Source organism: Hirundo rustica, chromosome 10 (genome assembly GCF_015227805.2).
Source record: "Hirundo rustica isolate bHirRus1 chromosome 10, bHirRus1.pri.v3, whole genome shotgun sequence".
In the NCBI taxonomy this organism is placed as follows: Eukaryota; Metazoa; Chordata; class Aves; order Passeriformes; family Hirundinidae; genus Hirundo; species Hirundo rustica.
Genome location: NC_053459.1, coordinates 24,611,089 through 24,752,170, shown reverse-complemented (window position 1 = coordinate 24,752,170; position 141,082 = coordinate 24,611,089). Strand labels below are relative to the sequence as shown.

The 141,082-nt window shown below is 50.1% G+C and overlaps 3 protein-coding genes across 15 annotated transcripts in view; 1 reads left to right on the top strand and 2 right to left on the bottom strand.

The window, feature by feature from the left end:
- LEKR1 (leucine, glutamate and lysine rich 1) overlaps window positions 1-14,219 on the top strand; it is a 27,842-nt gene extending 13,623 nt beyond the window's left edge. Inside the window, exons 5-9 of one of the 2 annotated variants that reach the window (XM_040073741.1) lie at window positions 1,644-1,829; window positions 10,452-10,533; window positions 12,015-12,092; window positions 12,329-12,532; window positions 13,542-14,219. In XM_040073741.1, the coding sequence (XP_039929675.1) occupies window positions 1,644-1,829; window positions 10,452-10,533; window positions 12,015-12,092; window positions 12,329-12,532; window positions 13,542-13,809 (818 nt within the window). In that variant the 3' untranslated portion in view covers window positions 13,810-14,219. Of the gene's footprint in view, window positions 1-1,643; window positions 1,830-6,194; window positions 6,441-10,451; window positions 10,534-12,014; window positions 12,093-12,328; window positions 12,533-13,541 lie in introns of those variants that run through there. The other variant, XM_040073742.2, reaches the window with a different exon arrangement.
- Window positions 14,220-28,074: 13,855 nt separating this feature from the next.
- CCNL1 (cyclin L1) lies at window positions 28,075-40,520 on the bottom strand. The gene is made up of 11 exons (XM_040073740.1): window positions 40,251-40,520; window positions 39,987-40,061; window positions 39,716-39,825; window positions 33,629-33,749; window positions 33,145-33,209; window positions 31,781-31,880; window positions 31,562-31,666; window positions 31,171-31,312; window positions 29,985-30,096; window positions 29,789-29,887; window positions 28,075-29,039 (listed from the first exon to the last, which is right to left on the bottom strand). The coding sequence occupies exons 1-11, from the start codon at window positions 40,503-40,505 to the stop codon at window positions 28,688-28,690; spliced, it is 1,536 nt and encodes a 511-aa protein (XP_039929674.1). The 5' UTR covers window positions 40,506-40,520; the 3' UTR covers window positions 28,075-28,687.
- Window positions 40,521-54,363: 13,843 nt separating this feature from the next.
- VEPH1 (ventricular zone expressed PH domain containing 1) lies at window positions 54,364-114,869 on the bottom strand. 12 transcript variants are annotated; one of them, XM_058421941.1, is made up of 16 exons: window positions 114,763-114,869; window positions 108,701-108,770; window positions 105,110-105,214; window positions 104,565-104,792; window positions 103,916-104,131; window positions 100,898-101,072; window positions 87,868-88,034; window positions 86,548-86,757; window positions 82,583-82,803; window positions 77,699-77,908; window positions 76,312-76,697; window positions 67,048-67,187; window positions 64,879-65,013; window positions 61,702-61,819; window positions 56,543-56,679; window positions 54,364-55,749 (listed from the first exon to the last, which is right to left on the bottom strand). In XM_058421941.1, the coding sequence occupies exons 3-16, from the start codon at window positions 105,185-105,187 to the stop codon at window positions 55,513-55,515; spliced, it is 2,658 nt and encodes an 885-aa protein (XP_058277924.1). In that variant the 5' UTR covers window positions 105,188-105,214; window positions 108,701-108,770; window positions 114,763-114,869; the 3' UTR covers window positions 54,364-55,512. The 12 variants fall into 12 exon arrangements, with proteins under 12 accessions (XP_058277924.1, XP_058277920.1, XP_039930205.1 ...); XM_058421938.1 differs by lacking the exons at window positions 54,364-55,749; window positions 56,543-56,679; window positions 61,702-61,819; window positions 64,879-65,013; window positions 67,048-67,187 and adding exons at window positions 69,674-69,966; window positions 111,180-111,333 and having other exon boundaries at window positions 114,763-114,827; XM_040074270.2 differs by lacking the exons at window positions 54,364-55,749; window positions 56,543-56,679; window positions 61,702-61,819; window positions 64,879-65,013; window positions 67,048-67,187 and adding an exon at window positions 69,674-69,966 and having other exon boundaries at window positions 104,565-104,844.
- Window positions 114,870-141,082: the final 26,213 nt, after the last annotated feature.

The window sequence follows — 141,082 nt, the reverse complement described above, 5'->3', positions numbered from 1 at the left end:
GAAAAAAGGATCCTCCAGGGTGATGGTGCAGCGTCCCTGTGGGAGCTGCTGGGGTGTCCTGCAGTGCTGTCCCCAAAACCTGGAGAGGTGCAGCCCTTCCCTTGGAGCCATCCCAGCCCAACGCCAGCAGCGCTCCCCATCCCATTCTGGGTGAGAACAAACTCTGCCAAGTGCAGCCTTCCTTCTCTGGGGGGTCCTTGGGCCTGGGAGGGGCTCGGAGCAGCCCTGGCCTGGGGATAATTCATTCCCTTGGGCTTCAGAATCCCTGCTCCAGCCAGGGCAATTCCATTGGGCTTCAGAATCCCTGCTACAGCCAGGGCAATTCCCTTGGGCTTCAGAATCCCTGCTACAGCCAGGGCGATTCCATTGGGCTTCAGAATCCCTGCTACAGCCAGGGCGATTCCCTTGGGCCCCAGGGAATCCCTGCTCCAGCCAGGGCAAATCCCTTAGCACTTAGAGAATCCCTGCTCCTGCCAGGGCAATTCCCTTGGGCACCAGGGAATCCCTGCTCCAGCCAGGGCAATTCCCTTGGGCACCAGAGAATCCCTGCTCCAGCCAGGGCAATTCCATTGGGCACCAGGGAATCCCTGCTCCAGCCAGGGCAAATCCCTGCTCCAGCCAGGGCAATTCCCTTAGCCCCAGGGAATCCCCGCTCCAGCCAGGGCAAATCCCTGCTCCAGCCAGGGCAATTCCCTTGGGCACCAGAGAATCCCTGCTCCAGCCAGGGCAATTCCCTTGGCTCTCAGAGAATCCCTGCTCTGGCCAGGGCAATTCCCTTGGGCACCAGGGAATCCCTGCTCCAGCCAGGGCAATTCCATTGGGCTTCAGAATCCCTGCTCCAGCCAGGGCAATTCCCTTGGGCACCAGGGAATCCCTGCTCCAGCCAGGGCAATTCCCTTGGCTCTCAGAGATTCCCTGCTCCAGCCAGGGAAATTCCCTTGGCTCTCAGAGAATCCCTGCTCCAGCCAGGGCAATTCCCTTGGCTCTCAGAGAATCTCTGCTCCAGCCAGGGCAATTCCCTTGGGCACCAGGGAATCCCTGCTCCAGCCAGGGCAATTCCCTTGGGCCCCAGGGAATCCCTGCTCCAGCCAGGGCAATTCCCTTGGCTCTCAGAGAATCTCTGCTCCAGCCAGGGCAATTCCCTTGGCTCTCAGAGAATCCCTGCTCCAGCCAGGGCAATTCCCTTGGCTCTCAGGGAATTCCTGCTCCAGCCAGGGCAATTCCCTTGGCTCTCAGAGAATCCCTGCTCCAGCCAGGGCAATTCCCTTGGCTCTCAGGGAATTCCTGCTCCAGCCAGGGCAAGAAGGGAATGGCAGCCCGTGTCCCTGCACTCATCTTCAACCTCAGAGGGATCCATATATTTCCAGGCTTCTTTTCTGGAGTATTCCTTGTTCTGTTTGCTGTAGTGCTCCAAATATACAGAGGATCTGTGTGGAAGCAGGAGTGGAGACTTTCTTACACATCCAACATTTCCCACTTCAGGCCAGTGCCACGCCAGGAATATCACACCCACCCTCAAATCCAAACAATTTAGCCCCAGTTATTTTTGTTGGCCTGTGAACGGCATTTAAAAGCCTCGATGTTCTTGTTCATAATTAACATCAAATAACAACAGTCTACACGGATTTGTTTTGCCTCCTCAGAAATACCCAAACTGAACCAAAGGTTGGCAAAATCCCAGCGGGAGAACGAGTGTCTGCAGGAGAAAGTCAAACACCTCACCGAGGTGGCTGACACAGTTGAGCTGAAAACTCAGCAGCTCCAAACTTCCCTTCAGCAGGGGAACGAGCTCCAGAGCCGGTGCCGAGAGCTGCAGAAGGAAACTCTGGGTAAGAGAAGTTTTTATCCTTTCCAACAAAAATCCAAGGGGAAAAAAAGAGATGTTTTTAAAAGCACCAAAGTTGTTGTTAGTGTGGAAAGACTCAACAGGCCTGAATAAAAGGTGGGTGTTGTGCAGCAGGGAGGGAACGTCATTCCAAGGAGTCTGGAACCCTGCTGGGGCCGCTGACTGGGAGGGCGAGAAAGTGAAGAACAAGAGAATAATGAAGTGGTGGAATAAAGTCCTGCTGTTAATTGTCCATCTTAAGTAGGACGTCAGGCTCTGAGGGTAAAATTCGAAGAATTGGTCTCATTTTGAGTACAAGACCAGGAAGGACTTCTCAGAACAGGACTGAAAAGCAGGCCAGGCCCTTTTCTCTGAGTCATTAATCAGGAGGCTCTAATGATCCGCCCTTGATTGTGTCTCAGGAAGCAGAGAATGCTCTTGAAAAGGGTGAGAGCAGTGACAGCACTTGAAATGACACCCCGGCAGCTCTGTGCAGACAAAAACTCGCTGCAGGAGGATTATTTCTGTTGCTATCTCTTGGATCTCTTTTCTCTCGCATTCACAGCTCTGGCTCAGAGGTTCTTTAAGACCTTGGGAACACATCTGAGGTTGAGCAGTTCCCCATCTGCCTTGTGCTCAGCCTGGGGACACACTGAAAGCAGGAGGTCACAGCTGGGGAGCCTCACTGCTCCTTCAGTACCTGTGAAAACGCCAAATGTGAGCTCCCATCCCTGAGTTACCAACCCCGGGTGCTGGGGATGGGCTCTATCACTCCTCATTGCATCGTAACCATATAATAATGGCCTATATTGGAATATTGAATTGGTTTATTTTTATAACAGCGCCGTTAAAAAGCTCCAGCAAAGACATCTCCTGTCTTTGTAGAAATAATGAGGAGCAGCGGACATAAAATCTCATCAGATGCTCTCTCACACTCTGAAGTACATGGGTTAGCATCCGAACATCAAGCAGCTGTGTTGTTGTATTTATGCTGATAGGAAAGCTGCCCTCAGCTGAGCTCCCTTTCCCCCTCAGTTTCCTCCAGAGGTTGCTGCAAACAGAGAATTCAGGGTTCCTTCATGCACATGGCAAACAAACACTTTCATCTTCAGCTTTGCCCCCCTTTAACTCCCTGCAGAATTGCCTTGTTCTTATCTTAAAAGAGAGGGTTTTGCAGTCGCTATTTTATTATATTTTTTAAAGGTTGCTCAATGTGTTCTCTATTTCTGGGGGGCCTGCATGGCTTCTTGGATCCTCTCAAAACCTGAATTTTGCATGTTACATCCGCCCATTGCAATTAATTATCACAGAATCCTGGAATGGTTTGGTTTGGGTTGGGAGGGACCTTAAAGCCCATCTCATTCCATGCCATGGGCAGAGACACCTTCCACTACCCCAGGGTGAAACTTTGCAGTGAAATATAAAACAACAGAGATTTTATGGAGAAAACACAGCTAAAACATCGTATATGGAATTCATACAGAATATTAGGACCCTACAAAATCTTAATGATGAGTAAAAATACCATTTAAGCTGGTTGATGTTTTATGTGAGCCATTTTAAATTTTATTAATAAAAATGTAGCAGTCACTTGCTAATAAATGAGTGATTAAGAAGCAGTAAAACCTTTGATGTGGGTATCCAGAAGGAGGTTTCAAGGCAGGAAAGCTGCTGGCTCAGGCATTTGGATTCCCCCCTTCCTGAATGGATCAGTAAAACACAACTCCAGGAGGATTTGAAGGGCTCTGGCTCTAGGGAACACGTTGCTGGATCGGGGTAATAAACCCACTTAATGCACTGCTGATAAAAATGGTTCTCTTTGAAATACCAAACAGGATTCTTTTTTCATGAAACAAACATTAAATATGAAATGAGTCTGCCATTGTATTAAAATAAATGAGTGGGAACAAACAACATCTCACTGGAAATCAGTTCCAGGGAGTGGATTTGCCCTGTCCAAAGTCGGGGTGTACAGATCAGCCACATCCTGAGCATCCATACTTTGGGGGGAGCTTGGGGTTTTGCCTTATTTTGCTTTTTTTCATCCCACAAACTACTCCAAAGTCCCTCTTTGAAATAACCTGACACTCTAGAAATAATAAAAACTACCAGGATTTGGGTTTTCCGTGTTTTTAAAGGATTTTCCTTTCTGCAGCCAATGTTTTGAGGATTCTCCTGTTGCATATTTCTCATAGAATTGTAAAGTTGTGATTATGTCACATCACAGCGGGCATTTGCTAGAGCAGGAAGCGAGCAGTTGTTTCTGCTGTTGGTTTTTGTTCTCATGCTTGTTGTGACCTCCTGAAGATTCCCTTTGTAGGGGATTTGTGGGATCAGTTGGAGGCTGGATTTTCAGCCTCACAGAGCATCACCCAGCTGGAGAGAGGTGGCAGGTCTTGACAGGCGCTCAGCACAGGGCAAGGTCTGCTGGATAATTGTCTAATCAGACTCCCCAAATCAAAAATCAATAACGGTGATAACATGTCTGTGTTCTCAGTGCTGGGAGCACCAGTGCTGCAGTAGCACGGGCTCCTAAGAGATTTCTGCTTTCCTTTTAGTACCCTTTAATCCTTTAGTTAATCACAGATAAAGAATCCCTTTTCTTCCCAAAGTCCTCGTGGTTTTTCTTTAGCTCACGACAGCTCTGGCCTTGCTCCAGATGGGTTGAAATTGCTGGCAATGCTCCCAAAATCTGAATTTTCGGTTTTTTACTGCTGCTGCTGCTCCATAGGACACTTCAGCTCCAAATACAAACTCGGTGGTCTGCTGCCGTGATGAGGCTGGTGAGAGATGATGGAAAACTGCAGGAGAGGGAATGGTAGCACTCATGGGAAGGAGAAGGGAATGGTAGCACTCCTCATGGGAAGGAGAAGGGAATGGTAGCACTCCTCATGGGAAGAAGGGAATGGTAGCACGCCTCATGGAAAGAAGGGAATGGTAGCACTCCTCATGGGAAGGAGAAGGGAATGGTAGCACTCCTCATGGGAAGGAGAAGGGAATGGTAGCACTCCTCATGGGAAGGAGAAGGGAATGGTAGCACTCCTCATGGGAAGGAGAAGGGAATGGTAGCACTCCTCATGGGAAGGAGAAGGGAATGGTAGCACTCCTCATGGGAAGGAGAAGGGAATGGTAGCACTCCTCATGGGAAGAAGGGAATGGTAGCACTCCTCATGGGAAGGAGGTGTTTTCATCTCCTGGAGTGTCTTTAATAGCACTTTAAAGACCATTTTTAAGAGCTTTGAAAATGCAAAGAGGGAATAGTTTCCTGCAGTTTTAGGTAGGCTGCAGTTCAAACAGCCTCTATTCCTCTACGAGTGCTGTTGAAATGTATTTTTTTATGAATTCCAGCTGCGGTGAGAAGGCTTGGGAGGGTGAGAGCTGGGGAATGCGGGGCTGCTGCTGGAGCAGAGTGTGACGAGGCGATGGCTCATTAGAGCTTTTCAGCAGCCTGAGTGCAAGAGGAGGCACAGGAATATGTGGAAAACAGCCCCAGTTCCTGCCAGGAGGAGCTGAGATCAGGCTGCTGCAGAGTGTGACTGAGAGAGGAGCCACACTTTGCTTCTTGAGGAAAAGCAGGAGTGCAGGTTCTCCTGTGGAGCCAGGCTGGGAGAGGAAAAGGCTCCAGGGAGAGCTCAGAGATAATTCCAGGGAATAAAGAGGCTCCAGGAGAGCTGGGGAGGGACTGGGAACAAGGGATGGAGGGACAGGACACAGGGAATGGCCTCACATGGCCAGAGGGCAGGGCTGGATGGGATTTTGGGAAGGAATCCCTGGCTGGGAGGGACGGTGGGCAGGGGCTGGGATGGAATTCCAGAGCAGCTGTGGCTGCCCCTGGATCCCTGGCAGTGCCCAAGGCCACGTTGGACATTGGGGATTGGGGCACCCAGGGACAGTGGGAGGTGTCCCTGCCATGGCAGGGGTGGCACTGGGTGGCATTTATGTCCCTTCCAACCCAAACCATAATTCTGTGTTTAAAGGACGTGTGTTTATTGTATTTTGTTCTGTCTGCTCGGCTTAAACACTGAGGGTAAAAAATTATCCCCAAGGAGAATTAAAGTCAGAATCTCATTTTTTTTCCTGTTCAGTTTTCCCAGCCAAAAAGTAAGGCCAGTACTTCAAACCAATTTTCATGTGGTGGGGAAGCAGGTCTGTAGGAATCTTGACATATCCCAATTAGCTTGGCTTCAAACAGGCAGGAATGCAGGCAGAAAATTCAGGCTTTAGACCCAGTCCTTTGATGCTGGATGTGAACTCTGGCCATGGATGAGCAAATCCAATCCTTGTGAGTGCAGGCGTGCTTGTGACGTGTCACTGGGGGAGCGGGAGGGGAGCAGGCTTTGCCAAAATAACATTTTTCCCCTGTTTACAGATTTTTGAGGTCTCGGAGGTTGTCGCGTTTGCACGGTTGCAGTTGTTGGTTTATTCCGTTGAGGGCACCGAGGCTGCCCTTGGTTTGTCCCTTTTTCTGCTTTTTCTCTGCTGGTTTTCTACACGAAGGCGAAAGAACAAAGCAGAGGCCCAGTCTGGCAGTGGTCAGCGACATATGCTGGGGGAGATAAGCCCCAGTCACTCCTCTCCTGGCACATCCTCCCAGTTCCTGGCAGCTTTGAGTGATTTGGACACTTCCTGATGGCACTGCGGAGGTCTCCAAAAAGGCTCGAAATCTGGAGGCCATCCCTGGGCTCCTTCCAGACTTTTGTGAGTCACAAATTAAAAGAAGGACTTTCTTGTGTAGACCAAAAAAAAAAATACAAATATTATCTTAGAGAACACAGCTATTATAAATACAAATAATTCTGTTCTGTGCAGGGACTTGGGGTGTTACTTCACTTCTTTGGTCTCCTTAGAAACACGTGGTGAGGCAACGCTTTCCTGCCCTGACACAGTCATTTTTTGTGGATGTATTTCATATTTCTCTCCGATTGTCTGCCGTGCTCTTTGAATAAATGTACTGCAAACTATCCTGTGTTAAGTGTACATCTGAATTTGCCTGGAATTGGTGTTCTGAGAAAAATTAAATATTTAAATTAAATACTAATATTAATATTGGCTACTATTAAATATTAGCTTTGACAAGCTGATTGACCAAATTCAGGGCCCGTACAAGGGGTAGTTATTGAGTAAGTTTTAGATAATTGCTACAACCTCCCATTTCCCAGAATAGAAGAGAAATGCAGCAAGAGGGGCTGGGTTCCAGTCTGCCTTGGCCAGGGGTCTGTGTGCTCCTTATCCCAACCCCTTGATCTTCCAGCTCTGAGCCCCCGGTGCGTTCCGGGCTGGTCCCTGACGGCTCAGAGAGGACACAGAGTTCTGCAGGGGAGAGGAAGGTGAGCACCCAAACCCTCCTTTGGCTCTGAGCCTCAAGCTGTGGCTGCTCCGTCCCTGGCAGTGTCCAGGGCCAGGCTGGAGCAGCGTGGGACAGTGGGAGGTGTCCCTGACATGGGATTTAAGGTCCCTTCCAACCCAAACCATCCTGGGATTCTGGGATTCCATGATCTACTTGAGCTGTGCTTATGAACCTCCCCATAAAGTCTTAACTACAGGGAAATAATCTCTTTTTTTTTTTGTGCACATGTATGGAACATTGAGCTTTTATGCAGATTACCTCCAAATTGTCGGGAATTACATTGGATTGGATTTTGTAGGTTTTGCAGGAAAAGCAGAAAATGACACAGCTCTACCACGTGTGCCTCTGATCCGGCCTCACTGGGAATCTGTTAGGAATTAGCTGTGGAGTTGATGGCTTCCAGAGTGGCTGCTCACTCAATGTGCTGCTTTTTACTTTTATTTTTCGCTGAAAACTCCACCACTTGTTGCTGTTTCCAGGCAGGGGCTGGGGCACCGTGCCCTTGGATGCAAGCTGGGTGGTTAAATTCCTGAAAGCCAGCTCTGGGCAGGCTCTGCTGGGCGTTTTGCACACACCAGGGGCTGCAGTGATGCAATTTGCCCGAGGAAGAGGAAACAGCCCCCAGCTTTGTTCTGTTTCTGTGGTTCATCAGCTCCTCGTGCACGCTCGGGCTGCGCCCCTCGCTCTCCGTCCTCGTCACGGCACGGGCCCACCAAAAGGTTACTGGAAGGTTTGTGACTGTGGTGAGAGGCATTCTGAGTCACAAAAATAAGTAAAATTAAACATGAATGAAACTGAGATGGATTTGGGCTGCTGAGTCTTTGAGCTGTGGTTCTTCTGGCAGCACTGGGCCCAGTATCAGTATTACACAGCGTGAGTTCTTTCTGTTGGCTTTGCATGTTTTGCAATTGGCTTTATTTTCATTACCGGAGAACATTTTTACATAAGCATTTGAATACATTTTCCTCTATTCAGCAAGTTTTCAGCACAAGTTTCCATTTGTATTGCCATTCTCCTTATTAGTTGCCTCATTTTTACCGTGGTTTTCATTGAAATCTGCCTCCACGAGTGTGGGACTTTCTGCTCACCAGCTCTCATTGACTTTGGTGGGAATTCTCTCTAGAGAAGACTTGCAGAAACCATTTGTATAATTAAATCCATCTATTCCCTCATGAAAAACTCCTGTCCGTGCTCAGTGAGCGTGAAAACTTCTGAAAACAAATGGAGTGAAAGAGGAAACAGCGTTGAGAGAGACCACCCAAAGTGCAGAACCAAAGCAAGCATCATCCCTCTCCTTTTCCTTTATTCCAGAACTTGTGTCCACACTCCCACTTGGAGGGAGGAGGAAAAACACCACAGTTATTAATTATTGGCAGAGATATTTTAAAATAACAATTAAAAAAGGGTCAGGAAGAGCTGTTTGGGAAAATCATCTCCGCAGCAGCCTGTGAGGATGGGCAGAGGGTTCTGCTCTTCCTGGTGTCCAGCCACGCTAATCTGGGCTTAATCAGTTCTCACAGAGTCACGTTCCTGCTGTCAGGGCTGGCTGGTTCCCAGTGCTGTGCCTCACATCTGCTGGGCAGCTGAAGCCAAAGCTTCTCCCTTTTCCGTAGGAATTGTGCCAGGCACTGCCAGGAGATGGGAGCTGGAGTCTCCAGCTTTGGGAAAGCGCAGGACAATGCATGGCTGAGGAACGCCCAGTGCAGGCACCAGCGGGGACTGCAGGTGGCCTGAAGTGTCCAGAGGGTGCCACTGCTGGCTCAGAGACAAGGGAAAGTGCCACCAAGTGTCCCGGCGTGGAGCTGTGCTGCCCTGGGGCACCTCCCACCCATGGCAGTGCCACCTGAGGGTTGGCACCACAGGTGCTCACACCAAAAGGGGTTTGGTTGCTTCTGGCAGGTGGTGGAGAAGGTGCAATTAACTTCCATGGTTGTTCCAAGGGGTTAGTCAAGTCCAAGGGATTTTGCTTTTCACTTCAAAAAGCTCTTTATAAATGCTGGTAGTTTGGGAATGGAGCCGACAGGTCCTGTGCGTTTTACCCTACATAATTCTCTCCCTGTTTGTTTTTTTTTTTTTTTCTTTTTTTTTCGGTTTTCTGGTTTTCTGGTTTGTTGTTGTTGTCTAATGAACAACTTTCCTTTTCCCTTTACTGAAAAGAGGGGACTCTTCCAATTGCAGGATTTACCAAGGTGAGGAGTGACTGGCAGGAAATCCCACACTGGGACCATCCAGCATCGTTGCTGGAAATGACTGAAAGAGATTACAGAAATTCAGGGGATTGGGGTGAAATGATCAATTTAAGAGCAGGAATGACAGATTTGGCTTCTGGGAAGATACGTCAGAGAACTTTGAAGGACTGTCTTGGGAGCTGTTCCCTTCAGAGACAGATCACCTCACTTTGGTTGCTGTTGCTTTCTGAGGAATAATCTCGGTTTTTCTTTTACTTCCAGATCCGTGGCAAAGATTTGTCATTGGATTTTTTTTTTCCATGTAGTTTGTGGTGCTGTCCTTCTGGTAGAAACTTTGATTTCAAATCATTCTTAGGCTTTCTGGAGGGGCAGTTCTTGTTCCTGAACATGTTTAGAGATGCCCAAGTGGCTGCCCATCACTGCCCCAGGCCAGTGGAAGGGAATTGGGACTGGCTGGGCTTTAAGGTCCCCCCAACCCAAACCATTCCATGATTCTGTGATGTGTTCATGGAGATAAAAATCAGATTAAGCCATCTGCTGGTGCTTCAGTTTAAAGGGCTTCACCTCTGCAAGTGATGGCTGTTCTCAGGATTTAAAAGCACAAAAAAGGATGTTATTAATGCACACAAAACCAGATGAGATAATTTAACTAAAAACCCAGGGGTTGTACTGGGAAGAAGGCAGTGGGTGAAGGAGCTGAGGTGATGTGTTCTGAAAGATAACATTTAGAGGATAAGACAAGTACACAGCACCATTAAACCTCTGCCAGGCTTTCAGATGAAGAAAATTCCGGGTGAGTTTTGGGTTCAGCTTCCTGCACGGGTTTGCTCTCAGCTTCAAGTACAAACAATCTGATTTAAAGCATTTCACGTTTCAGCGCAGTTGAATTTGGTGTTTTCTGGTGGGATAAAAACCCCCAGGCAGCCAAACAGACCCAGGATTTTGCTGTGGAGACACTCTGCTCGTGTGCACTGCTCTGCCTGAGGTGGGAGCCAGGAGCTGCAGGTCCCACCTGAAACAAGCCAGTTTGTGGAGTGGAGTGAATTAATTTAACATTAACAGACACACAACCTCGTATTTTTGCTTCCAGATCTAACAAACCAGGTGGAGACAGCTGGCCTGAAGCTGCAGAAGGTGACAGCAGAGATGGACCACTACAAGAAGCTGTTACTGTAAGATTCCCATTCCTTCGTTGCTTCCCACTGCCCATAAAGAACATAAACAGCTTTTTATTCCCAGCAAGTGCTGCTCTGAGGTTTTCACCAACAGAGGAACTATTTTATCTTCATATGATTGTTTCCAAGCACCTCCCTGGCTGTGGGAGCAGGGCTTCCTTCCTCCAGCAGGGGTTCATGGAACTCACAGGAGGGATAATGAGCCTACACACGGGTGTAGGATGCATTTTGGGAAATCCACGGAGCTTTGGGACTAAAAATATGTGTGGGGAGGAATAGAAAGTGATAGAGCAAGGGGGAATGGCTTCCCACTGCCAGAGGGCAGGGTTAGCTGGGATATTGGACAGGAATTGCTCCTGGGAGGCTGGGGAGACCCTGGCACAGGTTTTTCAGGGAATTTGTGGCTGCCCCTGGATCCCTGGCAGTGCCCACGGCCAGGTTGGACACTGGGGCTTGGAACCACCTGGGATAATGGAAAGTGTGGCTGGAACAAGATGGGCTTGAGGGTCCCTTCCAACCCAAAGCATCCCAGGATTTTCTCCCATTCCCAGAGCACTCCCCAGCCACTCTGAACACTCCCACAGCAGGAGCCTGACGCCCCAACACCACCCAAACACTCCAAATTCCACAGCCGAGCGCTGAAAACCTCCGTGGGCACTGCAGCAGCCTGGGGCCATCATCTCCAGGAGAATTCAGAGGGAGGTAGGGCCAGCAGGATGCTGAAAAGGCACAAATTGTGTCTGCGAAGCTCCGAAAGCGAAGCTCAGGAGGCAGGAGCTGGCACTGCCAGGCTCATGACCATCCATCATCACTCTTCCCCCATTTTTCCCTGGCATCTGAGCGAAGGATCTGCGCTGCTCTGCACTCTGTGGTTTCAGTTCCTTTATTCAGGGGGTCTGACCAGAGCCCAGCTGCAAATATTTGGGATGCTTAGCAACCAAGTACTTCAGTGATAATGTAAGGATTGAGTGGGGAACAAAGATGTCATGAACACAGTTAAATAAACACTGAGGGCTGTCCAAGAGTAAATCAACATTTCAGTGCAATATGGGCACAATTTAATGAAACAACATGTTCTATATCTGTTTAAATGTAAATATGAACCTTAACCATGGTTATTAATTGGTGCAGCGGTGACGTAATGACACGAAGCCTGCAAAGTTTCCAGCCCTTTTACCTACGAAATTGGGATTTGTTCCGTTTTATTCATTTATTACTCAAAACTGGCATCGGTGTTGCGAGATCTCGCTTCTTTGTTTGCAGCATTTGTGCGCCAGGCCAGGCTGAGGTGGCACTGGAGTGTAACTCCCAATTATTAACAACCTCTGCTGGAGCTGACAGAGCTTTCTGTTTGTGGCCTTTTACCTGAGATGGCAAATGCAAGGAGGAAAATACACCCAGAAGCGATGTCCAGGCTGCTGCAGGAGCAAAGGCTCATTTCATTGGATAATAACCTTTTTTCTCCCAATGTTTTTTAGGGTGAAGTCAACAGAACTTGATGTCTGTCAAAATGAACTGAAGAAGATCAAATATGAAAATGGAATTGCTGAGTCCAGGTAAATGCTGAAATGATATTTCATTTTTTTGAGCAACGACAGCAAGCATTTTATTATTTTAATGAAGTTTTTATGCAATACATTTTAAATTTTTTATTCTGTCAAGTCAGTAGGTTTACCTTCATAAAGAACACATGGAGTTTTGACCAATATTTGATTTTCCAGGCATTGTTATTTCTGTCTATAAATAAGAATATTGTAACTACAATGCTGCTACTTCTTTATTTCATCTGTAGACTTACAAAAGAGCTGAAGGAAAAGGAGGAATCCCTTCTCATTTGCCAACAAGTCTGCAAACATTTACAGGAGGAAGTGGCTGAGAAAGAAAGGAAAGAAGAAGATCTGAAAAGAAGAACTGGGAGATCAGAGAGTGAGCTGGAAGCCCTTAAAGCTCTCCTGAGCCAAACGGAGCAGGAGGTGCTGATGCTGAAGCAGGAAAGGTAAAGGGAGCTGAGCTGGCCTCAGGCGCTCCTCAGAATTCTGGACAATTTGGAGGTCACTGCATTGGATTTTTAAATTCTCATGGGATAAACAAAACATGGGTGGAAGAGAAAAAAAGTTCTATTAAAAAATAGGAGTAGAAAAGTTCTGCTTGGACTGCAGGGCTTCAGCTGGAGTTTGATCTGAGCCCAATCCCATTTTTGCAGCTGCTCTTTGTGCTAAAGGTGCAGGGAATATCCAAACCCCTGCAACGCAGAACTACTGGTGCCTCCTGGCACTTTTAAATGCTGAGAACAGGCCTGTGGCAGTCAGGGGTAAAGCTGGAGATGGAGATTCTCCTGCAGGTAATTAAAAAACCACGGATTCAGGTCGGTGAGTCCAAAGCAAAGGCACTCACACTTGATCCCCTTCCAGGGAAAACAGCCCTCAGAAGGCCGGTGCTTTATTTTCCACATCTCAAAAGCAATGCCAGGGACAAGGGAGCTTTGTTCACAGGCTGAACTGGTGGGAAGTCGCTCTCACACCTCCCCAAGTACCAGATCCTGTCCAGGACCCCGGCTGAGGGAATGCTGAGGCATTTTTGAGGTGGACAAGTTGTTAACAACATCAATGACAGGAATTCGACCTCTCCAGCCTTGCCCTACCAGCCCCACTAACAAACGGTACCTGGAACGACAGAGAGCACACAGTGCTTTTCATTCCAAACCCACTGCAATTATTAAATTAATGATCCTAATAGTCCAAGTTCATGAAGTACAGGTTCTGGTTGGAATATTTTAAGTTTCTCCCTGTTCTTTGAAATTTGTCTTGGAAATACCAAAGAAGCACTAAAATACCCTTTGCAGTGGAAGATCAATACTGCATTTTCTTTAAACAGGAAATTCAGAGGCGAGGGCGCGGTGCAGACTCGAGCTGTGATTCCTGGGGCAGGGATGAGCAGATTTCATTGCAAGGAGAGGGGCTTGCAGCAGGGGGGCAGAAGCTGGCATGGAATCTCTGTGTTTTCAGGGAGGTGCTGCTGGTGTCCCAGCAGAGCAGGACGGAGCAGCTGCAGCAGGCGCTGAGGCAGAAGGTGAGGAGCGAGGACTCCTGGAGGGACAAGGTGACTCTGGGGGCTCTGCCTGGGCGGGTTCAGTTTCACCCAGGGCACAGGAAAGCGGGGAATGCTCTCCTCCAGTGCCACACCTGCTGGAGTCATGGCATCATACACAGGCTGCTTTGGCAGCGGCTCCGCCAAAAATTCTGTCAGGAACGCACAAACCTTGTTTGCCTTTGACCTCTGGGTCTGCTGGGGCCTCAGACTCCTAAACTCACAGGGAAGGGTTTGTTTTGGGGAGCATCCTACTTCCAAAGGCACATTTAATGTTCCCGGAAGTTCGTGGAATCACAGCATCCCAGACTGGTTTGGGTCGGAGGGACCTTAAATCCCACCCAGTGCCACCCGTGCCATGGCAGGGACACCTCCCCCTGTGCCAGGGTGCCCCAAACCTGCCCAGCCTGGCCTGGGGCACTGCAGGGATCCAGGGACAGCCACAGCCCGTCCATAACATCCTCTGTCCAAGGAGTTCTCCTGCCAGCCTCTCCCAGTGGGATTTGGGAAGCTGTTTCCCATAAACGACTGTCACCATGTCGACCGTGTGTCCATCTGCAGCTTTTCCCCCTGGGCACCCAAAAAAATACCCCTGAACTGAGTAAAAAGTAAAAATGCATTCATATATTAAAAAGAATAAGAAATAAAAAATATATTTATCTATTAAAAAGAATAAATATATATATATTAAAAAGAAAAAGAAGATAAGTGTGTGTATCTGTGAAGGAGAATTTAAAATCGGAGTTGAACAATAACTGTGACTTGTCTGATTTAAGCCTCACATAATTGGTGACTGAAATTACTGTGGCTTTTGTTTCAGTGCCTGAAAGCTTTCTTCAGTCCCAGGAAAACTTGGGGACTGGTAGCAATTAGGATCAGTTCCATTTCCTTGGAAACCCCTTCCCGCCCCTGGCACAGGATATCATTTGGGAATGGGATCACACTGGCTCCATAATCACAGAGTGTTTTCAGCCTGACATGAGAACAAGATAAAGGTTGGTGGGAGGCAGAGGGAGCAATTTCAGCTCTGCTGTCACAGACATTAACATGCAGCCACAGCAAGGCCCCAAATCTCAGCTCAGCAGCCCAAAAAAATCCCAAAAAAATCCCCAAAGTGACAAAGTGACAACGCTGCCTTTGGTTTGTGCCACTGCAGAGCACCAGAGGGTCAAGTTTTCTGTTTAAAATACATATAAACCTGAAATTGTTTTAGTGGAGAAAAAAAAAAAAAAATCCCTTTTAGGAAGTAATTTAAGAAATAACTCAGTTGGAACACATATTTATGGAATCCCAGGATTACTGAGGTTGGAAAAGTCCCCCAAGATCACCGAGTCCAACCTGTGAGTGCCCAAACACCAGCAGAGTGCCACGTCCAGTCACTCCTGAAGCCCAGAAATTGCTCCTGGAAAGATGGATGCACACACTCACCTTCTGCATTTCTCAAATATTAATTAATGAGGGGTGTGCAAATGGGTGAAATCAATTAGTGGCCATCATGCTCTCTAGGAACATCAACCTCCACTTTATTTCCTCTTCTGGTGCTCAGCTTTATCAATTTCAGATATTAAATGTGAAATGTTTTGTACGGATGAGCTCAGGTTTTTATTTGTTCAGTCTTTGGAGTCAAGGAGCCTCCAACAAGTGATCAGGATCTCTAATAACAGGTAGAGTTAATAAATTTGGGGATTTATGTTCAGAATCCCAACTCCCACCTAAGAATATAGAAAAAAAAAAAATAGTAATAGGAAGGAGAAGAAGAAGTAGCAAGAGAAAAAAATTAATAATAATAATAATAATAATAATAGTCTACTTTTATCATCTTACAAATACAGTAATTTTTAAGCTATAACTTAGTGGGGGATTTGCACCTCTCCCACACCCAGAACTGGGTCTATTTTGGTTTAAAAAATAACAAAAATATTTCCAGTTTCTCTTTTCCCCCCAAAGACATCAGGGAGATTTATTATAGTTCTGCTCATAATAATGTGTGGAATTAGATAATTGTAATTAAGCTCATTGTGGGTTTTTGTGCTTTTAATCATTTGAAGCAATGAGGTTTGTGTTGTGCATTTAATGTGCTCTCAATTAAATCCACCAGAATCAGCTGCACAAAGGGACCAGGAACATCCTGGGTTAGGAAGAATATTCTCCTGAATGCAGCCTTCAGGGTTTCCTCTAGAATCCAGAACCTTCCATTGGGGAGATTATGGCTGAATTTTCACATTTGAATCTGTAATGTGAATTATTGGAGAGGCTGTAAGGACTGGGAAATTCCCCCCAAATTCCCAGCCTGGGGAAGGGTCTGGGATGAGCTCAGTGTGACCTTCCAGGGCTTCCATTATCCCATTATCCCGTTATCCCAGATCCCAGTGTGACAGTGCCACTGACCTCCTCTTGTCCCCCAGCTGGAAATGGACCTGGCCAAGGGGGAGGCTCGGCACAAAGAGGCGATTCTGAAAGTCAGGGAAGAGGCCAGGGTGGAACTGGACCTGGAGAGACAAAAGCAGCAGGAGCTGATCACAAAATTCCAGAGAGAACACGAGGAGCTCCAGCAGAAGGTGTGCAATGCTCGAGAGAAAACTTGTGGCAGAAGATCACAGAAACCTGGAAAAACTGGGAGTGTGAAGGAGTAAAACCCCTGTGTGTGCCGTCCTCTCTCTGGATGCTCCAGGGCTTTTCCCCAGCCTTAGTATATTTAATTATTTTTTACGGAACAGGCTGAAAATAATTACTGCAGTTCAAGTTAATTGGTGTGGAAGTTCTTCCTCATCTCAGATTTTCACCGCCAAAACTCCATCTATGTGCCCAGAGTTGCTAACTTTATTTAATCTGACATCATCATTTTTAAGAAGCTTGGGCCTGTTTCAGGCTATGGCGAGGTGCCACAATCCCATCCATGTTTTTTTCCCTTCCCAAGGGAAGCCAGCAGCTCCAGGGTGAGTGCCCAGTGAAAGCCTGCTGGGCTGGGCTGGTGCTGGCACCACAGAGGGCTGGGAGCTCCAAATCCCCCTCAGATTTTATACAGAAATTGAGAAATTGTACCTGTAAGCTGAGTTTTCAACAGGTCTGACGCAATTCCTGAGAAAATCGGAGAAATCTGGAAAAATAAAACAGAATGTGATGAGGTTGTATTGTTATTTAAAATCTGGGACGTTGTGATTTGGAGCTGAATGTAAATTTGGCTTTGTTCACTTGGCAAATATTTAACCACCGCCTTTAAACCCTGAGGAAACACCGACTGCAGTAAATTTAACTTGAAGTTAAACTTTCCCTTTTTTACCTCAATATCTCTCTTTGATCTTGAACACACTAATTAGTCTCCGTGTTCTCAGCGAGTGGTGATTAATTTACAGCTCTCTGGTGTCCTCTGAGGGAATTATGTAAATTCAGAGATTTTTTTTTTTTCCTCTCTTTCTGAGGACCTGCAAGTTCAAATTTGTCATTATTTTTTCCCTCAAGTCCCCATTTGTCTGCTATTAATTCCCCGTATTTAGAGGTACTGAGCGGAGATTAATTCCTGTCTGATCTCACCCAGATCCCAGGTCTGATATCCAGTGCCACCAAGAGCTTGAGGATGGAGACGGAAATTCTGGAGAAGAAGCTCCAAGATGCCCAAATGAAACTGGCAGAGAAGGATGGAAACAAGGAAAAAGAAATCCAGAGCCTCAAAAGGCTCATCAGTGAACTTGAATTCCAGCTGACCATGGAGAAGAGCAACAATGAATCATTCCTGGATAAGCTGAGGAAAGAAATGAAGCACAAGTCAGATGAACTGGAAAAATTAACCCAGGAGAAGACACAGCTGATTCACAGTTTGAGTCAAGTTCAAGAGGAGGTAGGAACAGGACCCAGGAAATGCCTGGGTATTTTTATTTGGAGACATGTGATTTCTAAAATCAGTGAAAAGTCTGTGTTTCGGACCAGAAGATCCACTGAAATGCAAAGATTTCTCACACAAATCCATCATCATTTCCTAAATATGGTAGATCACGAAAGACGTGAAGTTTTAATTCAGCAAATGCTTAAATTAGTATTTTATAGGAATATTTATCTATTTTTCAGGTCCTGCAAGGCCTTTCTTAGTCTGTAGCCTCATGTCCCACTGCCCAAACATGAGTAAACAAAAATAATTCCCAGTTTTTAGAGTAGAAGACATGGATGTTTCTCATTCCTTGAGCTGGTGTCCAGCTCCCACCAGTGCAGCCACGTTCCCTAGCTCAGGAATGCATAAAAATGAATTAAGCACAAAGAGAAATTCAACTGATGGATATTCTGACCACAAACATCTGCTGAATGCTTGGAATATGATGGGAAGGGAGGAGAGAGCTGCTCCATGGGAAATGTGGAATCAGGGACTGCAGATAAGATTAGGCTGGAATGTCCAAAGCAATTCAGTGGCAGGAAAAAGAATTGGTCAACGGGAAAAGTAAAACTCTTCCAAGTGAGTTAGTGCTGGGGTTGGTACTGATTTATTCCTTGGAAGGGTTGGGAAAGGTGGAGTGGAATTCCAGTGAGGCTGTGCCCCATCTGTGCCCAAGGATGGGACACGGCACAGAGGGGCCTTGGCAGCGCTGGGACAACAGGGGCACTCCATGGCCTTCCACGAGTGATTCCATGATTCCATGTGTCCATACCTGGTTCTATACCCGATTCCAGACCTGGTTCCACACCTGGTTCCATACTTGATTCCGTACCTGGTTCCATATTTGATTCCACACCTGGTTCCATATTTGATTCCACACCTGGTTCCATACTTGATTCCGTACCTGGTTCCATATTTGAGTCCGTACCTGGTTCCATCCCCGTTTCCAGCCCTGTTTCCATCCCCATTTCCATCCCCATTCCCATCCCTGTTTCCATCTCCGTTCCCAGCCCCGGTTCCCAGCCCCATTTCCATCCCTGTTTCCATCCCCGTTTCCATCCCCATTTTCAGCCCTGTTCCCAGCCCCGTTTCCAGCCCCGTTTCCAGCCCCGTTTCCATCCCTGTTTCCAGCCCCATTTCCATCCCCATTTCCATCCCCGTTCCCAGCCCCGGTTCCCAGCCCCATTTCCATCCCTGTTCCCATCCCCGTTCCCAGCCCCGTTCCCAGTCCCGTTCCCAGCCCCGGTTCCCTGACCCCACGCAGGCTGTGCTCTCCCTCTGCACAGGGTCACAGGGACAAGCAGCACTGACCCCCCTTGGTGTCACCACCTCTGTCCATTGCTGCCTTTCCTTCCCAGGAGCAGCATTCCCAGTTCTCCCAGCTGGGCAGGAGAGCAGGGAAACCTGAGCGCTTCCCTGGGATTTCCCACTGGGAGCAGGACGATGCAGGGCGAGTCCCTGTCCCAGGAGTGTCCCAGCTGTGATGGATGGGTTATTCCCGGTGTTTCCTTTACAGAATTCCCTGCTGCAGGGACAGTGTCCAGGGACAGTGTCCAGCTGTGATGGATGGGTTATTCCCGGTGTTTCCTTTGCAGAATTCCCTGCTGCAGGGACAGTGTCCAGCTGTGATGGATGCTCTATTCCCGGTGTTTCCTTTGCAGAATTCCCTGCTGCAGGGACAGTGTCCAGGGACAGTGTCCAGCTGTGATGGATGGGTTATTCCCGGTGTTTCCTTTGCAGAATTCCCTGCTGCAGGGACAGTGTCCAGCTGTGATGGATGCTCTGTTCCCGGTGTTTCCTTTACAGAATTCCCTGCTGCAGGGACAGTGTCCAGGGACAGTGTCCAGCTGTGATGGATGCTCTATTCCCGGTGTTTCTCGTTGCAGAATTCCCTGCTGCAGGGACAGTGTCCAGGGACAGTGTCCAGCTGTGATGGATGCTCTATTCCCGGTGTTTCCTTTACAGAATTCCCTGCTGCAGGACACGGTTCGCCGGGAGTGCGAGGAGCGTTTCGAGCTGACGGCGGCGCTGGGCCGCGCCCGGGAGCAGGTGCTGGAGCTGCGGAGGCTCAGCGGGACCCTCCCGGCCTCGCCCTCCGGGGCCCCGCGGCTCTCCGGGCACCCGGGAGCGGGCAGCGCTGCCCGCAGCCCCGGCTCGGGCCGGCCCGGCGGCTCCGCATCCCTGGATGCCGTCGCTCCCAAGGGAAGAGCGGCCGCGCTCGGCCGCGTCCCCGCCGGGATGAGGCGCCGGCCGAGCCAGCTGTGAGCGCTCCGCCGGGAAACCATTCCAGCCTCCAAGGGAACCCCCGGCTCGCCCATTCCTGCTGTTTACAGTCCGGTTACGTGTTTGTTTCTTTTTGACGCCATCACTTTTTATCCGTCCGTTAATTTATTCGTGGTGGAATTAAACGCTGGGCGCGTTTCAAGACGAGAAAAGTTGAAAGAGTCTCTCCGAGAGGAGCACAAAGAGCAGCACATCTTCGGTGAGTGGGATTGAAACCAGAGAATCCCTGGATCCCAGAAGGTCTGGGTTGGAAGGGACCTTAAAGTTCACCCTGTTCCAACGCCCTGGGCAGGGAATAAAGGCCCAGCCTCAGGATCCGGGATGGATGGGGCTTGGAGCAGCCTGGGACGGCGAAAGTGGAACTGGATGAGCTTTGAGGTCCCTTCCAACCCAAACCAGTCTGTGATCCCATGATTCCATCATTTCAAATCTGGGCTCTTCTCCCCGTCTGTGTCCTGGAGCAGCAGCTGGAGTAAAGGGGGAACGTGGCCAGGGAGAAACAGCACAAAAAAATAACGGGAGCAGGACCGGGATCATGGATCTGGCATGAGGGAGTGGCCAGGTCCTGGATCCAAACCAAGTCCAGAACAAATATTTCCCTTCTCCCCCTCCCTCCCAGAACCCGGAGCTCCTGCTGCTAAGCAATAAACAAAAGATGGAAATGTCAGGGACCCTTTTTTTTTACTGGCTTTGAAAACATTTTAATGAATCTCACCATGTCAAGGAAAGTTCCCGAGTGTTTTCCATGGTGGGATGAAAGGCAGCAGCACAAAGTGCCACGGAGGACATGGACACCTCATTAGAGCCCTGGAATTTTAGGAAATCCAACTTCCCGCAGGAAGTTCTCGTAGGAGCGGTGTCAGGGACCTTGCACTCCAGGACTCGCGGCACGAGGCAAAGCCAAACACAGCTTGGAACAAACCCGGCCCTGTGGGCCCGCAGCATTCCAGCCCTTCCCTGGCAGGAAACATCCCACGGCGCTGGGCTTTGTCCTTCCCCGCTGGAAAGGCTCCGATTGCCCCGGGCAGAGCTGGGGCGGTGCCTGCTCAGCCCTGAGCCTTCCCAGAGAGGATCGATCCCCTGTAGGCAGGGAAATGGGGCCGGTGCTCTGTGAGCCCCAGCCACGATCCCAAACCCCTCCTCACCCACCCTGCTCCAGGTGACGAGGGACAGCACGAGAGGGAGCCACGGAATCCGTCAGTGCCTCAGTGCAGCTCATCCTTCTCCCACCCGAAGCTGCCCAAAATGTAACGTTCTCCGCGGATAACAGGATGGAGATCCAGCCCCAGCCTGGTCCTGCTGCTCCTTCAGCAGGAGGTGGGATCAGCGCCGGCCGCGCGCAGCTTGCCATGGATGTCACTGCATTCCCGCTGGGATGTCACAGACCAAAGCTGGGATGATCGCCACACCTTGCTCCGAGAGGTGTGCAGGATCTGGGATCCCGACTGTGCCTTGCAGATGGAGTTTTTCTGCAAAAGAAGAAATTGGACTGCAGGAAAAAAGCATCTTCGTTCCTAAGCGGTGTTAAAAGTGCATGGAAATAAAAACTGATGCCGCAGATCATTAAAAAGTATTAATCGGAATAAAAACCTGACTGTCCTTCTTTGTGCCGTGCATTTTCAATACCAGAATAAGAGTAAGATAACGGAACTAGGGTAAATTCCTTTCTCAGATAACCCCCACAGCTGTATTTTTAGTTATTTAAAACAGGCCCTTATTTCCATCACGAAGATGGATGTTGGATTTTGTCCTTGGTGGTCACAGGGGGTTGAGAGTGTCCTGCTGAAGGAAGAACAAACCCCAAAGAGCTGTGATGGTGTGAAACACTAATCCAGGGCCTTCAGCCTCACAGCACAGGACAGAATTCATCTGGGTGGGAAAATAGAAAGGGCACTGCCTGAGATGAATGTTGAGGGCATTTTAATATAATTTAATAATCTTAATAAATTATAATTAATAGCATTTTAACATAAAGAAATATAATTTGTGTGGAGCGTCTGGCACTGCCCTGGGAGCTGTTCCAGGCCATGGCCAGCTCCCTTGGATTGTTCTCCTTGGTTCTCCAGGCTCTGGGGGATCTGCTCCTTCCCAGGGGAAGGGCACAGCTGCCACCAGAGCCCTCAGGGGGATGGACCCGCTCCACTGAGGGGGGTTTGCCCAGGGTGACTCTGAGGCCGCTTTCCCACTTTTCCAGGCCCCTCCCTTCTGTTCCTACAGCGGGATGTGACTGGGATCAGCAGGACTCGGGCACTGGTGCCAGGCACGGAATGAGCACGGCCTGGGAAATGTCAGGGAAAGGGGGAATAACCCAGGGGGTCCAGATGGGAGGAAAGGGCTGACATCTGGGAAAGGGAAATCTCAGTGAGAGAGAGGAAAATGCCCTCCCCTGGAGCTGTGCAGCCAGGGAGGACCCTGTGCTTGAGTCATTCAAAGTGGGTGGGAAAAATCCATGGAAAATCTCCTGTCAGGAGCAGCCCTGCGCTGCAGGAGCGGCTGAACCGAGTGCCCCAAAGAGGATTTTCCATCTCCTGATTTATGGGATGTGGAAAGTGGTTTGGTTTGGTTTGGCCTGGCACCACTCCAGGGGGTAAAGCCCAGCTGGCAGTACCTGCTTTGAACTCCGGGGAAAGAGTCCTGGAAGAAATCAGGTGGGCACAGAGGAAAGGAGCCTGGAGAGCCACGGAATGCGGCAGGTTCTTCTGGCTGGAGGGTCACACTCTGTCCTGCCCAAATGTCCTTCACCATCATCATCATCACAGGCTGGGTTGAATTGGGAGGATCTCAAAGCCCATCCAGTGCCACCCTGCCATGGCAGGGACACCTTCCAACACCTTCCACTGTCCCAGGGTGCTCCAAGCCCTGTCCAACCTGGACTTGGACACTGCCAGGGATCCAGGGGCCTCCCCACCCTCCCAGGGAAAAATTCCTTCCCAAAATCCCATCCATCCATCCATCCATCCAGCCCTGCCCTCTGGCAGCAGGAAGCCATTCCCTGTGTCCTCTCCTGACATCCTTCCCCACGTCCAGCATTTCACTGGCAGCAGGAATTGGGGATGCAGCATTCCCCCAGGCTGGGTTTTGGGAGTTCCCCCTGCTCTGCTCCACGGCTGGAATTGGGGAGTGAGGGCGGGGCTGGCTCGGGAATCCTCTCGGTCGGAGGAAGCTCCTCAGGAGCCCGAGGCTGACCCTGCTCACTGACCATTTCCATGAATCATTGGCTTTTCTGGAAATCCGTTCCAGCATCCTCTCCCCAGCTGTTTCCTGTGCACTGTGCTGGCTGCAGGCCTTCTTTTAACTTACCAGGACCGTGTGGTCATTTTAATCACCGTAAAGTTCTTGGACAAAGAACCACATGTGCCTTTGGGGGAAAGAACCCAAGAAAGGATCCTGGGGAACAGCTGGGAGGCGTCCGGGAGGGCTCAGGCGTGGAGCAGCATTTACAGAGCCCTGGGTGTAACCAAGCATGGCCTCGGTGGCTGCCAGCTCCAGTCCGTTTGCTGCTCTCTGGTTTGGGGGGATGCTTTTGTAGACTCCTTCTAAAAATAACCCCAGCATCTCCTTGGAGGGTGATGGAAGCAGTAGCTGGATTTGGGTGAGGCACAAATTCACCTGCTCAAGCTGGACACAGGGAGAATTTGGATTTCTGCTCTCTGGATGAAAGGCTGGTTCTGGAGACCAGGATTTTCTGTAATTTTCAGGATTTTCTCTGTTCATAGAAATCCATAGAAATCCTTTCCTCTGGCTGGCTCTGGGTAAGGATGTTCCAAACCTGCTGAAGATCCGACAGGGAAACGGCCCCTAGTCCATCGGGAGAGGATCTGTGTGTGCCTGACCCCAGCAGCGACAGAGACCTGGGGAATCCATGGCTGGGCAGGCGGGCCGTGGAACATCCCCTCCCCAGGATCTGTGGAACATCGCCTGCCCAGGATCTGTGGAACATCGTCTGCCCAGGGTCTGTGGAACATCCCCTCCCCAGGGTCTGTGGAACATCGTCTGCCCAGGGTCTGTGGAATATCCTCTGCCCGGGATCTGTGGAACATCCCCTCCCCAGGATCACAGCACAGCTCAGGGTTCGTATCACGAGCATTTAATCCAAAGCCAGTGCCTGAAATAACAGGGGAGCAAAAAATCCTGGGCAGGCTCCTGGCACTCAGCAGGGTGTGTGGAGGAGATGCACAGATCCCAGAAGGAAAAACACTCTGGAGATCCCTCAGCCTGACCCAGGGAAATGATTCCAGGACCTTAAACCTCCTGATCACCGTAACCCTGAGAGCACAAGCAGGACACCCAGGGCTCGGGGCGTCCCTGGCAGTGTCCCAGGCCAGGCTGGACAGGGCTTGGAGCAGCTTGGGACACCGGGAGGTGTCCCTGCCATGGCAGGAGTGGCACTGGATGGGATTAAAATCTCTCACCTGGGGGTAGAGAGGGCGGGTGAGGACACCTTGCTGCTCTCTGGCCGTGCCGAGGTCACCGCTGGCTCTGCTCCGTGGCTGCTGACGGGAGCAGGGCAGGGGGAAGGGTGGCACTGCTGCCTTTGTGTCCCGAGCTCTGGGATCCCAGTGCTCCCTTTGTGTCCCGAGCCCCGGGATCCCAGTGCTCCCTTTGTGTCCCCAGCCCTGGGATCCCAGTGCTCCCTTTGTGTCTCCAGCTCTGGGATCCCAGTGCTCCCTTTGTGTCCCCAGCCCTGGGATCCCTGTGCTGCCTTTGTGTCCCCAGCCCTGGGATCCCTGTGCTCCCTTTGTGTCCCCAGCCCTGGGATCCCAGCCCTGCCTTTGTGTCCCCAGCTCTGGGATCCCAGCACTGCCTTTGTGTCCCCAGCTCTGGGATCCCAGTGCTGCCTTTGTGTCCCCAGCCCTGGGATCCCTGTGTTTGTGTCCAAAAAGCAGCCCTGGGGCTGTCCCGTGTCTGTTCAGGAAGGCAGACAGAGCTCCCTGATCAGAGCCAGATGTCAGAGATAACATCTCTGGTTGTTCTTGCGGTTTCCTTGATGGCAGAGCACCTCCTGAGCTCTCGACCCTGCCTGGCCACGGGCTCGGAGCATCGGGGGGGATAAAAACGGGGAATTCTGGAGGGCTGGTGTGGCTGGGCTGGCCCAAGGGGATCCCAGGGGATGCTGAGGAGGGAGGAAGGAGGGATGGAAGGAGTGGAGGGAGGGAAAGGAGGTGAAGGTAAGTAGGGAGGAAGGAAAATTGTAGTCGGCCTGTATTCATTACGGCTTCTTTCTCTTTGTCTTTGCTTCATTCTTTCTTCCTGCTATTTCATTCCTTCAAGTACTGATTTAGGAAATGGAGGTTCAATGGAGTTGCTCTCTGCCCCTTGCAGTGAATGTTTTATTCCCTTGGAAGGGACAGGGTGACAGCTCCAGCCTCTCCCCTGCACTGTTTCAGTCACTGTCACCCCACCTGTGTCCTCAGACCAGGTGTCTCCTCAGCACCGGGAGCAAACTGAACCATCTCCAACCGGCAGGAAGATGCTCAAAGCGTTTCCTTTTTTAGAGGTTTGAGGCATAGAAAGTCTTCAGGCTTTGACTAAAACCTCAGCCTCTCACCCTCTAAACCACTTTAAAATGGGACCTCAGGCATTTGAGTCTCAGCTCCTGATCTCTCCATACAAATCTGGGATCCTAAGTGAGGGAATTTTGGGAAGCTGCACCACTCCCTGAACATGGGGAATTAAATCTGTGAGGGCCTTTCAGGAGAGTGGCAGAGAACCCAGAACGGCAGAGAGAAACCAGAACCACAGAGGGAACCCAGAGCCACAGAGAGAACCCAGAACAGCAGAGAGAAACCAGAACCACAGAGGGAACCCACAACCATGGAGGGAACCCAGAACAGCAGCGGGCCCGGGAGTGACCAGGATGGAATCCATGGGAGTGAGGGGGACACAGAATCCATGGGAGAGATGGGGATGGAACCCATGGGAATGACGGGGGTGGAACCCCGGGAATGAGAGGGGATACAGAACACCTGGGAACGATGGATGCACAACATTCAGGGAATGAGGGGGGCACAGAATCCCGGGAATGAGAGGAGGACAGAATCCTGGGAATGATGGAGACACAGAACCCCTGTGAACGACAGGGACACAGACTCCATGGGAATGATGAGGGTACAGCACCCCTGGAGCCCCAGGGGATTGGGGAGCTGGAATGTGTCTGCAGGGTGGGGTACGAGCCCCTTGCCTGTCCAGCAAACACATCCAGAGGGATTCTCCATCCTGGGACAAAAACGGTCACTTTTTGCTGAGGTTTTGTTTGTTTGTTTGGGTGGGGGGTTTTTTTGTTGATGTTGTTGGTTTTTTTCCCTTTTTTTTTTTTTTTTTTTTTTTTTATTTTTCTTTTTTTCTTTCCACTGGAATATAAAGACTTTTCTTCATGCCAGCTTTACTAATTTTACCTTTGTTTGAATGGCCCTGCGGGGCTGTGGCCAGGCAGGAGGAGGGGATGGAAAGCTGTTTCCTTTGCAGGAGCGCTTTTTTCCAAAGGGATGCGATTGCCAGCCTGGCCAGGAGGGTTTGCTTCCTGCCCCAAGGAGCTTGGAAGCAACAAGGAGCATGCCCAGGACTGACGTGAAAACTTCATGAGCGTTTCCTGGCAGGAGCAGCAACCAGGGCAAGATTTCCTGGAAAAGGGGCCCTTATCACCTCACCTGCTGCCACTCACCTGTGGGTTTGGGGGTGACTGAAGCCTTGAGAGGGACCTGTTGGGCAATTTCCATCTAAAATATTCTCCGATTGTTCATTTCTTCTCTTCCCAAACCATCCAAAGCTCCTGGTCCACGCTCATCCTTCCAGTAACAAACCTGAAAGTGAAGGACAGGCAGAACAGTTTGCATGAAATGCCTCGAAACATTTGCTTTTTGTTGTTGTTGAGAATTAGTCAAAAATTTTTAACAAAATCCTTTTTTTTTTCCAGAGAAAAAGCAACTCTGAGGGTGAGACCCACCCAGGCAAAGCCCTGGGACATTTCCCTGTCCCTGTGGGTCTCATGTTCAGAGCCCAGTAGCAGCTCCTGATTTCCAGCAGCATGGCAGAGGCTGCAGCACCACCCAGGGCAGGAATCCTGCGATTTCCCTGGAAAACTGTCTCAGCTACTGAGATATGAGCAGAGCGCAGCCACAGCTGGCTCCTGGAGGTCAACACGGGTGCTTGAAGTCCATCAAGCAACCATGATTCATTTCTGTGGCTCAGAGTTCCAGGGAAACAGGGAAACTGTAAAACTCAGGGATTGTTCCAAGTCTTAGAGAGACAGGAGCGGTGGTGCAGGGACCCTGCAGCTCCTCCTGCAGGGCTTGGGGCACTCAGGGCTGTCACCTGTCCCTCCAGGCCCTGCTGAACACCCCAGAGGCAGCACCTCCTGCACATCCCAGCCCCCTGGGGAGGTTTTCCAGCCCTGCTGGGGAGTTTTCCCCGCCAGGAACAAACCCCGAGCTCCCTGGGCTGCCCGGGGGAGCAGGAGCTGTCCTGCTGCCCCACAGCTCCAGCTGCACAGGGAGGGGCAGCTCTGGAAGCACACAGGGGTCGGCTGTGCTCACACCAGGCCAGGGCTGGGCCCTCCACGGGTCACTCCCACACCAATCCCAAATCCAAGGCAGGCAGTGGTGCTGCTCCTCCAAACCCGGGGTTTTCCCTCTGCTCCGGACTATCCAAGCGTTTGTATCTGGGGGAAAAGCTCCTTCAATTTCCATAGCAACAAACATTTTCCTGAACACAGCACACACACACACGAGTTGTTACACAGACTGAAAAACAGCGGTAACCAAGAAACAGAGACATTTTATCTTTTCCTCCTCCAAAATATACATTGACTTTCTGCGTTTCCAGGGGGCTGGGACGTTCCAACCACGGAGCTCCTGCTCAGGTTTCCTCTCCTGAGGGGTGCAGAACATCTGCCCAGGAGCCTGGCACTGCCCCTGGGACAGGGGAACGGCGCAGCAATGGGGAGAGCAGCACAGCAAACACCTCTCACCTGCAGGCTCCAGCGGCACCCGAGCAGCAGCTCAAGAATCGGATTGCTCCTGTCCCCTCGCAGCTCTCGTGTCCCACGGCAGACACAGCTCCAGCAGTGTCCCAGCAGCTCCTGCCATCACAGGGGACACCAGCAGCCCGTCCCTCTGAACTGCAGACAGGCCCACCAACATTTACCCAACGGCTGCAGCCCCAGGAGGACAAAAATATCCACACCCCCCTGTCCCACTGAGGCACGAGGGTCAAAGCCGTGGTGTGTAACAAAACCAAGTTTAGTTTGCACACGTTTGGCATCCAACAGGCAGTAAAAAAAAAAAAAAAAAAAAAAAAAAAAAAAAGCTTCATATTTTATTTCTTGTAAAAATCTTTTGAACACATGCAGACTAAAACCAGTGTAAGAAAGTCTCCACCATGTTTAAACAAATAACTATACTTAAATATAAGCGTCTGCAATTGACTGGTATAAAAATAAGGTACGTTTTGCCTTTTTACAGAAATCCTTTCTCCAGTTCTCAGCTCAATAAACAATACACAACTCTAATACATACAGTGAACCTGATCGATTTGCCACCTCTGGGATACTGCTAAGGTATTATGTGCAAAAGTTGGTAACAGTTTCTTTCCCAAAAGAAAAACAAAAACAAAAAACCAACCCAAAAAAAAAGTCTTCTACACCTTTTAGAAAAGGAGACGGGGGTTGAAGCTGCAGCAAGCCCTGCAGTCCGAGGGCTGGGTGCTGGGCGCAGTCCAGGGCTGGGTTCCAGGATGGGATCCTGGGGCTGGGCACAATCCGAGGCTGGATCCCGGGGCTGGATCCCAAGGGCTGGGCACAGTCCGAGGCTGGACACAGTCCGACGCTGGATCCCGGGGCCGGGCACAGCCCGAGGCTCGGTCCCAGGGCCGGGCACAGCCCGAGGCTCGGTCCCAGGGCCGGGCACAGCCCGAGGCTCAGGCTCAGCGGCGGTGCCGACCGTGCCCCGAGCGGCCGCTGCCGTGGTGTTTGCCGCCCTTGTGGGAGCGCTCGAAGGAGCGCGAGCGCTCGCGCCGCTCCCGGTGGTGGCCGCGCTCGTGCCGGTGCTTCTTGGCCGCCTCCGAGTGCTCCCGGGATTTGCTCTGCGAGCGGGAGCGAGACTTTTTCCGCTTGTGGCCGTGTCTGCCGGCGCCCTTGAGCTCCTCGCGGCCGTGCTTGGCCTTGGCGTGGGGAGAGCCGTGGTTGTGGTGCCGCCGGGGGCTGCCGCTGTGGCTGCGCGAGCGGCTGCGCGAGCGGGAGCTGTAGGTGCCCGACAGGCTCCGCCGGTTGTTGTAGCTGGGGAAAGCAAAGGGGAAATCGGCGCTTAGAGCTCCCGAGTCACTGCAAGAAATCGGGGCTTGGCCCTCGGGGATAAGTGAGGGAGGACGGGGAATGTCTGGGGTCTGGGATTTAAGATCCTTCCAACCCCAAGCGCTCTTGTGAGTCTTTTAGTTGAGCTCATTTGAAAATAAACAGCTCAAACTAAAAACAGAATGCAGCATCTTTTGTAGGCCTTGTCAACACCAGATCAATGTTTGGGTGCTGCGTATTTCCTTCAGTGACTTCCCTGAGACCCAAGTTGCTAACTTAGATGTGAGCCTGAGGATTGTTAGAATCCCCCTGCCTAAAGCCAGCAGCCCTCAGTGCATGCTCCTCTCCCATAGCACGGGAGGGGCAGAGCCCTGAGGAGCCAGGCACCGCACCAGGGAGCGCTGACACGAGGAGGCTGCACACGGGGCACTTCTCTTCCCTTCCAAGGGCACTGCTCCCACTGGTAACGGGATCCTCGGGAAGACTTAAGGCCAGCCCAGCACAGACTCCTCAGGCACAGTGCAGCTAGGACAGGCTCACATTTTACAGCCTCAACTCTTAAGAGCAGCTCCACACCCAGCACCGAGCCTGAAGCGAAGCCAAGCCTCGCCGTTTTGCCGCCCCTGGCCGTGGGCAGTGCAAAGCCCTGCTGCAACGCCCTCTTTTCATCCCAGCACACTCCCAGGGCTGTGTGCCAAAGCCCAGCACCCCCCAGCAGCCCCAGCCCCACTCACTGCCTGCGGGGGCTGTGGGAGCGGGAGCGGGACTTTGTCCGGGAGCGGGACCGGCTGGCGCTTCGGCTGCTGCGGCTCCTCTTGCTCTCCTTCCTCAGCCTGCAGGGCACAAACCAAACTGCTCAGGCACTGCCACACCACGCAGGAGATCAGCTGGAGGCGTCTGCACTCAGTGCGGAGCAGGAGTTTTACCTACCCGTTGTAAGGGCTCTTGGAGGTTTGCTGCCTCTCTTCTGGCTCTTTTTTAATGGTTTTGGTGTTCACAGACACTGGAGATTTCTCCTCAGCTTTTACTTCTCTTGGGGAAGCTAAGAATTAAATTTCAGTTGAAAATCAGTTCTTTATTCATCCTTTGTCATAAACGCAGTGTACACCCCTCAGACACCTTTCACCAGGATTTGCACTAGGTGTAGATATGAACTCTACATCTATTATTTCATGCCATGTCTCCATTTGCATTCACTCCTGGAACGGGATATTTGTGAGGAAACCCTCTGCCCATGAAGGAGGAACAGCACTGGGACCCTCAGAGCACACAGCCACGCTCACCTGGGGCCAAAAGGTGCAAAGCAGAAGCTGCCCCTGTGCCCCACAATGCACAACTTCTTACCCTGGCATTTATTTCCAATGCTAAAGAAAGGTTTAAAGCCTGCCCAGCAAAATGACAGATGTCATCTTTACAACAATGGCACAAATATAAATGAGTAACAGATAAAATTATGGAGTTAATACGTCAGTCTGTCTCTCCAGACAGCTGGTACAGCCAGAGGTGGATTCACCTTTCAGGGAAGGGCTATTAAGCCCACCAGAGCTCCTGCTTTCAAACTCTTCCAACCTGGGCTCCCCCCTCGCAGAAAACACCCCCCTTGCTCTGTGAGAAATTCACACTGCCCAGCCCAAAGACCTCTGAAAAGTCAGGACTCTTGAGGAGAACCCGTGAGAGTTCAGACAGCCTGGCCAGTTCAAAATGCAGCTTCCATTTAATCCCCTGATGCCAAGGCAGGGCTGGGCCTCTCCCTCCTCCCTCTCCTGCCCTCCCTGCACCAAACCCTTGCCAAGCCCATTAAAAACAGCCAGGGGAAGGAATTTGCACAGATACCTGCTGCAAAGGGGGCCGTGGAGGCTACTGCAGCACCCCCAAATTAAATCCAAAAAGCCTCTCTTCACACCACAGAATACACAGCAATTCATGCTTCATTAGCTCACTCTCTTTAGAGGGCATATTATTAATATATCACCCTCTTATCTGGGGAAATATGGAATAAAGCATCTATTTTCTCTCAAAACTGCTTTCAAGGTTTTGAGACCGGTTTTAAAATAAATGTTACAAAAAAACCAACCCAAAAACCAAAAAAGGCTTTTCTGTTCAGAAACAGACTTACATGGTTTGGATGCAGGAGAAAAGCCACCCAGTGTTGATAGTGCTGGAGTTCCATCTGGATTTAAACCTTTTGCTTTCAGTTTTGCCTCCTGTAGTGCCATTTTCCTCTTTTCTACTTCTTTATCCAGAAATTCGTAATTGGGCTGTGGAAGCAACAACCAGGTAAGAAGCTGAACTAATTTAACTCATATTTCATCTCATTTCTGAAAAATACTGGATTGGCTTTTAATGATCTGTCCTGTAATGTAACTCCCAGAATTTGTTCTCTCCTTAGAGAAGCCCTCCCCATTAGAATGTCTGTATTAGGCATCCCCAAACTTTTCTGGACAATCACAACTCAGCTCAAGCTGCACTGAGCATCAAAGCAGCAACACCCAACACGTTGAACTCACCTTCTTCCTGGTATAAAGCTTCAGAGTTGTTAAGCAGATCTCCTGAATCTCCTCTTCCGTGGTGCCAAAGAGCAGGAACCAGTGGGGACGGGTAGGCAGGGGGATCTGAAAATCGGACAAGGAGAAGCTTAATGGAGATTTCATGTCAGGTTTTGTTGAAATATTTCCACGGATTTCCTCGAAACCAGAGCAGCAGAGCTCAGTGCAGCCAGGGCTCACCTGCAGGGCTCTGGCGGCGAGGTAAATGCACGCGCACGCGATGGTCTCCGGCTGGAAGCGGACAAACACGTTCGTCCGGAGGCTGTCGTTCATGTAGTTCCTAAAAAAACCAAGCAGCACAGGTTGGAACTCTGGTTTGCTGTTCTTTTAAAGGATAACAATACTGGAGACTCAATTGACTTTATTATTTTTTCTGTTGTTACATTAAACGTGCTATTTCTTTCAGGTTGTGCTGGATGTTTACGCGTGTCACAAGGTGACAGCTTGCACCACTGCCAATGTTTTAAACCCCGAGGCAATAATGTGTAGCAGTAAATCCAAGTAGTGCGGTGTGGCCATTTCCTGGGTTAAATTACCCTGGAAAGTGTCCACTGAGTTACAATTTAACAAGTACTTTGCATCTGTCCAGCTGATTGTCTTAAAAATCAATGCAGAACTCAAGAGCCATCAGGAGAGCAAGGTGTATTTCCAACCTACCATTATCCAGAGGCTATGTGCAACCTGCAGAGCTCATAAAACTCTGACTGCATTTAAATTCTGCGTGGTTTGAGTGCCTTTAACCTCATCCAGGGAGATGCACCCCCTTTGCCCACTGAGTGTTGGAAAAGATCTGTGAGTTAGAGCTGGGCCCCTGAGCTCCTGTGGTTGCACAGGGCTGGCACTGCCAGTAACACACGCCCAGAGATGCAGAGAACAGCAGAGCTCCACGGATTTCTAAATTCCCAACACGGGAGAGAGAACAGCAGTCAGTCAGCGAGGACTCTACACCCCTGTGCCCAGCCTGGCTGCTAAGTGAACATGCTGCATGCACTGTCACCCTCCGCTAAAATCAAGTTTCAGTGTTAAATCAACTAAAAAAAAACGCTGGCATAATCGTCCCCCACGTGTCCTTTAACATACAGCAGGTAGGCAACAAAGACATCCAGAGAAACAGTCGTAACAGTTACTTCTAGAACCAAATATACAAATCCTGGCGCCAGGACAGAACTAGGAGGTGCTGCCCGATGGCTTTGGGTGACGGCAGTGAACTCGCTGAGGCTTGCACTGGCTTGGCTGGAGAGAAGGGCAGCCAAAGCAGCCATCCCCAGGTCATGGGCTGAGGTGCAGAGGGCAGAGCTCTATGACTTACCAGCAGGGACTACCCTTCAATCAAAGAGTAGAAAAAAGAACAAAGTTAAATTGAGTTCTCCATCGCCCCGCTGGAATCAAGCCATGAAAATAGTAAGCAGAAACAAGCGCCACGAGATTGTCCAAACGTGTTTGGGTGGTAACTTACATCTCATTGCCTTGCCTAAGGATCAGCAGGCTTGTTATTTCTGCTACTATTTTCCTGGCTAGCAAAAGAATGGAAAATAGCAACTTACCAGGCTGTCTGTACCAGGGTTTGATTACGTTCACATTCAAGGACTTGTAAATACATAACAATGATCTGAGGAATAAGGAAGGGGGGAAAGAGAAAAAAAGACTCAGTTTCAACACATAAAGGAGGAGTAAGGCAGTAAACACCTACAAATGTAGAAATAAAATCAAACAGTATGCCCGAGCAATGGGGGCTCCTTCTCTCCAAGCACACACTCTAAGCTCTCCTGTCACCCCATCACATTCAGACAATTCTTTATTTCACTACTTCTCCACTATTTTCAAACCAGCCGCCTCTACCCTTTCCCAGGGAAGGACTTTTATTAACACAGCTCTTTGCCCAAGTACTCTGGCAAAAGCATTAATAACTAGAGGAGAATAAAGAGAAGAATTCAGGTCATTCTGACACCTGTGTTTCTTGTTCCACAGCTCCCAGTGATGGACCAAGGTAGAGTAAGAATTACAATTACATTATCGTTGAGAACTCACCTTATGAGGATGCTTGACATGAACACAAAATCCCAACTCCTTCAGTACCCTCCTTTCTGCTTTGATTACTTGATTTTTGGTGTTTATGTAGTTCTGATCAAGTATCAGGGGGCTTGGAGTCCTATAGTTTGCAAGAAATAAAATCAAAACTGTTTTGCATATCCAAAAATAACGGCAACTCTGTTTTCCCTTCCAACCAACTAATGGCAACAGAAACCGGTTTTCAACTCCTGCAAGCAAGTTTAAGCATTAATCTTGTGCTGTCCAAGTTTAGATAAACTAGTTTAGTTGCTGCTTTTGGCTAGCTACAGATTAGATGGCTGAGATTAAAAAAAAAAATAAATAAAAAAATAACCTTCTGCTCCTGTGTATGCAAACTGCACTGCTCCAGCTGCTGGAAGGAGCTGGCTTGATGGGGGCACTCCCAAGAACTTTTCCTCTCCGTGGCAGAGGGGGCAGAAGGAGTCCTTTGCCAGGCAGGATTTCAAAGCAGAACTAAGCCAGAACAGGCTTCTCTCACTGGTATTAAAGTAGCAACTCGTGCTCTAGAAATTGCAGTTTCCTATGCACCGAGGAGCAGCTGATTCACCCTTCAGAGAAGCCAGCCCTGCCCTGTGATGTGTGAAAGGCTGAGCGAAGCACAGAATTAACCTGGAAACAGGCAGGGATCTGCCTGGGACTCTGGGCCTGCTCCCCTCTCCAGGGGTGCCAGGGATGATCCTGCTGCTGTCTGCATTCGCAAAACAACAGCTCACTTCAGAGAGAGGTTTCAAACTCCAGCACTGTCAATCCTAATTCCTTCCTAATCCAACCCCTGAACTGTCCAGAGCATGTTTAGTCACAGTAACCTTCTGATGCGCAAGTGTCACACTCCATTGCACATTCTTTGCTTTGTCTGTGCTTAGACTTGACCTTTCAACATTCCACATGGGATCTTTTAATCCACTTCCTCCTGAAGGCAAGACCAGCTTTTTCCCTGTAATATGCCTCACACATTCCATGTGCTTTCCAAAGAAGAGTAATGGTTTTGCAGCTCGTTATGCTCTAACAAACCACTCTGTGTACATGATACACCCCAAGCACTGGTGACAAATTTATTTTACATTACCTTCAAAAGAAAAAAAAAAAGTAATGCAAAGTGGATTCAAAATACAGCTTTTGTTGTATCAGACAAAATAATTCACTGCCAACTTGCAAATTCCATGAGTGGATCTCACTTCTCTTCCCCGACAGGTCACAGAACAGAAAAAACACTCCAAAAACCAAGTTTCCCACCCCAGGAAGAAAGGGTGAGTTTAATGACAAGGCTGGAATAATCCAGTTTATGCCATGACCTCTGCAGTCACCTGGACAGGCACTGATGGCCACAACAAACTTCTCTGACGAAAGCGTCTTGTTGTATCACGGTGCACCTGAAGCGTGAGCTGTCCCTGCTCCTTCCGCAGGGCTGATGCAGCTCCCAGCTCTGGCATGAACAGCTGCAGCTCCCTGGTGCCAGGGTGGACCTGCAATTCAGGCACTGTCTCATTACACAAAATGCCAGGTTTGCCAGGTTCCAGCAGAGTAACTTCTCTAGTTAAGTGTTACTCACTCATCAGGGCAAGTTTATGAAGTTATTAATTTCAGCTCCTCTAAGTAAACCCAAAATTGGGAGATTTTTTTTCTTTTGTTTATGGTTGGTTGTTTTTCTTTTTTCCCCATAAATGAACTGAAAAAGAAAAGCTTTTTAAGCCTCTTTAAGTTAACTACTTTGGTGAAGAGCTGATTTTGTCTGAACACTTCAGCACTACAGAGACAGGCTGAGCACGGTGCTCTGGAGTGCGACAGAGGAACAACCAAGCTGAGTTCTTCCCAGCAGTGAAGCTGCTTCACTTCCAATTCATTCCCATCACTTTTACTGGTGTTGGTAACATTTCCTTCAGTATTGCTCTCCACAATTTCACCTTGAGATCACTGGCATTAACAGGATCTGCAGAGCAGAGTTCAGGAGTCCAGGCTGTCTGTCAGCAGAGAGCTTCATCACAGGTGGGAGATCCCGGGTTACACACTCAGCACAGCCATGACTTCCAGTCTAGTAAAACAATCTGCAGTGCAGTCAGGATTATCCACCACCTTCCACAAGTCCCTGCACTCCCTGAGAGCTCTGGAAGGAAGTTAGGGTGGCCCCAAGTGCAGCAGGACAGATGGGAGCCTTCACTGCATTTTAAGGTTTCAGTGTCCTTGCACAGGGCCACGGGATCAGCACCGACAGGTCACACTTGGCCCATGTTCCACAGCACAGGAATCCCAACGTGCCAAGTGTGCTTTGCTCTACTCTGCTGTCCCACATTTCCTTTGGTCACAAGTCCTACAGCCCTAAGGAAGCCCTGAAAACCATCAGTTTATCCAGACAGGACTTCCAGACAAACACAGCCTTTTATCCACTCATGGAAAATAAAAATCTGCAGGAGACTTAAGTGTTTTACTGCATCTTATTACTGGCACGAGTCAGGTTCTCCACTGCATTGATTCACCAGTTTAACAGTTGTGCCATTAAGTCTGCAATGTTGGTAAACAATGATTTACAAGTTAGAAACTTCAGAGATTCCCCTTTGAAAAACTTCTTTGTTTTCTACTTAGAAAAAGAGGAACTCTGCCTGTGCATTTGCTGCGCTTAATTCTCAGTCCAAGATTTATCTTAGGGCCAAGTAACAAACCAGAGAAATAGAATTTATAAGCTTATATATGAAATATAAGCTTTAAACCCTGTATAGCCAAGGAGCGTTTCAAGTTCCTACTTGGAATCTGTTCCTTCAGGCCAACACTAGTGCTCCAGACAAGACTTTAGGAACTGAGCACACAGTGGCCTCTCTGGGAAGTCAATCCAACCCTTAAGATGCAAAACTTGATTGGGATTTAGACTGTGTAACAACCCAGAAGATTAACACACACTGTATTGTGCTTGTGACAATAAATAAATTACAAATACCTTTTTTTTTTTTAAATTACTCTGACAAATGAGGCCTAAGTTCTCTGCACAGCTTCACTGGGTGTAATATTAAACTTTGGAGTCTTTGGCGTGACTAACACTCGGAGGAGCAGCGCCCTGCGTGGAGTTTTGTTCCTAATGAGCAAAGTACTCGTGACAAGTACAGCAGAGCACCAGCACCTCGTTCCAAGGAGCAGAGATCTGTTATGCTGGTCAGTAAAAGAACACCAGTTCTCTGTTTGTCTCCAGGATCACAAACACAAGCAGCACAGGTTTGCAGGCAGTCTGAAGGCTCTAAGAACGTGTGTGTCATTAACGCAGCCCCACTGCAGGGCCCCTGAGTGAGGAACGGCTGACTGAGCACCTCAAAGCACCACGTGAGATTACAGCACCACACGAGTCTCATTTCCAGTCTCAGGACCTTCTGCAGCTTTCGGGGACAGTTAAAAGAAATGAAATCAACTTCAGACTACATTCTATAAATTAAACAACAGTTGCACTTTGCTCAGAACAGAGAGGTTTTGGCACACAGTTATTTAAAAAGCAATTTTTCCATAGTACGAGCTTGTCTCCATGCACACAAACATTTTTACATGCAGTTCTACATCACATATGCTCGTCAAAGATCCCAAAGATAATACGCTTTGTCCAAAACACTTATTTAGCTTTTTCTTACTTCTCAGCATTAGAAACACCACCTCAGTTGACTACATGTCTCAGAAAAAGAAAATTCCAATGCAATTCCCAGTTCTGCAAACAGGTACATAGAAGGGACTGCTTACATGACAATTGATAAAAACGTACAAATTCAAGACTTCCGTACCCTTGTTTTACTGTGAATTCAAACTGCAGTTATACAGAGCCAGACAGTGGAACTAAGAACCCAAAACTGGTTAAGAAAGAAAGCAAAGCCTACCCAAACTACCCCGAACTCGTGTGCAGGTTAAGAGCTTCAGTTAACAGAAATGCTAAGACTAAAAAAGAAAAGTACAGCAGCCTGTTTCAGTTCTGGGTTGTGTGTGAGAGACTAACTACAGCCTAAGTGTTAGCTTCAGTAAAAAAATAAAATAAAAAAAAATAAATAAAAGGTCAAGCTAGTATTCTAAAAACCTGGACAGCAAAGAAAAAAGCTTATAACAAGATACAGGAGTTCTTCCAAATGGTTCACCAGCGGCCAACCTGTTAGTCCCCCGATTCCAGTGACCTATGCTCAGAGCACTGGCTTCTCCTTGGGGATTTTCGATACTTCACTCACTGTTGCCATGACGACAGCTTCATCTTTATGTACCACTCCACATCACCCAGGCTTTGGTAAATGTAGCTGGTCGCTGTATAGTCGGTTGCAAGGGAAAAAAGAGTTGAAGTTAATAACGTGTACAGGTGATGGAACTGTCAGCTTGTAAAAAGTACAGAAAAATGTTTACATCCTGCTTGCTACAAAAAAAAAAAGGGGGGGTGGGGGGTGTGCAAGCCTGAATGTCAGACCGCAGCATTTTTAAGGTTAATTTCATGCAGATTCACTCAGAATCGCAGAGCAACAATACCCATTTCTCCCGAAAATAATGGGTAGCAGTGCACGATTTCTCTGGACATGATGCACTTTAGGCACCACGTAACATGCACAAGTTGGGATTTGGAACAGGCTAGCTGGAAAGATTTAAATTCACAGGTTAAGTTCAGTTTCTCTGATCCTTCACAACAGCACAAAGAAACAACTAATTTGTATTCTCGTTGCAAAGAAAAGCGAGGCATATGATTAATTAACCTTCACTGCCTGGACAGAGGCCAGAACGTTACTAATCACTGAGCCTGCTCCAGTAATTCCAATAGCCAGACTCCCTTAATAACTGTGCAAGACAATCCCACTGAATTCACACCTGGCATAACTTCACACAGCTCTCTCAGGGCCATCAGGGAGAACGGCTTTAAAGGCCAGACAGAACAAAGCTAAATCCCGAAGTGTAACGCCAGCTCTTCCTCCTTGGATCTAGAACTAACCAGGACAACACCATCAGGAAGGCGGCCAAAGCCAAAGCGCTTCGACAGAAGCATAACCAGGATAAAGACACCAACAAACAGCTGGCTTCCCTAAGGGATCCCTACTGCTTCTCAGAAAAGCTTGCACAACACGAGTTTAAATGCCTGCCCTCACTTGGCGACACGGGCAGGGAAATAAAGCGTGAATTTAACACTGTAGCTGAAATCAAAATCCTTTTGTAACTACGGAGCACCTGAAACTTTAAGTAAGCAGGCACCAGAAGCAAAGCCGAAGCCTCCAATCTCAGACTGACACGGCTGCCCGACAGGATTAAGGAGATTTTGTGTTTAACCTGGAGAACTCTTTCCCTTCAACCACGCCTTCCTCCTTTCAGTGCCTCGGTTATTTGCTTTACACGTGAAAAACGTGGCTTTACACACAAAGAGCAGCATTAGGCGCCCGGAACGGGGACAGCTCTACCCCACGTGCGCAGGCACACGGCACCAGAACAACGCAGCTCTCACTTTCTGCACGTAAAAACACCTGCAGCCTCCCAGACTCAGTGACACGTCCCTCACCAGGAAAGCTGCAAACACTGCAGGCCAAAACAAGTCTTTTTTTTTTTTAAAGGTACTTTTTAAAATGGCTTTTTCTAAAAGGCAACGCTGTCTCCACCGAAAGTTCAGCCTCTAAAGAGGTACTTTCCTAGCACCACCACGACACTTGGGCAGCCACACACTAATGAGAGAAAAGCATCAGGACCGCTGAGTACAGTTACACAACTGGAAAATACACAGCAACTCACTAACAGGCTACTCACACCTAAGACTACCTTACCATAACTACGAGACGTCAAAAAAAAATCAACAAACGTACCTAGAACTACAACCGTGGTCCTAAAACTAGAACCAATACTTGCCAATCGTAACTCGTAGCTAAATCAACAACGAAAACGGGTCTACCAAGTGAACAAAAGCAGAAGCAGCCGAGATTGCACTGTACTGCCTACACAGCAGCCAACGGGCACTCCCTTCTCAATTTTAGGTCGTTGAACTTAGCCTGGAAAAATACTGTGAATTGAGAACTGCAGCGTAGATTAGTGGTAACAGGTGCTTTATGCTCATAACGAAGCTGATCTTACCTTTTTGCTCTTAACTGCCGCAAGTGATGGAACACGTTGATCACGTCCCTTATCCGACGAGGCGCCTCTTCGATTTTGGACGCGAGATTGATGCAGGCCATAGCAACAATCTGAAAAGAAGCCCCGTTTCCGTTAAGCAAACGATTTCCAGCCCAGATAAAATGAGAATTATGTAAGTAAGAAGCAAATCCGCCAGGCTCGAAGCGAGCGGCCCGCGTGGCGCGTGGCCGCCCCAAGCCGCCCTCTCCCATCGCGCCCGGGCCGCGCTCACCTCGAAGCTGTGCTTGACGAAGGACTTGGAGTAGAAGAACCGATGGAACAGCACCTGCCCCGTCGCCATGGCCACCTGTGAGGGCAGAGCAGGAGGAGGGCGAAGGAGCCGAGTCAGTGCCCTGGCCCAGCCGCCGCCATTTTGTGTGAGGCACCGCCGCCCCCCCCCGCGCCGCCTCACGCCCTTCCCGCCGCCACAATGGCGGCACCCGCCCTTCCCTTCCCTTCCTCCCCTGACCCCCTGGAAGCCCCGGCGAGGGCCCACCTGCGGCAGCCGCAGCAGGATGCCGGCCGCCTGGATGAGCTCGCAGCCCAGGATGCGCAGGTCGGTCTCGCACTGCAGGTCCAGCCCGTCCTGCATGGAGGGGGTGGGCGAGAGCCGCTCCTCAGGGATCAGCGAGTGGTCGATGGTCAGCGACACCTCGGAGTAGAGCCGGTCGCCGATGAGGATGCCCGGAGCGGCGGGAGGCGGCGGGGCGGGGGCGGCGGGCGCGGCGGGGCCCGGGTGCGCGGCGGCCATGGCGGCGGAGCGGGCGCTGGGTTCCGGTCCGCTCCCGGCGGCGGCCGCGCGCCGACTGCGCGGCCCCGCGCGTGACGAGAGCGACAGCGCCGCGCGCGCGCGCGCGCGGGGGACGGCGGGAAAAAAGAGTCCGCGGGACACGCCCCGGGAGCCGGGATGGGAACGGGATCGGGAATGGGACACGGAACCGGGACAGGGAACGGGATCGGGAATGGGACAGGGAACCGGGACAGGGAATGGGACACGCCCCAGGACCGGGAGTGGGAATGGGAACGGGATCGGGAATGGGACACGCCCCAGGACCGGGAATGGGAATGGGAACGGGATCGGGAATGGGACAGGGAACCGGGACAGGGAATGGGAACGGGACCGGGAATGGGAACGGGATCGGGAATGGGACACGGAACCGGGAATAGGAACGGGATCGGGAATGGGACAGGGAATGGGACACGGACCGGGGATGGGAACGGGATCGGGAGCCGGGAATGGGGCCGGGACCTGGGAACAGGACAGGGAACAAGAACAGGACAAGCACAGCAGACAGGAGACCGGGACAGGAATGCAGGAACGGGAACGGTACCGGGACAAGGGATCGGGAACGGGACCCGGTGTAAAGCAGCGCAGAGTAAGAGGGAGCGGGAATGGTGCTGGCTAAACCGCGGTTTAACCCCAGGATCACCGCAGTCATGGGGGCTGGAAAGGATCTGTCAGGGTCAATCCAGTCCATCCCTGCCACGGGCGGAGACACGGTACGGAATAAATGTGTAGAATACAGAAATGTCACATGGGGGGCGGGGGGGGGGGGAAATGCATAAATTTGAATAAAATTTAAGGTGATTGTGGGTTATTATTTGCAGAAGGTGGGTTGCGCCTTTCCAGACTGGAAACGTCCAGCGGAAAGTTACCTCCAACTTCATTAATTACGGAAAAACAAAATCCAGCTCCTGCTGTTTTAGCCGTTGTAGGTAATAAATTCACAATAACTGAAAACATTCCCACATGGCGAGACGCGCGGAAGAGCACAGCGGCCGTCAGCCACCGCTGCTCCGAATTCCGCGCTCCCGAATGTCGCCCTCGGCGGCGCCAGTAGTGTCCCAGCGCTCCCGGCCTAGGCCCGGATGTCGCGACATGTCCCCGCTGTCGCGACCACGCGGGACGCGGTCACGGGCACAGCCCCGGCGGTTGCGTCACTTCTGGGAAGGGCCGAAGCACGGCGCCGGGCCGCAGCACAGCGCCGGGCCGCGCGCCCCAGATCCCTCCGCGGCCGTAACCGCTCGCGCGCCAAGCGGCTAAGTCCCGCCTCCCCTCGGCAGCCGCGGTCGCTGATTGGCCCGCTGGGTTTGAGTGGCAGCGGCGCCTGAGGGGCCGTGCCCGCCATGTTGTGTGGGGAGCAGGGGGCGGCCCCGCCTCGCCCGTGTCTGCGGGAGTTCCGCGGGAACAGTCACAGAATCCCAGTCACAGAAATGGAAAAAACCTCCAGCGTCGAATTCAAGCTGTGACAGATCCCCACCTTGTCCCCAGCTCAGAGCACTGAGTGCCACCTCCAGCCCTTCCTTGGACACCTCCAGGAATGGGCACTCCAAACCTCCCTGGGCAGCCCCTGCCAGTACCTGAGCACCCTTTCCATGGGGAAATTCCTGCTGCTGTCCACCCTGAGCCTCCCCTGAGGCCGTTCCCTCTCCTCCTGTCCCTGTTCCTGCGAGCAGAGCCCGATCCCCCGGCTGTCCCCTCCTGTCAGGGACTTGTGCAGAGCCAGGAGATCCCCCCTGATCCCCCTTTTCTCCAGGCTCAGCCCCTTCCCAGCTCCCTCAGCCCCTCCTGGTGCTCCAGCCCTTTTCCAGCTCCATCAGGATCAGCCGTGAGGAGGAGGCCGAGGTGTTCGTGGTCTGCTCATCCTCCTCATGGGGTGTGGAGCAGCGCCTTATTTTGTGTCACGGTTACAGTCATTAATAAATCTGCTCAGTTTTACAAACACATATTTTAGAAAGGTCTCCGCAGTATGTTTGGTTTTTACGCTTCTTTTCCTATTATAATTTGGGGCTTCAGAGTCTGTAACTGTCACCAAAATAGTGGTTTTTAAATGGAAATAAAGCATTTAATTGGGAGCTGTTTTATGTGCAGGTTCATGACTCAGCAGGGATCCTGGCTATTTGGAAAGGACATTATTTATTATTCAGTTATTCGGAATAGTTCGCCCTATTTTCCTGGCCCTTTGACAACCTCACCTCCTATGGCCATGTGCTGTACAATCCCTGAGATTTTAAAAACAATTTTACACAGAACAAAAAAAAAAGTCTCACTGCCAACCTGGAACAGCACTGGCCTTTTATAAACCTGGAACAGTCTTTGGAGTTGTGATAACAGAGCCAAAAAAACTCCTACGAACCCACAGTGCTGGTGCTAAACGCCTCTGCTACGGCAAAAGCAATTTACAACCCACGGAATGCACCAGAGATTAAAGAACGAGTTATAAAAGGAGAGCTGGCAAAAGTTGACTCAGCCCTCTGACCCTCAGATTAGCCTGAAGTGAAAATCCCGGTTTGTGTGGTATTTGCAGAAGGCAACCAGCACTTTCCGTTTCCCTCCCAGTAGCACCGTGTGCCAGAGGGGCTGGAAAGGAGGGAAAACGAGTCATGGAAGCAGCAGGTGTCAGCACAGTGGAATTTGCCCACTTCTTTTTTTTTTTTTTTTCTTCCCCGCGCACACACCCGACATTTATTGCTTTTTAACGCGCTCCAGTTTTCCAGGTTCCGCTTTGGTATTTCGAAAAGCTGCGGAGCACTGCGCTTGCTCTCCTGGCGCAGCTCAACCCACCCGCCGTCCTTACCGATCCTTGGGGGTTTTATGCGGGTCATTTTTGAACTCAGCAAGGATGAGCGGTGCCTCGTCCCCTGGGCAGCAGGAGCGGCGCTTTGTTGCCAGGACACTGCAGGAAAATGGCATCCATCAATAACTGCTGCTTGAGTCGTGATGAGGCATTAACGAGCCTGGTTCTCCTGGAGGAGCCCTTTGGCCTGCAGCTCTGCAGGCCGTGGAAGCTCCTCTTTAAATCGGTTGTACGCAAATGTAAACGGATTTTCTTCTTGCAGGCGTCTGATCGCAGTGAGAGACACCAAAGCTGAGCGATAAAAAAGGGGGGAAAAGGAAGCACCTCATGGAAAGTGAGTTTGGGATATCCCAAGCTCTCCGTTCCGGTGGGCAGTGGCATCACCCCAGCGCCTAGATCCCCCCAGGATTTACAGGCTGGGCAGCAAATTTTCCCAGAACAAAATACAAAAAGTTTCTTAGCAAAATGCTACAAATTACAGCGTGCAATTACCTTAACAGAGGAGAAGGGATTATTTTGGGAAAATAAGAACCTGTGATGACAGAAAAATCTGATTTCCTTGAAGAATGATGGCTGTAAGAAAACGTGACAGGAATTTAGGCAGCAAAATATTTTGACATGAGGTGATATCTAAAAGTTTCTGCTGTCATATCAAATAGACGAGACTAAAACAGTGCAGAATATGCTTAGGTCAACTTATTGGTCAATCTATTCATTAAATTCTAAAATCTCCAAAGGAAATCATTACTTGAAAGTTGTCTTCTTTTTTTTTTTTTTTTTTTTTTTTTTTTTTTTTTTTTTTTCCCCTATCACATAATTTAGGAGATTGACTTTAATTCTTCATGCTGAATGTGACAAATTAACTGAGAATCTGGATTTCCCTTCCATATCAGTGATAAAAATCTGCATTATCAGCTGGAACAGGGCTTCTGATGGCAAGTACAGCCCCCATATGTGTCGAGTCCTGGGTTTGCATTGATATAAAAGTTTGGTGCCAAAAACCTTGGCACTGGGATTTATTCCAGCTGGATAAACAGTGTTTTGCTCTGCCAAATTATAACTTGAAGAGAAAGTTGTTAGATACCTTTATGAAGGATTTATAGAGACTCCAGTTTCGGGCTCTGAATCAACAGCTCAGAGGAACAAGGAGGATTATTTGAAATCGTTCCCAGAGGGCGAGTTCTTTAAGTTCTTACTCACTGCTTTTGAAAGAGAAAAGAGGAATTGAGCAGCGGAGTCACACCCTGCAGTTTGCCCCGTGAATAACCGGGTGTGAAACCAGGCCAGTTGGGATACACTTGGCTGTAAATGTTTCTCTGTTTCAGGGTAACCGAGCCTTTACCTTCCACTCCCCGAATCCCTCTCCGCCTTGCTTTCAGCAGAATTCCTCTCACTCATTTCCTATTTACTGCAGTGGAGGCACAGGTGGTGACTGGCTTAAAGTATCAAGAAACGATTTAAGTATTGTTCATGTATTAAAGCAGGGTTTTTTTTTTTGGGGGGGGGGGTGGTGTGTGGGGGTCTTTTTTCCCCTCCCCAGTGATTCTGTCATCTAGAATGCAAAATTCACTGCAGAACTGGAAAACTGGTGCTCTTCAAACCTCATACTCAAGGCACAACATTTGTTGCCTTTTGATTTCTCTGTAAGTCTGCATTCCTGTGTGTGTTATATAGATTTTTCAGAAGATTTAGTGCCTAAATGAAGCCCGTTTCTCTCAGTTCATGAGTTCATGGGCTCGAGCCTTCAGGTTTCCCATCACAACGGACACGAATTGCTTGAACTTGTATCAAAGGCAGTGGGAAAACAAGGAAGTAAGGAATACTCACCATGTATTAAGATTAGTTTTTCCTGCACACTGATGTTCAGCAGCTCACATACCTGCAACAGTAGCATTAATAGAAATAAATATACAAATATAGCAGTTTGATGCATTTACAAATTGAACATCAGGCTTGAAGCCACTGAAGTTCAAACCTGTTTTCCAGCACATTTAGAACTCAACCCCACTTTTCTCCTTGAGACACGCCGCTGTTCCTGGAAAAGCAGGTGGAATTTGATTTATTGGATCTTATCAGGTCCCACTGAGGTGCAGGTCAGCAACAGTAACGACCTTTGGGGCTGGATCTCTCAGGAGAGGCTGGGTGTGAGCAGCTCTTCCACGGGGCGTGTTTGTGCATGGCCTGGCCACGGGAGCTGGGATCCTGTGCGGGCAGGAAGGAGAGCTTTGCACCGGGGCGGGTGACACCCCTGTGGGGATGTGGTGACATCCCTGCTGCCAGGTGGCTCCCAGGGCACGTGGTTTCTGCTGTGCCCCAGCTCTGACTCAGCGCTGCCCGTGGCGCCCGAAACCGCGAAGGTGTGACAGGAACAAACAGGCTGCTTCGCGTCCCCGCCGCGGCACGGCTCCGTCCTGGGCACAGCCAGCCCCGGGGAGCGACAAACCCTTCTGGCCACCCTCGGGAACGGGGAGACACGCACAGCAAATCTGGGTGACATCCCCGCTTGAAATCCCATCCGGCCCGGGGAAGTGCTGTGGGTCTGCTGGTGTTCCCAGCTGGGCTAGGAAAACTGGGGAAACAGCACCTGGGAGGGGATGATGCTGAGCATGGACCAGGTTCCCAAACCTGAAAATATCCTTCCCTCTAGCCACCAGCTCTCGTTTGCTCAGTTACTCAGGGATTTTAGGGAAATATATTTCAGAGAGACGGAATAAAGATTTCAAAAGAGTGGCTCTCACCCCCAGCTCCAGTCCAAGCTTTATTCTCGATGGGATATTCCAGGAGCCTGAGAAGAGAGAGAGAGAAGGAGGAAGAGACGGGGGTTTATCTAGTTTTTGGCCAAGGAAAGATATTGGCCCTGAGCCAATAGGGTCAGGAGTAGGTATGATAGGGAAAAAGGGTTAAACTACACAGCACAGGCTTCAGGGGGACTCTGAGGGGAAAAACCATTCCTCAGAGGAACACAACACAAACCCACTCTGCTTCAGCAAAGGCTCTAGCACGCTGGATCGTTCTGCTGGGGAAAGGCCGGAGCAGGGAACGTGCCGGGGTTTGTCCTGGGGCGCAGGTGTGGGTGTCCCCAGCCTGGCCCGGCGGAGCGGGCTGGAGGCGCAGGAGGGAGCAGGGAAGCGCGGGTCAGGGCGTTCAGCTGGAGCAGGTCACAGCAGAGCCGCTCAGAGGGGACAGCTGAGAACAGGCTGTGTCCTGCACGGCTCGTCTCGGGGACAGATATAGCTCCGGCTTGGGCAGCAGGACATTTGTCACTGTGACGAGAGGCCCAGAGTATTTTTAGAGCTTTCCTCATGAGTCTGCAGCTTTGAAGGACAGAAAAAGAAAGATGAGGCTGGCTTGGCTGGCCAGGCTTACCCAGTTCTTGTGGGGCAGGAGCTGAGGAGCGTGTGCCAGCAGGGACAAGCCACCTCCAGGAGCTGGGGAACATGGAGAAGCCACTTCCAGGAGCTGGGGAACACGTGCACATGGAGAATCCACCTCCAGGAGCTGGGGAACACGTGGACATGGACAAGCCACCAAGGGCAGCACCTGGTCCTGTCATGACTGTGACAGTCAGCCTGCAAAGCCCAGCATCACCTGTGCTCACCTGGGCCAGCAGCTGAGGCCAGGTGAGCATTCCTAAGTTACATCTGTTGAAGATGGAATAGCTTTACCCAGGAATTGCCTTGCTGTTCAGGCTCAGGGCATTGGGAGCCTTGGGGCATTTCCTGCCCACCCAGGCCTCATTAGCAACCCTGGCACGGCCCAGAGGGACATGCCAGCCCCAGAGGGACATCCCAGCCCTAGACGGACACATCTCAGCCCCAGAGGGACACTCCAGCTCCAGAGGGACACTCCAGCTCCAGAGGGACACATCTCAGCCCCAGAGGGACACATCTCAGCCCCAGAGGGACACGCCAGCTCCAGAGAGACATTCCAGATGGACAGCCCAGCCCCAGAGGGACACATCTCAGCCCCAGAGGGACACTCCAGAAGGACACCCCAGCCCAGAAGGACACCCCAGCCCAGAGGGACACCCCAGCCCAGAGGCACCTCGCTGCGCAGCAGGAGGCACGGGTCCCTGTCCCAGCGGGCTCCCGGGACACAGCGTGGCTCTGGAGGGTTTGTGAGCGGCGAGAGGCCCCGTGTGACCGCAGCCAGGCCACATCCTGCTGCCGGGGCCGGGGCTGCACCGAACCCCCTGTTATCTGCTGGCGGGGAAGGAAAGGCGGAGCTGCGAGCAGCCGCGGTGCCAGCAGGTGCTTCCCCTGCACACACACAGCTGCTGCGGTGCCTGGCCTCACGGAAACACCAAACACATCTCTCACCGCTTCGCCGTTTGCATGTGTGCGCTGACCGAGGGTCAGGGGAGGTCAGGGCGAGCAGCACGGGCTGTGTGCGTGCTCACGGAGCCAGGAAAGCTCTCGGGCTCCCCAGATCTGCTCTGGAAGGGCTCGGAGGGGCTGACACCCTCTCCTGCTCTGCTGCTGGGTCTTTGTGGCCACAACTCACTGCTCTGCTCGGGAGGAAGAGCTCTTTCTGCGTATAAGTGAAAAAAAATCTGCTTTAATATTGAACGAGGTGTTACTTCTATCGTCCAAGTGTTAAAATGCCATTTGGCAAAGCAAGGAGGGCACAGAGCAGGGGTACAGCTGGGGGTGATGTCAGCTGGCCCCTTCTCTCCCTGCAGGAATGAATTCCTGTCATGGTCTGTGAGCTCTTCAAGCATTTTCTTCATGGCTTTGCAAGTTTGTTCTGCTTCTAAAGCATTTTCAAGTGTCTCCTTCACCTCAAGAGGTCTCTTAAGCTATTTTTTCCTCCTCAGAGAATGATTCACAGCAGAAAGATCAGGGCCATCAGGTCCTCGCCTCTTTATCTGCTGCTCTGTCAGGGACTTGACTTCTCCTGCAGTACCCGAGTGGAATCACCCAGCTCTGAGTCAGGGGCAAATCCCCAACTAATGGCAGTAAAGTGTGAAATTCTGGGCGGAGCGGGGCCGTGCAGGAAAGCAGCAGAGCCTGCTGGAGCTGTGCACTGCACCGACACGAGTGGGAGGGAGAGCGCAGGCAGGGCGTTGGGAAGGAATTCCGCCCTGGCACGGTGGGGAGGCCCTGGCACAGGGTGCCCGGAGAAGCTGTGCCACCCCCTGGAGCACCCCGGCACAGAGGGAAGCGTCCCTTTAAAGGTCCCCAACCCCAACCATTCCTTGGAAAAGCTCATATTGTACCTCAGCGTCCAAGAATGTGAAACAGCTTTTATATCTCGCCTTTTTTTTTTTTTTTTTTTTTTTTTTAAACAGACTTCTCTGTAGTCTGGGGTTAACTAAAAGCCAAAATATAACTCCGTTAACGATTTGCCGGGGGTGGATTTCACGGGCTTTGTTTAAACGAGCCAGCAGTATCCGTGGGCTCTTTCAAGGCGTTGTTTGCCATCTAGCGGGTTGTTGGGATTTTGCAGAAAAGCCTCGGTTGTTTTTGGTGTCACCTCGCGGGACGGGCAAAAGGGACACGAACAGCAAGAGCCCCCCCAGGAGAGGGAGGGGAAATCAAAGGGACAATGTACGGGCAAGATTTTTCTTACCGATATAACAACAGCGGCATTGAACACACCCAGACACTGCCACTGACAGCCCGTGGGCCGTCTGTAAATAGAATAAATTGGTTATTTGAAGTAATTAGTTATAGGCGTCATCAATAAGCTCTCGGTTCCCAGAGCAGCAAGAGAAAATTGGCATTTAAGCATACAGGAGGTGTGTACATTGCCAGGGTGTACTGGTGTACAAATTTAATCTGGGATGTCCGTGTCTTGGAGTATTTTCGGTTCCTGTTAGTTTAGGGAATTACACAAAGGAATAAAATCAACTTTAAAAAGTCGTGTTAATAAGTTGTTTATGGGGATGTGGGAAGACATTTTGTTCCAGGATTGACAGAAACGGGGATTTCTGCCTTTAGGAGCAAAGTTGCCCCCACATTGTACAGTATCATATATTAGAGTAAGGCTTGTCTTTAATATAAATCTCCTTTTTGTCAACATTGTTGAGTAATTCTGTCACTCATTTTTGGAACAGATCAGAGCCTGAACTAGGAGATTCTTAAAGATGCTTTAAGCCTACTCTAGCTTCTGGAAAGACTGAAAATATAATTTTCTAATATTTCCCTAAAATACAAAAAAAAGGGGGGGTTGGCGAATAATAATAATGCTCAGCAATCTCAGCAAAGCCTTTTCCGAAGTTCAGGTGAAAGAAATCTGTGATAAATTCCTGAGCAGTCTCTTTTAGCGGGCCCTGCACCCAGCAGGAGGCAGCACTTTACTGCAAAACCACCCAAAACCTCCTAACTTTTGCGTGTGACCTCCGGTAAAACTCAGTTTTGAGGTGAATGACCCTGTTGTGCAGCAGAACAAGACTCGCGGTGGTTCCACCCTGACACCAGGCGTCTGCTCTGGTGTCACAGTGGAGCCCCAGGAGGGATCAGCATAATTCAATTGTTCCCCTAAAGCCCATTTGCGTACATCATCATTGTAAAGAGAAAAGTCACAATTTACTACAATTACCATTTTTACTGCACTGGAGCTTAATAGAAAAGCTGGATGATTCAGCCAGCTGAAAGCACCAGAATCTCAGCCATGCATGGAGCACTTCTGGCTCTCCCATGCCCACACCACGCCAAAATAACCAATTTAGGACTTCAGGCTGGTGGATTATTGATTGCCCCTTCCCTCTGTGTCTGGAGCAGAGCAAGGCTGTCCCTAAAGCTCTTGGCTCCTTTGGGATAACACCAAAGCCCAGGTGCTGGACACTCACCTGCTTCCCTTGGCAGCCGGAGCAGCACCTGCAGGGAGGTGGGACCAGCTGGGACCTCCTGAACCCCAGAACATCTGGCTATGAGCAGACATCCTGCTCCTGGGACTCTTCTCAAGGAGTCCAAGACCAAGCAGGTCACACCAGGGCTTTCTCCAGGTCACCACCCAGCCTCCAGCACATCCAGGAGCCTCATGGATCATGGCCAAGCGTGTTGTTTTTAAAGGTGGACTTTTCCTGCTTCACATTTTTGGCCTATGAGCCAAAAATCCCTGCACCCAGCAGTCCTGAGCCATAATCCCCTCCTTCCATCAGCAAATCCTGCTCATCCTCTCCACGTTATCCCTCTGCCACCTGCACATTGCTGCCTAAAGCCCTGCAGCTGTGCCTCTGGCAGCACAGGGAGCCAGGCACTCTCCTCTCTGTGCCCACCTCCCCAGGAGTTCAGAAAACCTTGTTTGCTCCATGATTAGTGGGAATATTCCAGACAGCTCTGGCAAAGTCCAGCTGACCACTCTGCAGGGCTGTTTTTTCCCAAACCACATTTTGGGATGCAGCAACGGCTGAGGGATTGAGAGCTGTGTAACCTCGCACATCAGCCCAGATAAAGGAAAGATGTCTCCATCGCAGGCCTGTCAGGGTTTAGGCTGCCCAAACAATCTGTGAGTGTTTAACAAGCTGCTGAAAACCACGGGTGGACAAAAGGCATTTCTGGCATTTTTGGATTTCGTGTCAAGCTGTGCTGCCTAACCCAAAGTGTAATGATGAAAACAAGATGCACCTCTCTGGACTTCTCCTGCCACGACCAGGCCCGGTGGCAGCTGTGGCTCAATGACATCAGCAACAGCCCAAAGGTGTTGGTGGACACCGTGCTTCCAGAATTTCCCCGGTGCTGACGTCCTGCTCCCTGGGCACTGGGACACACAGGGACTTCACGGAGCCAGCAGCCATCCCTGGAGGTGTCCAAGGCCAGGCTGGGACAGTGGAAGGTGTGGGATGGCGTGGTCTTTAAGGTCCCCTCCAACCCAAACCCTTCTGGGATTCCGTGATTCTCTGAGCTGAGGCAGCTGGACAAACAGACTGCCGCTGCCTAAACACCACCTGCACCGGAGCAAAGGATCCTCGCACTCGCGTCCTTCAAAGCAAAAACAACACCCCTGGGCACGCGTGTTTTCCCTTCTGCTGGAGGCCCCCAGCACAGCCCGGCTGGGCCCTCTGGGCACGCCTGTGTTTGGGACTCGTGGCCTTCTCCTGTTGTTTATCCCCGAGGAAAGGCTGCTCCCACCACAGGCGGGCCCGGAGCCTTCGACGGGAGCGTTGGCGGTGACGCAAAGTTATCCTTTACAAAAACCCCTACAAACAAACCCCTCTCACAGACACAGCTTTTCCATGAAGAGCTGCCAGTGAAAACCAGGGTTTGGTTGTTTTTTTTGTTTTTTTGCTCCTAACCTGGAGGCATTGGCGTTGCCTCTGTGGTCTCGGATTTTCGGTGACCTTTGCCCACGCTCTGGGTGGTGAAACCGCATCCAAGGCAGCGGCCGAGCGGTGCCCGGGGGTGGCCGTGGTGCCACGGAGCCCAGCGAGACCCCTGCCCTGGCACTGCCAGCAAAGGCACGGCCTGCTTGGGCAGGACCCCTCGCGTCCCCAGCGTCCCCTCCAGGACAGACAGCCACCACGGGTCCACGCTGATTTTCCCACTAAGGAGGAGCCGGAAGGGAAGGGCAGGGGCAGAGATTGGGAGGCAAATCTTGGCTCTCAAACAATAGCTATTGTGTGAATGTATTTTTACTTCTGTTCTAAAAAAAAACAACAAACCCACAAGTGATTTCGGTGTGTCCTAAAAGCTGCAGTTACTTAAATGCCAGGATTTTCATGGGATGGTGAAAGGGTTTGGGTTGGAAGGGACCCAAAAGACCATCTTGTTCCATGGGCAGGGCCCTCTTTCACTATGCCAGGTTTGTGCAAGCCCCATCCGGGCCGGCCTTGAACACTTCCAGAGCTGGGGAGTTGATATCCAGAGAGGATGGACACAACGTTTATATTACACTGTCCACATCTGCAGGAGCAAACAAATGGAAACCTTGTGATGTCCTGAGGCGGTGTCAGAGCTGCCAGGGCTGCCTGGGGCCGGGGGATCCCCTGGAGGGGCTGGGACCGGGATCCCTGGGGTGGCACAGAGACCCCGGGCAGCCACGGACATCCATGTCCTGGCAAAACCAACCCCAGCACAAACTGTTTGGAGAGCTCCAGTTCATTTCAGCAAAGCAGTCAAATGAATCGAGTCTGATTCTGCTTCTTTCTTCACCTAATTAGACAACGGGGAGATTTATGGAATAATTGAGCCAACTCGATGTCGCTGTAATTTGACGTCTAATTAATCAACGTCCTGCTCCTTTGCAGGTGCAGTAGAAACCTTTCCTAACTGCTGCAGGCATGTCTCTGTGGTTCCCGTGGAGAAAAACCCCAAGCAAGCCCCATTTCTTGTTTCCTGGAGCACGGGAAGCCGCAGGAATTCTGTCGCTGTCCCCAGACAGCAGAAGGGACGTTGCTGGGTGGTCCCACGGGATGGCCACGGTGCAGGCTGCTGGAGGCACAGCTGGTTCCTGATGCTGCTGAAAGTTTGGGAAGCAGCTTTTCTCACCAAAATGCTCCTGGCTGCTAACCAGGTGCCGGAGTCCGTCAGTGGGGAGGGAAGGGATTGTGTTCCTGCAGCTGGCCGAGCCTGGGGAGTGCAGGAAGCTGGGAAGGTACGGCCAGGATCCAAGGAAAATTCTGGCCCCATTAGAGTTAATAGGGGTTTTGCATTCGACCTCAGCAAGGTCAAGGATTTTACCCAAGGAATATTAGTCACCAGCATCGGGATGAATTAGAGGACTTGTCAACAAGAGGCAGGCAAGGTTAGTCCCATGGGTGGCTGAGCTGGGCATTGGAATGGCTGGAAAAATAACATCCAGCTTATTCCATTCACCCTGTGCTGCACATGAGGCCTGTGTGCAAAACCTCAGCACTTCTCTCCTGCCCTGTCCCATTCCTGTCAGACGTGCTTTGTTTGGGATGGGGGGGAACCGTAGGGTAAAATTTCCTTGGAAAGCTTCCCGGAGCTGGGCTCAGCCCTGGGAAGGTGCACAGCCCATGGTCCCTATTTTTTGGAAATCCCATCCAGCCTGGCTCCCCGTGGCAGCACGATGCAGCGCAGCAGATGCCCTGTGGATTGCATGGATTGCGCACAGCTGGAAGCCAGGACCAGGAATTGCCACAGACAATGGCACAGCTGGGCTCTAAAGGCCGTTTGCTTTCTCTGGGTGCCCCTTTCGGGCTGCCTGCGCTCCTGGCCATCGCTGCCTTCCCCTGCTGGGCTTTTTCCCCATAATTTGGAATCCCTTCCCATGGTGGTTGCCCCAGGGGACAGCGGAGCTCCAGGGGACTGGCAGGAAGATGGTGAGGCCACAGGTGGGCTCTGCACAGGGAGTGCAGGGTGCTGAGTAAAACCCAAAAAACTCAAAACTTGCCCCAGAGTTCCCAAAGCTCTTGGGAAAGACGTGAAACGTTCAAATTCCTGAAAATCCCAACATCAACTGAAGCATGGAGATGAGTGTGAGATCCTGGAATGTGGCAAAGCGATCAGAAGAACTTTGTTAAAGCTAAATTTAGTCACAGAAGGCATGGGAGCCCACCATGGAACTGCAGCAGGGCCGGTCCCACTCTCTCCACTCCTTGTCCACATCCTCCTCCTCCTCACACACTCCACAGCCAGACTGGGGTAAGGCCGGGGTCGGGATCATCCCTGCTCCAGCCCCGCATCCACCGAGTGCAAGGTACCGGAAAAAGCATTTTTTCCTCATTTTTCCACATTTCTGGCAACATTTTTTTTGCCAAAGATAGGTTTTGCCAGGTTGGAAAATTTCAAATTTTATTTTTTACTCAGCTTTGAATCTCGTTTCTTCACTTGCAGACTGCCCATTCTTTTTTTTTTCTTTTTTTTTTGCCCCCCTCTTTTCCTTTCAGTCTCTTCTACAGCATTTGCTCCACTTTAGAATCATTGCAAAGTAACAAAAAAAAAAAAAAAAAAAAAAAAAAAAAAAAAAAAAAAAAAAAAAAAAAAAAAATCAAACAAAGTGGGAATTTTCCAGATTTGCAGAAATTTTGAAAAGTTATAGAATGGAGAAGATAATTTAAAAATTTTTTTTTAAAATTACATTCAGTTACAAAGTAGAGCAAAAGCAGGAAAAAGAAGGGAAATCAAATCACTTAAATATTTAAAATTATTTTCCAGCTGTACAAAATCTTTCGAATTTCCCAATTTAAACCTGAAAGCAGCACATAAACAACAAAAGGACAAAGTCCACCAGGATTAAATATGGAAAATTAACTTTTTTACATCAAGTCGATTGAGGAAAGCAGAAAGTCCTCCCTCCTGGAACTCTCTTGGCAGTGTCAGAGCCCTGGTGCACCTCATGCCGAGGGCTTGGGTTTCTCACCACATCCCCGGGCTTTCAGGACATCAGGCTGAAGGAAAAAACCCTGGATTTTTTTCCAGGGAAGGCTCAGGGACCTGGTGCTGCTGCAGCGGGCAGTGTCCCCGTGCCAGGGCGCGCGCCCACGGTGGCACCGCGGCCCTGGAGGTGTCATTGTCCCAGCAGCCCTCTGGCTCTGGCTTCCCACAGGGCCTGGGGGTGGCCTGGTGGGTGTCCCCTGGTGCCACACGGGCACAGTTTGGTGTCCCCAGGGTCACAGGTAGGTGGTGTCCCCAGGGTCACAGGTGGGGTTTGTCCCCAGGGTCACAAGTAGGTGATGTCCCCAGGGTCACAGGTGGGGTTTGTCCCCAGGGTCAAAGGGAGGTGATGTCCCCAGGGTTACAGGTGGGATTTGTCCCCAGGGTCACAGGTGGCTGATGTCCCCAGGGTCACAGGTAGGTGATGTCCCCAGGCTCACAGGTAGGTGATGTCCCCAGGGTCACAGGTGGGGTTTGTGGTGATGTCCCCAGGCTCACAGGTAGGTGATGTCCCCAGGGTCACAGGTAGGTGATGTCCCCAGGCTCACAGGTAGGTGGTGTCCCCAGGGTCACAGGTGGGGTTTATCCCCAGGGTCACAGGTGATGTCCCCAGGGTCACAGGTGGGGTTTGTCCCCAGACTCACAGGTAGGCGATGTCCCCAGGGTCACAGGTGGGGTTTGTCCCCAGACTCACAGGTAGGCGATGTCCCCAGGGTCACAGGTGGGGTTTGTCCCCAGGGTCACAGGTAGGCGATGTCCCCAGGGTCACAGGTGGGGTTTGTCCCCAGACTCACAGGTAGGTGATGTCCCCAGACTCACAGGTAGGCGATGTCCCCAGGGTCACAGGTGGGGTTTGTGGTGATGTCCCCAGACTCACAGGTAGGTGATGTCCCCAGACTCACAGGTAGGTGGTGGCCTCTCGGCTCTGGCGCTCGCGCGCCTGCGCCACGGCCACGTTGAGGCACTGCAGCCACTCCTCGGCGTTCTTCTCGTCCTTGGCCTTGAACACGTAGGTCCTGCTGTCCGTGAAGATCTCGAAGGCGCGGGGCAGGCTCCGGTCCCGCCGCTTCTTCGCCACCACTTTGACGCTCTGCACCTTGCTCAGCTCGATGGGGCACTCGTCGGGGTCGTCCTTCTGGGACACAGGGGACAAGGCACAGGTCACCTGCTGAGGAACCTCAAAACACCTGAGGGCTCTTGCAAGCGTCCCAGGCCAGCTTGGGCAGGGCTTGGGGCAGCCTGGGGTGGTGGAAGGTGTCCCTGCCCATGGCAGGGGAATTTTATGCCCCCTGAAAATTGGTGACCCAGCAGTGGCAGCTCCTGTGCAGCACTGGCTGCTCCTGTGCAGCACTGGCAGCTCCTGTGCAGCACTGGCTGCTCCTGTGCAGCACTGGCAGCTCCTGTGCAGCACTGGCAGCACCTGTGCAGCACTGGCTGCCCTTGCTGTCCCTGCCATGCACTTTGTGAGTGTGACAGGACATCCCTCTTATATTGTGATGGGTTTCTGTTTGATGAAGGGAGGGATGATTGTTGCCTTTCCTTCTGGTCTCATAATGATAATTGGGCTTTTACTTTGCATGTATAATGTGGATCTTTCAATTTTTGAGATTTTGACGTTGTTGTTAAGTTCTATTCTTTGGGTTGAAAGCCATAGGAAATGACTGTTATGTCTGCACCAGTGTTCAGCGTGCCTGTGATGGTGATTGTTCTGCTCTCACGTGTCAAGCTGTAGGCTATTTCTGCTTGATCTTGGCTATTTGTCTTACTTAGAAGACACGAGTTTCTGTGTCCTCGCTTTCGGGCAATGCTTGCTGACTTACTCTTGGTGTGACTTGTCCTGCTGCCCTGGGCAGAGGGAGGGGTGGCAGCCCCTGGCAGCGGCTGTGGGGCAGGGAAGGGGGGAGCGCGGCGGGCGCTCGGCCACTCACGGATTTGCCCTTGCGGAACAGCAGCTGGTTGCCAGCCAGGGTGAAGTAACGCGTTTTCCACCTCTTGATGAACTTCCAGCGGACCTGCTTCTCCTTCAGCTTGCCCTCCATCAGGGGCTGCCCGTCCTGGTTCACGCCTGGGGAGGGCAACGCACGGCCAGGGTCAGGGTCAGTCCTGCCCTCCCTCTTCCCCCGCCCAAGGCTCGTGCCGCGCTGCAGGAAGGTGGTTCTGCCTTCCTCCTCTTCCCAACCTCCGGCATTCGGCTCTCACCTCGCACACACAGCTCCGCCCTCGCCGTGTCCTGCTGGGGAGGCCGAGCAGATGGAGCTGACAGCTCAGACCCTCCATCTCTTTTCCTGCTCCCTCAGCCATCCCAAACTTCTCCCCACCTCCCAGCTGCTCCTCAGCCCATCCAAATGCAATTACTATTTCTGGCCTTGGGCACTGCCAGGGATCCAGGGGCAGCCACAGCTTCCCTGGACCCCCTGTGCCAGGGCCTGCCCACCCTCAGAGGGTGGAATTCCTTCCCAGTATCCCACCCATCCCTGCTCTCTGGCAGTTTAAAGCCCTGGTATCTCCTAGGGGTCCCTTTCTCCTTTCTCTTCTATCTTTACATCGATGGCCGGGACACGAAGGAGCAGATAGACCGGAGGGCAGCGCAAGGCACGGGCAGACTGAGGAGGGATGTTTTTGGATGGGATGTTTGCCTTGGAGCCCATCCCAGCATCTGTCAGAGGGGCAGTGATCCCTGGCTGGCCGCTCTCCCACCCCCCAGCCCCCAGAGCCATCCAGCACCGCTTTTCCTTGTGAGCCTTTGCTGCCCTCTGTGGCTCCTGAGCCCAAAGGCTGCCGAGGATGGAGGCGAGCAGGGCGCCCGAGTGCCACCCAAGGGAGTGCCAAAGGCTTTTTGGGCACCCAGCCCGTGTCTGGAAGAGGGCAAAGCAGCGCCAGGACAAGGCATCAGCTGTGGGTAAAGGACGTGTCCTTCCCCCGCCGTTGTTTTCCTTGGCAGCGAGGCTGGCGGGGGGTGCAGCGTGGACTCGAGCAATTTCCTCAGGAAAGACCATAAATATTTCTGTCTGTGCAGATAGGGAGCGCCTGGAAGGAGATGGATGAATGAGAAGGGGCTTGGCAAAGCCTCAGTGCCGGGGGGGAGCTGCAGCTGCGATTTCCACGGCAGGAGCGCGCCGTGCTCTGCTCCACGCCGCCCCTGCAGCCCTGAGCCCACAGCTCCTCTGGGTATTTCTGTGCCAGCACCATCACAGCACCCAGCCTGGCCTGGGCCAGGGTGAAGCAGAGGCTCGCTCTCTCCCTGTAGAAATGCTGTCACTGCAAAAGGGGAAGCATTTCCCAGGAGGCTGGGCTGGGGCTGCGCCCTCTCCCCACACGCTCTGTGGTGGGACAGAACCACATTTTAGCGTCCCCCTTACTAAAAACTTGGCAATTTTGTTAGAAATTGTTCCCTGCCTGGCTCCTGGTTCCACAGGAACATCTTCAATCCCATTCCAGAGCAGCAGGAACGTGATTCAACCAAACCAAGAGGGGTAAAGCACCAAGGGCTCAGGGGCTGGATGATACCGGGAGGGTTTGTGGTCAGGAGCACAACGTGAGATGGGAAGTGAATGTGCAGTCTTGGCCCAAAGTGAATTTTTATGGCCAAAATCTTCCAAACCCAGGATTTGCTAAGAAATGTTGATCTCTCTTTAGGGAGCCAGTGGCTTTAGGCAATGCTACCAGAGGACTTCTCCTGTGGATCCACAGAGAAGCCCAAGGGAATTCTGACGGCAGCTGCCAAAGTGGCTGTAATGAATCCGATGCCAGCGTGTCTGAGGGGCTGATTAGGAGAGAGAGATTCATGCAAGATAAGAATAAAGCTCTTTTCCAATATTTTTCTAAGTCCTTCTGCTTATTTTCCTTGCGGTTGGCTTCACAGAATCCCAGAATAACTCAGCTGGAAGAGAGCTCGAGGGGTCTCTCCTCCAACCTCCTGCTCCAGGCAAGGTCACCCATGGGGTCACCGCTGGGCTGCTCATGGATTTATCCACGTGGGACTGGAAAAATCTCCACAACATCTCTGGGCAAGATGTTCCAGTGCTTGATAGCCTCATGGTGGAAAAGCTTTCACTCACAGGGAACAATTCCTGTCCTATATCCCGCCTAAATCTCTCCTCTTTCAGTATGAAAAGGTCATGAAGTATCCAAAGGTCTTGAAAGATCTATTTTTTTTCTTTAAATTGTCTTAATATAGACACACTGACTCCAATTTAACCCTGAGTAGTTCCTGTTGGTGTGTCTGCTGGAATTTTCTATTTCCCACCTTGCTTTCTTTGCAGAACTACAACACATCCAGCTCTAAGTAGTTTGGGTACCAAATAAAAACCCTCCAAACTCTTCCAAGATGAACTTGAAACAGAGAAAACCCTAAGCTTTAAATCTTGAATTTGATGAAACATAAAATCCTCCGCAAGAATCCATGAATGATCTCAGTGATAATAAACCCCTGTGAACTTGAAAGAATGGAATGTGTGGCAGATAAAATGCAATTAACCTCGGGGAATATGGATTCGCTCTCTCCCATTAATCACCCCTTTGGGTTTTTGCTGAAAATCCGGAAAGAACACGTGGCTGGATGCCACTTTTTATGATTTCCCAGTAGAGCACTGGAGCTGGGCTCCAGTTTCTCTGGCACTGCAGGAGGAGGATAAAAGTATTCCCAAGTTAAAGCGGCGTAGGCTTCCCCAGGGAATTGCAGTTTTCCAGAGGAATTCACAAAGTGCCTCAGCTTTTCCCGAATCCCACAGCTCCTGTGCAGCCCGCAGGGATCCCTGCCATGTCTGGGAGCTTCCAGAGGGGAAGGAGCTGCAGTTCCCTGGCCGGCTCTCCAGCGGATTTGTGGAACGCTTCGTGCAAGCGCTGGTGAAGCCAAGCTCTCAGTGCCGGGGGCTGTGTTGGAACGAGGCTCCCGAGAGCCAGGCTGTCCCGACAGGAGCAATCCTCTCCTTGTCCAGCATTCCAGGTGCCTCGTGGCTGTGCTGGAATGGCCCCGCTGGGAACACACCACGCCGTGAGCCGGCGCTCCTCCCTCCCAGCGAGGGCACCTCCGTGCCTGTGAGCGCACCAGCAGGATTTGTGGGAGTGCTCCTCCCCAGTGGCAGGAAAAGCCAGTCCAGGGTGATTGAACAGCGCTTCTGGAAAAGCCTGGTTGTGCAAGACATGCTTTGGAAGCAGAAGAATGCGTGAGGAGTCAAACTTTCTCTGATTGTCACTGTGGGTGCATCAACCACTCTGCTTCGGCTTTACTGGTTCTTTCCACACAGGATCAGCTTCCAGCTCCAGAATCCCTCCCAGCTACAGCCAAACAGGAGTCACTGATCACGGGAACACGGAATGGTTTGGGCTGAAAAGGATCTCAAATATCATCTCATCCCACCCTTTCCACCATCCCAGGGTTCTGCCATTGTCCAGCCTGGCCTTGGGCACTGCCAGGGATCCAGGGGCAGCCACAGCTCCTCTGGAATTCCATCCCGAGGCAAGGCCAGGGTTTAAGGCAGAGTTTGCCCAAGTCTGAAGGATAAATGGCATCTTGCAACACGGCATCCAAAAAATGCCACAAAACCCCACACGAGCCCAAGCCAGCAGACAATAATAGAAAAAGAATTTTGCCTCTGAATTCCTTCTTCAACAGGAGCTGGGTTGCTAAACAGCATTGCCGAGAGGAAGAAATTGCTTTCTTGCCTCTCAAAAGTATTTCAGATTTCAAAGGGTCTTTCCCACTCTGGAATGAAAACAAAAGATGTTTCACAGCCTTTAAATTCCTTACCAATCCGAGGAGACCTCCAAATGCTTTCCTGTGTCAGATCTTACGGGCCCAGAGAGACCCTGCAGCGTCCCCCACCCTGCCACGACCCTTCCCAGCTGCCACAGCTCTGCAGCACCGGTACAAAGCTGGAGCTGTCACCCCCTGCAAGTTTTTATTCCACTGAGCTCCCTCTTCCACGCTCCTTTCCTCAGCTTTCACGTGACCCACTGAAGGGATTTACTTTCTCAGTTTTCTGAAGGCCTTTGGGGCTCAGAAGCAAATCACGATACTCACAACGAGCCTCCCTCACAAAAATTCTTTTAAACTGAGACAAAGAGAGCAATGAAAAGGACAATGAAAAGGAAAAAGCCAGGAGAGCAGGAGTGAGGCAAGGCTGGGCTGCTTAAATGTCTTTGGAAATTCAGACCAAAGTTACTTCATTCGGCTCTTGACATTTTAAGCAAGAGGCTTGTGTTCCTCAGCTTGACATCCCTGGTGTGATGGGGAAACCACACTGAGAGCGCAGTGGAGATGAAGTTTTAGCTAAAGCAGGATTTCTCCTCTGGTCCTGGAGTCCCACAGGAGGTGTGGAAGGAGAAGAAGCTCAAACACCCCCGGAATGAGCAGGGGCAGCCTGGCCTGAAGCAGCAGCTGGGCCACTCCTGCAAGACTTCCTAAATCCGGGCTGGATGCAGTCTGAGGAGACACTAACTGTTAAAATAAATCGCTGAAACAGCCAATTATTCAAACACTTGGCCAAAAGAGTGAAAATTCTTGGCCGGGCTTGGTCAGACTTTGACGGAGTGGCAGAAGGCATCCGAGAACAAAACGTTCTCTGCCTGTCAGGGCACTGAGGGGTGCCAGCAAGCTTCAGAGGCAGGGCACCAGGAGATGACACCTGGGAGAAAGGCTGCCTTCTCCTATTTTCCACTCACCCTCTTTTCCAATACAGCTGGAGTATTGTGCTTTTATAAGACGTAATCACCGTGTCCCTAAGGAGATGTGAGATCATATAAATGATATACCAATAAATGATACCAAAGCAAATCATTCCGAGAGCGAGGAAAGCGGGACCCAGGGGCTGTTTCTGTGCCAGCATCCCCTGACTTGTGGCACCCTGATGCAATCCTTTGTCTGGACACCGGAGGATAGCTGCAGAGCCCTCCCACGCCCCAGGGGTCGGTGATGGTGCAGATTTGGGCTTGTGTCCCCCTGAGCACACACCAAACCAGGTTTGGGCGAGTCCCTCACCTAAGAGGGGTTTAATGGAGGATTCCAATGAAAAGAGCCACTGGAAAGTTTGGTTTCCCCTTTCCTCGCCATGACCAGTGAGCTGCACTCGTGCAGGGCCCGGGGTACCTGTTGCCTTCTCGGGGTTGTTGCACATGAAGCACTGCCAGGCTCCTGCCTCCTCGCTGTAGCCAAATAAATCGAAGAACCTCACCTCCTCCAGCTGCATCTGAACATTCTCCAGGTCCTGGGGCGGGAGGAGAGAAACCAACTCAGGAGCTGAAGGAGCACTGCTGCTCCTGAAGCCTTGGGAAGGCTGAGCTGGAACAGAGACTGGACAGAGCTGGAGAATAAAGTAGAGATTTATTGAAAGGTCTTTAGGGTGCACCTTGGGCAGGACAAGAGCCTGGCCAGGGACACACCCAAGGTTGAACCAAAATGGTCCCAATATGGTGACAAAATGGACACAAAATGGTCACAAAATGGACCCAAAATGGACACAAAATGGACACAAAATGAACACAAAACAAACACAAAATGGAGCCCCAGTCAAGAGGTCTCACACTTTGATCAGCCCATGGCCTGGGCAAGAATTACAGGGCACAGGGACGAGGCTGCACACAACATCGAGGAGTTTCCCCATCCTGTGAAAAAAAATCTGGTGGTGGTTGCCATGAGGGGAAGGAAAAGGGAGCAAATCCCGCTGCAATGTCAGGGCAGAAATCTGCCCGTGCCGCTCTGCACTTGGAACGACCTGCGTGAAAGAATCTGCGAGGAGCCGCCGATGCCAGGAGGGAAAAGCCTAACTGGAGAGCAGGGATTTATCTCAAACCCTGGCTGCATCACCCTGAAAAGCTCAGCGAGCCCACTGTGCCGGCGTGGCTCTTCCTTCTGCCACGGGAACCCACAGGAGAGGGAGGACAGAGCGACCCACGGCGACCCACGGCGACCCACGGCTCAGAAATGGCAATTCTGCTCCTGCCAGGCCGAGCAACAAAGGAACCTCAGGGATGGCATGGGGCTCGTAAAGCACTCACCAGCTCGGTGCTGCCACGGCAGGAGGCAACAGAGGAGCCAGGACAGCTCAGGGCACAAGCAGGACTTTGATAAGGAGCCCTGGAGAACCCCAGAAAATCTGGGAGGATGCACATCTGGAAGTGCTTTGCTCCTGGCGCGCCTCGAGCCGCGCTGAAGGAATAAATGAACGTTTTCTGCGGCATGGAGAGGCTGCCCAGGGAAGCACAGGGCGCTGTGGGAGAGCCAGGCACTCCCTGCAGCTCCAGGGATCGGCACAGGGCTGCACACCCGGGATAGTCCTCAGAATGCAGCCTGGAGTGAAGCACTGATGTCCTGCATTACTCTCCAGGAAAATGCTTTAGAATCCATACTGGGAAAAATTTATCACCTTCCACTGTCCCAGGGTGCTCCAAACCCCCTCCAAGCTGGCCAGGAATTAATTCCCAATATCCCATCCCACCCTGATGAAGCATTTCTGGCTCTGCTAGAGCCCAGGGCATAAAACTTGGTCTCAAACCTTGCAGACAATGTTGATGCTGCATCAACACATTTCAAGCCATCGAAAATTAAAAGTGCTGTGCTTAATGAAGCAATCACACCCTCAGAATTTTGCTTCCTGGCAGAGGGATAACCTTAACATATACAATAATTTTGTCCAATAATTCTCAGTTTCTGAAGTCCTGTTAGCAATGGGAAGAACTTCTGAGATGACAAATTCCCATTATGACAGAAGCTTAGGAAAGTAAGGATTTAGGTTGTGCAGAGAATGTTCCAGGAGGAATTTTTGGGAAATGCAAAAGCTAAAGAAAAGCTTTATGGCAGTCCTAGTCCTCGTTCCCAGCGAACTGAATGGAAATTGCACTGGAAACAAACTGGAGTTCTCAGTAGTAAACAAAACCAGGACAGACTGTGGTTCTGTGCTAATAGAACCACACCAGAAGGTAAATCCAGCAGCAAGAGCAGGTCAGGTGTCCGTCTGTCCCTCTGTCCCTCAGCCTCAGGGCTGTTGGAGCTCCCCTCTCCAATCCCTGCTGCATCCCCACCCAGCAGGGATCAGGATCTCCCTTCCCAGCTCCCAGGTGCTGCCCTGGGGCGAGGGGAGCTCCCACCCCAGGCTGGAGTGCTGCACCTGAGTGCAGCCAGGCTCGTGCAAGCCCTGCAGGGTGGGAATGGGATGTCTGCTGCCCCACACCACCTCTGCCCCAGCTCCTTGTTCCCCCATACCCTTCACACTGCCCCAGCTCTGACTTTGGGTCAGCACAGCCTGGCAGGGGCTCAAGTGAAACCTCCAGGCTCAAGGCTCTAAAGCCTCTGGAGTTCTGAAGGTGTTCCTGACAAAACTCTGCTTTTAAATCTTGGTAATTTAATCTCATTCCACCAGGCATCTTCGTGCCCACAATATTCTGAGAGAGAGCGTTTTAAAATCATGTTTGACAACTCATTTCATCCAGCTGAGCTGGATGGAGATGCTCAGGAACAAATAGATATTTGTTTTCCAATCCTGCAGTGGCCTTTTCCAAGCAGCTGATTAATGGCTTGGAAAGAGCATTCACTGAAATCCTGGAGACAGGAAAGAGCTTTGGGCTGCAATCCCTTCAGTGATGGGGGGTAACTAATGGCACATGTGCACACAAACAATTCCATCAAAGTGTGGTGAGCTTCCAAGGGCTGCCCAGCACCCCAGAGCAGCGGCTGAGCTGAGTCCAGCGCTCCAGACTGGGGAGAGCCCCACGTGCAGCATCCCTGGTCCCCGTGACATGGGGTGCGGGCCGAGCCCGGGGACCTGCCACAGCACAGCACAAAACAGCCCTGAGGGGTGTTTCAGATGGGACATCTTGGGCGGGATGGAATTAGAGGTTTAGGTGGGACAGCAGTTTTCATTTTCAATGGTTTGAAATGTGTTGGTGCAAATGCAGTGTCAACACTGTCTGCTGTATCTGAGACCACTCTCTGCTGTATCTGAGACCAAGTTTTATGCACTGGGCTCTAGCAGAGTCTGAAATGCTTTATCAGGGTGGGAGGGGATACTGGGAAGGGATTCCTGGCTGGGAGGGTGGGCAGGCTCTGGCACAGGGTGCCCCTGGGTCCCTGGAAATGTCCAAGGCCAGCCTGGAGGGGGTTTGGAGCAGCCTGGGACAGTGGAAAGTGATAAATTTCCCCCTGTATGGATTCTAAAGCATCCCACCTGCTGCAAGCCCAGCAAGGGCTCCCTGGTGGTGTTGCAAAGGTTCCAAAATGCAGGGCCAAGTCCTTGTGCTCTTTTTGCGTGTGAGGAAAGGAGCCCCTTACCTTCTGCTGTGGGAACGTGGACTGGATCATGGCAGTCTCAAAGCTGTGCATCCCCTTGAGCTGTGTCTTCTCCCACAGGGCCTTGAGGACTTGCACAGAGCTGCTTTGTATCGACAAAGGTTCTGCAAACAGGCTCTGAAGAAAACGATGGAAACTCTTTCAGGCGTTTTTTCACTCACTCCGCTGACACCAAGGAGCATCTTGTCCTCACAGTGGGACAGAGATGTGGTTGTGAGGACAGCCAGGGGTTGTGAGGCTAACCAGGGGTTGTGAGGATAACCAGGGTTGTGAAGATAACCAGGAATGATGAGGATAACCAGGAGTTATGAGGATAACCAGGGTTGTGAGGATAACCAGGGGTTATGAGGATAACCAGGGTTTAGGAGGATACCCAGGAATGATGAGGATAACCAGGAATGATGATGATACCCAGGAGTTATGAGGATAACCAGGGCTTGCTCCAGCTCTCCCCAGGGAGTTCTGGTGGATCAATAGGCTCACAATCGGATACAACATCAACTATCTCATTTCCTTTGGGGTTTTTGAAGCTCATTGCACGTCCCTGGGGTCTGTGGCTCACCGAGGATCTCCCTTCAACGAGCACCACACTGCCTCGGTTCTGTACTGACACGTTCATTTATCAGCACTTCAGCAGCTCTCTGTGAACCACACAGAGCCCTGGGTGAGGAGCAACCCCCTGGAAAAACCTGGCATTTCCAGCCAGAGGGAGGAGATGCTTCTGTGCCCTGCAGGGGTTTGTTTGGAGCTCCTTCAGGTCTCAGTCCTCGAGCAGTTTGTGAGCACTGGACAGAGAGGGATGAAATACAGGAGGGAAAACTCCACAGGGCATTCTCAACACAGAGTTTTCAGCACCTGGACACTCACAGGACAGGAGCGAGTGTCACACCTGGGTGGGGTGGGAGCTGTCACCCCCAGAGCTCCCTGAGCCTCAGGACAGTGAGGATCCAACCTCCCACCACCCTGAACCTCCTGGGTTCTCACCAGCACCGAGTTCTTTGTTGCATCAAAGTTGGTGGTACAGGAACACAAAGTCAGTGGCTGAGAGAACATTTGTGCCTCTCCTGTATCCCCTCCGTGATCTTTTAATTAAGGAATGCATTTACACGCAGGAGCCAAGATGAGAGTGCACAAAGAAATCTGATTTTCCATACCATAACTATTTGATTTCACAATAAGGGCAACGTCCCTCAAACACGGGATTCCTGGATGGACTTTCTGTCTCCTCTGTCTGAGCAAACTCATCCAGCCTAATCCTCCTGTCCTGCACTAATAAGCTCCCAATTTCCATCCAAGGGTTTTGAAACACAGTAGAACTCTCCATTAATATTTTTTAAATTAACTGACTGGTGTTCTTGAAAAGTCTCTGTTTCTAGGAAAACACACAGGGCAGAGCAATGCAGGCTGTTCCACCCACAGCCCCCCTGGCTGTGCTACGTTTTGGATAAATCCTGGGTGTCCCCAGGGCTGCCTTAGGGTGGGATGAGCTGCAGGGAAAGGCTCTGGGTGTGCTAAGAAACTGAACATTGTCTTTGAACTCAAACCCCACCTGTTTCACCTCCAAGTGTGAATGTAGGGCTCTCTCTTAGTTTCACACTGTTTGTAACCTGTTAGGGAATTCCACGTCTCTCTCTCAGATATTGGGCTGAGCTTGGAAACAACGTTGAACACAGGAAAATCACATGAACGGTGGTGAGCAGCACTGAGCAGATTTACAAATTCTGCTCAGTCCAAACCTCTGCAGTAAAAAAAACCCCAGTGGGTTCTGCCCCTCCAACCTCCTCCTGCAGCCTTGGGCTTGGTGCTGCTCCCCTAAAACCCACTGCCAGCTCCTGGCTGCTCCCAAGGCACCTGGGACTTGCTGGAAGCTTTGCCTGAATAAAAACAAAATGGTTTGGTCCCACTTTTTTTTTTGTAATCTCCCCAGCCAGTTTGAATTCGGGCTGTTGAACAGAAATATAAAAACTTATAAAGCACAAAATCACCTCAGCCCAACCGAAGGAGTTTCTGAGGGAGCACAGGGATCTCCAATAACCCTGAGCTGGAGCTGTGTTCACTGAGCTCAGTGTTCAGTGAGTTTAACCGTGAAACCTTCTCGTCCAGGTGCCACGTGAGCAGCGCAGAGGTGGCCCTGGCTCGTGTGGCCCTCACCTGCTGGAACAGGAACATGATGTGGATCCAGAGGGGAGGCTGCTGGCTCACCAGGGTGAAGCTGGACTTGCTGTACAGGCAGTAGTGGCCCTTCAGGGCGCAGCTGAAGAACAGCTTTGCCACGCAGCTTTGAACAGTGTCTGCAAAGGGATACGTGGAAGGTTAAAATCAGCTACAGGCCACCGAGAAAACTCAGTGCCCGTGCTGGGGGGCCAGAGCCACGTGGGAAAACGTTGCACTCAGGATTTGGGACGATCCTGCAGTCAGCAGGGCACTGGTGTGTCTGCACCCTCAAAGAAGGAGAGAAATTCAGTATTCAGTGCTCCAAATCCTACCCAGTAACCCTTTAGTGCCAAAGGCAGGAGGGGCAGCACAGCCCAGCCAGGCTCTTCATGCTCTTTCTGCTTTCTCACGGGATATCAAGCCATCAGATCCACCAAAAGTGGGTATCCCTTATCCTTATCTAAAGAGTTTCTTGGAAAACCCCTGCCCTGTCAGGCCCCAGCCCCGTGGGGCTGACACCTGTGGGATCCCTGCTGAGGTGATGGTTTCAGCTGGAAATGGAGCCCTTGAGATGCACAATTCTGCTTTTGATAAATATTACAGATCGAGGAATGGTTTGGGTTGGGAGGGACCTCAAATTCCACCCAGTGCCACCCTGCCATGGCAGGGACACCTCCCACTGCCCCAGGCTGCTCCAAACCCCAATGTCCAACCTGGCCTTGGGCACTGCCAGGGATCCAGGGGCAGCCACAGCTGCTCTGGGCACCCTGCACCACCCTGCCCACCCTCCCAGCTGGGAATTCCTTCCCAACATCCCAATATCCCAACATCCCACCCATCTCTGCCCTCTGTCCATGTGATGCCATTTCCTCAGCAAACCCAAACAGCTTTGTCAAAGGATGGTAAAATGTTTTTCCCTTGCCAGTTTTGGGAGGGTTTGGGACTGTTTGCAGCCCCACAGTCCCACAGCCCCAAAACCCCACAGCCATCTGGCCTCTCTGTGGCATTTCTGGCAGATTCCACCACCCCACTTTTCGATTTTCTGCATTTTCAGTGACAGTCTGACCGCTGACACTTTGTTCTGGCAAACATCCTTTTGTACCTCTGGCAAACCCACTCCTCACATGTCCCACTTTTACATGAAATACCGAATTTATTGCTGAATCTCCCTCCTATGCATTCGCACCTTGATTAGATGGAAAACGTTCAAAGCAGGCATTTCAAGCCTGCCTGCTGCTGGACACACAGGCTGCCTCTGCTCCCAGCCTCTCCCTGTCAGGACATCCAGGAACCATCTCCGCTTAGTCACGTTTTCTCAAAAGTCACAGCTCATTTTTCCAGTTGGGAGGTTTTCTTTTGATTCCTTCTCCCCACGCTGATTCACCAGGATAGCAAGAGACTGAGTCACATCCCTGCGTGGCTGGCCCATGAGCAACACACCCCAGCAGGGAAAAATGGGGCAGGAATCCACTCCTCTTGGATTAGAGGCACAAAATCCACACACTCGGGCTGTGGGGAAAACTTGAGTTCAATTAGCCAAACCTACGGGTTCTTACCCAAACCTGCTCGTGTTCACTGCAGCAGAGTTTGGGGAGCCAAAGGGGTTAATTAGAGCCATCCTGAATGCTGGGGCACAGGGAGGCACACAGTGACATTTCCAAGGAGGCTGTTGACAGATGCTCTTCCAAACTGCAGACCCCTCACAGGTGCTAGAAAAACCTTCAGGACGCACTGGAGCAGAAATCGAGGCTTGGCCTGGGGCCATGTGTGTGAAAAGCTGATGTTTCAAGATGGGAAATGGCTCTTAGCTAAAAATGACCCTGAACCACAGTGAAGAGGAGCAGGCACTTTGCCCTTCCTCTTCCCTGGAACATTACAGCCGTTATTCTTCCAGTTACAAACACGTGGATTGACCAAAAAAACACCTGGGAGCAGCAGAAGGGGCAGCAGCTGAGGAGAGGCACGCAGGTGGGATCGTGTTGGATGGGCTGGGGAGGGCATTCCCAGGCTAAAAAAAGGGCAAAGGATCTATGGAGGAACGGGAGGCCCTGGGAAAGCGCTTGCCAAGTTTTTCTGGTGACACTGAGGAGCAGACAGAGGCTGAGGACACAGCCAAAATCAGCGGCAGCTCCAGACCAGAGCCTTCGCTGGCTGAGCACAAAGCTCCTGGAAAACTGCAGCGCTCATTTGTCAGTGCCCACTGCCGAAAGCCCCTTCCCAGACAACCTCCCAGGCTCTGGAATGAGCAGGGCTGCCCTGCTCTGGTTGATGGGCTCAGTTTGGCAGGGGCTGACAAGCGGCCCACGTTTGCTGTGTGCATCTTTCAGCAGCGTGCCATGGACTCCCAGGTTCCAGCAAGAACAGGGAATATCTGTTATTCCAATGTCAGCAGAGTCACGGAATCATGGAGTGCCTTGGGTTGGAAAGACCTCAAATCTCATCTCATTTCACCCCTGCCATGGCAGGGACACCTCCCACTGTCCCAGGCTGCTCCGAGCCCTGTCCAGCCTGGCCTGGGACACTGCCAGGGATCCAGGGGCACCACAGCTGCTCTGGGAATTCCATCCCAGCCCCTCCCCACCTCACAGTCAGGAATTCCTTCCCAATACTCCATCCATCCCTGCCCTCTGGCAGTTTAAGACCATTTTCTCCTGTCCTTTCGTTATCTCCTGAGTTCCCCTCCTTCCTCAGCCTGGCCTGGCTTGGCAGGAGAGTCCAAATACCACAAGAGAAGGATCTGAGAACGTGAGAACACGTGAAGAGCGGCACAGGACACAAACCCACCCCACAGAGTCACCAAATGGCCCAGAAGACTGATCAAGCCCCCAAGGAAACGTTCCTCCAGCCCAGGAACATTTCTCAGCCCTCGGTGAGTCTCTGCCTTCCAGCAAGGGGAGAAGCGAGGACTCGTTTCTCCTGCAGGAAACAAGGGAACGCGTGCTGCAGTTGTTAAAGTTCACAACCGAGCGCTTGTGCCTGGGGAAAAGGAACAAAATACAGCCAGAAGAACGTCAGTGGAGCTGTTAATTGTTACCTATCCCAGCCTCACGTGCTGGGCTGAACCGGGAGGGTACAGAGTCACTGGCTCAATTAATGAGTGATTTGATTTACATTGGTAATCCCTTACTACTAAATGAAGTCTGCTAATAGGAGTAAAAGCATGCTCATGAATTTCCTAAATAGGATCAAACCCACACATAAACATGGAACCAATAAGAAGTGGATGCAACTTTTTAAATTTGGGGTTTAAGCTTTTCCAGCTCCCTCAGTTTCCTTTGCCTGACCCCTCCAGTTTGGGTTACAAAATAAACACATTTATAGGAGGAGAGGGCAATTTTTGAAGCAAGCAGCTCCAAGAAACTCTGCTTTCTGTTGTTTTTAACACCACTGACTGCGGGTCTCACCCGCAGTGGGTTTCACCAGCACTGACAGGAAGGCAGGGCTGTGACGGGGTGCACACCCAACGAGGCACAGCACAGCCTCCACATCCACAGGGCAAATCCAGAAGCTCAGAAGTCATAAAAGCATCACAGAATCACAGACTGGGTTGGAAGGGCCTTAAAGCTCATCCCGTTCTCCCCGCCGCCCTTCCCCGGGACCAGGTTGCTCCAAGCCCCATCCTGAAGCCCTCTGGTTGATGCCACCACGCACAGGAGTGTGCCAGCCGCCGGGCAAAGCCCAGCCCATTTCCAGGGCTGCTCCCAGGGCGGGTGTGAAGCTCCCAGGAGGTGTCACACATGTGTGAGGGCAGCCAGGGAAGAGCTGGTTGCACTCCCAGGGATTTCTCCGCGCTCTGGACCGCCAGGAGCACGACGGCCATCCCGAGTGGTGGCACTGCCATCCCCAGTGCCTCCTCCAGCTCTGGGGATGCCAGCTCCTGTTTGCTGTGACCCAGCAGAGCGGCACCGCTCTCCTGGGCCTCTGATCCCACTGCGGGACCCAAGGCCATCTGTTCCCAATCAGGGTCTGGCTGATGGAATGCTGGAATTTATCAGGCCGGAGCAGGGGTGAGCACTGCAGGGGAGCACTGAGCGTTTCCATCCACGCCGTCATCTGGTCCCCATTACCCCCGAGTTCCACATAAAACATAATAACAACCACATTGGCCAGCACGCTGCAACCTGCTCCCCCCGCCGCCCCCCGCTCTGCCAGGGACCCCAGGGAATGTTCTCTGGGCGGATTTCCTCCTGCACGGCACCCAGGAGCCAGGAACGGCTGCTGGAAAACGCTTCTGATATTTTTCACTGGATGCCACAGGATGCGGCCCCGGTGAGCGAGGGGGAAATGATTCCACGGTGTCCCAGGGCTCTGTCCTTCCCAAAGGAGGCTGGAGATGGCAAATCCTTCAGCATCCCTGGCACACAGATATTATCAAAAGCTCTCTTTCCAGCAGCTCACTCCACATTCAGAGCTCTGAGCGCTCATGGTGGCTTTTTAATCCAAATTACCTAAAAAATCGAGCAGAACTAGAGCAGGAAGCAAGGGGCTGTCCTTGTTATAACCAAACCCAGCAGCTGTGCAGGCTTCTCTCTGGGAATCTTCTGCACCCAAAGCAGGACACACGGGGCCATGGGTCGGAGGCACCCTTCTGGCAGGTGTGGGGAGCAAGGAGAGCAGATCAGAAATCCTGCAGCGTGTGAGCTCAGGGTGAGAGCAGATCAGAAATCCTGCAGCGTGTGAGCTCAGGGTGAGAGCAGATCAGAAATCCTGCAGTGTGCAGGCTCAGGGTGAGAGCAGATCAGAAATCCTTCAGCGTGTGAGCTCAGGGTGAGAACAGATCAGAAATCCTGCAGCGTGCAGGGTCAGGGTGAGAGCAGATCAGAAATCCTGCAGTGTGCAGGCTCAGGGTGAGAACAGATCAGAAATCCTGCAGTGTGCAGGCTCAGGGTGAGAGCAGATCAGAAATCCTGCAGTGTGCAGGCTCAGGGTGAGAACAGATCAGAAATCCTGCAGTGTGCAGGCTCAGGGTGAGAGCAGATCAGAAATCCTGCAGTGTGCAGGCTCAGGGTGAGAACAGATCAGAAATCCTGCAGTGTGTGAGCTCAGGGTGAGAGCAGATCAGAAATCCTGCAGCGTGCAGGCTCAGGGTGAGAGCAGATCAGAAATCCTGCAGCGTGTGAGCTCAGGGTGAGAGCAGATCAGAAATCCTGCAGCGTGTGAGCTCAGGGTGAGAGCAGATCAGAAATCCTGCAGCGTGTGAGCTCAGGGTGAGAGCAGATCAGAAATCCTGCAGCGTGCAGGGTCAGGGTGAGAGCAGATCAGAAATCCTGCAGCGTGCAGGCTCAGGGTGAGAGCAGATCAGAAATCCTGCAGTGTGCAGGCTCAGGGTGAGAACAGATCAGAAATCCTGCAGTGTGCAGGCTCAGGGTGAGAACAGATCAGAAATCCTGCAGTGTGTGAGCTCAGGGTGAGAGCAGATCAGAAATCCTGCAGCGTGTGAGCTCAGGGTGAGAGCAGATCAGAAATCCTGCAGCGTGTGAGCTCAGGGTGAGAGCAGATCAGAAATCCTGCAGCGTGTGAGCTCAGGGTGAGAGCAGATCAGAAATCCTGCAGCGTGTGAGCTCAGGGTGAGAGCAGATCAGAAATCCTGCAGCGTGTGAGCTCAGGGTGAGAGCAGATCAGAAATCCTGCAGTGTGTGAGCTCAGGGTGAGAGCAGATCAGAAATCCTGCAGTGTGTGAGCTCAGGGTGAGAGCAGATCAGAAATCCTGCAGCGTGCAGGGTCAGGGTGAGGGCAGCGAGGCTGCAGCAGGTGCAGGCTGCAGGGCTGCAGAAACTGAGGGAGCTAAGGCAGGAGAAACCGAGTGGAGTCCATCCCAGCTGGGTGGGGTGGCTGTCCCCAAACCAGCACGACGACACCGATAACCACAGAATCACCCCTGAACTGCAGTGGGTTGGTTTGGAAGGGCCTGGGCAGCTGCCATCATCAACATCCTGGGGGTATCCAGGAGGACGCAGAATCCCAACCCATCCCAAAAAATATGGGCGGAGGAAACCTCCGCTGAGCTCCATGAAAACTGAAGAGCCTGGCAAATAACTGAAGAGCCTGGCAAATACGGTGGCTTGTTCTTTTTGTCCTCTTTTGAGGAAAAGATCCCCAGGATTAAGAGGCTTTAAGCGACGAACGTGACTTTAAAAAATGCCTCAAACTGCATCAGGTATGTCAGAGATGTAGGTCAGGGCTCAAGGCTTCAAACTAAGCAGGAACTGAACCAATAAATGGATTTTTGTGGGTTTGGGCTCCTTCTTTCTGCCCCGGATCAAATCCTCTGTCTGACTGCAGCGTTATTCCAAAACATTTCCCTCATGCACACGAGTCTGGTGTTGCAGCTTGTCTGCTCTGTGGAACACCCCTTTCTTTAGGATAAAACCTTCTGGCCACCAGCCCAGTGCTAACACTGCTCCTGCTGTAGGATCATCACCCAATTCACAGCTCTCCCCTGCCCAAGGCACGGCCAGCCAAAAATAGTAAATATTAAACACCGGGGCTGACACGGCAATTTTTCAAGGTCTGTATGAGGCATCTTCAAAATGTCACAGACAGTTCATGGATCCACCCTGACACTTCTTAACCTGCAGCCCTTCCCCAGCTGTAAAACCTGACACTCCAGTTAATACTGCATCCATTTGGACGTGGAATATAAACGGAATGAGCTCAGGAGCCAACAAGGAGCCTGCAAATCACACCCCGTAAAGCAGGAATGCTCCACGAGGGGTACGACCCACGCAGCAAACATCCAACTCGAGAGCAAAAAAAGCCAATTTGCAAATCACAGACAATTTCAGGGAGCAGAGGTGCCTATTCTGTGTGCTTTGAACTCGCCTCTGACAACTTCATTGCGTGTTCTCCAGCACCTGGACCCGGGCTGACGCTCCCTTAATCCTCCCAGTCACTCGTGATATTGCAAATCTCTTTTCCAGGCTGCAGAGTCCATTTATCTCCATTGTCATGGAAGCCTCTGATTTTCCTCACGCTCCTGCAGCCACTCTTAGCCTTCATCCTTCAAACTGAGGCTCTAATTAATGCAGGCAGTCCCAGAATGGGTAGGGTTGGGAGGGACCTTCCGGCACCTCCAGCTCCTGGGCAGGGACACCTTCCCCTGTGTCATTAGTGCCCAGATCGGAGGGGTCCCACAGGAAAATTGGGATATTCCCAAGGTTCTGGGGTTAAGCCATGAGGGATTAACTCCATTCCCAGACAGGCTGCCCCAGGTCGGACACCAGCAGTGGCAGAAATGCAAACAGGGGTGGAATTCTGGCTGAGAGAGCAGAATTTGGCCCATTGCCCCTGGGAAATTCTTCTAAGTGCCATCCACACCCTGCTGAGCCCCCAGAGCTGCCACCTGAGATCCCAGGAAAGGCAAGGAAAAGTTGGGAAATGTGCACCCTTGCAACACGTTTTGCCACTATTTCCTTCAAATACTCAGTGTCGTAAGGGGCTGCTCTGGAGTTCTTAATCTTTTCCTATCTTCCACATCTTACACATTAAATTTCCAGTTCAAGACTCCCACACAGCCAACATAAAATCAGCCAGCTATGTTTATTAATGTTTTCTAATCTTGTTTTTTTTTCTGCTAGACGCGTTGCTGAAATGTAAAACACGCCTCTGAGTGGGCCCTGTTAGAGTTTGGGGATCTCTGAAGTGCAATAACTGCAGGTTTCTGGAGAGGTTTGTGCAATATCTGGAATATTAACAGAGCTGTCCCCTGTGGAATGAGCTGGGCTGCATTTCTTCAACGGATTTAGAACGAGTCCCATAAATCTCTGCTCTGCACATGTGTCCCTGCTCAAGGAATTTCCCTAGGAATGCTGGTTGAGGATTTTCAGGAAATTACAATAGTTTGAATGAATTTAGAAATAGTCACATGCCTAGGATGTATCATAAGAGGTATTGCAGAAAGGAAACTGAGCAATACATTAAAAAATATTCAATATATGGGATTTCATTAGCGCGGGGTCAGGGCACTCAGCACTTCAAAAGCCACGTTGTTCACTCTCATGTTTTCACTGGAGTTTTATGGAACACAAGTTTTATCCTTAATTCTACCAAATAACTATTTCAACCACTAAACCTGGAATTTAAGGTATTTAGGAAATTCTTCAGAAGCATAAGCTTTTAAAATATACATATAGAGAAAGAATTATATCCCTTTTATGAGTGGGAACTGCTTTTCCACTTCTTGACCACTGAGAAAGGAAAAAAATTATTCTTTTATCAATTTCATTTATGCTTGTTAGAGCTGAAGTGACGCTCTATTAGAAGGTGATGTTGGAAGCGACTGAAAATTGAATTTATGAAATTAAATTCCATTTAATTTATCGAGGGAGTTGCCTTTTTGGGATCAATGTGGCCCATGGAAGGGTTGGGCTGTGAGCAGCTCGTGGCCACCAGCGAGGGGCTGGATGCACCCAAAATCACCTCAAAGGGAATAAACAGGAGGCTCCCGACCCGACCCAACACAGCTCAACCTGACCCAGCTCAGCCCAACTCAACCCAACCCAACCCAACACAGCCCAACTCAACCCAACCCAACCCAGCCCAACTCAACCCAACCCAACCCAACTCAACCCAACCCAGCCCAACTCAACCCAACCCAGCCCAACTCAACCCAACCCAGCCCAAAGCACTCCCTTCGAAGAGGAGCAGATCACAGACCCATCAGGGATGAAAGCAGCAAACATTCCAGCACCCCAGGGATTGGTGAGATGGGATCCAACCCACACCACCAGGGATCTCACCCTGCTGTGCCCTCAGGGAGTTTTGTGGCTGCCCTGAGGCCCCTGACCTGCACCGCCCCAACCCAGCTGATTTAATAACTTGGTAATGAGGAAGGAGCCCCGGATCTGCCCCAAACCAACCCAGCAGGAGCCCTATGGATCAGCGTGGGGCCCATGGCACGTGGGCTGTCCAGCACACGTCCATCCCTGCTGTCAAACCCAGCTCCACAACTCCAGCCTGGAGCCAGGAACGTCCTCTCCCTGCTCCTGTGCCCAGAGGCTCTGCCACCCCTCAGGGCTCATTCCCCATGACATCCAAAGGGAAATCTTCACTTGAGCCATCTGGGAGAGGCAAGGGATGTGCTGTGTCCCTGAAGGACACGAATCCTGGAAGGTTTCAATAGATTCCATCTGGGAAAGATGATGTTTCCTAAAGCTGATGTTCCTCCCTGTCCGTGCTGGAGGGTCTCTGCTCCCCTTTGCCAGAGCCCTGAGAGGGGTCTGGGTGGGAGTTAAAGCTCCTGGGAAGGCTCATCCCGCTTACCTTCGACCACACACTGCTCAGGGATGGGAATCCTCCTCCCCATCTCCAGCACGTATTCTTTTACTTTGCCCAGGTTTTCCTTCAGGTGCAGGTACAGCTTGTCCTGGCATTCCACAGGGCCCGTGGCTGCCTCTGCCCTGCCCTCCACAGCCTTTTCCGGGGTCAGTCGTGGCAGGCTGGCTGCCTGGGGGTAATCAGCACTTTGGGGGGAAACCAGGGAGTTCCCCACGTGCACTGCTTCAGGGTGGACCCCAAAAGGCAGCATCTGGTGCTCCTGGCTGAGGCAGATCTCGGAGAAGGAGATGCCAGCAGGGATCTCCCCATTCTCCCCTCCCTCCGAGCTCAGTCCCTTCATCCTGAGTGCGTGCAGGGCCAGGCTCTTGGACCTGCAGGGGAGGAAGGAAGGGAAAAAGGGTTTGGAATAGAGGCAGGGCGCAAAAATCCCCCCAAAACGTGCCCTGTGCAGCTGCCTCGGACAGCTCAGTGTGGGGCTCACCGTGACGGGGGCAAGAACCTTCTGGGAAATCTGCATTTCAAAAGCCAAGCTCAAGCCACAGCTTTAACGAGCAAATGAAATGAAATAATATCCAAGTGATATCCACATATCCCAAATCCTGCCACAGGGGGAGCGAGGCAGCCCCTCGGCAAGGATCTTATAACCCCGGGGGTGGCGTGGCTGCTTTACCAATCACATCATAAAAATGTGACAAAAACCCAGCAGCGTTTCACTGAACCAGCACCCAGCCTCCAGCCCTGGATCCCTGCTGGAGATGGAGGGGACCAAAGAGGGCAGAAGTGGCTGAAAGGGCAAATCCTGGAGCAGGGAGAGCAGAGCTCTGCGTGGAGCTGTGGGGCAGGGACAGCCTGAGGACCCCGATAAATAAACTTGACAGATTTTGTTTATTGATAAATATTGTTAGTGATAAATGCTGTCATTGATAAATATCGGTGATGACACCCCAGGAAAGCTCTCAGGACCTTCCTTTCTGTGATTTCTCAATGCAGCTCTTTTCCTGCTCTTTTTGCTGCTTCAGGGCACAGAAAAGATTAAATGGGATCCCTAGAGCAGCTGTGGCTGCCCCTGGATCCCTGGCAGTGCCCAAGGCCAGGTTGGACAGGGCTGGGAGCAGCCTGGGACAGTGGGAGGTGTCCCTGCCATGGCTGGGGTGGCACTGGAGGGGATTTAAGGTCCCTTCCCACCCAAACCATTCTGTGATTTAGAAAGATTCCCTCCAGCCCTTAAGTTCACGGATGCAAAAGTTTGTTTAAAATTAAGTTTATGCTGGCTGTGGGTATTACATGAGCAGACCAAACCCCCCGTGTTTGGATAAAGTTTTATGACAAAACTGATCTCCCTGAACCCCTCACACATTTTCCAGAGCCATACCTGTTAAACCTCATGTCCTTCCTTTCTTCTTTAGAGACCTGGCCCAGGCTGTATCTCCTCGCTGAGCCAGGGGTGCTGTTGTCCACATTTATTTTCTCTTCAAAAGCCTGGATTTTAACTTGCAGCTTTTCATCTTCCTCGCTGCTGTTCACCACAGATTTTAAATCATCCAGTGGTACAGGGCATTCTGCCTCAGGGTCGTTTTCCATCCTGAGGAAGCAGAAAGTAGAGGTTTAACCCTGGCACATGGTGGTCATTGTGCTGATGCTGTGTCTCTGCCTGGGACTTGTGGTTTGGATCTGGTAAAATAATTATGTTTAAACAGAGATTCCCCGAGGTTATTTTCAGGAACATCCTCTAGATCAACATCTCTGAGGGATCAGAAATGTTGAACATCTCTGACAACCCTGGATTAAAAACTGCCAAGCACCAGAAAATCACAGCTCTGTCCCTGATAGTCAGTTTTTTTCATCTGAACTCAAGCTGTCCTCTGAAAATTCCTGAACACTGACTTATTGCATTATTTTCACAAGGCAAAAGTCAAGCTACTTGCAGACTTTATAGAATTCTGTGGTTTTAAAGCTTTGACCAAAGTACACGCAGTTCTTACTGAATTACTGCACTCTGAGAAAGTAAAATGCCTTTTAAAACTGGGGGAATGTTCTGAGCAATGTGGCTCCAGCTCAGCAGAGAGAAAATGAAGAGTTAAAATGAACTTGTAGGACTGCAGGGGAAGTAGTTTTGCTTTGGGTTTGTTATGTTCGTCTTAAAGTCACAGAGTCAGAGAATCATGGAATGATTTGGGCTAGAAGGGATTAAATATCATCTCATTTCCACCCCCTGCCACGGGCAGAGACACCTTCCACTGTCCCAGGCTGCTCCGAACTCTGTCCAGCCTGGCCTTGAACACTTCCAGCCACAGTATATGACATTTTAATGCAAAAGTCTCCTTGTAACATTCAAATGTTACATTCAATATAACATTCAAAAAAAAAAAAAAAAAAAAAAAAAGGAAGGGAAACTGTAGATCTTCCGAAAAGAAAGCTGCTGGAAAAGACACTGCTGGTAAAAATCTGCTGGGTTCCCTCAAACAGCTTTGAAAATGGCTTTTTCTGGGTTCCTTCATCTCTCAGAGCCTGCAGAGAGATTCAGCTGCTGCGAATGTTTGGCCATGTGCTGGAAATCTGGATTTGGGTATCTTTACTCTGCCTTGAAGATGCTGCAGCAGCAGCAGGACTGGATTTCCCAGGGACCAACAGCAAGAGCATCACTGCTCCTTCCCCTCTCCCTCTCCTGCTGGGATGATGTGGAGCTGGCACAAACAATCACGGGGGCAGCACAAAGCAGACAGGAATCCCTTGGAGAATCAAGGGGGATTGGACAGTATTTACTTTTTAACCTCTACTCACAGCTCTAAAACAAGTTTGTCATGCTTCTGGGCTATTCCTTTGTTTGATTTTCATTTTTTCCCCCTGATGAACAAACATCTGACTAGCTAAATCTGTAAAACATGGGTCTATAAAACCACAAATGAGGGGGTTAACACAGCCCCTCCGAAGCAGCAGAGCCTCACAAGTCCCGCTCGCAGTGGGGAAGCCCATTAAAAACTCCCCAAACTGCAAATTACCAATTGTAAAAAGCCAGGTTTTTAAAGAACAGCCAGAGCTGCGGCATCACAAAACGCACTTTTTCACTTGTTTTGATAAAGGCAGCTCAGGATATTTCTCAGGGGAGCTGGCAACTTTTGTCTTGCTTTGTGTTTAATTTAAGCAAGATCGCATAATGTATTAACACTGGGGAGCACTTGAAAAATATTCTTCTGTAATAAAGACCCTTGAGGTGACCTTTCCTAACAAATCTTCCTGGGGATGTAGGACATGATTTAATTTATTGGGAAGCAGTCACTCCACCACAGCTCCCAACACTGCTGCCATTGTGGGAGCTGAGCTCGAAGGAAAACTTCTGTTCCCTGTGTAAATATGGGCAAAGCCTCAGGACACAGAGAGGGGATTGATGGACTGGTGGGCTCTGGGAGTGGCAGACCCCAACCAGGGAGCCTTTGGTGACGGTTGGAATTCAAAATGGGGTTTCAGACAGCACCTCTTTGTCCAGCACTCTCGTGCTGAGCTCCCGTGGCTTCGTGAAGGGAATGCAAGGAAACACTTCTCCCGAGGAATCGTAAAATCGTTATGGTGGGGAAAGAAGCGCCGATGAATCCCATTTTCCACATGTAGAGCAGAAAAAGTCACTCCTAGGGTGTGGAGGGTGGGCTCCTCAAGCCACCGTCTCCTTTTTGCCCTTCTTGGTGTCAGGATTTCCAAGTGGGAAGCAGAGGAGCTCCGAGCACCCAGGAGCTCTCCTGCACACCAGCCTTATGCTCACATCAGTTCCTTGGGAAGCCAAAAGCACAAATCCCCCAGGAAACCCTGCATGGGCTCCATCCCACCCCTCTGGGATGCCTGGCAGCCTCAAACTCATTGATTGCAGTCTTGGCAAGAGGCACCGGTGCCTTGCTGAGGTTGCTGGAGCAGGATCAGCTCCCACCAAAGCTGTTTGCAGGAGGAGGAGGATGCACAAGCTCATGGAGAAACCAGAATGCCAGAAACAGTGCCAGGCTGCTGATGGCTTGGTGCTTTTAAATCCTCTGGGCAGATGCACCTCAATGTCCAGATGGTGCATGAGCATGAAGGACATTTCTCCAGACCAGCAGTACCATTGTCACACTCCCAGTGTGGGGAAAAAAAGAGCACTCCAAAGGGAGATTAATGAAAATACACCTGGGATTGTGGCCAGGGCTTCACCTCCGTGCACGTGGAGGCACAAGGAGGTTTGTTAAGGGAGAGAAAATAGCCTCCTCTAATAGGATGGACAAGAAAGTTTGAAGAAGGCAAGTGGTGGAGAAAAGATCATGGAATCGTCAGCAGAATCCCAGGTGGGTTTGGGCTGGAAAGGACCTTAAATCCCACCCAGTGCCACTCCTGCCATGGCAGGGACACCTCCCACTGTCCAAGGCTGCTCCAGTTCCTGTCCAACCTGGCCCTGGGACACTGCCAGGGGTCCAGGGGCAGCCACAGCTGCTCTGGGAATTCCATCCCAGCCCCTTCCCACCCTTCCTCGTATTTAACCTAAATCTCTCCTCTCCCAGTGTGAAACAATTCCAGCCCTGGAGGAGCAGCCTTGGTGCAGCCTCTTGTGCTCAGTGCTCACCCAGAACCAGGACTTTGAGGCTTTCCTTCCCTTGAATTGACTACACTGCTCCTCTAGGCTGGATCAGTCCATTAAAAACCTTGCATATGCTCTTTAAAAGCCCCTCTGGGACTGAATAACTTGCAATTTTGGGACAGTAAGGAGCAGCAGAGCATGGCCTGGTTTTAATTATGTTCCCCCAGTCCCTGCATGTGAAATTCCCTGCGTCAAACGACGCCCGGCCAGCCGTGGCTCTGAAGAAATCGGCTTCTCCCTGTGTAAATGCAGGAGTTTTGGAAGGAATGGTTATAATCCAGGCACACAGTTTAAAATCCTGGTTTCCTCTCGCAGCACAAACACTCTGGATTGCTGCTCTGCAGCTCAGTGACTGCAGCAGCTCCAGAGCTGGAAGGGCACTTCCACCTTCACACCTGCACTGGTCCCACTTCCCAAGAATCCAAACCCGCCCTGCTTAAGTCAGCAGAGAACTCTCATTCAGCCTTGTGTGATTTAGCTAATACTCTGCTTGATATAGCCCTGAAATGTAAAACCAAATAGCTAAAAACTGAAAAAACAGCATTTTGCTGTGATCTCTCACAGCCACGATGAGAAAACGAGGGCACAGAGGGTTGGGGAGGCAAGGAAATTTAAAATAAATAATTAAATAAATAAAATCAAGGAGCAGAGAGAGAAAATCATCTGGAACCACACTCACACAGACGAATGAACCTTCTGCTCTTCAGCCAGTCCTTAACAAAGAGAATTCTAGTGAGAAACAACCAGATTTTGATGAAAACCTTGTTTTTAACTGGGTTTTTTAGCAGCTCTAGAGATGAATTTTAAGCACAGAATACAACAAGGAATTGGAATATCACAGTATTTTAACAAATAAAGTAATTTTCCAACCACGAACGGAGGGACCACGATGGGTTGTGAATAGTGAGGGCTGGTTTCTCCTCAGGTTCTGCCACCAGGTGAAGCCTGGACATTCCTCACAGCCTCGAGCTAAGATGAGGGGCTCAGTCTGGGTTCCTCTTTCATTTTTACCTCTCTCCAGGACACCAATAATTTGTTTCTCCACTGACCTCAGTGTTTTGGCTCCACCGCTCCCAGTCTGGCTCCGGGGCTGGCCTTAACCGTTAGGAGTTTTCTGACATCTGTGTCCCATTTTTTTCAAAGGATCACTTCTCCTCTGTGCCCCCCTGACCTACTGCACTGTGCACAACTCTAATTACGAGTCTCTCACTAATTAGAAGTGACTGCCACCCCGTATTCGAATAACATTCCTCTCCTCACCGTGACGAACGTCACGACGCTTTAACCTCGGCGTGCCCAGTCAGAAGCAGCTGAGTGAGCAGAACATCTCCCTGTGGATGCTTCAGAAAATTTTTTTTCAGACATTTTTTTTTTTTTGGCCAAATCTTCATCAGGGAGCTACGCCAGCCATTGTTCTCACCACCCTCAGTGGGCATTTTCCAGAATAAACTCAATGGTAATTGCGAGGCCTGGCTTCGCTGATTTATTTTTAACCGAGGCTTTTTTAGCTTGCCATAAGTCGACTTATCTGGGGCATGGCTTTCCTCACGGCAATGGGGGTGTGTTTAACAGAGTTTAACAGAGTTTAACAGAGAGTTTAACAGAGTTCTGGTGCCTCACAGAGCCCTGGAGAGGGCTGAGGCTTTGTCAGCCCCACAGTACCTGGCTGCCGCCGCACCGTCGGTGTCGAGCTGCCGCACGAGCAGCCTGGCGATGGCAGAGAAGCTGTTGCTCATGCGATAAATGTCTCTGCTCTGGGCGCCCAGGATGCTCGAGAAGGTGTCCGTGAGGCTCTTGATCTCCAGCAGGAGGATGTGGTGAAAGGAGTGCTCCATGCTGGCCAGCTGGTTCACCAGATACAGCAGGGACGTTCTGGCTCGTTCCTGGGAGATAAGAACAGAGATAACAGCACACAAATTCATTGTTTGCTGCTGTGAGGGGCTTTGTGTGCTGCCACTGAGTCACTGTCCCTGGGGAGGGGTGGCTGACACGGGCAGCTGCCTCAAACACAGTTGATTTGTGGTTACACTGGAGTGGCTTTTGTTCCTCTTGGTGTTGCCTAACCCTGCTTAACTCAGGACATCTTGTCTGCACCTCAGACCCAGAGCCAGATCCCTGAAGGCTCTTTGAGGGCCCTGCATCGTTCTGGGTTGGTGCATCAGCCTGGTTCAGTGATGAGGGCCCCAGCAGCACCGAGCTGCCCTTTCACCCCTGATGAGTCTGGCTCAGCTACTCCATAAATCCAGAGGATGGTTTGGAAGGGACCGTAGAGACCTCCCAGTCCCACCCCTGCCGTGGCCAGGGACAACTTCCACAGGTTGCTCCAAGCCCCACCAACACCTTCTGGAATGGGGAACCTCCAGCCTGGACCTGAGCATCTCCAGATTAGGGCTCCTCTGTTACAGTTGTCCTCATTAGACTGGGTTCCACAGTCCTAAAAACACCCAAGTGGGAAAAGCAGTGGAAAACCCAGCAATTAACTCAGGAACTCCCACCGGATCCTTCAGTGGGGGAATCCTTTTGCTCAGGGAAGCCCACTTGGTCCTCAGCAGATTGAAACGGAGAGTGGGAGATGTTTGGATTTCAGCCTGTGCTGAAACACAAACAAAGGCAAAAACAAACAGCTTTCCTCTTCCCAAGGGCCAGCAGGGAGCTCATGTGCCACGCACGTGCTCTGCACTCTGCAGGGTCCCAGCCCCATTTCCTCCTCTCTTCTGGGACCTCGTAACCAGAGAGCAAAAACTGCTGAAAGTTTGATTCCAAAATCCAGCTGGGCTGTAAAAACACCCGTGAGATTTTGGCAGGACGCAGCCCCAACACCACGGGCGAGACTCTTTTTGAAGAGCAAGTCAACGTAATCCAAGGAAAAGCAGCTCTGCTGCATCGTGCCATGACAGAGATAAATGGGAAGAGAGGATCCGACAAAGTGCATCCCTTCAGCCGTGTGGGGAAAGCTCCAGCTGCACCCAGGGCTGGCCTGATGCGATGGAGGAGCTTTTTCCTCAATGGCTTGGATGAGGTTGACTTTTTGGTGCACAGTCACTCATTTATTTGAAAGCCGATCCTTCCTCCAAGAGATAAACAGAGGCTCAATTAACATTTAAAACACATTTCTGTTTTCCAAACAAACTGTGCAGCAGACTAAATGGAGGAGCAGTTTTGACCGTTTTCCTGTCACTTTGATCCAGCTGGAGAGTCTCCAGCCATGCTGAAATGCTGCTACTCGCCTGGAGTGAGGTAAAAGAACAATAAACTCGCCTGAGTAATATAATATGTCACTGCTATACAAAACAAAATTAAAGCAAAATAGCTCAACATGAAAGCAGCCGTCATCCCTGCCACAATTCCTATCCAAAATGTTTCACCAAGCCTATTTGGATGCACACAACCCCCTGTTATTTCAGCAATGCCTGTTTGATGTATTCGTGTATATTCTCGTAAGCAGCACTTACATTTTACGGCGTTACATCTGCCAGAAGGCCAAGAGCTAAAGCACAGGCAGTGAGGTGTGGCAAAGTGTTGTGCTTTTTTCCTTAAAAACAGGTTCAGGAGACTACAAAAAGATCACAGGGCCTTCAGAAATAACTCCAGCTCCCAGGTGGTTCAAAACATAGGGGGAAAAAAGAAAGTGTGCGATTGCCCTGAGCCCCTAGATGGTTTTTCATTTGCACAAATTTATGGTTAAGGGACAAGTTCTGGTTTCAACCTGGCCTCCCCGAGAGTGTCTCTGACACCAGCAGAAGTGGTGTGTGTGAACGAGGGGCAGCCTTTCAAATCCCCAGCTCTCCTCTCTCCCGGGGTCCCTGGAAGCACAAGAGGCTTTTCCTAGGAGCCAGCAAGGATTTGCTGCTCAGATCCACAGGCTCGACCGTCAAGGGCCGAGCCTCAATCCTTGCCACCTCTTTTCCCCAGGCAAGGCTTCCAGTGAAATAAAACATCAACAAATAAAATTCCAGCACTGCCATTGATGTCTCCTTGCCTGCTTGTTTTGCTTGGCCGGGCAGGGGACGCCGACTCCTGTCTGAGAAGTGGCAAAATATCCACGGCACGGCTCGGTGACAGCACAGGGAAGAGGGGGAGAAGGGATGAGGGAGGGTTTGGGGAAGGCCCTGACATGAGGGGCTGTGAGATGAGACCGTCAGAGGCGCACGGGGGTTGATGGTTGGACCCCTGGAGGTCTTTTCCAGCCTGGGAGATTTTATCATTCCATGACCTCACCTATGCTCAGGAATCAGCCACAGGGGCTTTTCCTTCTCCTTCTAGGTGAGGTGATTCTTTTTGTAAGACCAGCTTAGACAGGGCTTGGAGCAACCTGGGGCAGTGGAAGTGTCCCTGCCCATGGCAGGGGAATGGGATGAGCTTCAAGGTCCCTCCCAACCCAAACCTCTTTGTCATTTTAAGATCTTCCATAACTCAGAATTATTCACACTTCCCGACTCTCTAGAGAGCAAAACAAGAGAGGAGCCATCGATCTCCTGGTGGAACATTCACCTCCGCCACCCTTTGTGTGTTGTTTTTATCCCTGTTTTTGAGTCTGGAGCGCAGGGTCCCAGGATCTCAGTGACAAACAGCAAACAAATGACAAATGCGTCCTCCCCAGGGGCTGGGATGCTCCTGAGTCAGCAGCTTCCTAGAAAATCAGACTCGTGACACGGGACATGGGGAGAGCTTACTCAACACTCACTCCAGGGAGACTGGACATGAATTTTTCAGTGGAGGCTGCGAGTGCTCCACTCAGTAGATCGGTGTAGCCACATAAACCAACAGGTTAAAAATATGAGGGGAAAATATTCTTTGAATCACGTCTCAGTAAACTTCACTCTGGTGTGTGATTTCCAGCACTACGTGAAATCCAACAGGGCCAGTTGGTTCCTCGCTTATTCTTGGTTTGGTATAAAACAATCACAGCAACAAAAGGCAAAATAAATAAATCCATTCCCTTTGAAGTAGCAGAAACTCAGCAGAAACGGAGCCTCAGAGACACCCAGATGGGGAGAGCTGGTTGAACACCCCAAAACAGAATCCCAATGGAATCCTTCAGTTCTGAGCCCAGCTGTGCTCAGCTGAGGATTGTCTGGTTAGCAACTGTAAAGCTTCTACAAAATGCTGACTCTCAAATACTAAATACAGAATTAAATGTGGTCACCTGCAGATCTTATAAAAGTAAAACTTGCTGGGGGATGGAAGTAAACAAGGAGAGAACAACAAACTTCATTTGGCTCCCAGACCTCAATGGGATTTTGGCTCTTCTCTCCACACAACAGAAATAAGATTTACAAAGCCAAACCAAATCTGGTTTTGATTCTTCTGAGATAAATTTAATTTTACACGAATATAAAGCTCCAGATCAGTAGAAACAGCAAGGATGGCGTCTTCCTGCGCTGCTCACACACACAAGGCCCAGCCAACAGTCCCCCAAAATTGATTGCCAAAGGGGGAAGGACTGGAGTGAGATCATCTTTAGGGTCCCTCCCAACCCAAACCATTCCGTGATTCCACGGCAGGGCAGTCTGGTTACCCGTGAAGAAAGAAACACGTGGATGCCTTACTTTATACACAGTCAAAAGCGACCCCAACCAACCCAACACCAAATCCAAGCAAGCCCTTTTGTTTCCCACCTTTCATACCTCATCGAGATGTCCAACAGCTCCGAAGATCTTTGCTGTCTGCCCAATCAAACTGGGAAAACTCTCACCAATTTCCCTCAGCGTGGGAAGGAAAGGGGCCAAGGCTGCGGGTTCGTAGCTGGATATTTCCAGAAGGATGTTTAGAATCACCTCACTGTGGTTGGGGTCCCTCAGGTGTCCAAATAAAAATGGCAAACACTCTTTCAGCACCTGTTAAAAAAATCAGAAACAAATTGGATCTCTGTTTTGAATTGTGAACACACATAACCAGAGGAGATACAACCACCAGAGTGATAAAAATAAGCCACCAGACCCTGAGTTAATAGAAGAGTTTTCCACCCTTGGCGACCTTTGCATGGAGCTATTGCTGAGGTCAATCCAAGTTCAACTGAACATATGGAATAAGGGTAAGCTCTGCTTTAAAATGCGGCAGTTATGCATAAATAAGTAAGGAAATGCTCAATTAAAAGAAAACAAAACATAACAAAACAAATCCCAAAACCAACCTCCACCAAAAAACCCCACCTTTACCAAATATTTTCCTTGCTCCAGGCCAGTCTATATTTTATTGATTATAACAACATAAGACTCAGCCTTCCTCAATGATGCAGTAAATTTAAATACTTGTAGAAATTTTTGGGTTCCAGCAGAAACTAAACAATGTGACAAGGTCAGGAGCTGGAAAAGAGGGGAAAACAGGAGGCAAGACCCTCATTGCATAATAAATGTGCTGTAGGTAAGCTGTCATTTCTTGTAAGAACCCAGTTTTCAGGAGACTGAGGGTGTAGTCCTTGGAGCCAAACAGGATGTAGTTGTGTACAAGTTCCCACTGAGGGATTAATTGAGGGCACACTGAATTAATGTGTAATTCACATTACAGGCACACTAATGCACCTTGGATTCAGGGAAACTGCAGCATCTGTGCAAAAGACATTCAGACACGGGGCATGAAACAACCCCTCCTTCTGTTCTTTTTTTTTTTTTTGAGGATTATCAGTTCTCATCAGTTCCTAAATCATTCTAATTGTCCTTGACGTGGATTTTAGTACAGCTCATGTACACTGACAGAAACACAGTTATGGGAATTCACACTCGGCTGACAGAGGAAGAGCCAAAAACACTGGAGACAAATGGTTTAACCCAAACCTTTTGGTCCAGCAGAGCCTTCTCTCTGTTCTCCTTACGACTAGGTGGAGGACTTGGAATGGAATTAGAGAGTTTACAGGGAATTAGGACAGGAAGGCACTGCCCCGCACCGCAGGGTTCCTCCCTCTCTGAAATGCAAAGGAGGGGCAGGGAGATATTCCGGGCGTGCTTTACCCCCAGTTCTCTCTTCCTGGCCACGGTGTGCAGGAGCCTGAGGAGGTGGAGCTGCTCGGGGGGGTCCAGCTGGGCCATGGGTGCCACCAGGTCCCGCAGGCGGGCGCGGATCGGCTGCGGCTGCTGCTCGTAGAGCGCGGGCAGCACCCGCAGCAGCATGGAGTTCCCTGGGGACACAGCGGGGACACAGCAGCTGTCAGTCAGTGCCCAGCACTGGGGACAGCCCCACAACACCAGCACGCTCCTGGAGACACCGGGTTAACAATCATGGGACGTTCGGGTTGGAGAGACCTGGAAGCTCATCTCATTCCACTCCCGCCCAGGCTGGTCCAACCTGGCCTTGAAGGATCATCGGTACAAAGCCAGGGAGGCATAAAACTGCAGAAAATTATATACTGGGCCAAGAAAACAGATAAATTATCAAAATAGGGCAAATCATTGCAGGAGTAACAACGTGGTGTAAAAACCCACCCACTAATTCCTATCAATTATCATTCTATTTCTGAATATCATGAGAACTCCGCTTAATGAGCTTTCGGTTTTGGATGATACCCTGTTGAGTCCTAGGCCAAACTAAGTGTGATTTCAATTAACAAAGAAACAAAAGAAGAAAGAAGGAGAGAAATGACCAAGAAACAACAAAAACAACAAAAGACAAAAAACTACAACTCTCCTTTGCTGAGATTCAGATTTTCAAGTTAAATTAGCATCATATGGAAGGAATAGTTGGTTAACAGAGAATTAAACGTGCATTTGAACAGAAATAGTTAAGCATGCCATTTCCAGGCATAGAAAGGAGCCAGAGAGAGCCAACTGCAGACAGACAGAGATATGCTAAACCCTCTCTCACACATTTTCATAAGATGTCTGTGCATAATTCAATTTGAAGCCCAGGCTCATACCAAAATATATAACTCCACATCGCAGAACATGCCTGCCTCAATGGATTTAAGTTTCACTTGAGCAACATATGGAAAACATCTGCCTATTGCAACCTAGCATGGCTCCTTTTTGTAAACCCTTGGAAGTCCTCACGGCCTCTTTGGATTTGGTTTCCAAGAGGAATCAGCTCTCTGGCCTGCTGCTTTTCCTCCCATTTACATCTGAGCTGGATAACTTTGGAAGATAAGCAGATCGGTTCATAGATGGTAGGAAAAGGATGTTTGGGTTCAGACTAGAGCATGTGGAACTCTTACCAGATACAGAAAATGCACCCCAGGACACGGCTGGGTCTCACAACGTCCCCCCCGAGCCAAGAAACGAGCACATAACTCATGGCAGGTTCAGACAGCTCTGAGCCCAGCAGCTCGTAATGAGCCCTGAGGGTCCCTTTCCTCCACAGGAGTGGCTCTCCACTCCAGCCAGCCACGCTTCTGCACCTTATCCTGCTTGCAGAATCCCTGGCTGCTTCCCCAAGGCCACTCCGAGCCCCCCGTGCAGCCCCGGCAGTGCCCGAGGCCACGGCAGACCTCACTCCCACCCCACGGACACAGCAAATTTATCTTGTTCCGTTCTACACAATCACAAAGGCCAGGGGCAAAGGAAAGAGAGTTCCTGAAGAATCACCCTGAGAAGATGGGCAAACTGCTCCATTCTGGCCATTTCCTAACCACGTTCCCTGAGCTCCTCCTGAGATGTTCCCAGTGGATCTGGATAAAAAGTGCCACCACTAACATTCCATGGGATTGATAGCAAGCACCAGTTCCTCCAAAGGGAGAACCTGGAGAGCAGGGAAAGGTTCTTCCTCCCCCAAGGGTGCTGGGCACTGCCCAGGCTCCCCAGGGAATGGGCACGGCCCTGAGGCTGCCACAGCTCCAGGAGAGTTTGGACAACATTCCCGGGGATGCACAGGGTGGGATTGTTGAGGCGTCTGTGCATGCAACAATTTAAGGCATTGGGGTTGGACTGGAGGATCCTTGGGGGTCCTTTCCAACTCAGGACACTCAGTGATGAAAAGGTGACAGGATGGATTCACTGTTACTTTTCTAGACTCATGTCATCATTCGAAATTGAAACATTTTGTCCTGAATACGTCAAAATAATTTTCTCTCCGGATGATGTCAGGCTTCCAGCACTAAGTCCTTTCTTTGCACTTGCCCTTGCTTAAGTTTGCACTGGAAGTTTTCCACCCACATGGAGCAGAGCCCTTAAACTCCAGTCAGATTTCAGCAACGGTTGCAAAAGATGAAATTCCCGTATTCCTGGAGAGGCGAATTTCCTCTTAGCTATAGAAGTGTGATGGGAAGGAATCCAAGAGGCAGTAACGAAAATAACAGCTCTAAGCAAGGAAAGACACCAACCTGAGCCATGCTGTTGCTTAAGCTGGGATGTCAGGGATAGGACGGGATCTGGAAAGGAAGACTGATTATTTAGTCTGGCAAACGAGCGCTTGGAGTGTGGGGTGTATCAGAGGAGTGATGCAATCACAGATGATGGACCGCAGCCACCAAACCTCTCTGAACAAAAAATACTTTGTGCTAGCGCGGCTTTGGGCAGTTTCCTGCAGCAAACACTGCTGGGCTGATATTCCCTAACCAAGACAGATGAAAAGCAAAGACAATCAGAGCAACCCCCTCCCTCTGCAGCGAGATTGAAGTGACCTCACTGACAGGGAATTGCTTTTAAGTGAAGAACCTGTGTGCACACGTGTAAATAATCCCAGATATCCCAGTCTGGATAGCTCTCTTCTTCAGGGACCTCAAGAAAGGTCAGCAGGCACAACCCAGTTGGCCATTTTCTGCTCTTTTCGTGTCTGAGGTAGTAAGGGATACTCAGAGCTGTTTGCTTGTCACATCTTTAAGGGCTCTGAGGGGATTTATTCACACCCAGCTCCCCAAGCTCAGACAGCCAGAGGTGATATCAGGAATTCTGAATAATTCACTTCTTCCCAATCTTGCTCTATCTGCCTCAATCCAAACTGAGAGCCTGAAAAATGTTTGTTGTGTGTGAATGGAAAAAACCATCCCACTCAACTCCCTGAATGCCTTTCCTTCCCTCTTCCTTCCCTGCCACCCTGACCCCCAATACTTTCCAGGTTAGATTTTCTCACCCTTCCCAAGCAGACCACACGCTGGGAATGACACAATTCCAGCACAGTTCCAGCTGGGGACCCTCCCTGGCTGCACATGAGCCAGAGAGGGACCCCAGGGGCGTGGCTGGGTGGTGCCAGCCCTGCAGCCACTCCTGGAAAAGGCTGCCCCAGCTCCAGCTCTGCCCATCCCAGCAGCACAGAGAAGAACAAGGGCCCTGCAGCCCGTCGCGGTGTCCCACGGGCAGATGGATTTTCACTCCAAAGGGAGTTTCCAAAGACAAAAGCCCAAGCACCAAGCATAGTTTTTCCCCCAGGATGACTTGGGTTTGGCCCACACCTACTGGAAAATCACGGAATGATTGAGGTTGGATAGGACACCTAGGATCAGAGTCCGACCTGTGCCCGGTGCCCACCAACTCCTCCCCAGTATCCAAGGCACAGGTAGTGCAGGTTTGTCTAAGCAAAACCAGAGACACAAATGGAAAGAGAGCACGGATTCTGAGGTAGATGCAACTGCAGGAGGGGTTTTTTGCTGTTCTCTGGATATTTCATAGCCAATCCATAATTTGTACGAGATCACCCCCAATCCCACCTAAGCAAAGCATCTTAACATTAAACAATTAATGCGCCTGTTGAACCAATAAGATTACAGAATTTAAACCAGATTAAAACCAGTAAGACTCAGACCAAATTAATGTTTCATCCAGAAGCACCTTGTTTCACTTTTTCAGAGGTAACAGACACAACTCTGATTGTGCAGCTGCAGATTTACAGCTCCCAAAACAGGATACAGCCCTAACAGATTATCCGCGGGGTAATGGTGGTGTAAGTGCTAATTAGGGCTGGAAAAGCGGAACCCTAACAAGCTGTTAGAACTCCTTAAGAGCTCTCCTTTATTGCTTAAAGCAATAAACTGTTGGTACAGAACGGAATTTATTTTCCAGCAGTGCCTAGCTCTCCAAAAAAGCTGCGCTATTTAGCTAAACCAGACGCGCCTATCCAAACCAACTCCAGGTATGTTTATTTTTCTACCGATCCCCTCCAGAGCCCTGGCACGCACCGACCGCGAGCTGAATTTGCAGGGAACGCTTTCTTTCCCCACAAACGACACGAAACACAACCGAGCCAGCCGAGCGCTCCCAAACCCCCAGGCGCTGCTGCACGTCCCAACCCGCCCCCGGGGCGAGCCCGGCTCTCACCGCTTTTGCCCTTGGCCAGTCAGAGCATCCCCCAGGCAAACCTGGAGGGCTGGGATTGAGCAAGCTGCCCGCCCCTTTCCCGTCCCTTCCCTTCCCCTCCCGGCCAAGAGGCACAGCCAGGAGCGCTCCGGTTACAGCGCTGGCACCGCCGCTCATTCATTCGGGCTCGCAGCGTTTATTAGCGGCTCGCTGCGCCTCGCTCGCTCAGTGCCGGCTCTGCTGCAGCCCCGGCAGCTCCTCACAGCCCAGGGATCGGCAGGAAGCGGCCGGGAGAATGGTGCCCCGAGAGCTCCTCTCTCTGCTCACGCTGCTCTGCGTTTGCAGGACTTCTGGCTCTGCCGTGGATGAAGACGATGACTACGAGCTCATGTACGTGAACCTGGATAACGAAATCGAAGGTCCGGCCCCTGCGACCGAGGAAGGTGAGTAAACCCGAGCTGAGTCTGGGTTGAGTGCAGAACTGCCTTCGTCGCTGCCTCGCTCTTCTAAGAGTTATTACTGCAAACGTAATTTACTTTTCTTTCGGAGGGAGAAGCTCGTGCTCGTAGCAGTGGGTAATTGTGGGCAGTACTGGCAAAGCCCTCGGACGGGGCTGTGCTTTAGGGTCTCTATTTCTCGGTTTTCCTGCAAAAGGCTGTTGCTGTCGCGGGGGTTTAGGATCTCTGTGATCGCAGCCCTGCGCTGCTCTGTCCCGGTACAGAGGGACAGGCACTGGCCCCAGCACGGCACGGGCATTGTCTGGAAGGTTCCAAACCAGCCTGTGAGCCCACGATCCTGTGGCGGTCTGGAGGACACAAACCCTGCCCAGAGCCAGGTTTTACCCAACACTCCCGTTTAAAACTGGGCACAAAGGAGCAGCAACCTCTCTACGTTCCCTTCCAGCTGCTTCGTGTGACTGCCAGCGGGAGCACAGCAAGTGGGACAAGCTGTTCATCATGCTGGAGAACTCGCAGATGAAGGAGAATATGATGCTGCAGGCTCTGGATGAGCTCCCCAGGCTGGAGCTGCAGACCCTGAAGGCAGAGCTGAGCCAGCTCACCACCACCCTGGCGGGCACCTTGGCCACTGTCACCTCCCACGTGGTGTCCCAGGTGGAGCAGGTGCTGGTGAGGAGCAGGGAGCGGGCCGAGGAAGCCCGGAGGCTGCAGGAGTCGGAGCAAGGGAAGGTTCTGGAGCACGTCCTGCAGCTGAGCCACAACGTGTCAATGAGGCTGGGCTGGCTGGAGAGCGCCTGGCGCAGCAGGGCCGAGCGGCGGGCGCAGGAAACGGCGCTGCAGCAGGACAAACTGGACAGCGGCACGGGGGACAACCTCATCCTCACCTCGGTGTGGAAGGAGCTGCAGCAGACCCGGGCTGAGCTGAGGGCGTCGCAGCAATGGGCAGCTCAGCACCTGCTGCCAGCAGGTAAGGCCGGTGTGAGAGCCCTGGGGAGGCCCCTCCAAACAGGGATCCAAAACCCCCTCCTGGGCACCTCCTTCTCCAACGACTCCAAAGCAACCCCAGGAGCGGCAGGGCAGCTTTGGACAGGCTCTGAGTGAAGGGGGGAACCCCAGAACTTGTGGGAAAAGAGGCACTGAGCTTTTCAAACGTGGGATCAAAGGAAGGTTTCATCAAAGTCCTCATGCAGGGCAGAGCCAGCCAGCATCCCATCTCCTCCAGGCTCTCCCAGATCAAAGCCATTCTCAGAGAGCAGCAAATGTGTTTTAGACACCTGGACGATGTTCTCTCACCTTTTGCCTTCCCAGCTGGTGACTCCTGTGCGTTTGCACTGGTCACGGAGCTCTCCTGCATGTTCCCACTCCTTCCTCTTCCCACATTAACATCTCCTCAACAGCTCCAGCGGCCAGGAGCTGGGCATGCTGCTGCCAGCCAGCCAAGCACACTTCCAGGGCAGGGAGGGCACATTCCCTGCATGCCAGTGGGAATATCCTGCCCTGAATATTCCCACTGGCACAGAGAAATCAGCAACCCGTGCTGCTGTTGTGTTTGGGGCAATTTTCCCCTTCCAAAAGATTTGCACCAGTCGGTGAGGTGGCCACAGGAAGGTGAGCTCCTACCTCAAATCCCAGCTCAGCTTTCCTGTGCAGTGCAACGAGACACCCAGAAAAGCAGCTTGGGTGCGGCAGAGCAGCCCCTCATTTGTTTAAAGTGTGGGTGCAGGATTACGGTGTGCCAGATAAACTGCACCGAAACCAGCCTGCCCACCAGGGAGCAGTCACTGCCTGGCTTCCAACTGCTGATTAATGGCTTTGTTTTCCACAAATATAAGTTATTGCAACCTAACCACCCCCCCCAAAAAAAATCTACCCCGCGGGATGGGTGGGTAGGAAGGAGGGGGTGCAGCATCCCCAGAGCGAGCTCACACACCAGGGAGCGGAAAGGAGCAGTAATCGCTACAGCAAAGCAACAACACAGCCACAACATCGTTTACATCAAAGCTTTTACAGCCTAACCTGAACCCAGCCCTTCACGCAGGGCACTCGGCTTTAGAAGTAAATTGTTCTCACTGCTTTATCACAACAGAAATCTCTGTGCGCTGGGAGGAGGTCTCTGAGCATGTTCCACTTTCCCCCAGACACAAACCTTGCAGACAGCATGATCTCATTCCTTATCTCCCTGTGCCCCAGCAGCTATCCTGCACCAGGTGAGAGCAACAAACTCGGTCTGCATTGAGGATCATCACTGGAAATTCAGTTTATTTCCACTGGTTCCCGCATGGTTTTACATAAAACAACCATACGTATAAATTTAAAGGCTACATTTTAAGTACTTCCAGAGAGATACTCTGGATTTTTTTTTTTTCCAAGGGAATTTTTAGCAACTGACTTTAATTTCTTACATCTTGACTTACTGCCAGCCATACTCTTGAGGGATTTTCTAATCACACTTTTTTGTTCATCACTGAGGCTGGTTTTAATTTTGTTTAGGCTTTGATAATAGAGCCTGAAAGCCTGCTAATTAAAAGCTTTTTCACAATAGTGCTCCTAAGTAGCATTTTAAGGAGAATCCCCAGCAGTTGCTCACTGACCCTGCTCCTCCTCAAAAGGGTCAATGGGAGATGTAAAATCTGCTCAAAGCTGGAGGGAAGCAGCCCATGAAATACCTCAGCAGCTCAGTCCTGGAGGGCACAAAGAGTCCTTCATTCCCCGGAGCAGAAATTTCCGCACACGTTTTAGACATTTCAGATCCTCCAGCTTCTTTAAACAGGAAATGAAGCAGCTTAATTGGAGAAGGGGCTGCTTGTTCCCTCCTGTCACCTCGGATATTAACGTAAGGATATTAACAACCGGGGAACAGCACAGAAACCACCAGAAATGTCTTGGCTTTGCCGATCACCAGTTGCTTTCCCAACTGCACAAATTTCTGTTAGTGGTTTTAACTAATCTAATTTCTATTATCAACACTTTGATTAATTGGACACAAGAGAAGAGCTGGTTTAAAAGTATCAATTTTTTCATAATTCCCCCCGTTTAACCAGTGCCCATGAATGCTCCTGACCAAAAAATCCTAAAGGCAGGGCTAGGAAAGGGAATCATGTAAATTAAATAAGCAAGCCCACCTCAGCATGCTCCTGCCAACATTTTCTGCTGTTCAGAAGCTCCAGTGCCGTGCTGTCCCACTATCCATGGCACAGCCTGCCAGCAGTTCCCTCCTCCAGGCACAGCATCCCCCCATCCTGGGAGTGTCACTGAAGGCATCCAGTCCTGCTGTTTGAGGGGATCCCTGAGCCCCTGGCCTGGGAATGTCACTGAAGGTGTCCAATCCTGCTGTTTGAGGGGATCCCTGAGCCCCTGTCTTGGGAATGTCACTGAAGGTGTCCAGTCCTGCTGTTTGAGGGGATCCCTGAGCCCCTGGCCTGGGAATGTCACTGAAGGTGTCCACTCCTGCTGTTTGAGGGGATCCCTGAGCCCTGCCCTCAGCACAACATTGGGATTTTTCACTACTCCACACTTAGAGGATAAAACAACACTTCAGTGGCTGGGAAGGTCATCCAGTTACCTGGCAGAATTACCCAAATTCAAGGGCTGAAAGACTGCCTGTCCCAGGAGGTGGTGCTCCATTGAGAACTGGAAAGTGGTGGCAAACACGGTGGTGCTGGGGTGACAGTTGGACCCCCCAGAATCATGGAATGGTTTGGGCTGAAGGGATCTTAAAGATCATCTTGTTCCAATCCCACCTTTCCCTATCCCAGGTTGCTCCAAGCCTCGTCCAGCCTGGCCTTGGACACTGCCAGGGATGGGGCAGCCACAACCTGGTGATCATAGAGGCCTTTTCCAACCTTAATGACTCCATGCAATGTCAAAGGTCCCAACTGTGCACGTACAAATAAACCCGTTCGTACTTACCTGACAACCTTCTCAACCCTTTCCAGGCTGTGAAACCGCAATTCTGTTCCCCATGCGCTCGAGGAAGATCTTTGGGAGCGTCCACCCCACCTCTGGAATGACCCTGAGCTCCTTCACTGCCTGCATCTGGCTCAAGGTGACCGAGGCCTTGGACAAAACCATCGTCTTCTCCTACGGCACCAAGTTCAACCCCTACGAGATCCAGCTGTACCTGAGCCGGGACTCGGCCGTGCTCGCCGTGGGGGGTGCCCAGCACAAGCTGGCTGCCAGAAACGTGGTCCTTCCCGGCAAGTGGCTGCACCTGTGCGGCGCCTGGAGCTCGGAGAACGGCTCCGCGTCCCTGTGGGCGCAGGGGCAGCTGGCGGGCAGCGCCTCGGGCGTGGCCGGCGCTCACACCATCCCCGACGGGGGCATCCTGCAGCTGGGGCAGGAGAAGAACGGCTGCTGCGCGGGAGGGGGCTTTGATGAAGCTCTGGCCTTCTCGGGGAAGCTGACTGGCTTTAACCTGTGGGACCGAGTGCTCAGCCCCGCCGAGGTGACGGCTCAGAGCGCGGGGGATGCCTGCGGCACGCGGGGCAACGTGGTGGGCTGGGGGGTGACAGAGGTGCTGCCCTACGGAGGAGCCCAGTACGTGTCCTAAAGCCTGGGCTCGGCGCTGGGAATGGATTTCGCAGAGCTGGACGTCAACATTATGACAGCCGGAGCCGCGGGAGCCCCTGCCTCCGGAATTCCCCAGGAACATCAGCGCTGCAAGTTCGCAGAGCGAGGCACCGTGGAGATGGGATCGATCTCTGCCCGCTGGCCTGGCAAACCCCTGAAAACACACCCACGGATCAAGGCATGGCACTGGAAAAGCCGCTCCTGGCGTCAGGCAACCCTGTCTCTCCAGTGCAGGGTTTTCTGATGTCTAAAGTGAGACATTCAGGAGCCAAATGCGGCTCCTGACATCCCCCGCTGAGGAAAATCTGACCTGGCTCTGCCAAACAGAGCAGCTGTGGCTGCCCCTGGATCCCTGGAAATGTCCAAGGTCAGGTTGGACAGGGCTTGGAGCAACCTGGGACAGTGGAAGGTCCCTGCCCATGGCAGGGGTGGCACTGGATGGGCTTTAAGGTCCCTTCCCACCCAAACCATTCCAGGCTCCCTCCAGGCTCCTCCAATCCTTGGGTTCTGTAGTGTTAATGTGAATTTTACAGAGGAACCACCCAAGTCAAGAAATGTGTTGTCTATTAATCGTTGTTAGTAATGTGTAGACTCTAAGAAAGCTAGTTGTTTGTTTAAAGCATTATTTATGCCACGGGTTGATATAAAAATAATATTCCCCATCATAATCTGACATCACATTGGGAGGGAACGCAGCTGTATTATATTGTACATTGACTTTGTGATAATTTTATTGAAATTATTTTTGTAAAGTTGTTTTGTAAATAAAGATACTTTACTAGACTAAAACTCTCCACTCTTCTCATAAGCCAAAATTCTGAGTCAAGCCCCAAGTGGGACTTTTTCCACGTTTTGAAGCATGCAGTTTTAGCTGCTGATAAAGAAAACACAAAGAACAACATCTCACAGGAGCAGAGCGTCCCCATGCACAACCCTGGCCCTCTGGGGCCGGGTTTTAAGGTACATTTGGATTTGTTTGCTGCCCTCATGGGGTTTGTACAAGATAGAATTGCTTGCTCAGTGCCAGTGATTCTCTTCCCTCTCACACAAACTTATCCCAAATCCCCAAAAAGCCTAGGGCTGGATACAGAGCACAACAGCAGCTGCAGAGAGCCAAGGAACTGCTGATGATTTTCATGTAGAAAACAGAGCACAAGCAGAGAATGATGAATACTCACTGGGTATGTAACCATTTACAACAAGAACCGTTACTTGCTACCTGTTGAAGCCTCTGAACGAGTTATCATGAGGAATGTCTTATTCAAAGCAATTCCCATTTCCCCTGGAAGCAGCCCATCCTTCTTCTCTATTCCCATGTTCCCCTATCTCTCTCGTTCTCTACAGACGTCCAAAGAACACATTTTGACAAATTTCTCAACATACATGACACTTCCTCCTGACCATGACAGTTCCTTGCTGCCCTCGTACAAAAGTAGCAAAGAAAAGGTAAATTCCACTTTCCTGTGCCATTCAAGGGGGTTGTGCTTCATGCCCAAAGTTATATGACCTGCTCCAAAATCTTGGCAGCACTGCTTATTTAAGGGAAAAAGAATTGCTCTGATTACTGGAATTTCTCCTGTTACCCTGCAATAAAAGTGTATCTACGTTATAAATGCTTGGCAGTAAGCTTGACAAAAATCCCTCACTAAGTAATATCTGCAAATAACCTCAGCTGCAGAACAATGAAACATTACCTCTGTTCATCTCTGGCAGCCAAAAACCAGATCTTCAGAGTTACAAAAGCACTCGGGGTCCCAGCATTGTGCAAGGGCAAAACCACTCTCAAATCCTCCCTCTGTTCAGTGCCCTCCATTAAGTGAAAACAAATGTCCACAAAACGCAGCAGGAAAAGGAAAACCCTCAAAAAGATCTCCAGAAATCCTTCCTGCCTGCTTCCTCTTACTGCAGCTCATACCTGAAATGCTTTGTCTTGGAAGGAGCCTCCTGCCTCGGCTCAGGTTTGGCAGAGGACCCAAGGCAAAGCCTGGCCTTCCATCCTCCCTGACTCAGCTGGAAAACTTCACTCTTCCCGAGAGCTCTGCTCTTCCCTCATCACCTCCAGCAGCAGCACAGCTCACCTTCCACCCCTCTCTTTCCTTCCTCACCCAGCTACGCTTTCCTTTGTCAACAGCTTGGAAAACGCGGAGGAAACAGCGTTTTGGTGGTGAAAAACCTCTGCAATCCTGCGCTGCCAACGCAGATGAGGGAGCGAGGCTGAGCCGCAGCCCGGCAGCACGGGACTGCTCTGGAAGGTGCAGCAGCCACGGGACTCTCTGACTGCGGAGCTGCTGCTGTCCCTCGGGAATGGGAATGAATAAATAAATAAACCCGTGCGACCCCCGGTGCTGATGCACGGTGTCAGTGCGTTCAGAGCCCTCGCTCGCCGGGGCAGAGCGGCCAGACCCTTTCTAAAGAGCTCTTTTTTAGCTAATGAGATAAGAATCCGGCTGTGCAGCCCAAGAGCTGCCCCAAGTAATGAAAAACTCCAGCTCCTCTCCAGCGTTTGCGGGCAACGGGCCAAAGTTTGCTCCGCCTGGTGCCACGAGGCCGAGCCCCGTCTGTGCAGCCCCACAACGCGGCTTTGTCTCCAAAAGCTGCCTTGGAAATTCATCCTCTGCAGCTTCGCCTCCTGCTCCCTTCAGCCAGCAGCTCTCTGTTCCCAGCCCGCTTCAGGCGCAGCTTCTCCCGCCTCAAACACCAATTACGCGCAGCGTCGTTAAAGCCGCTGCGCAAAACAAATCATTGTGCCGGCTCCGAGCGGCCCCTTCCAGGCTGGAATTCCCAAACCTGATACCCACAGCAACATCTGCTGGTGGAAGAACATAAATACACAACTGGGCCGTGCTGAAACCTTCTGCTTCAAACCCTTCTGTGGGCGCGCATCGCTTCTCCCAAAACCATGGATTTATTCGCTATTTCTTTCTGTTACTACAAGTGGCAGTGCATAATGTTAGCACGTTAATAAGTCTTAAAATAATAAATTTATAAGTTCACTTATAAATGAATTTATAAATTTATAAGTACAGGATGGACACGTTTATTCTAAGGGCTTAACATCTTCATAACAATGTTCTTTTAATCATTAGCTATCGCTGCTTACTGCTGTTACCCCCGCTCGAAGGAGAACACTGATTTTACCACTGCAGTAGCACTGTATTGCAACAAACACTGTGAACTTTATTACTCCAATTCAATTGGAGCTCCTTTTATAGAGGAATGAATATTTTTGGCTTTTTAAACCACACACACACACAAAAAAAAAGAGATTAGCAACACTGTTCTATATAAAGCTAATAACATAGGCAAAATGAAAGAACCACTACAAAGCTTTTATATCTTCCATCTGACTATTCCACCACAGAATGGGATTAATTTCGTCCCCATTTCTCCTTTGGAGCCTTGCCAGTGACACTAAGAGGAAGGATAAGAGCTCCATGGCTGGTGCCTCATATCAGGGCTGATAATTTGGAGTCCATTAGCAGGGAATATTAACGAGTACAGATGTATTTCCTGCCCTGTGGGTCAGCCAGTCCATCCCAAAGCCTCCAGAGGTGCAGTAAATTCACATATTCCTCGAGGAAGTCTGTTATTAGAGTGTGATGAATACATTTGATCACATTTATAGATATTTCCATAGGTCTGCTTTCTACAGCTCACATGATTTGTTTAATGGTTGGATTGATCCCGGAGTCCCTCCCGCCCCTAATGATTGATTGATTTTGGAAGATGCCTAGCACAGCCTAACTGACCTGGTGACACTCCTGGATTAACCCCAAACTCTGGGCTGGGCCTACCTTGAAGGACGCTCCTGAGGATGGTTTCTGTGTGCTCAGCCAGCAGCTCTGCCTTGGCAATGGCAGCCAAGGACAGGTAACTGGACATGTTCCTGCACAGCTCCTTATTGCCCCTCTGCAGAAATTTCACTGCCACTGGCACAGCCAGGGCCATCACTGGAGGCCGGTTGTAATTCTGCAAAAACGTGGGGGAAAGAGAAAATTAATAAAAAAACCTTGTGCTGAGCAGAGCAGGGAAACCGAAATCAAAGCAACAAGGGGGAAAAAAGCAAAAAACTTGTCAAGAAAGGTCATGTTTTGGTAGCACCACTGAGGGCAGGAGTCAAAGAAAGAGCAAACACAGAAATTTAAATTCCTACTGCAGCAGGAAATGTTAAGAATTGCTCTGTTTCTGTCTTCTGCTAGAGGAAGCAGAAGGGCACTAACAGAATATGCGATGCATAAATACAAATCAACATAAATAAAATATAGAAGATATGACCTGTGTAACTAAGTACATGTTAACATTTCTAACCAGACATTTTGTGTTTGGTGCTCCCTGGGAGGACAGAGGCTGTGTCCATCATCCCAAAGCACAGGAAACACCTTGGAGCAGCCACTCCCAGTGACTGCACTGGGAAACTTGCTCACTAAAGTGCAGTAGCTTTAGTACTGATCACTAATTAGCCTGTAATTGTTAAGATTTCATTTAAAAAAAAAAAATTATTTAAACTCACAGAATCCCAGAATGGTTTGGGTTGGAAAGGACCCTAAAGCTCATCCCATTCCACCCCTGCCATGGCAGGGACACCTTCCACTGTCCCAGGCTGCTCCAATTCCTGTCCAACCCGGCCCTGGGCACTGCCAGGGATCCAGGAGCAGCCACAGCTGCTCTGGGAACCTCCAGCCAATTCCTCTGAACACTTTGAGGTTTTTCAGGAGTGCAAACTCCTCTTCCTAAAATGGCTCCAAGCTTCTGGGATCTCAGAGTGTACGCTGGGGTTTTGAATCAAGGTCAGAAAAGGTTTTCTGCTCTTATTTGTGCAGAAAATTGTGTGTACAAACCACACACATCCACTGCCCGCTAAATTCCCACAGCAGTGGGACACGTTTGTGTGTGACTGAGGACCCACATTCCCTCTGGAGCCTCCTTAACCAGCGCTGTGCTCTCCCCTCCGCTCAGTTCTGAGCAGCTCTTTGAAACTGGAGCACATCCCCGTTTCTGAAAATAATCCTGCAATGTGATTATGTCTAATTAGCAGCTGAAATCCCAGGCAACCCCTGGAACCCAGATGTTTCAGACAGCAGCTACAGAGCAGTGCAAAGGAAGGCAGAGCAGACTTTCTGGACTTTCACTCTGGAGCAGCTCTGAATAGAATAAATTTAGACTGAGAAACCCCCAAATCTGTTATTCCACAGAGTTTGAGTGGCTCTGAGGATTTTTCCTTGGAACAGAAACTTGCCAAGCAGCGGACACTCCCTTCCAGAGAGTCCTGAGGAAAAAGGGGCTGCAGCCACCCTTTGGTGTCAAGACAGATAATTCTGGCAGCTGCTATATGACCAAAAGCTGCATCCTTAATGAGAAAAGCCCTTCAAATAAATGGAGCTTTCTGCAGCAGCATGTTTAAATCAACATAATGCCTCGTTATGTTTGGCTGAGACACCACGGAGCAGGAGCCAAATGCTGCTCCAAGTTATTGCTCTGCTGCTCCACACAAAGAATGGGAAGATAAGGCTTGGCTCTCTGAGTAGGATTTAAAAGATCTAAGAAAATTCCAAAGAACAATTCTTTTTTTTTTTTTTTCCTTTCCCCAACCCTTACAATAAAGATAAAATCCTTAGTTAAGAAAGGTTTGAATTCAGAGGGAAGGAGAAAGGTTTCATTTGTTCCATGATAAACATCAGGGCAGGAAGGCACACTTAGAAAATGTGGAGGTGACAATGAAGAGCAGATTTCAATAAAGTGATACAGTGATGTTTGCAAACCTTGGGGACCTCCCTGCTGCTGATATCAACACAGACCTGCCTGAGATCCAGCCCAGCTGGCAGATATTCATTATTGTTCCAACTGTCCCCGACATCTGCTGGAAAACCTCATTTTATACCTTTTTTTTTTTTTTAATGCAAAGGGACTTGCCAATAAAACCTCTGTTTTAGGGAGCAGCAAATGTACTTCTATAACTCAGTTGTGGCTGCCTCATCCCTGGAAGTGTCCCAGGCCAGGCTGGACAGGGATTGGAAAGTGTCGCTGCCATGGCAGGGGTGGCACTGGATGGGCTTTAAGGTCCTTCCATCCCAAACCATTCCATGATTCTCTCAGTTACCTCAAGGATTTCAAGAGAGGAGGAATCAGAACAGCGCAATTCCCCAAGCTCCTAGTTTTAAACATAACCACTCACAAGCACCCAAAAAGGGAGTTACAGAAGCATTTTTAAAAAATAAAGCCTGTTTGGCAAGGAGAGCACTCTTGCTTTCAACCCAGCTCTGCTGGAACCCTGGGCACTGGGAATTTCAGACTTTCTGTGCTGACCCCCAAGAAAATACTGAATTTGACCTGAGCCCGTGGAAAAGGCTTCCAAAGTTGAGTGACAGCACTGGGATTGTGAGTGTGGAGTTTGAATAGAAGTGTGTGATAGCACAGGGCGGAAAACTTTAGATAAAGCAGGATGGAGGATTTAGGGCAGAGGCCGAGTTCTTTTTCACCTTCTTCTCCATGGGTCTGGGTGGGATTTTGTAACTGGGTAGAAAAGCGCACATCGCAGGCCAGAGGTGGTTGGTTATTGGGTTAAAAGTGAAAACAATTTAGGTGTCATTCCTTAATTAAACAGTTCATCCTTAAAAGGATGAACTCTCTCTTGTAGAGAGAAAGGCACGGCTCCATTTTTACTTTGTTAGCTTGAAGTGCTGTAGAACTCACAGTTTGTGAGACTGTAATGCAGATAAGAATTAATAAACATCTGAGTCCGAACAAGAAACACCATCTGGAGCATTTAATCCCCACTCTGGCAGAACAAGAAGATAAAAGCTACACAGCTCTACCTGCAGGATACAGCTCATGATGTCAGATGCAATTTTGGCGTGCGGGGCATCCTCGTCTTTGCCGGAGGGTTTCAGGTTGTGCTCCAGACACGACTCCCAGAGAGCCACCAGGGCTTTCCCGTGCTTTTCGATGGATGCAGTCTCCCTGATGGCCGTGGTGATCCGTGTGATGCAGATCTCCACCACAGCCTGGTCGTTGTCATTGGTCTGGTAATCCTGGGGCACAGCAAAACACATCTGCCCGTGAGCTGGTTTGGCAGAATGAAGTTTTTGTAGCGGTCAAGTGCCCATTGTCCCACATCCACCGTTACAACAAAAGTTCAGCGTGACAGAACTCTGGAATTCGTCATGCCACAGGTCTTAATTCTCATTACAGGGGAAGGTATGGACCCCTGTAATCTCCTATAATCTTTAATGTGCTTTAAATAACTATTTAATAAAAACTACTGTAAAGATGTGCTTGAAATATCTTTGAAGCTGGTGGGAACTGGATTTTGTTCACATTTTAAAACTATTTTTAAAGCACATTTTTAAATACTATGCTTTGTCCTTCAAGTCTTATCAGAAATCTAAATCGTTTATATCCCCCCCTTATTGACACAATATAATCTGAGATAATAAAATTTATTAAGGACACTGTTCCACTCACTGCAGCTGAACTAATGATTCTGATCTGTTCAAGAGCTTCGGAGAGGCTTCCTTCGATCTCAGCATCCTCCAGGGAGAAGAGATCCCCCGCCCGGGACAGGTCCTTCTGTGCCAAAACCAGCCCGAAGAGATGATGCATGGCCCTGCTCAGCCGCCCTCTGCAGCACCATGGGCACGGAGAGCTCAGCTGGGGACAAACCGGGAACAATCCTGGCCAGGAGCGATCACTCTGATGGGAAGGAAAAATCTGGGCTGTGGTTCAAGGCTTCCCTGGCCCCAGCCTGAAAGAAAATGATAACAGGGAAAAAAAAAAAAAAAAAAAAAAAATTCAGCAAATGTGTTGACTGACATATCCCAGTTTAGCAAAGGTTTTTAAATGTGTGTGGAAGTGTCAGACAGGACCCCCTGAGCTAAAGACATCCTTAAGCACGTTCATGAACCGTGGGAATTTTTACCCTCAAACACTAAGCAGAAATTAGATTAAAATTAGATTTAGAAATACATAGTAACTGAACCCAAGGTTTTCTTCCTTTCCGTGCATGTTACCTGAGCAGGCTGGTGCCCGGACCAGCTGCTGTGGGATCCAAACCCTTTTCCCTGGTCAGCAGCAGAAGGGTAAAACATCTTCCTTTGTTTTCTGGGTTGTTGAGTCTTGACTCCAAAAAAACATTATTAGCAAGATTGAGAAGATAACGAGCTTTGTTTAGAAAAAAACTGTCGCTTTTGTTGCCAAAATGATCCCCAGGGTCTTTTAAACTCCTGTAAAACAAAGCCTTGGCTGAGGTGAAACTCTGCTCTTCTCCTCTGCTGAGGAATGGAGCAGAGGCTGAGCCAGGCTCTCACTTTGGGAAGTGTCCTGCACTTGAGTCCTAAAACTCTGCTTAGGTGCCACTCCGGGTGTCAGCTCCTCTGGATTCTTCTCCTGAGCTGACAAAGCCACAACATATATCACTTATTATTATTATTTGAGATATGAAGTACCCGTATTTTATTCTCTTTTACAGGGAGGGAAAAAAAAAAAAGAAAGTCAAATATAATCATAGAAGCACAGAACGTTAAAGAGTTGGGAGGGACCTTAAAGCCCACCCAGTCCAACCCCCTGCCATGGGCAGGGCCACCTCCCACCAGCCCGGGTTGCCCAAGGCCTCAGCCAGCCTTGGCTTTGAACACTGCCAGGGCTGGAGCATCCACAGAAGGGGCAAAACCAAAGCAAAACACTGAGAAGTCTTTTGGAAGCAACTCCCCGGAACAATCGCTGTTTCAATAGGCAGCACTTTGCACTTGCTAATGCCACCAGCCAGCGCTCTTTTAATTTCCCCAGCTCTACCAGTCCCATTCCACAGGACTCCCAGTTCCACCAAGCAGCAGCAGAAAGGAGCTGAGGTTGCAAATCCCGAGGCACAAATCACCCACCTGAACCACACAGGGATGGTGGGAGCTCAGATACTCTCACCCTACTCACACTCAGCCATTCCCAAGTCCAAAAATAAAAGTTCAGAAAGCCCCAGTCACAGATTTTTTTTTTTTTTTTTCCCCCTTTTTACCTGCTCGGGATCCCCCCAGGCCATCCTCAGGGATGGGGACAGGTGCTCTGGGGACAAAGCCTGCCCCTTTCCTCCTCTCCCCGGGGGCAGCATCCAGGGGCAGCAGGAAGCCGGGAAGGGTGGCAGGCAGGGATCCCGGAGCTGTTAATTGCGGTGCCACGGGGAAGGCATCCCAGGAATGCGGACTAAAGCAGCCTAAAAGTTACCCAGGGCTCCGTCAGGTGACTGAAGGAACCCGAACGCAGGGAGGCCTTATCTCTGAATGAGCTGCTCTGTTTCCAGGGCAAAACACAAAGCCTGCTCCACTTGAGGGCAGTTGTTTTTAATAGAGGAAACAGAACTCTCTGTGTTAGTGGAAAGCTATCCTACCCTGGGAAGGAGGGGAAACAGCCCTCGGTAAGCTCACACTGCTGGAAAGAAAGAGAGCAAGCGAACGGCCTCCTGGAGAGGAGATTTCCTGGCCAAAGGAATAAATGCTGTGGTTCTGCAGCCTATACACGAGCACAAAAGAGGGGCTGAGGTTTGCTTTGGCTTTTAACGTGAGCCTCAGGAGCAGCACGACAAAATGTGTCCACATAAGGCAGAAAAGTGCTCCAGGAAGGAAGGTGCCTCTCTTTGATCAGCTGCTCTGAAACATGCAGCCCCTTCTGCAGGAGCTGGGCTTCATCATCCTCCTGGGTCCCCTCCAGCTCAGGATATTCCCTGAGCCTCAGGAATATCATTGGCATTTTGCAAACGAACCTTCCCGGGTGTGCTCCTGCACAGGGTTTCTCAGAGAGGTCCTGAGCTCTACCTGAACAGAGAATTTTATGGGAGTTTTATAGACAACACTCAGGATAACGCAGAAAAGCATTCATTTGTTGTGAGCCCTTGGAAATGGAATGATAGCAAATCCTCTTAATGCTTACATTGTGTAACAGTGCTGGAAATACTTTCCTTGCATCAGCATTAAAGAGAACTATTCCTAAGCATTTCCTTGCCCACTACAAGATTTGCTATTAATTAGCAGCAGGCACTGAGCAGGAGGGAAAACAAATCATGTATCTTATAAAATGTAATTTTAAATTTTTCTTTTTTTTTAAAGGGTCAAGCTGAGCAATAGAATTGCTGCAGGGTGTAGTTCCTGAGGTGTCTCCTCACCTGGAATCTCCATCAGCTTGACTCCACACCGCCCACCAGAGTGTTCTCACTTGCTGTATTTGTGTCCCATGCACAGAAGCAATGGAAAAGGCTTTGGCCAAAGTTTGTGCATCCTGCCTGGATCCCCCTGGCACTGCATTAGAGGGGATTCAGAGCAGGGATTTGCACCTTTCCAAGGCCAGAACGTGGGGAACAAAGCAGGAACTCCAGCACTTGGAACAAACTTCAAGTCATCGTTATGCAGGAAAAACCCCTCAGCTTATAACACAAACCACTTGCACTGGTTCTGGTGCAGTCCCACATTAATTCCAAGGTTTGATCTCGTTTTCAACACCTCCTTTCCCTTTTCATGCCGAGCTGAAAGAGCCACCCTTTCCCTGGGACCTTGAAGCTGCTCCCCTCCAAGGTGAGTCTCTCCACTTGCTGCAGGCACAGCGTTCTTACCAAAGCTCCTTATCAGAAGAAATCAGAATAAAAGCCAGCCTGACAGGTTTCAGAGCTTGAAGCTACTGAATTGGTCTGTTTGCAAAATAATCCCCCCAATAATAGAAGATTAACAATAAAAAAATTCCATGTAAAAGGGCGGTTGGACCTACAGGCATCCAAAAGCCAGCTGAACTTGAGCTGAAAAGCTGAGCCTTACAGTTTATCAGGAGCCCAGCTTCTGCAGAATGACATTAGAAGGACAGGAAAAAAGTCTCTCTTAAACCAAAGAGGAAGGGAGGAGATTAAAAAAAAAAAAAAAAAAATTAATATATTTACAGTGAAGGAAATTCTACAAGAAAATAATTTCCTTAGCTTCCAAAAGACCTGAAATGTAAATCCAGCTGCTTGGTTTTCTGGGTGTTATCCCACTGAAAACAGAAACACAACCCTCAAACAATCGTGCAATGACATTTTTTATCTAGTTCTGTGCCACACAAGGTCCATCAGGAAAGCCTTCACTCTGTTTAAGGAATTTTAGGGAACTCAGGCCACTGGAGTTCACGCTAAGTGAACCTTTACAGGATTTTCTGGTTTCTCCCTTGCTGGAGCTGCGGTGAGGACAGGGATGCTCCCAGGCCAAGCAGGGTTCCCAAGGAAATGCAAGTAATTATCAGAGCCCCCACCCTCTGTGATCCCAGTTTGCCACGGTTCTCCCCAGATGCTGCAGCACAACTCCCACAGGGGATTTCTTATTCCCCACGGAAGGGCTGAGCCACCACAGGTGTCAAAGCTCTTTGTTTAACACAAGGCCATGCTCAAATTCTGAAATCTTCAAAAATCTAAAAGGAATAGAATGAGCATCTGGTTCTAAAAATTCCACAGGAGAGGAAAGTGATCTGGGAATTCCTTCGAACTGGAAAGACTCATATTGGAGAAGTAGGAGCTGTTTTATCATGGTCATTTTGGGCACAGCACAGCTCAGAGCTTTGAGTAACTTAAAAAAGAAACAAAAACTCCCTTCCCTTACCTGGCAGCCGTGTTGCCATGCTTAACTCATGGATTACACAGAGTGCTTTGGATGCCTTGGGTGAAAGGCACTGGAGGAAAACAGAAGGAAAATAGTGTTAGTGACTCTTTGCCTTTCCAGACTTTCCAGTCCCTCAGGACTCCTCCAGGAATGATTGGTTTGCACCAAACAGGGTTTAATTCTCCTGACCTGGGCCCTTAAAGCCAGGAGAACAGCTCAGCTGAGCCCTGGGCTGGTTTTATTCACATTTGCATGGAGTGAACAGAGCAGGTTTGGATTTCCACGCTCTGGGGATAAATGTTTGCAACAACTGCATATTTACTTTTAGTTTCCTTTTCTGTGAATAGCAGGAAGATCAGAATCATCTTCAAAGAAAAATTTGAGTTTCAGGTAGAATTCCCTTCTGTTGAAATTCTTCTTCCCCATCTTACAGGAAAAAAAAAATTGTGGAATTTCTGTCTCAAAGAGTTACAGAAGTTTGCAATGTTGCCAAGACTGCACTGACCCAGGGGAAAAAAAGAAGTCTGGATACATTTCCCAAGAACATCCACACATGCAATTCAGGGACAGAATATTACAAGACATTTCAGAGAACCTTTCCCCTCTGTGTTGCACTAATCAAAATTGATTTTATTTTTATGCTTGGAAAGCATTCACTCCCTAAAACAGAGCTTCCTTTCAAAACTTGGAAATAAAGTTCTAACATTTTTCAGTGAAAGAAAAGGATTAAAGATTATATAGAGAGAGCATCATTTTCACACAGGGTGAATAGACTACAGCAGTTCCCATGGGATCAGCTGCATATATTTAAAATCTTCCCACAAGACAACCATTGTTTCCTTGAGCCTCTCTCCTTTTTTCTGTCAGGACAGGTTTCCACACTTCACATCCCTTGAAACCCCACGGATGCTGCGCTGGAGCAGATGATGAAATGATAAATTATGAAGTCTATCGATTGACTTTAACTCCTAAAATTAATTTTAGGGGTTAAAACTCGATTTTACTAATGGAACACCTCATTGCAGAGCTGGGAGCTGACTTGCTCTCAGCATCCAGCTCTTGGACACAAGGAACCTGTGTCCCTATGGAGGCCACTGCAGGACAACCAGGAATTACAGAGCCTTTTAAGAGATCTTTCCTGATGGAATTCCAGGGCTGTGCCACCACCCACTGCCACCCCTGAAGGCAGTTCAGGGGCCTCCCAGATGTGTGAATATTCTCCCCTGGGATGAACTGGTTTGATCAGCAGGTTTAAGGGTCAGAATCTGCCTGAACTGAACCAGATCTCACCCAGCTCTGAGGCAATTTTGGCTGCACAACCGGGGCAGAAGCCATGGCTGCAGAGGGGCAAGAACGTGCTTAGGAACTTGCCAGCTTCCACTGCTGCAAACACACAACTTGACCAATTTTTTCTATAAATAAATTACTTGATAATCTAGGTGCTGCCAAGACCCAAGAAAATCCATTTTCTCTGATTTTCAATCTCTAAGAAATCATATTTGGCTGTTGGTTGAGCACACACTGATGCTTTTATATAACAGTTCATAAGACTTAGCATTTTTAACATCAGTAAGGCAGATTTGTAAGAATTCCATGTTTAAATATCTCCACGATATTAAAATATTAGGCTAAACTAAACAACACGGTGCTAAGATGGAATAAATGTCTTCATAACAAACACCAATTCCATCACTGTCACAGTGATGCTGTCAAAAGCTGCTCGTTTTCAAGGGCTGCTTAATGAGCTTTTAGATCTGTGACTTATTTTCAAGACTGCAGTGATGTTACAGGAAAAGAATTTGGTTTAAATTTTTACAAAGGGAATAATGTGCATTTCTGTCTAAAGAGTGAAGGAGGAAATGGGGCAGAGCGTGAGGGACTACAGGGTCAGAATACAGGGATCCTGTCATGAAAAATGCCACTCTGGCAGGGAAAATTGGACTAGGGCGGTAAATAAATGCAAAAAATCACTGAACCCCTAAGTCTCCTGAAGCAGCAGTCACCAGACAAGCACTGAACGTCCTCAAGTTCCTCCCAGGTACCTGACAGTCCTCCTCAGTGTCTGGTGAATTTATAGGACCAGCAGCTCCCCACTCTGCCAGGGCTCCCTCAAAGCAAGGCTCGAATTCTGGAGCCCAGGGACAAAGTGCCGCCGAGCACGGTGAGGGGAAGGAGACAGCTGAGCCCCAGCAGGAGCCAGGGGCACTGCAGGTTCGTGTCCCACACACAGACACTGCTTTTTCCTTCCCTGGCACCTCCAGCCAACTCTCCCAGGCATCACTGTAATACATTTCTACATCTCCTAACCACAGCTCCTGCAGTCAGAGAAACCCAGGAACAGCCTGGCTGTTAACGACCACACTCCCTCCAAAACCTCCTCCATTATTTAACACCCAGCCCTGCTCCTCAACTCCCCTCCTCGCGGTAATTTATTCATTATTCAAACCGTTACACGAACACATATTTAAGTTATTCATACCTCTCAGAAGCGAGACCTCGGAAAAAAACATGAATAATTGATGGCAAATTGACGCTCTTTAGAGAAATTCGGACGGGCTCCATCCCAGCTGCCAGTGCCCCTTCCATCCCCCTGGCTCTGGTATGTGAGCGAGGCTGCTGGCGGGTGCTCAGCCCTGTCAACCCGACCGTACAGTCTATTCAGTTACCCTGGAGTTGTCATGTGGAATCAAGCAAACAAATATCTCCTCTCCCTCCGCCCCAACCCCGGCGCTGGAAAACACATCAGGAATAATTCCTCACCCAGCTTAATTTGGGCAGCAGCTCGAGTGAAAGTGCTCCCAGCTCGATGCGGAATTTGAATTAGTTAAAAGGATTTATCAACAGCCGGTGGTTACATTCAGTTAATTAATAACCTGCTTAAGAGTAACAAGGAAATTGCAGAAGTTAATATTACTTATGGGGCCTCTTCTCGAAGGCTGGAGCCTGTCAGTGCCTCTGGAGGAACTTTAACCAAAGGAAAAGCCAGGGAAGAGCAGGACACTGAGGAACCGCAGCCTTTCAGCTGACACTTGTGGCATCTCACCAGCTCCTGAACCTCAGCCAGCCCTTCCAAAGGGACCTGCCCAGGTGGGACCCGTGCCCAGGACCTACCTGAGCGCCTCCAGAGCTTGGCAGCTGTAAGAGAAACCATCTCCAAAGCATTCCAGAGGCTTGTGTTTGTTCCACGCACACCTGAACCTTCCCCATCAAGCACGTCCATACTTTTCCCCTTAACTTCCCTCTGACAAATGAATTCCCACCAAGTCAAGCTTTACTAAAACCGACCCCACGGATCCAAGCCTGGCTGTGTCCTCCTCTCCTGGGAGAGCACGGGAGCAACCCCCCCGCGGGGAGTGTCCCAGCAAGGACATTTTTCTAATAATAGCCAAAGAAATATCAAAGGAACCAACTGGGAACAGCCAAGTGTGAGGTCAAGCACCCTTGGGCAGCTGCTGGGAGAAAGGAAAGCCTGTTTGCCCAAAGATAATGAGGAGAAACGTTTGTACAACTCTTGTTAGCGCTTTTGTAATACTGGAGGAGTTTATAAACTACAGGCTTTTTAAAAATCTGCTCCCTAGAATACACATTCAGTCACACAGGCCCTCAATTTTGATGGCAGTTCCTCCTAATGGTTTTTTCGCTCCTGTTCATTGCACCACAGCCTGGGCAATCAAATACAAAATTAATGGGGGGTGAACACATTCTTTTAACAATGTTAAAGTTGTTGTTGTTCTTTAAGGGAAATGCAATTGTGCCTTTCCTACATCTTCCTTTTAGCTCGGGAATGACTGGAACACAGCTGGCTCCTCTCCCACTTCTTTGAGACTGTAAAAAAGCTTGTGAGATGGTGGCAGGACAGAAATATTCTCACTCTGAAATTCATTTTCTAAACAAGAGATTTTAATATAATAGATTTCACAGGGCAGGAGGGTGACTAGGAGAGGACAAACGGTGTTGGATTTCATTTCTACATCTGATAATGACTTTATTCATTGCACAGCAGGAATTCAGAGCTTCCTTTGCTCACCATGAATCTAATTTTGACCTCTAATAGCAACCAAAATCACCCAGACATTGTGGATTGCCCATCCCTGGAAGCGTCCAAGGCCAGGCTGGACTGGGCTGGGAGCAACCTGGGATAGTGGAAGGTGCTCAGGGCAGGAGGTGGAACAAGATGAGCTCTAAAATCTTCACTGTAATAATAAGACAAACCAAGATATTGCAGTAATAAAACAAAAGGGTTCACACACATCTTGCCCCAGCCAAAAAAAGAGAATTTGCTTTATGAAAATAGGTTTTCCCCCATCCTAGGAGGGAGAAAAAAAACCCAAAAAACCCAAAAAACTTTCATTATAACAGCTACAATGAATGACGCCCTTTTTCAGCAAAGCCCTGAAAATATGTATTTTGTTAGACTTTTAAAAATAAACATCTTGTTAGGGAAGAGACAGACTATTGTTCTCCCTCCAACTAATTGGGGAAAAGCAACAGAATATTCCATATTCATTACATTTCACCAAAATGACTCATGTTATCTTCCCCAGACAAAGCGTTTTAATTTTAATAACGACAACGCCGACAGCTACAATACTGTTCTTGCAGAAGTTTGCTTGTAAATAATTAACAATTGTAGTATAATGACAGAGGGGGGGTTGATAGCTCTATTAATTTCACAGTCAGGCTGGAGTCTCTTTAATTTCGGGTGTTCATAAGGGCCCACTCCCCTCCCAACATAACAGGCTAATGGCAAAATCAGGTTTATGACCCTGCAGCCTGTCCCAATGCCAAAATCCTGGCGTGTGCCAGGAATCAGCCGTGAAAAACCAAAGGGAATTGTGCAGGACCCATAGATCACACCTCCAGAGGGTTTCAGTTGGGCTAATAATTGTCTGGATTTGAGGCTGAAATCTGGGATGGGATAAATAACGAGTTTCAAATCCTGCTCTGTGCTGGGGTGGCCTCAGCAGGGGACGGATCCTGGACAGGGCACCACTTATTAATGGCCTTTAAATATGTTCACTCCCAGGTTGGCCAGGCAGCACACCCGTGAATGTTCCCCTAATCCACTCATATCCTTAAAATCAGGCAGCATTCCCCTGATTCTGACTGAATCAGCCAGGACACAAATGCCTTGAGGACCACGTAAAGGTTTCTCTTGTTTTCATACCAAGGCTTGCTTATTCTCCAGTTACCGTGTACCAGCCACAGTCACAGCCCCTGCTGACATTAAGTGAGGTTTTCCCTGAATAAAACTCTGGGATTATAGCCCAGGTCTTGGAGGAGGCGAACCCTGGCCAGCCCTGGCATTGCTGCTTGGGTTTGCAGGTGGGTATTGCCCTGTGCAATGCTCAGAGCTCATTAACAGCTGCCCTGCTCCAAAGCCTCATTTGCATCACAAACCCAACAGCTGCTGCGCCATCCTGGTGATAAAGTTTATCACAAACAGGGAAACTCCGCATACTCATTTCTTTATAACCGCTCCTGCCCCAGAGAGGTCTCCAAAATACTCACAAGCAAAAAAACAAACCAAAAAAAAAAAAAAAAAAAAAAAAAAAAAAAAAAAAAAAAAAAAAAAAAAAAAGTCACCTCAGCCTCGCTTTGGACAAACTCAAACACACCCAGCCTCGTTTTTACATCCCCACCCACATTCACATTTCAGGTCACATTTTCATTAACCACCTGCATCATTTCCCCACCGAACGCGTGTTTTATTACCCCAGGCATCTCCTTCCACTGGCTTTGCCTTCCACGGACAGGGCTTCCTTAATTGAGCTGCGTAGTTGATGAAGTGTGCTAATTGAGCTGCATAACTCTGCTGCTGCCGGGGTTTCAGACCCTGAACCCGACCCAACATCGAGCGCTGAGCCGGTGCCACCGGAGCTGCAGCTCCGCGAGTTCAGGAGCCCTTTAACAGCTCCGCACTCCTGACATTCCTGTAGGGCTTTCGCACTTCGGAACACCCGAAGGGGTCAAAAGCTGCATTGGGCTTGCACAAGTTTCTTTAAGGAGAGCCAGGACAAACAAGGGTTCCGTCCCTGAGAGCAGCAGCAAGGAAAACTCACCCAGGAGAGCAAAAGCGGCTACTCCCGCACGGATAAAAACCCGCCTGACTCCAAGGACTGCTCCATCCGCGCTGCCGGGTCCTGGGCAGGAGCCAGGAGCCTTTTAGAGGGTCCTGGAAGCAGGAAGGAGGAGCGGTATTGATAGGTAACCGTGAGGACCTGCCGGTCCCAGCTGCCCGTGCTAAGAGCTCAGCAATCAGGGCAGAGACACCACGTCTGGAGCCAGGGCTGGTTCCGCACAGCATCCAGCTGTTTCTCACCCTAATTAAGTCTATAGGCTAACAGGGATTATTAATATTAATCACCTAGCCTCTGAAGCTGCTAATGAAACCAGCTAATCCATAGCAGTGGATATTAGCACCGGGATTTGTGCTGAGTTACACGGGAGAGAAGCAGTACCTGCTCTACAAAGTGCTCACCCCTTCCCTATGCACAGGTTCTCCTCCTGGCTGCGGAGAGATGCCTCAGGAAGGCACAAAAAAAACCCCTAAAACATCTGCTGAATAAAGCCTTCCATCACGAATGCTGCACCTCAGAGGAGCGCAGGGCTTTGAAAGGGGAACACGCTTCCACCAGCACCTCATTTCACAGCGGCAGCAGAGCTAAGCAGCAGCAGTTACCTGGGAGCTGAAGGAAACCAGGCAGGGGAAAACAGAAGAGAGGCAGCACCTCACAGGAAACGTTATTTGAATTAATTAACACCAGCACTGACGTGGAAGTGGCTTGGCAGGCAAAGTTTTGTTTGCTGGATTTGTACAATTCTTTGTATAAATAAGCATGAATCTGTAGAATGCTGGATTGGAAAATCCGCGAGATTACCAAACCTGTTGAGGCAAGAGCTGTCAGGTCTAGTCTTACCTGATGTTTGTCCTGACCTTGCTTCCCCAGGCAAAGTTTCTCAACACTCCACACTTAGGAAATTACTCATTAGCCAGAGACTTTTCCCCACTGCATTAGGAACAGAGAGCACCAGATCACTGGTTTGTCCCGGTGTCTGAATTAATGATTCTTTGCTCTCTCAAATGTCTCCTTTTGAAGGAAACATCTTTTCATCTCTTTCTCACCCTGCTCGTGTTGTCCTGTCCTGTCCTGAGCAATCCTCACTAAGGTTTCACTTCCTCAGTTTCTCTGTGTTTTGGGGATTTTGTTAGTTTGGGTTTCTTTATGGGGTGGTTTGGGGTTTTTTCAGTGGTGCCGCTGCATCTGTTTTGGTTTTCCTCCAACATCCTCCCTAACCTGGCAACCTCCTGCTCCAGAAACCAACTCCCTGAATTTTCATCACATTTTGCAGAGAAACCATTTTCCTCTCACAACTTCAAAATTTAAACCAATAGTTCCTGCAAAATAAAACAAGATCAGATCCTTTGTGTCCAAAATGTGGTTCCCGGCTTTTCCCCAGCAGGTCTGAATTTATCAAATCGTGAGGTGTACACATTGCATTAAAACCAAGTAATAGAAAATTCAGTGCTCACCTTTCAAGTCCAACTCGGTAGGAAACCGATTCAATTTTGCTGTCAATTACGTTAGGGAGAAATAGGAGAAAATAGGGAAAAAAAAAATCAGATTAATGCATTCTGAGATAAATGGTATTTCAGGTAAGTTTAATCTTACTTTCAAGAGGTGCAAACTCATCACATGCACCTACATGGAGGAGCCTGGGAGACTCAGCACCAAAACAGTTTCACCCTCACCTAACTGAATTAGGGTTTCCTTTTTTTCCCTCAGCAGGACTCACGGGACAGGACGAGGATTTCAGCTGGGGCCTGAAATTCCATATCCAGTTTTAACTGACTTTAACCATAGAGGCAATTTTCTCCTAATCAGAAGTTCGATTGGCCCTTTGGTCTCCCTTGTCAGGCTGTAAATAGATGCTCCCCTCTCTCCTCGGGAGGACAAGGATTAAAGGAAGACTACACGGAAAAGAGATTGAAACCTGCGGGAACTGGGGGTGGAGACCACGAACTTCAGAGATGTTTTTAGGATGTTCCAGATCTCAGCTCAGCAGATTCTTCAGCTTAACTTTATCCATCTGAGCAACAGTCTCATCTTTTTAATTATTCAGTGTCCCATCTCTTAGAGTGGGAACTAGGCTGGAAGGTGCCTCCAAGTGACCATCAAGTCCAGCCCCAGCAGGGGGGTCAGGGCCACCTCCAGCTGGATTTGGAACCATTTTCATGGCTATCCCCAGGATTCAGTGCATCCCTGTCCTCCTTGGACCGAGAAGTCTGTTTTTTTTGAAGTGAAGTGCATTTATCACTTCTCATCCACAGAAAAAACCTTCTTGAACATCTTCAAATCCCTGACATTTCACCTGTAAAATGATAAAATCTACTTCAATTTGCCACTCTAACAGTGCCTTCAGCCCCCCCCTGTTTTGCTCCCAGAAGGGGTTAATGCCACACATATGCACACCCCAAGGATTTTTACATTTTTATAGCAAGGCAACAAAGAAACTCACTTAATGACAAGTTCTTGGACTGATGCATTATTCATTTTGTTATGTGACAGCAGAACAAAACTGTAGCCATAAATATATAATGTTACATACCACTTTTAATGTCGTTTACATTTATGGAGTAATTGGCTGTCTTCCACATTATCTTCTCTTTAGTCACTTCTTTTTTAAGGCAGTGTCATGAAATGCAGCTTGTGACTTCAAAGATGTGTTTGTTCAGGAACAGGGACAGCAGCAGGCCAGGATAAAGCCAGGCATCTCAATCTCTCTTTCTGAAAACTTTCTTGAGTCTCTGGAAGAGTTTTAGAGGTATCTTTACACCATTTTTCCACACACAAATTGCTTTTTTGCTCCTTTTTCCTATGATTAACAGGACTTTTTAAATATCCAGGAACAAAAGGAGACAAGGTGAGAAAGAGGACCTGTGATGAGGCTACAGCACGGATCCAAAGGAAACGGGTGGATTCAGGACAACGTGCTTGCCTGAAGGATCCCGCCAGGAGCTCTCCTCCTACAGCCACGGAATCCTGGAGTGCTTGGGATGGAGGGGACACCTTCCACTCCAGCCCCACATAACAAAACCTTTTCCTTCCACAAGCCTGCCACTAAAACTGTTACTAATCCTCCTGCTTTTGCCCATCCCCAGCAGATGAGTGTCATGAACATAACGGGGAATTTCACCGTGCCAGACAACTGCAGCTCAACTGCCAAAACCAACACTGAATCATTGCCTGAGCAGCAATTAAACTAGAACAATGCAGATACCCAGAGCCTGCCTTTAATCATTCCCCCAGCCCTGTGTTAATTAGCTAGGCTGCGGCAACCACTGACATGATGAGCCTGTATGAGAATAGAAAGTAAAACTGAATTAAAAATTCAGTAAATTATACAACACTCTTCCCTATCAAAATATTCTAAAATATTCATGCCTGGCTTTCCAGGACCTGAAGGGGGCTTGCAAAGAGGCTGGAGCGGCACTTTTCACGAGGGCATGGAGTGATAGGACAAGGAGGAATGGCCTTGAGCAGAAGGTGGGCAGGCTTGGATGGGATACTAGGGAAAAATCCTTCCCTGTGAGGGTGGAAAAGCCCTGGCACAGGGTTCCCAGAGAAGCTGTGGCTGCCCTGGATGCCTGGAAGTGTCCAAGGCCAGGCTGGATGGGGCTTGGATTGACCTGGGATAGTGGGAGGTGTTCCTGCCCATGGCAGAAAGCAGGATGGCATCAGCTTTAGGGTCCTTCCAACCCAAACCATTCCATGCTTCTAAAAGGACAAAGGTCCCTCCGAAGATCCTAGGATTGTTAATTGGAATTATTTGTATCGCGGTCTTCATCGATCAGATTAACTCTGTTTAAGCCAGCAGGTGGGTGCCGGGAAGTTCTCATGATGCTCTTGCATCTCCCGCAGGTCAGGGGACGATCTCGCCCCTCTGCCCAGCCCTGAAGGGCACATCTGGACAAGGGGAGCAGCTGACCCGCTGTGAGCCCTTCCAGCGTTCCCGGGGCCGGGATTCAGGGCTGAATTCCCGTGCTGGGGGTGTCGGGGCCGAGGGGCCCGGCGCCGCCCGGCTCCGGCGGCTCCCGGCCCTCAGGCGCCTGAGGCCGCAGCGCCGCGCGCCCGCCGCCAGGGGGCGCCCCGCGCCCGCGCTCTGAGGCGATGGCGGCGGGAACGGCGGGGCCGGGCCGGGGCTGCGGGGACGGAGCTGCTCCGGGCATCCCCGCTACGGCCGGCATCCCCGTATCCAGCTCCTCCCGGTGCTCCCCTGCTCCCTGTCTGCCCGCGGGGACGGAGCTGCTCCGGGCATCCCCGCTACGGCCGGCATCCCCGTATCCAGCTCCTCCCGGTGCTCCCCTGCTCCCTCTCTGCCCGCGGGGACGGAGCTGCTCCGGGCATCCCCGCTACGGCCGGCATCCCCGTATCCAGCTCCTCCCGGTGCTCCCCTGCTCCCTCCCGGCCCGCGGGGTCTCCCTCGAGGCGAGCCCGCCGGACGCCGGAGCAGCGGCCCTGCAGATCCGTGCCGGCCCCGCTCGGGCCCCTGTCCCCCGCTCCCCGTGCCCGGAGCCGCTCCCGATGCCGTTCCCGGTTGTCATTCCCGTGTCCTGCCTCTCCCGTTCGCGAGGAGCCGCAGGGAAAAGGGGAAGGGCAGCCCCGGGGTCCCCCGTTCCCGCAGGGATGCGGCTCCCCGGGATGGGATGCTGGGCTCTCCAGAAAGGAGCTTCCTTCCGTTCTGCTGTTTGGTTCATTATTGTTAATAAAACCATAAAATCCTAGAGCACAGGATCAAAGAGTCCGGACTGGGTTGGAAGGGATTATAAAGCTCATCCCATTCCGGCCCTGCCATGGGCAGGGACACCCTCCTCTATCCCAGGTTAAGGTAAACTGGGATTATTCTCTGGGAACTGGCCTTGGTTTCCAGGTGACATCTGGCCAAGCAGAATTCACAACCAGGAGTGTCCAAAATGCTTTCAGAGAACAGTTTAAGCCAAAATCCAGTGACCAGGTTAATACTGGGACGTGCTTGCAGAAGCCCAGCTTCACCTTTTCCTTCCCCAGCAGGGATTTAGTGATGAACACTGGAAAACTGAACCCCTTTGGGGCTCGAGCTGTTCTTGAGCTCACTTTAAAGACCTTGCACACCAGCCAAACACACATCTGACATCCTCATCCATCACTTGCAGTCCTGGTTATTTGACATCCAGAGCGTGGGGATGTTCACAGCAGCCGGAGAGGAGGCAGAGGAGCTGTGGCAAACCTCCCAAATTCCAGGGAAAACCTGCATTTCCTTCTCTGCACCGGGAGGCTGTTCCTAAGCACGTGGATTTCCCTTCTAAACCGTTGTCAATTTCTGTTTACTCACCCCAGGGTAAGATATTAAAATGAGAAAAAGTGTCCAAAGAGGAGGCTCGGGTTACTGATTCCTTCTCCCTAAATTCCTTGGACCACGACAGTGTTGTTTGTAGCTGGACGAGCACTGAACCTTTGCAGAAAGGGATGATGCCAAGGCTCCAAGGTCACAGCCTCACTGGAACTTTTCCATGTGGAAATAACCAGTACTCGAGCAGCAATCTAAGACAGAATATGAGGTTACAGGCAAAGAATTGTTTTAGGAACATAAACCATGTTTAATATAATTTTATAATCTGGGGGTTGGAGCTGGATGATCTTTGAGATCCCTTCCAACACAAGCCATTCTATGCCTTTCTCGTCACTGACAGCTTCATTACTACAGGAAGCAAAGAAATGTTCTGGCAGTCTCCTTCTCCTCTTTTCATGTGGAATTCCTGGGTTTGCCCTTCCTGGGATGGGACATTTTGCCAGGGATTTAAGAAAAGTAGCAATTTTTGTAATACTAAAATTATAGTCTCAGGGACTGGCAACACAAATATTCTGCTGCATAAATATTGAAAAATAACAACCCCAAAAAATCAAATTTAAATACCATGTCCTGTTTTAGTGAGTCTGCTTGGCTGCACAGTGCCAGAATGGAATAAAAAATATTTGAAATACTACTTGCAACATTTTTTTAAACTTTAAAGTTATTTTCAAAGATGGCTACAAAGTGTAATAACTTCCCCAGGATAAGCAGAATAAACTGAATATATCCTCCAGGCTCAGGTGATTTCTCAGTGTATGAATGTATGTTGTATTTTGATTGTTTAATTGGTTTAGGTCCAATGATGACAGTTTTCTGGAGAGGCAGCCAATTCCTGCAGGAAACTTGTTCCAGCATTTAGAGCCAGAAGAACCTGGAGTCTCACGGAAAGAAAGAGGAGTTTCTGGCTGAGGAGCAAAGCGAGTCCTAATTTTACAGAAAATCATGCTTTTTAAATACAAATCTTGAAACTTTTTCAAGATTTGAATAGTTTGGTTCATCATTTAGGGAATTTTGGGGACAGGACCACCCTACGTTTGTCTTCTGCAAGATTTTTATGCATCCCATGTTTCCTGTGGAGTGTAAAGTAACACAAACTCTCGACACTGTGTTGGGTTGCTGATAAGGCTGGATGGATTTTAGTGACTTTAAAGCTCACCTGGAATCTGAGTCATAACTTACTTCTTGTTCATAGCATTATCTCCAAATTAATTGCATGGAACCAACGAACAGCTAAATATTTTATATAAGTATGTTTTTTAAGAGTGAGTAGCATGTTCAGAATCTGGGTAAGTGCCTCTAAGGAAAGTACTGTGACTTCACCAGCATCACATTGAACATGACAAATCAGAGTTCTGCTCTTGAATTCCAATAAATTCCCCGGTTTAGCTTATCCTGTGGCAGATTTCCGGCCCCTCAGTGCCACTGACCACCTCATCCAGCACGAGCTCAGACTAAAACGCCGCAGTGACGAATTTGGAGTGTCACAGTTTGGATTTGGAGTGTCACGTTTTGGATCCACAAAGCGTTTTCTCTTTCTCGGAAGTCCAGCCTGTGTCTGTAGTCGGCGGACAGGAGCCAGCCCTGTGTGGATAACGCCTCGTTCGCAGCGGCCGTGTTCGCTCCCTGGGCTTTGGCAGGTTCCTGCGCCAGGCTGGGGCTGACTGGGATGCGCAGGGCTTTGCACCGAGGACGTTCGGCATCCCTAACCGGATTTGGGGATTTGCACGGGGTGGGAGTGGAGGCAGAAATCAGCTCCCGGGATTGGATCTCCATCCTGGAGTGAAGGCTCCTCAGCTGCTCTCGGTAACTCCCCAGCAGAGAGCAGGGGATTGTGCAGGAATGGAGCGCCCTGGATTTGGCACCTCCTGCAAGAATGTGCCAGGGATGTGTGGGAGTGCTGGAGCCTTGTCACAGGGCTCATTTCCATTGTCTGCTCGCTGCCTGCTGCACTCCCCTAAGTTGAAAGTCTTAAGCAGTTCTCAGATTCAAACATGAGTAATCTTGCCTGAAGCCTTTTGCAAAAGCTGCCTTTTTTTCCTTTTTTCTTTTTCTTTTTTTAATTTTATATTGGATATGTCCCTCTATCTGCATAATACAGATGGAATAATATGCCAGAGAAGCATGTTGTTCATGTTTGCAAAAATATTTGGTGGTTGACAAATGAGCTTGATGTACTGTGCTGTTGTACTGACTTGACACTAATCTCTGCCACTTAGAGCAAATGAGAATAAATCACCTCTCCTCTCTTATCTTCTCCACCCCAAGTTGTGTGTGCTCTTGCAGCTCAAGCTGGCTCAAGGTTTATTTAAATCCACGCTTTCCCACCGGTCCTGTCCTGCCAATTCCGTTTGGGTTGGGAAGAAGTCAGGAGCAGGACTGGAGCTGGCATTTGCACAGCGCTGAATAGCTTGGTCACTGCGTTCAGGTTCCAGATGTGCAGGTAGGAGATGACAAAGGAAAAGCAGGAGTGATCTCAGCAGCTAAAAATGCCTGGAAAAAAATGGGATTGACTCCAGAGTCTGTCCCCATAAGGGGGATATCGTTTAGTGGCCTGGTAAAAGGGCTGTGGACATCAAGTGAAATAAAACCAGGCTTGCTCAGCTGGTGAGCTGCAGAAATGTGAGCTGAAATATTAATTGGAGAGGGGCTTTACATTAAAACTGTCATGTTTGTGAGCACGGGATTCAGGCAGGTATGTCCAGTGGGCTGAGGTTTGGGATTGCTCCCTAGTCCCATCGTCAATCTGAATCACAGCTCTCCAGTTTAGGGGCTTAAGTGGAGTTGTGAACTCTGCTCATTCTGTGTTTAACTGAGGGTTCTCTTACTTCTGCCACCTATAAACCAAGTCACAATTACCCAGATGTTTACACTGGTGTTTATTTCTGGCAGTGATTTGGTGTTTGTCGTTCACATTATGATCATGAAGCAACATTTCTGTGCAGTTGAGGGATTTCAAATTATTTGCCTACTGAACAAGCGAACGTTTTGTTTCTTTCAGTTTGTCACTGCTGCTTTTAATGTGGACCAGGAGCTAATTATGATTTCACAATTTGTTTATTGTAAGCTCAAGAACCAGAAGGTGACAAAAGGTAAGTTTTTACAACAATAAAATGTTCTCCATTATGTAGCACTGTCTTTACTGAGAGATTTTCCTACAGCATCTAAAAACTTTTTTTTTCAGAGGGATCCGAAAACAGAATGTAGAAATTCTGGAGTTCTGAGACTTGTTGCTTCCAGTTTTCCCTTCCTTCTCATTTCTGACCCACATACATCTGTGAATATTTTCCATGGAGTACTTTCAGTTGATGCAGACATAAAAAAAATGCAATAGATTTTTGGAATCTGGTTCCATGTTTTAACTGACTCCATGGTTTTTGTGGAAATATGTGGGAGTTGAAACCAAGCCTGATTTCTTTGTGGGGTTCAGCTGGTTTCCTCCCCGTTGATTGAAAGTGGGCTTTATTTGCTTATAGCATAAAATACGTTGACATCTTCATGTGTTCCGTTTCAATATATGCATTTAAGAAAACATATTCCAAGGAATGAAATTACTGGGGTTGTGCTTGAGCAAATCCTGGCAGTGGCTGGAATGTTCAGCCTGCCCAAGGACTACTGTTTTGTCTGAAATGGAAGACAGCTCTCTTCATATTGAATCAAATCAAAACCATTAACTCATCAATTTAGAAAAAGAAATAGGAAAGAAAATCCACGGCACAGCAGAGGTAACAAAAAGCTGAAGTAAACCAGATGCTTCCCCACAGACTAAATGGGGGTAAAGCAGATTCAATATGGAACTGATAATAAACCTGGGGAGAGGGCAGTGCTGAGCGATTCCCTTCCTCCTCTGGAAACCAACCCAGGCTTTGGAGCATGGAACTGCCACTGCCTGGTCCAAAATGATACAGTCACCAATATCTTAGCGAGATTTTAGTGATTCGCATTCCAAATATTGCAGTTTTTCATCAGGATGTGTGGAAAGAAAGCTACATTCTATTCTATTCTATTCTATTCTATTCTATTCTATTCTATTCTATTCTATTCTATTCTATTCTATTCTATTCTATTCCGTTCCATTCCATTCCATTCCATTCCATTCATCATTTTTGTTTATTAGCTGTTATTTAATCATAATTTAGGTATCATCCACCACCACCAAGGAGTTCCCCAGCAGTCCCTCCACCGCCACCCTCAGCACTACAACAGTGAGCAGGGGTGGGCACAGAGCCCAGAAAAAAAGAGGTGGAACTTCCACCGCTGCCAAGAAAAAGAGACGTGAAACTCTACCTTTACATTTGCATATTTGTGCTGCAAACAGAAAGCGGCCTCAAATCAACAGCAGATGTTATTTTTCAGCTAATTTGTTTGTGTGCCATTCCAGGCAGTCCCAGCCTGAGGAATTCGGGGTGTGGAGCTCTGAGTGTCACTGCCCTCTGTCAGCTGCTCCTCGGGAACCAGCAGCACAGCCCAGCAATCCCAAGGAATAATGTCAATTCCTACCAGTTTCCTTAAAAAAAAAAAAATAAAAAAATATATATATATATATATATATATATATATATATATAAATATAAAATCCCACCCAGTAGTGTCTGAAAAGTTTGTGTACTTTGAAAAAAAAAACTGGAGGATTTTTTTTAACAAGGATTTAGCAATCATATACGTGGACGCTTTTCCCAACCGTCCCAGAATAAAGAAGTTCTAAAATTGCTTCTTTCAGCAGCTTCCCAGGCTTGCTGTGTGCTTTGGGCCCTGAGGATGCGCTGCTCTGAACTAACAGAACATAAATGTTGTGTCTCTGCCTGTGGGAAGTGCTGTCAACATCCACGTGGAGACCACAAAAAAAAAAAAAAAAAAAAAATCAATAAAAGTGGAAAATCACCATTGTACCTGCTGCTGTCAGTGCAGCGGGAAAGTTCACAGCCCATTCCAGCAGTTTGATGGCCCTTCCTGCTAATGCCAGGGAAATAATTGTAATCCAGCAGCACGGCCCAGCAGGGAGGCAGCTTATTTTCAAAACACAGCCAGAGCGAGAAAACCAGCAACTCTTAAACCGTGAAAAATGAGCATCTTGCTTTCTCCAGACAAGATGATTTTTTTGTTGGGTTTTTTTGTTGTTGTTGTTTTGTGGGTTTTTTGGTGGGTTTTTGGTATTTTTTTTTGTGGCTCGAGCTACGGTTTTTAGTTTTGGTTTGAGTTATTGTGCCCAGGCTTTTTTAGCAGGAGGACTGGATTGATAGCAGTGTCATACCCCAAGCCTGGCACCGGTTTTGATGTGAATTGTTGTGAGATGAAGATTAAAGCTTTCCTCGCCCTCTCTGGTCACCTGAAGAGCAGCACTGCGCTGCCTGGAAGGAGCTCTGTCCACAAACTCAGCCCGTGGACTCTCGCTTCAATCCTCGGAAATGCCTCTGGGCGTTCTTGCCAAAAGCCCTGCGCTTTTCTTCTCCAGGACTCTCCTGATCTGATTGAAATGCCAGCCTTCATTTGTGGCTGCGTGTCCTGGCCGTTCCCGCAGCCCCAGAAAAACGGGAGTGGCTTTTTTGGCACTTTTTCTCTTCCTTCCAGCGTTGGATTGTCCCTCACACTGAGCCTTCCTCAACTCAACCCTCCACTTCGCTTTTGGGACTGAAAAAAATGTGATTTTTTTTTTTCCCATTCAGAGAAGGATGATGAGAATTTTAGGAAAATTCAGGTCTTCGATTGCTGGAAAAAGATTGATTGGCAGGGAAGAGGAAGGGAATATTTACAGCTGGATTTATCAGCAGAAATCTGCTTTGTAGGATTGCTGTCATGAGCAAGTGGCATTCCCCCTTTTCTTTCTCCATGCTATTCCATCATGGGAATAAACGTTAGAATTAGAGGAAAATTTGCTTTAAATCTTAACCCCTTTTCACCAAGGGGCCATTACAGCCTCTTCACTATGAGTATATTTTAAAAAGCCCAACAAACACATCAAAAGACCAGAAGACTTTACTTTGTCAATTGTATACGGACATTTTAATTGATTATGGAAGTGTTTCATTAATTTCTAAGCCTATTCACATTCCCTCTCTACCTGGAGTATTTTCAAAAAGATCTGCTAAATGGACCGCTACAGCAACGGATTCCTTAAAAACTTGTTACCATTTGGAAGCAGATTATCCTGCTGTTTGCATTTTGTGTTAATCCATCCCAGATTAAAAGCAGGTTCTTCACCAGGTTTAACCTGGAACTCTTCCAGGAGTTATGATTCCCAGGAGTTACGATTCCAGGCAGTATTGTCTTTCTGATGAAAGGAATTTCAGAAAGCCTTGCAATCAGAGGGGTGACCAGACAGCCCTGGCCTCGGGATGGGCCCCGAAATTCCAGTGTCATTCCCAAACCACGGAACACAGTCCCCCTGAGGTGGGCACACTGAGCTGGGGCTCCTGGCCAGCTCTGAAACAAATCCTGATTTTATCTGTTATGGGGCAGTGCCTTCTGTGAGCAGACTCTGGGATTCAGGGCGTTATTCCATGGACAAAGTCCTGACTTTCTCCTGCTCCAGCCCCAGCTGGAAACATAAACCAGGCAGTATTTATTTACGCAAAACCCCACAGAACTCGATTTTGACGACCCTCACAGAGCGCTCTGTACAGGTTTGCAGATGCTTTTCTAAGACAGACTCTGAAAATCAACTTTTTACTGCCCCCGAATCTCCCCCCGTCCGTTCCCTGCCCCGGGATTGCAGTGCCAGCCTGCACATGCCATCAATTCCTGGGCTCTGGCTTGATTGGGGTCTGAATCCAATCTTGTTAATAGTCCTCCACTCTGAATTGTATTGGAAACAGATGCTTCCAAATCAGGTTGAGGAGCTTACAGGAATCCGGTCAAGTATAAAGTGTTGGTTGGGCAGGGATGAAGTATCTGTAATCAAGAGAAAACAAAAGCAGACCTCCTGCTTGGAGAGCCCTGAAGGTAAAGAAGGGACTGCTTTTAAAAAAGAGCTTCACTGCTGCCTCTTGCCGAGCAAGAAAATAAAAATCTGACAAATTTATCCATCGCTTCAGTCCACAGACCAAAGGACGGGCTCACCTGGGTCTCAGAAAAGAGGAATTAACCCCCAAAGTCCTTATTTCTAAGAAGGAGGTGTTTCATCATTGCTATTTGTGTAACAGTCTGTTCTGAAGAGAAATTGCCTAATTCTGGTCGACTTTATTCCTGATTGTGTCCAGAGTTTCATTAGGTGGAAAACAAACCCTCATTCCTCAAGGTCCAAGGCGGGATTACGAGCTCACTCCCTCTGTGTCGGCTGCACTATTCCTGCGCTTCCATCTGCCGCGGGCTCATCCTGGAAACAAAGGGGCTCCTGCTCAGGATTCCCCTGGAGCCCTTCAGCCCGGCTGAGCAGGATCCCAGCACCCTCACCCCGAGCTCTGGTGGCTCAGCCGGAGGGGTTTGGTTGCACAAGAAGCCGCTTGTCCCACAATTAATGGGAGTGCCCAGTTGTCCGTGCAGCGTGAGCTGCCCTCCTGTCCGCTTTCACAGGAGCTCCATCGCTGCACACCTGAATGATGAACCGCGCCGGATTCCCTCTTCCAGTCAGTGCTCCCTCCCACTCTGCAGCAGGAGAGGGGTGGGAGAATATCCTCGGGATGTTCTGGAGCCTCTCGGAGATGCTAAATCCACGTTTGGATTTTAGTAGAGCTCTGTGTTCTGTGCATGACAATTTAATGTTTCCCTTGTTCACGGGGCTGCAGTCCTACATGTTTTAAAGTCCTAAATCAGTCCAGCCCTTGGAGCAGCACCCTCCTGAAGTTTCTAAGAGCCTGAATCTAGTGCAAGTTTTTCTGGAAAACTTCATCCTTTTCTCTTATTTCCTCCCCTGTGTCCTTATTCCCCTGCTCCCTCCAAACCCAAACAACTCTGCTTTGTGCTTAGTTCAGAAAAAACCCTTCACCGAGATTTTTTTTCCTTTTTTTTAAATTTTTTTTTTTTTTTTTTTTTTTTTTTTTGCTTTGACATCACCCTATTGTCAAGGAATTGTGTTCAGCTCTTCCACATGTTTTCCTTTTCATTAAGCATGGCCAAGCTGTCAGTGGATAGCCAGAGTTTATTCAGCAAGAGCCAAGCTGCTGTACACAGACTTCTCCTGCACCTTTGGAATCCTTTCCATCCCTCCACAAAACATCAGGCTCTGCAGTTTAATTACTGGGCTAAAAATAGAAGCCTGGCCTGACAATCGAGCCAGGAGAGTTTCCCAGCCAGGCATTCAACTTCTCTGCACTCCTGTAAATGCTCGGGGTTGCCTCCAGTTTTTAATCTCGGTTTTTAAAGTCATCTCAGATTTTTAAATTGCCAGTGCACTGTTTAATCTCATGGAACAAATTTGCAGCAGCAGCTCAGTGGCTGTCAGAAAGTTTACCCTGGAACTCGCTTTGGTTGTCTCCACTCTGGGCTCTCTCTTGAGGTCTGAAAGTTCCTGGATTCGGTATTTTAGCAGTTTAACTTTTTTTTTTAAAAAAAAAGGGAGCAGCTAAAACATTCTGGAAATCCTCTTTGATGAGCTGCACACAATTAGTGTTGGTCATTTATTCACCTGCAGAGCTCTGGGGCTCAGGGTGCTGCAGCCCAGGGGTTTGGGGACGGCTTTTCCAGCCTTAAACGCTCCGTGATTCTGTCATTCTGCAAATCCATGCTGGGACTCCCAAGAGATTTCCCCTTTCACGGGAAAACCTCTGTTAGAAACCAAAGTGGTTTTGTACCAAGCTCAGAGCTCAAGTGCTAAACTCCTCAATTATCCAGCAAAACTTCTGGAGAATCGGGATTATTTTGTATTTACGGGCTGCCTGTGCTCCAAGCCAAGAATTTTGCTGGAGAGCTGACACCATCAGGAGAAAGGACAGAGGACACACTTGTTAATTCTTTTTAGATGAGCACTGTTCCAATGGTCTGCTTTACAATGGGGATAAATAATTATGTCTAATTGCACAACCCGTGTTGAAAACGGCTCGAAATGTTGAGTCATTTGTTGTCTGAGTGTCAGTGCCTGGAAATTTGACTGCCTGGAAGTTTTGCAGCGCATGAGAATTGCCTTTTGTGACCAGGCCCTGCTGAGCTATTGCTAAGAAGAGTTTCTAAATAATTTTTAATAGCTTTTACTCCTTACCAGCCTCTCCTCTCTTTTTATACGTTTTTGGGCTGATCATGAAGCTCCTTTGATTTCAGGTAACTTAAAGGGACACAACATAAATTTTGGGTTTAAATCATAAAAACGAATCAAAAACAAATTTGTTTTTTCATGATATACTAATGGAGTCAATGGATTATATTTAAATTCCTGCCAAAAGCACACAAGGCAAATGAAATGTGTTCCCTGTGTTTTTGAGGATCCACCTTGGAGAACTCCATCACTTTATTGGTTCCAGTCTGTATTTCCCTGATTTCTGGAGTGAGTAAAGGGAATTAAAAATTAACCCTTTCAGTCCATAAATTAAAACGCAATTTGTTGTCCTCCCAGATTTGTCTGCTGTACACATGAGATTAGCAATCTCCTCCCTGGCTGTGATTGAAACCGTGACCTGCTCCTTCTTAGCGCCCTTAGAATTTGTTCTTCCATCATTTCTTCAAAGATTATTTCTCCTTTTATTGCTGCTCCGTGTAATCCTGTTTTGGGATGTGTTTTATCCCCGTTTCATACTGCTGGTTAGAACAGCCAAATGTGGGGTGCATAAAGTTGCTGTGAATTAATTTGAGGCTTTTGATTGCAAAGAATTCGAATTTTTAGACTCGAAGCTGCGGCAGTTATTTACTGATAGGTCATATATAAGTAATTATTGTGTATGGGTTAAATCAAATCTTAGGCTCGAGAAAATGTTATTTCCATGCTCAGATATTCCAGGTTAAAGGCTGAAAGGCAGATCCTGATCACCTCTTCCCTAATCCCAGGAAAGCACAGCACCGAGCTCCCACCCCAGCTACTTTATTGGAGAGCAAAGTGCCTTAAATGTTCTTGATTTATTTTACTAATTCTTCCCTGGTGCTGCTTGTAATCCGAGATTAACAGCATTGTTGGCTAATTTCATTGTTTCAACTATCATGGAAATCTCATTAACTAAAGGAAACATCTAAAATGTCTCCAGGGCTTTATTTTTAAACAAATTAATCCCATTTGAAACAAATTCACCCCACCACAGTTCTCTGTTGTCGTCAGAAGTCTCCTCCAAGACCAGAGTTACTCCTGGTTGTTACATCCCAGGTTTGATCCCTTCTCCAATAAGAAAACCGTGTCTGAAGTAAGAAAACTGTGTTTTATTTGCACCTTCTGCCTTTCTCCTGGAACGTGAGGTTTTCCGGAGCCCATCCCTGTGCTCCCACTCCCCAGGCTCGTGCCGTTGGGAAGAGGATTTGGTTCAGCTCGAGTGTGGAGCAGCACAGGCACAGCTGCGAGCTCCGGCCTCTCGTCGCCTCTGTCCCCCACCAACGAGCTCCTCAGCTCCTCAGCATCCTCTGGAACCAACAAAAGCTGCTCCCACCTTGTTCTTTTTGGTACAATCCCTGTGAGAGGGCAAAATCCCCTTAATGGATGATGTGGAAAGGACATGGATGTGCTTGGAGCAGGGTCAGTGCGGCCCCTGGGACACGCCCCAGCAGCACAACCCCTCCCTGTCCTCCCAGGGCATGGGGATGCCCTGGGGTACGTGTGAGAAAATCCCGATGGAAGAGAGGCCTTGTAAAACCACGCCTTGTTATTTCGGCTAAGGTAACAGCTAGCCTAAAAAGTTCCCATGAGAGAAAAAAAATATATAAGAATGAGAACCAATTTACATAATAATCTATTTTTATAAAAAAGTAACTCATACCTATATAAAAAAAAATCTACTCATATAAAACATTGACTTCCCAAAACCCCAAAATGTAAACATATCTAAAAAAGAAAGTTTAATAAACATGTGCGCTAGCCATTACCAATCAACAAAGTAAATTTTAATGAATTACTAACCAAGTAAATTCAAACACACTGCTTCTAATATTCATATAAACGATATCAACAAAAGTTCTGCTTCTAAACTAAAAAAACCCAGATATCTTATCGCTCTGTGTTACAGCAGCAGGGCTGCGGGGCCCTGGGAGGAGAGGTTGGATTTAGCACCCTGCAGGAGGAGGCAGAGAAGGATCCAGCCTGGCTCAGGCTCCCCCAGCTCCTGCTCCACAGCCTCTGGGTGACATCCTGAGGTTTTATCCCAAAGCTGCCGCTGGACACGGCCCTGCTCCCTGCAGGGGCTGGGCACTCAGGAGAGCGGTGACCCCTGGGCTCAGGGAGCCTTGGGACAGCGTCCGTGCTGCTGGAGCAGCCCAGTTCCTGTGCTCCGTGCTGGGATAAACTGGGATTGCTGCTGGAACAGCCCAGCTCCTGTGCTCTGTGCTGGGATAAACTGGGATTGCTGCTGGAACAGCCCAGCTCCTGTGCTCTGTGCTGGGATAAACTGGGATTGCTGCTGGAGCAGCCCAGTTCCCCTGCTCCATACTGGGATAAACTGGGATTGCTGCTGGAGCAGCCCAGCTCCTGTGCTCTGTGCTGGGATAAACTGGGATTGCTGCTGGAGCAGCCCAGTTCCTATGTTCCATACTGGGATAAACTGGGATTGCTGCCGGAACAGCCCAGCTCCTGTGCTCTGTGCTGGAATAAACTGGGATTGCTGCCGGAACAGCCGAGTTCCTGTGCTCCATACTGGGATAAACTGGGATTGCTGCCGGAACAGCCCAGCTCCTGTGCTCTGTGCTGGGATAAACTGGGATTGCTGCTGGAACAGCCCAGCTCCTGTGTTCCATACTGGGATAAACTGGGATTGCTGCTGGAGCAGCCCAGCTCCTGTGCTCTGTGCTGGGATAAACTGGGATTGCTGCTGGAACAGCCCAGCTCCTGTGCTCTGTGCTGGGATAAACTGGGATTGCTGCTGGAGCAGCCCAGCTCCTGTACTCTGTGCTGGGATAAACTGGGATTGCTGCTGGAGCAGCCCAGCTCCTGTGCTCCATACTGGGATAAACTGGGATTGCTGCTGGAACAGCCCAGCTCCTGTGCTCTGTGCTGGGATAAACTGGGATTGCTGCTGGAGCAGCCCAGCTCCTGTGCTCTGTGCTGGGATAAACTGGGATTGCTGCTGGAACAGCCCAGTTCCTGTGTTCCATACTGGGATAAACTGGGATTGCTGCTGGAACAGCCCAGCTCCTGTGCTCTGTGCTGGGATAAACTGGGATTGCTGCTGGAACAGCCCAGTTCCTGTGCTCTGTGCTGGGATAAACTGGGATTGCTGCTGGAACAGCCCAGCTCCTGTGCTCTGTGCTGGGATAAACTGGGATTGCTGCTGGAGCAGCCCAGTTCTTGTGCTCTGTGCTGGGATAAACTGGGATTGCTGCTGGAACAGCCCAGCTCCTGTGTTCCGTGCTGGGATAAACTGGGATTGCTGCTGGGACAGCCCAGTTCCTGTGTTCCATACTGGGATAAACTGGGATTGCTGCTGGAACAGCCCAGCTCCTGTGTTCCGTGCTGGGACAAACTGGGATTGCTGCTGGAGCAGCCCAGCTCCTGTGCTCTGTGCTGGGATAAACTGGGATTGCTGCTGGAGCAGCCCAGCTCCTGTGCTCTGTGCTGGGATAAACTGGGATTGCTGCTGGAACAGCCCAGTTCCTGTGTTCCATACTGGGATAAACTGGGATTGCTGCTGGAACAGCCCAGTTCTTGTGCTCTGTGCTGGGATAAACTGGGATTGCCGCTGGAACAGCCCAGCTCCTGTGTTCCATACTGGGATAAACTGGGATTGCTGCTGGAACAGCCCAGCTCCTGTGCTCTGTGCTGGGATAAACTGGGATTGCCGCTGGAACAGCCCAGCTCCTGTGTTCCATACTGGGATAAACTGGGATTGCTGCTGGAACAGCTCAGTTCCTGTGTTCCATACTGGGATAAACTGGGATTGCTGCTGGAGCAGCCCAGCTCCTGTGTTCCATACTGGGATAAACTGGGATTGCTGCTGGAACAGCCCAGCTCCTGTGCTCTGTGCTGGGATAAACTGGGATTGCTGCTGGAACAGCCCAGCTCCTGTGCTCTGTGCTGGGATAAACTGGGATTGCTGCTGGAGCAGCCCAGCTCCTGTGCTCCATACTGGGATAAACTGGGATTGCTGCTGGAACAGCCCAGCTCCTGTGTTCCATACTGGGATGAACTGGGATTTCCGCTCGGCTGTGTCCCCTGGCCCCGGGAGGTGACAGGGACACCCGCAGACATTCCCTGGCAGCACAGCACTCCTCCGGAGGCTCTGGAGCTGGCCCCTGGAAGCTGCTCCGGCCTCTCCAAACCCCAGCCCGGGAGTTTCCCGGCCCCCGTGCCCCCAGCTAAGGGGCTCCATCCCAGCGGAGAGGCGAACCCAGCCCCCGCTGGGGCTGCCCAGGGAATCTTCCGCGGCAGGAGGGAGGAGCCATGAATATTCACAGCTCGTCGTGCCTCGGCGTCCGTCATCGTGCGGCCGCTTGCGAGAGGCTGCTGGAAATGTATGGGATGGAGACAGGGCATTGATTCATTCCAGGATGAGGGGGGGTCGCCCTAATGGGCTCCAAACGGCTTTTAAATAATGACTGCGGAGGAATTAAGACCAGTTTAATCCGACTAAATAATACTCCTAATGATAAACCATTAAAATCAAGTTGACTTTTAGATTCGAGCAATTGTATCAGACAAGGTGATTACACTCACCATCAGTATTGATAATCATTAAAACAGATTAAACCATGGACTGGGGAATGAGAGCTGCTGGGTGACTCCGGCAGAAACGCTGCTTTGACTTTCCAGCAGCTTCCTGCTGCTCCCTGGGGGTTCAGGGACCAGGGACCGCTCTCCACGAGCCTCAGGACGAGCAACTCTTTGAAACAGCACATTTTATCCCAAAATGTCTTTGGAGGGTGGCTGCGGACAACAGGAAGGAAAAGGATTGTGTGGTCCGGCCTTGGTCCGCCCTGTCCTGCCTGGAGCCCGGCCCTTGTTCTGCTGGAGGACGTTTTCCAGGGTGGGAACACATCCAGAGGGAACGGCCCTCGCTGGGAGCTGAGCTTTGATTTCTTCAGCAGCAGCCTGAGGTTTCTCCTCTTCGGGGAATTTGTTGTCGATGTGGCCCAAAGCGACTCTGAGGAAGCGGAACGTTGGGAGCTGCCCTCGAGCAGAGCCTCAGCTCCGAGCTGGGCGTGGCTGGACACGAGGTGACCCCGAAGCCACCAGCCCAGGGGCTCAGAACCAGCCGGCCTCTGAGCTCCCTTCCAACCCAAACCACCCTGTGACAGCGGCAAGGACCAGAGGCAGCCGAGGCAGGGGGGACAGGAGGAGCCACCTCCTCAGATCCCACCTCCTCTTGCCACAGGCAGCGCTTCGGCCCCGTGGATCAGCCAGAATCCCGGAGCCCGATGATGAGAATCCCCTCCACGAGAGCGAGAGAAGGTGTTCTGCGAGCGGATGATGCAGAGGAGCTCTTGGAGAAGGGATTGCCCTCCTCCAGTGCTCCCTGCCAGCCCCCTCCTCCCCCTGGGGGCTCTAACTCAGCCTGGCGTGTTCGGGGGGCTCCAGAGCAGCGTGGCTGCTGCGCTGCTGGGGCGGTATTGATATGGAGCGCTCACTTGTCTGTGCCTTCAATTGCAAAGGGCTTTTTAAAATTGATTACTGGCCTGGCTCAAGTTATTGGATGACCCTGTAAATACAGAGCGAGGATGGGCGTTTTATGATGTCTGACTTCCCTACAATATTTTTTTATTAAGCAAACGGTAATGGAAATATTGGGTTTTCATTCCTTGCTTGCTCCTTTTCCAACAACTGCCAGTAAATCAAACTTGCAAAGAGCTGCTCCGTGCTGGCAGAGCTGACAGAGCCTGGTGGGCACTCATTTTGGAGATGATATCCCCTCATTTCTAGGCACTCAGCAGACTTCAGCCCTGATGTATTGACACTCCCAGCTTTCAGGTCAAGGAAATAGTGCAGGAAAGCATTTCCAGCAGAGGAATGCCCATATTTTAAAGTGAGGACTGCCCGTGGTAGCGATGCCAATTTGCTGAGGTACAAAAATGCCACGCTTAGAAAGCAGGGAAGTATTTCTTTCCCTTCTTCTTCCAACATCTGTGTCTGGGTGTCTCCATATCCATCAGGCACTTTGGATAGCACAGAAACCCCTGGGAGCCCCTGGCCACAGGGCATCTCTCCCATCACACATCTAAGCACCCACAGCCAGGACACTGGGCTCTTTTGGGGCATTTTGGTCCCTTCTGGGGTGGTTTGATTCCGTCAGGGGTGGTTTGATCCCTTCTGGGGTGGTTTGATTCCATCAGGGGCAGTTCGATCCCTTCTGGGGTGGGGGCTCATTTAAGTTGGCCCAGGAGAAATAAATGCATGGAGCCATCAACACCTGAGCAGATCCACAATCATAAATTTAGGGATGAGTCCTGCAGTCCAGCCTGGTCACTCAGGGCTCTCCCTGGGTTGGGAGGAAGCAAAAATTCATGTGAAGGAAAACTTTAAATTCTGGACATCGATTTCTCGCCTCCGCCCCCACCCCCCCCTTTGCATTTCTGGGTTTCTTTATTTAAAGTGGAACCTGGGAGCCCGGGCAGAGCCCAGCACGGGCTGTGTGCTCCCACCCCTGCACACTCCCGGGAAACCTCATGGGATCCTGGAATGGTTTGGGTTGGAAGGGACCCCAAAAATCATCCCATCTCACATCCCACATCCCATCCCGCATCTCACATCCCGCATCCCACATCCCATCCCACATCTCACATCTCACATCCCTCATCCCACATCACATCCCGCATCCCAACCCACATCTCACATCCCACACCTCACATCCCTCATCCCACATCCCATCCCCCATCTCACATCCCGCATCCCATCCCACATCTCACATCTCACCTCTCACATCCCGCATCCCATCCCGCATCCCATCCCGCATCTCACATCCCGCATCCCATCCCGCATCCCATCCCGCATCTCACATCCCGCATCCCATCCCGGCCGGAGCCGCTCCCACCAGATGGAGCAGTTGCTGTTCCAGCGCTGCCGAGCCGCGAATCCCAAACTGCGGAGCCGCGGCTCCAGCTCGGACCCGCTGCTCCCGCTGCTGCTCCCGGCTGTAAATCTGCCTCGGAACTCGCGGAGCCACGAGAACCGAGCTCCAGCCCCGGCTGCTTCAGCCCCTTTTTCCTTTCTCTGCTTCCCGAGCACGCCCAAGCCCTGCCCGTGTTTCTCCCGAAGTTGCCCGGGTTTAGCTCCCACAGAGCCGCTGCTTTTTTAGCAAACTCCTTTTCCTCCGGTTTGGGCAAAACGGCAAAGAGGCGATCAAAGATCGGGCCACACTTGCCAGCAAAACGCGCTGCGGGTGCGGGCTGGGGGAGCAGGGGATGCCCGCATTGCCACCCCCGTCCCCTGGGCACTGCGGCTCTGCACAGCTCCCCGACAGGGACAGGAGGACAGGGAACGGCCTCAGGCTGTGCCACGGCCGGATTTTGGGAAAATCTCTTCCCAGAGAGGGTTGTCCAGGCCTGGCACAGCTGCCCAGGGTGACAGTGAGTCCCCATCCCTGTGCGTGCGGCGCTTGGGGACACGGTGACCTTGGCAGCGCTGGGGAATGGTTGGACTCGATGTCCTCAGAGCGCTGTTCCAGGATGAACAATTCTCTGAGTCTGCTCCTTGAGTTCCCTACTGCTCTGAAGAGGAATTTTTCCCACCCCGCCCTGCCCTGGCTGCACGTCGCCGTGGGGTGATGGCCTCTCCCCGTGTGCTGCTGATAACCACGGGAGTTAAAACCTGAGCTTTTTCCATCTGCTCTGCTGGAGGTGAGCCTTGGCATCCAGGAACCCCCAGAATTTGGGAGGCTCAGCCAGAGCTCCAGATGTTGGAGTTTGGCGCTGGCTCTGAGCTGGTGAAACACGAAGGTGTGATTTATCACGGCGTCGCTCGTCCGCACATCGAAAATGAGGTGGTGTTACATAATCAGGTCTCATTTGTTATTTATTGCTTTCTCTCCCTGCACAGATGAGGATGTTTCTCCCTCTCTCCTGGTGGATAATCCCCGTGGTTTTCCTGCTGGGGACTGGAGGGATGGGATGGGTTGAAGTTTTTCCAACATCTTTTGCCTGTTTGTGCCGACAAAGCTGCAGGAACTTCTGCAGAGGGCGAGTTCAGGGGCCATGGCTTGTCCTGGGAGGTGAAATGCTTGCATAGGAGCATTGACACTGACACTGCTACAAAAAAATGCCCCAAAAAATGCTGTTGACACCAAACCCCAGCACCGCCTGCTCAGGTGACCCTCCCGTGCCTGCCTGCTGCCTTTTCCTGGCAGTGGAAGCGCAGGCAGGGCAGGCAGAGGCACCCCCGGGCTCCTGCTCTGCTGCCTGGCCATGGCAATCCTGACCTGGGCACCGCCAAAGCGCAATCCTTGCTGCTCAGTGCAACAAAACCCTGCAGCACGAGCGCTTCCCCTGCACCCTCCTGCCCAGCAGCCTGCCGCAGCTCGAGCAGCCTTGGGACAACGCTCCAAGGGCGTGGTGGGAATTTGGGAGTGTCCTGTGCAGGAGTTGGGCTGATCCCTGTGGATCCCATCCAGCTCAGGGCGTTTTGTGATTCTGGGACTCTTCTGACCCGCAGAGCATCCCGCAGTGAGCTGAGCTCATCCACAGCCTGGGTAAAATCCACGTCTTCCTAAAGAAAGTGACATTTGGGATTTAGACATATAGTGCCGGGTGAAAGGGTTTGGAAGGGTTTGGAAGGGTTTGGAAGGGTTTGGAAGGGTTTGGAAGGGTTTGGCTGCACTGCACTGAAATCTACAGGCGGCTGTGGGTGCCCCAACCAGGACTGCTGCTCACACAGAGCACTGGGAATAGATTCTGGTATCTAATCCAGGTGGATCAACCCCTGGAGCGTGTCCTTCCTCCCAGACTCCCCCATGCCCACAGGCATCAGTCCCATCTCCCAAACCACAACAGACAGATGATTTGGGTTGTGATTTAACACGACCCCGGTGATGCTGCGGGAACTCGCCCCAAGCACAAAGCTGGAGTCGGGTTTGATTTTACACCCCCTTTATCCAATATTCCATTTCCTACATAAAAGCAGGTGTATGATGGGGATGCAATAAACGTTGATCTTCTCGCTCCAGCTCTCTGCTAATGTGATTTCTGGCCCTGCATCACGTGGAAAAGTCTGAATTCTTGTATTCTCATGTGAAGGCGCTGTCACAAACCCCAGCAAGTTTTCAGTGTGATGAGACCCTTAAAAAAAGGGGGGGAGGATTTTTTGTTGTGCTGTAGTTGCTGGTGTCTTCTGCAAAGCAGATCCTCGGGACACAGGAGCAGCTCTGGCTGCCAGTGCTGGGAATCGCTTGGATGCTCATGGAATGCAGGGACAGCGATGGAAAACCTCCCCAGCTCCTGGGCAGCTGCCTGGCTTTGTCCTGCCTTTGCTTTGTGCCTCTCTCCTGTTTTTCTCTCGGGACCGGCCTGTGTCCCCTCCCTGCCCGTCCCTCACTGCTCTTGTGCAGAAAGACTTTTCCCTCCAGCCCAGCGCTCCTTGTGACAGAAAGGGGCACAGGGACAGTTCCCTCTCCATGCAGAACTTCCCTCCAGGAATGCTGTCCTGCCTGCACAGCACAAGGGTTTCCCCCTGACAGTCCCAAAGGTGAAGTTCTTGGTGAATGCCCGATCATTCCTCTGCAGCCCAAATTAATTGAAGGACCCCGGATCTGTTGTGTGGAATAAATGGGAATTATTGTGCATGGTGGAGTGTACACAGTGGTTACAATGTGTGACATTCCAGGGCAAATATGGGACAACAGGCTCCTCTGCTGGGGTGGGGAGGGCGCTCCCCTGCCTCTCTGTACTTCCCTGAGTTAAGTGGGAATGGAGAGGAATCCAGGGAGAATTAATACCCAGCATGACAGACGGAAAATCCAGACCGATGTAAAGCGTTGTAAGCACCAGCTGCACGTGAGTGCCCTTCATCCAAAACATGTGTGGATCCCCAGCACTCCCTGCACAGCATTCCCTGCACCAGAATTCCCTGCACAGCATTCCCTGCAGAGCATTCCCTGCACAGCATTCCCTGCACCAGAATTCCCTGCACAGCATTCCCTGCAGAGCATTCCCTGCACAGCACTCCCTGCACAGCATTCCCTGCAGAGCATTCCCTGCACCAGAATTCCCTGCGCAGCATTCCCTGCACAGCACTCCCTGCACCAGAATTCCCTGCAGAGCATTCCCTGCACAGCACTCCCTGCACAGCATTCCCTGCACAGCATTCCCTGCAGAGCATTTCCTGCAGAGCACTCCCTGCACCAGAATTCCCTGCACCAGAATTCCCTGCAGAGCATTCCCTGCACAGAACTGCCTGCACAGCATTCCCTGCACAGCATTCCCTGCACAGCATTTCCTGTGCAGCATTCCCTGCACCAGAATTCCCTGCAAAGCATTCCCTGCACCAGAATTCCCTGTACAGAATTCCCTGTACACCATTCCCTGTACAGCATTTCCTGCACAGCACTGCCTGCGCAGCATTCCCTACACACCATTCCCTGCGCACACCATTCCCTGCGCCAGCATTTCCTGCACCAGAATTCCCTGCAGAGCATTTCCTGTACAGCATTCCCTGCAGAGCATTCCCTGCACCAGAATTCCCTGTACAGCATTCCCTGCAGAGCATTCCCTGCACCAGAATTCCCTGTACAGCATTCCCTGCAGAGCATTCCCTGCACCAGAATTCCCTGTACACCATTCCCTGCAGAGCATTCCCTGCACCAGAATTCCCTGTACACCATTCCCTGCACAGCATTCCCTGCACCAGAATTCCCTGCACAGCATTCCCTGCACCAGAATTCCCTGCACAGCATTTCCTGCAGAGCACTCCCTGCACCAGAATTCCCTACACCAGAATTCCCTGCACAGCATTCCCTGCGCAGCATTCCCTGCACAGCATTCCCTGCACCAGAATTTCCTGCAGAGCATTCCCTGCACCAGAATTCCCTGCACCAGAATTCCCTGCACCAGAATTCCTACCAGTCCCATTCCAACCCCTTGCCCGGTCACCCCTCCAGACCTCCAGGTATTCCAGAAGAAAGGACATTACTGACAGCCCACTCAGGAGCAGAGCAAACGTGCATTTCCTGGAAATTCCGGTTTTTTAACCGAAAATGGGGATGTGGAGCCAGAGCAGAGCTGTCAGAAGCGAGCTTTGTCTGCAGAACCGTTACCAAATCATCAGGTGTTGCTGAGAAAGGAGCATCGGCCCAAATTCCTCATAAACCCTTCCAGATAACAAGGCCACAGTCAGTAACGCACATGGAAGAGGAGGAGATTTGGAAATTCCTTTGGAAAAGGTCCAGCTCCTCTCAGAATTCTCCTCCAAGATGTTTGGAGCACTGAAGAGTAGCTCCGGGGGTGTGGGGGAGGCTGTGCCCAGCGGTGTGCCCAGGAGCCCAAACCTGCACAGGATGGAAGGAGAAACTGTTCAATCCTCTAGAAAGCAACGAAAAAAATTAAATTTTGGCTCTTTGAGACGTTCCATTTCCAGTTTCCAGGAGAATGGTTGCTCCTCTCCATGCTGGCGGTGCTCCCTCGGTCCTCACATCTCCAGGAGTTTGGGGTCCTTGGGTTCTGCCCAGGGTGTGAGGAGCAATGCATTTTGGAAGGAGGATTTTTTTTCTTTTTTTTTTTTGGATAATTACATTGATAATTTCCAGGTTTGCAAAATTTCTCAGCTCCTGATCCCTCCCACTGCTGGTATTTCCTTTCTGAAAGAGAAAAAGAGGTTTGCACTCCCCGGCCACGCCAAGCTTGGGCTCCTGATACTCGATCCAAATCCTGGCCCAGCCGAGCTCTTCGCTGCTGCCCTGAAGGGAAACGGGAATCTGAGGAAGTGTGGGGAAAGGGAAATCAAACAGGGTACGGAGAAATAAAGAGCCCAGTTTTGGGAGGGCTGATGAGCACTCCTGCACACAGCCCCCCCCTCCTGCT

Excerpts from the sequence above, each read along its gene's own strand:
- CCNL1 (XM_040073740.1), bottom strand. The coding sequence starts at position 40,505 with ATGGCCGCCGCGCACCCGGGCCCCGCCGCGCCCGCCGCCCCCGCCCCG. Across the intron at positions 40,062-40,250 it reads TCCTGCTGCGGCTGCCGCAG|GTGGCCATGGCGACGGGGCA; the intron begins GTGGGCCCTCGC and ends CTGCCCTCACAG. Across the intron at positions 31,313-31,561 it reads AGCTTTATACCAGGAAGAAG|CCCAATTACGAATTTCTGGA; the intron begins GTGAGTTCAACG and ends TTGCTTCCACAG.
- VEPH1 (XM_058421941.1), bottom strand. The coding sequence starts at position 105,187 with ATGTTTTACCCTTCTGCTGCTGACCAGGGAAAAGGGTTTGGATCCCAC. Across the intron at positions 104,793-105,109 it reads CCGGGCACCAGCCTGCTCAG|AGTGATCGCTCCTGGCCAGG; the intron begins GTAACATGCACG and ends CCTTCCCATCAG. Across the intron at positions 77,909-82,582 it reads GACGGTGCGGCGGCAGCCAG|GATGGAAAACGACCCTGAGG; the intron begins GTACTGTGGGGC and ends CTGCTTCCTCAG.